The sequence below is a fragment of the Sinohyriopsis cumingii genome, chromosome 5 (assembly GCF_028554795.1).
Source record: "Sinohyriopsis cumingii isolate HCF-2022 chromosome 5, ASM2855479v2, whole genome shotgun sequence".
Taxonomy (NCBI): Eukaryota; Metazoa; Mollusca; class Bivalvia; order Unionida; family Unionidae; genus Sinohyriopsis; species Sinohyriopsis cumingii.
The window spans coordinates 141,957,912-142,080,945 of record NC_142965.1 but is presented as its reverse complement, the minus strand read 5'-3'; the positions used below and the strand labels follow the sequence as shown (position 1 = coordinate 142,080,945).

The 123,034-nt window shown below is 39.5% G+C and overlaps 2 protein-coding genes across 2 annotated transcripts; both read left to right on the top strand.

Moving 5' to 3' along the window:
* Nucleotides 1–37,512: 37,512 nt before the first annotated feature.
* Nucleotides 37,513–86,241, top strand: LOC149800375 (uncharacterized). The gene is made up of 8 exons (XM_089958407.1): nt 37,513–37,638; nt 39,764–39,822; nt 40,616–40,822; nt 41,092–41,253; nt 43,860–44,031; nt 44,363–44,477; nt 85,290–85,376; nt 85,804–86,241. The coding sequence occupies exons 3-8, from the start codon at nt 40,756–40,758 to the stop codon at nt 86,239–86,241; spliced, it is 1,041 nt and encodes a 346-aa protein (XP_089814533.1). The 5' UTR covers nt 37,513–37,638; nt 39,764–39,822; nt 40,616–40,755.
* A 7,783-nt stretch (nt 86,242–94,024) lies between these two features.
* Nucleotides 94,025–102,657, top strand: LOC149800374 (von Willebrand factor D and EGF domain-containing protein-like). Its single transcript, XM_089957225.1, has 7 exons — nt 94,025–94,164; nt 94,895–95,066; nt 97,517–97,707; nt 98,292–98,564; nt 99,180–99,288; nt 100,984–101,119; nt 101,952–102,657. Exons 2-7 carry the CDS (start codon nt 94,985–94,987, stop codon nt 102,013–102,015), a joined length of 855 nt encoding a protein of 284 aa, XP_089813351.1. The 5' UTR covers nt 94,025–94,164; nt 94,895–94,984; the 3' UTR covers nt 102,016–102,657.
* Nucleotides 102,658–123,034: the final 20,377 nt, after the last annotated feature.

Below are 123,034 nucleotides of genomic sequence, written 5' to 3'. Positions count from 1 at the left end.
GATTAAATTCTAAATCTCTGAAAATCAAGCTGAGATTTATAAATTATAAAACTAAAAAGACCAATTATTTAAGAAATATCTCCATAGTTATGATCTGGTGTTGTATAAATATATAGATAATGTCCAATGGTCAGATAGAAACCCATATTAATTTAACCATATGTTGTTTGTGTATGCGATATTATTAGCCATGTTGTGCTTTGTATATAGGATAATTGTATCCATTTTGTGCTTTGTGAATACGAAAATTGTAGTCATATTGTGCTTTGTTCGTATGATAATTGTATTCATATGGTGCTTTGTGTATAAGATACTTGTATTCATATTGTACTTTGTGTATACCATAATTGTATTCATATTGTGCTTTGCTTATACGAAAATTGTATTGATATCAGTTCCTTGATTCTCCCTAAAGAATGTTTTATTATTTTGGGTATACAGGTATTTCGTGCATTTGAGAAATAAAATTAGTATGTCTACTCGCTTGCTTGATATTACTTAATCACATTTTAGATAGCACGTAGACGTTCCACTCTTTTAATTTTTTTACATTCAACCTGAGCACATAATCTAATTTTAGACTTTTGACTTAGTTATGACGTTTACATTCAAACGTAGAATATAACATGCAAGGATTTTTCCTGTCGCAATTTATACATATATTATGACCGATGGTCAGATAGAAACCCATATTAATTTAACCATATAGTGTTTTGTTTATGCTATAATGTTAGCCATGGTGTGCTTTGTATATAGGATAATTGTATCTATTTTGTGCTTTGTGTATACGAAAATTGAAGTCATATTGTGCTTTGTTCGTATGATAATTGTATTCATATGGTGCTTTGTGTATAAGATAAATCTATTCATATTGTACTTTGTGTATACCATAATTGTATTCATATTGTGCTTTGCTTATACGAAAATTGTATTGATATGGTGCTTTGTTTGATTGTTATTTAGCCATACGGTGATTTGTTTGTACGATAATTGTTTTCATGGTGTGCTTTGTGTATACGATAATTGTATTCGTATGGTGCTTTGTTTAGACGATATGGTGCTTTGTTTGTTCGTTATTTAGCCTAATGGTGATTTGTTTGAAGGATAATTGTATTCATATTGTGCTTCGTTTGTACGATAATTGTATTCATTTGGTTCTTTGTTTGTACAATAATTGTATTAATAGTGTGCTTTGTGTATACGATACTTATATTCATATGGTGCTTTCTGTATACGATAATTGTATTTATATGGTGCTTTGTTGATACGATACTTGTATTCATATGGTGCTTTGTTTGTACGATACTTGTATTTATGTTGTGATTTGTGCTTTTTGTATGTGATAATCATATTCATATGGTACTTTGAAGATACGATATGTGTATTCATATGGTACTTTGCTTGTGTGTTATTTAGCCATATGGTGCTTTTTGTATATGATAACTAAATTCATATGGTGCTTTGAATATACAATAATTGTATTCATATGGTACTTTGCTTGTTAGTTAATTAGCCATATGGTGCAGTGTTTATACGATAATTGGATTCCTATAGTGCTTTGTTTGTTTGTTATTTAGCCATATGGTGCTTTGTGTGTATGATAATTAAACTTATATGGTGCTTTGAATATACAATAATTGTATTCATATGGTGTTTTGTTTGTTTGTTAATTAGCCATATAGTTCATTGTTTATACGATAACTGTATTCCTATAGTGCTTTGCTTGTACGATACTTGTATTTATGTTGTGATTTGTGCTTTTTGTATGTGATAATCATATTCATATGGTACTTTGAAGATACGATATGTGTATTCATATGGTGCTTTGCTTGTTTGTTATTTAGCCATATGGTGCTTTGTGTGTATGATAATTAAATTTATATGGTGCTTTGAATATACAATAATTGTATTCATATGGTGTTTTGTTTGTTTGTTAATTAGCCATATGGTTCATTGTTTATACGATAATTGTATTCCTATAGTACTTTGTTTGTTTTTTATTTAGCTATATGGTGCTTTGTGTGTATGATAATTAAATTTATATGGTGCTTTGAATATACAATAATTGTATTCATATGGTGTTTTGTTTGTTTGTTAATTAGCCATATGGTTCATTGTTTATACGATAATTGTATTCATATAGTGTTTTGTTTGTACGATAATCGTATGCATATTGTGCTTTGTGTATACGATAATTTATCCATATGGTGCTATAAGCATTAAAGTCTATTGATACTTTAAATCAGAAACGTCCTTATTACCAACAAATTCGTTAAACAGATTTTTAAATATGTACTCTATCTGTGTATTCAAAATGCAGAAAGAAAAACATACTTTCAGCAACATCTCAAATAATCAGCAATCGTTTACTTCCTGCGCATCCTTTGCACAGTTGCCAATGAGCAGAGGAAATATCAACAACTTTACTTTTTTGTTCGACTTGAATCCTGTGTAATATATGTATACAATGAAGGCATGAGGCCGGTGACTGTACTAGTTTTTTACATTATTAGTACAATTGACACTCCTATATAGAGATAATTTTATTTTTTGAAATTCTTGCAGATAATGATTAGTTACGAATTACTGCGATACAAGTTGTTCAAGGAAAATAACCGGAATAACTTCATATATTCACATTTCTTTTATTAACAGCGTTATGTCCCTTGTACTTATAGGTCAGTGCATTTGTAGGAAAATATGATCGAGTTTTTCGGACGTAAATACTGCACGACCTTGGGAGTATATCCATCCGACAAAACGATTTCATATCTACCCATACAAATGCAGTAACCTTTTTATCATATGCTTATTTCCTTCTTCTACCTAATGCTTAATTATATTAATAAAATACACTAGAAGAAACGATGTAACTGAATGTGTGCCGTATTGCAAACTACATACACAAGCGCAGATTCTTCATTACACCAAAACAACATTATTACTGCGCACATAACTGCGCCCAGATAAATTTGAACTTAGTCGCTCTTTCGAAAGAAAATGGCGTGCCAAATTAAAATTGAAATTTGGAGTCATAGTGTGAATGAATGCGGAAGCAAAAACCTTTTCTATTTGATCTGGGATGAATTGGTTTTTTATTTTTTATTTTATTTTACGACATTTCGTGATTATGGACTGGATTTATAGGTGACAATTCCACATAAAATACATTGGATTGAAGAAGTGAGGGAGAAGCTTGTTTACATCTGTGAATGTGTTTCTGTTTCTGTCACTGAATTTATAAAATCCTAATGTTGGAAAAATATGAATTTTTCAGTTGCAATTATCAAAAAGACGCTATGGAATTTAATGCTTATTTCAATTTGAGTGCAGCAAGGAAGATATGATTGCACTTATTTTCGAAATTACAGTACAATTTCGAAATGTGTAATGAAGATTGAGAGCCAATGACATGGCCCGTGTAATTCGGATTTGCCGAAATAAGAAAGTATATTTGGAGGAAATTCAGAATGTAAAACTGTAAGTATATTTTTTGCCATTCTTATTACCAACTAAAGAATACAGTTTATCCCTTGTCAGTTGTATGTTATTTGTAAGGACCCTTTCTGGCGTCAACTGTATAGCTAAGCTGAATCCGAAACATTGTAGCAAAACAGCTAACGCAGAATGTACCAAAGCGGCTGGAATGTGGCAGTCCACGAAACATCAAGTTTACTTCATTCAGAAACTAATTTAAACAATCAAAACGTAAAGCGCTTACTACGCGAACGCAAATGATTTATTTACAAATCAAAAGTGCTTGCGTCTGTGTAAATTGTTTGTTTACAATAGAAAGCATTTGCTTTATGCACGCAAATGGAATACAAATGAGTGCAATGTCGTGAAATATTGAACAATTCTGACAATGTAAAGTTAAAAGGGAAGAAAATGAGCATATAATAATGTTAAATATTATAGTGTTTCTTGAAGTACTTCAATATATTTAATGAAAGAACAAGTTCGCCAGCCAAACATATATACCTGGAGTTTCAGACATTAATAGTGTGTCATTAAAGAGAAATAGATAGACAAATACATTTATGAATGGAATTACTGGGTATCAATATTCTCATCAATTAAATAACACGCCAAGAAGAAAAAAACTGATTCATATGGCTGCTTGTAGGTAGGTGCAGCTTCTCAAATTTAGTGTGAGAAGAAATCGAAAGGAATTAGAAGGAAATAAAATACCATGAGTGGTGCGGGAGACACTTGAGAAAATATTTAATGAACTATATTCGAAAATCGTAAGTGAACCGCTTTTTGATAACACGCAACACCTCTCCGTTGGCCAAAATGGTTAACGCGTCCGCCGCGAATGCTAGAGGTCGCGAATCCCGAGTCAAACCAAATACTTATAAGAATGGTACTATCAGCAACCACACTTGATGCTAAGCATTAAGAGGTTATTATTAAGACTGGTCAGCCAGGTGACAGGATAAAGTGACTGGGTGAGACATGATGCTATATGTCTACGGTAGGATGTCCCATTGCTAGGTATCGCAATAAACTGCCACATTAGGTACATTGTTGTTGTTGTTGTTATTGCTGTTGCCATTATTCAGCAGAAGAGAGTTTATGCATGTCGGCCACTATGGGATTCATCTGGAATAATGTATACTTTTGGACCCGTAATAGAACATCTAGGATCATAGGGGATTTAATTGACAATTTTAAATTTTTCACTCTTCATTCTAGGGAAATACGTTCTTTGTTAAATTGTACAGAACTTGTTACTTACTCTACTATATTACTTATTTTAAGACCATAGAATTGTAACATTATAATGCGTAGAAAATGGAATGATATTACAATGAGTTATTATTGTTGATGATTTTTCTCCTTTAGATTATTGTGTTTTCTTCTTCTCAACATCAAGATCGCGTCGAGCACCTGTGGTCGAGTTGTGTAGAATAAAAAGAAAAATTATATATTCGGTTCTTACACAAACCTAATTTTCGTGATGCTAATGTATTGTAGCGATATAGAGTCTGTTGAATGAAAGGGGAGAATGACAGTCTCAAGATCTTCCTAACCCGTAGGTCCATTATGTCAACTCATCAGCTTCGTGATCGTCATCACTATTATTATCATTTTTATTATACTCTTTACCCTGATTATTATATACATCACCAGCATTATATCATTCATCGTTCGTCTTCATATTATCATTACAACCAGCATCTGTACAAAATTATAATTATTATAATAGTTTATTTTAACTCTTCATAATTTTAACACACATTTTGTTCCTCAACCGTAAACTAAACTTTTCTTAGATCTGAAAAGTTCTTAAAACTCTCACTGTTTCCTAAGATATGTATAACAAACATTTTTCTTCCTTAGATACGTTGGAGAAACACGGACACTGATATTAACTTTGAATGTTTAAGCAAGATTATGTTTTACTGACCTTGATCTAGCAGGAATGCCGAAAACTAAATTGCAAGTAAAACGCAAATAAGATGCCCGGATCTGATGAATCCAGTGGAAAAGCATAACTGATACATGTTATTTGTCACGCAGTCCATGTATAGCCTCTGTTTTACTTTGTGAATTCTTAATCTGAGAAAGATAAAAAAGGAAACAAGTAATTCAATTTCGCTGATTTCTTAATCAAGGGCAGGAACTAGGTTAACATTAGATACAAAGTTATATTATTAATTGTTTACGAGAAACAGTCAGGTCAAACTGAACTAAATTGCTGGACAATGTCCAATCCAGTAATAAAAGCTACATTACAATAGCATGTAATGGAATTTAAAACAAATAAACCTAATAAACAAACATTTAAATTAAGTCAGATATAAATTAAATCAAATATACATAACACTATTTAGTTCATACATTGTGCAGTGCTTAAAATAATTCAAATAAGTGCGAATCACACAAGCACACCTGTTCTATGTAAGAAATGAGATACGCACAGATTATAAAAGGCTTGCTTTGCTAAGTTGAAACTATAATGGGCGATCGCCAAATAAAAGTAAAATGCGATAACCTTTGGCCTTCAGTTAGAAGATTATCTGAGTATATTGAATTTATTATTAGTATTATTATTAAATAGATCAGGCTAAGTCATCATATTTCCTGTGTTTGCCAAAGCTGGTTTGTTAGTTATTATGGTTCAGAGTGGATACTATTCATTAAAATTATTCAATATAGATAAATTAAGTTCTACAATTGTGTCGATGACACAATTCTTGACACTTCGTAAAGAAATTAAAAACTGCGATACCTTTTTTCATGATCAGACTTGGTCTCATCTGCGCGGTCCGTATATAGCTCCCGAATGACATCATCATCAGCTGTGTGTGTGGTATGCTTGCCGATTTACCGTTAATGTTATATGGTGTTTGGAAGTTGGCATACATTCGTCTAATCTCAAGATATCATTATCAAATATACATACCAAAAAAACGCAAATTATGCTTGTAGTGTATTTATTTGTAATTAATAAGTTGATTTTGCCTCTGCGTACCTCTGAAAATGTACAGATTTGATGGTCGCATATAGGAAAAAACTGCCAGGTTGCCCATCATCGAGGTAAAAGGGACGCAATATTGTTTGTTTGTGACCTTATCGGGAAGCACTTTGTCTCCGACGACGCTTATTGCATAAACATCTTCATCTCCATTATCTTCACCATCTTCGTCGTCTTCATCATCAGTCGTTTTTATATAAGTTTAATTAACTTATTCTTCTTTATTGCCCTGTACACATTGTTTGGTACTTTAACATATTTCTTTTCATGATTAACGTAGTTTAACCTAGTTATTGATGGTATATTTTAATTTGGTTGTTAACCAAGTCGATGGACTTTTGTACATTTTTCTTGTGTCTGTCGATACTATCCATTCTCGTCACCATTCCAGTTGGTGGAGACAATTATACGATCACTTGGTGTATGATCTGCTGGTCCATTATAGTATATTTTTTTTTTGGAACTGTTCACGTGATTTATTTATATTCAGGCCGTAGATAAAGTTTAAAATTGTTAGAGGCCAATTAAAGTGTCCCATATCTATTATTGTTTTCTGTCGGAATCCATTTTCATCACATACATATATCCTACATTAAGATCTCTTTTTTGTTTCTTGAAATCAATAAGAAATGAATATACGGACAGGTCTAATTCTGAACATTTATAGAATGGATTTTGCCAAAACATCACATTACTCTGTGCCCTTTGTATGTCCATAAATTCATCACTGTAAAATGTTAATGTGGTTATAAAATACAATATAAATTAAATTAAATTAAAAGTTTTAAAAGATTTTTACTAGTAGTATACCAAAACATCGTTCAGTGCATGCAATTTTATATCGCCAAAAGCATTTCTCGGCTTAACTAATATACTGCATTAATTTAAGACTATTGGTTGTCTACTGCATTTGATTACCAGATTGAACCCGTACTCCATTTAAATACGATGCAAAGTTTGTTTGTGTAAATCTATATTTTATTAATAAACATGTGAAATTTCATACTGTTCAATATTACATCCTAAACATTCGTCCAAAGAAGACATCAAACTTTGTTGTTGAGGAAAGTTGTTTGTATATTTACTCTTTATTCATATTCGCAAAGGATACATTCATGATTTAATTTCTAATGAGCATACTTTCTGATGTAACTGTCTATTCAGCTTAATTGTACTACTGTAACTTTTGACGCTCGGAAGCATCAATGCTGTATACAAAAAGCGCGAGATGAATAATCATGATCTAAGTAATGAACAACTTGAAACAACAGCACAATATATATATATATATATATATATATATATATATATATATATATATATATATATATATATATATATATATATATATATATATATATATATATATATATATATATTTGTGTGTGTGTGTTTTCATTCATATCCATGAACACTAGTTCCCAAAATCCGTTAATACAAATGGAGATAAAGTTGCTCAATCTAAAAACTCCAAAACAACAGAGAGAGAGGGCGGAGGAGGAATGGAGGAGGAGAGAGAAAAGCGCAAAACCAAACCAAAATAAACACATATATATGCATGTTATTTTTGTCTAGTATACAAAATCTTTGAAACCTTCTCAAAACTTTCTTCTAAATAAATAGGATCGAGATAGAAAAATAATTCAACGTATTAGACATGGATAACCCTGTCACTTAACATGAAAACATGGGTAACATAAACAACAATGCTTAACAAAATCACTACACAAAGGAGATAAGCTGACCGGCTGAATAGAACAAGTTGCAAATTGTAAAAGAAAAAAAACAGTTGGGGATCAAGAGGTAAAAAAAACCCCACATATCAGCGTTCCTGGAACGAGTGGAGTATAAATCTAGGTTCATTAAGAAAGAAAAAAAAAGAACTCAGTCATAATACAATATACAATTCATTTTTTTATATGTTTTACTCATCTCCATACATACATACATACATATATATATATATATATATATATATATATATATATATATATATATATATATATATATATATATATATATATATATATATATATATATATATATTGATTTTGTATATACAAAAGGGTGCACAGTTTTTGCGAACTGTAAAAAGCACCTTAATTTGGGGAAGAGAACAATTATTAGATTTATTGGGACAGGTGCGTGTTTAATCGTTATACTGCAATGATTTGTAATGTCTGTGTCATGACAGGAAGTGATTCTTAATTAAGCCTTCGTTTATTTAACAGTCAGAAGTAATGGAAGAAAAGGTTAACTTCGATCTTTGTATCGAAAATGTCAGAGTTGAGATTGTTGAAAATAAGTTATTTGGATATATAGACGTCAGGCTGAACACAAGTTTGGCACCTGTTTATAGAAGGCAGTATATATTTTTAATCATGATTGGTCACGCTAAATATGGTGCGTGTTTCCCACACGAAATTGCTTGAATTTAATATTCCCCATCACAATGCTTAATCTCCGTTTTCCTGCAAGAGGAAAAATATAGGACACTCTGAGTTTGAATTTTGATGAAGGCCTTTGCGTCAAACTCATGTAATTTGATGATACCACTATAATTATTTACATGAAATTATTTGTTTAAATCCGTAGATTAATATTCTTCATATGAGTATAATTGCTTTTGAGTTCATCTATCTGAATTCGTACAATGATCTTGTTTATATATGTTTGACGAATTATTTGAATCTGTCGTCTTGGTTGTTATAGGATTCGGGTATCTTAAGAATTTCATGCATTGCTTTAGTCGATATGAGTTACGAGAATCCCTGTGAATTGTCCGAACATAGATGACTTAACATATGATAAGACTTGAGTGCGTATTGACTGAAATGAACGTTCTTAACCATGAAGTGAGATGTCATGTATACTAAAGACTTGAATATGGGTATTCCCCGAAACTAACGTAGTTAAACCGTTAAATGAATTTCATTTATTCATTAGTTTAATTGAGACGAGAACGAAAATATTATGTCTCGTGTGATGTTAATGTTAGTTAGTGATTAAATAGCCGTTAGGAAGTACACTAGGTGTATTATCGTCTGCCATGTTTGGCTTGACCAGATAGCATTTGGTGTCTGGGTGAATTCCGATAGGACGATATCTAACATAACGAGAGGGAAATAAAGATCTATTCTCAACAGTCAGAATATTCAGTTGCTTTTCTTAATTTTGAAAGGGGAAATAGCTCCACTGACGTATCCACGTACCTACTTATCCAAGTATCTACGTACTTACTTACTTACATATTCATATACCCACACAAAGTTCAGGGCCGATCGAGAGCGAGACAATATAGAGTTTGGAGAAGAAAAAAAAAGCAAAAGGGCCAAGAAGCACAGCTACAGTGAAGTTGGAGTGAACAAGAAATAAGAGGGCTATCAAGTAGTAAAAGGCAATAACTTCAATTGTTCACTCGATTCTATGATGAACCAAGTATATAATTTAAAACATATTGGCTATTTATATAAGTTTATTTCTGTTTGAAATTCGGTGAATGACTTATTTCAAAAATGAAGTGTATCTTCCTAATGTAACGTATTATTAGAGTTGTTAATGTAATTGATTAAATTTTCGCATTTCATATATGGGGGCTGGTTCGTGTCATTAAGTTTTATATATCTGATCAGATCTCTATTTATTCCTTCTATAATATTCACACTTTATACTAAAATTTCCTCTATCAAGTCTACAACACCGAGGGCAATCACCCTCTAGACAACGATAACCAAATAAAGCGGACACCTTGAAGAAAGTTACAATCTGTCAATCAACCCCACTACAATATAATTAAAACACAAGCGAATGTCGGGACAGGGAAAACAAACATATCAATACTACTACGTATTATATTTCACGATTAGACCAAAACCAGGTGACACATCATCTAGCCCTAATCAGTGTAAATATGCTCGGATGGGACAAGGGGGGTGCCAGTAAAAAAAGTATAAGTCGTAACAGCTTGACGCCAGTAAAGAACATGAAGTTTTCGCCCTTAGACCTTGTTATAATTTATCAACGAAAAAGACAGCGACAAAGCCGAGAAAGATATAATTTAAATGTGTATAGGTGCAACGTACCAGTAATGTACTATCTACAACACAGGAATTTAAGATCACTCTTGAAGTTGTGCCAACAACACCCATTACTCATTGATGGCTTCGATACCATATGCAATTATTCTCGAAACAATACCTCATTAACAAAACATTTAAATTAACTTTATTTGGCATAATGTTTCATCTGACGTATTCAGGGAGAATTAAGTTTGGGCTAGCATTTCTCAACAGAAACCCAGTCATTGCTGAGTTCCCACTCCAAACCCGACTTCACATAGAATGATGCAGGAGCTAAATATTTGATAGGAAACAACGGATTTGGGACCACCAAACTTGGAATTGTCTATCTGCTCGTTTTCCACACCTCTCACTGATGGCAACTGTTTGAGAGAGGGTAATATATACATATACATATATATATATATAAGTAGTAAATGGGGATAGATTAGCGACAAAGGGAATTAGCATTACAGAGACCCCTGGGTCAGATTAGCGACAATGGAAATTTAACATGGCGAAAAATCGTGGGTCAGATTAGCGACAAGGGAAATCAACATGGGAATAAATCGTGGGTCACTGTAGCGACAAGGGGAATTTAACATGGAACTATAGTGTGGGTCTGTCTAGCGACAAGGGGAAATTAACATGGGGAATAGAGTTTGGGCTTTTGAGACTTTTTTTTTTTAAATTTTTTTAAATTTAAATTTAAATTTAAATTTAAATTTAAAAAAAGGGTAGGCAATGGAAAGGCTATCTCTTTTCGAGAAATATGGCTGGCCCTGAAAAGGGCCTTTGGGTTTATGTTAATGTATTCATTAACATAAATGGTACCGCATTGGTCTTCTTCTTGTTCTTAGGCTGCGTCTCACTGTTGGCCCGTAAATCAGCACTCTTTTCAGGCATCCTTGTCTTTCAACGTAGATCCTACGTATCCACAGGCTGGTGTTTGTCCTGTGGACAACGGTCCACTTGGATCGGACATACATGAGCATGTCCGTCCGGAACATCATGGAAGACACAAACGTAGAAGATTGCACATCGGTCCACATCTTGAAGCGACGAGAACAAGTGAATCAATGCAGTGAACTGCGCTTATTTATAGGTACAGGAAGGATTGAAACGGATTGAATTCATTCACCAATCCGACCACGCGTTACAAAATTCAGTCACCTCGCATCCAATCCGAAGAGAGCAGTCTGTGACGTCACGTGGTCTATATAGATTCGTTAGCGCTTGTGTGCAGTCAATCTATGCGACAGTGATTCAACATTACGGAAACTCAGAAAACGATCCATTGGGGTGCACCAGCAGGGGAGACTGCCCAAGGGAACCCGGACTTACTTTCAGAAGAGGTACATTGGGATTTTGTGGATTTTCTTACCTCGCAAGAATTTGTTCCGGAACCTTCGTTACCTTCTTCATTACCGCAAGTGGAGAATTTTAGACAGAGACAGAAAGAAGAATTGGAGAAATTTATGCAACGACAAAAGGAAGCGGAACAAGCTTTTCTCCTACAGCAACAGCAACAGCAACAAGAAGAGGTAAGAAAAAAACAACAGCAACAACAGCAAGAAGAAGTAGCAGCAAAGAAACAAGAGGGTGAAAATCAAACGGCTACGGTACTGTTGGACATTTTAGCGGAGTTAAGAAGTCTGAAACAAATGTATCAGACTTCTTTATCACGACCGAAGAGAATACGACCTTCCCGAGCTAAACACGCCAACCCTGTGACTAAGCCTGTCGTACCACCCTTAGTGATTTCAACCCAATCATCAGAAGTAGGCCTTGGCCGTGGCAAAGGCTTAAGGCAGTTAAAGTTGATTGGTTAAGCTCACCCCTACACCAAAATAAAAAGGCCCTTTTCAGGGCCACCCACATTTCTCGAAAAGAAATACAATTTCAATTTGCCAATAACTCAAAAATAAACCCCACCCATTTTACCCTTATAGTACGTGTCTGTGTATGAGTGCGTGAGTGTAGCTTCTTATTTTAAAATCAAAACTCAAAGACACTTACCTTATATCATTCATGTATTCTTTTATCCATTTTTTACAATCCAATTCACAATTCACCACAGAAAACTTTAATTAAAAGTTCATTGATTTCTTCTTTCTGCTTGTTTAGTCTCTCTGTTTTTTGAATTTCTTCACCTTTTTTTCCTCATTTTCTTCCCTTCTTCTTTTCTTCTCCTGTTTCTTTGCTTCTTTTAAATAGAATTGTCTTCTTTCTTCCTCTTCTTCCTCTGAAGACTCCCTCTCTTCTTCCGAAGAATCCCTCTCTTCTTCTGAAGAATCCTTCTTTTCTTCTGACTCCTCTTGTTTCTTTTTTGGGCAATCTGGAGACCAATGTCCTTTTTCTTTACAATAATAACAGGTATCTTGACTTTTGTCTCTTTTAGGCCCTGTTTTCTTTCTTTTTTGACGGTCTGGACACTCTGAAGACCAATGCCCTTTCTTCTGACAGATATAGCATGTATCTTGACTTTTATCTCGAAAGGAAGGAGAGTAGTTCGTCGGCTGGTCTGAAAAGAATTTTCTAATGACCCCTCGCAAAGCTCTGACGAAACGTTCCATCTGGGTAGTCTCTTCCATCGTTGTGCTCGGCTTGAGAGTGAAATGAATAGTGAAAGGACAAGACACACACCCTTTTTATATACGCTGGTTTGCTATGACTATAAATTAGTCTATGGTGTTTGAACTTGAGTCATTTGACGTTTTGCACTCAAGATGAAACGATCCTATTCATTTGAGAAGAAAGAAGAAGAAAGTAAGAGGCAGAAACGTGATCTATCGCCTCGTACCAGGGCTGAAATCTTGGCACAAATTCATGCCATTGATTTTGAAGAGGACATGAGTGAACCAGAATTTGAAACCTCTAAACCAAGTTCACCACCCTTAGTCAATCCTGAAAAATACTATTCCATTCGAGAGACGGAAAAGCGCTCCTCTAGAAAATTTAGAACCACGGCTTACAAATACACGGTGAAGTTTAAAGATTTCAAGTCCGACGTACCCTTGGAGAAAGCAGAAGGGTTTATCACCGAGATGTGGGATTCTTTGCTCACCGCACTCAAGCGACAATGTCAAGCCAAAGAAGACGATCGCTTGACACTATCCATAGATCACGACGGTTTGAAATCCCCTGTTTGGGTCGAGTTTAGCAGACCCGCAGAACTAACCCCTTCCAAAGTCATGGACAAGATTCAACACGTACAGCAATCTAATGACCAGTTTGACATCACCGATGGTAAAGCCACACTGAAAATGGCCCACGTCTCTCCTCCTCAAGGAACTGGATGTAAAAAGATGTTATTGGTGGACGACCTTCGCAACACCAAAAAGAGTCTCGTCCGAATTAACAACCCTCAAGACCAGATGTGTTTAGCCCGTGCCATCGTGGTGGGACGAACCTATGCCAACAAGAACGACACGGTAGAATGGAAAAGAACCTGGAAAACTATTCAACGATGCGATCGAGCCAAACAACGAAACGAAGCAGAACTCCTGTTACAACAAGCCGGACTGTCCAAAGACACACCCTGTGGCATTCCTGAGATGCAAAAATTGCAAGATGCCCTAGCTCCACGCTACACCTTGAAAGTGCACCCTCAAGAAATGCGTGGAACTCTGTTGTTTCGAGGCCAAGATTTTAAGGACGGAAAATACATTCATGTCTATCATCACGATGAGCATTTCGATACCATTACCAGTATCACTGGATTCCTGGGATACGGTTATTATTGTGAGAAATGTGACTATGGTTATAACAATCGAGAGCAACACAAGCATTGTGGAATGAAATGCCCAGGATGTTTGACCTCTCCACCCTGTCTGAGCGAAGAACCAGTGCCTTGTTCGACTTGTTTGCGCACGTTTGTCAGTCCTACCTGTTACCAACAACATCTGAAGACGCAAGGTTCACAGCAGAAATGTGCTTGTCAACTCTTGAGATTGTGCCCTACGTGTAGACAAGGCATACGTGCCAATAGTACCAAGGCACACGTGTTCAGGAAAAAAAATGTCACATTTGTCATCACATCGTGGACTTGGAACACCAATGCTACGTGCAAAAATACCAACCCCCACCAGAGAAAGAGGACGGTCACAAGAAGAAAGGCAATTTCATCTTTTTCGATTTCGAATGCATGCAAGAGACCGGCATTCACATTCCTAATTTCTGCGTGGCTCATCGAGCGTGCGAGAAGTGCATTCAAGAACCTATCTTCAGTCATTGCCCTCACTGCAGCAAGATTCCTGGAGGACGTGAAAAAATCTTTCGGGGACCGAACACGTTAGCCGATTTTGCCCAATGGGTCTTAGACCCCATCGACAAGACGTGGAGCCAAGAGGACATCGAACGTTACGGAGATTGTCATCGTCATGCCACGGTGATGGCTGACAATTTCTCCGGATACGATGGACAGTTTCTTTTGAGATACTATACGGAACAAGGCACCGAACGTCCTAAAGTGACTTTGAACGGAACCAAAATCATTTTCATGCAAGTGGGACAAGTACAGTTTAAAGATTCGATGAGTTACTTGGCCATGCCTTTGAGCCGAATGCCTAAAACGTTTGGAATGACAGAAATGGCTAAAGGGTACTTTCCACACTTTTTCAATACGGAAGCCAATCAACATGCCGTTCTACCCCATTTGCCTGAGGCTCACTATTACGACCCCGACAACATGCGTACCGAACAACGAGAAGCTTTCTACGCTTGGTACCAGGCTCACGCCTCCGACCCTTTCGACTTTCAGGAAGAAATGCTAAAGTATTGTCGTTCCGACGTGGACATTTTACGACGTTGCTGTGGAAAATTTCGAGAACTGTTCATGGGACACGGAGGGGTCGATCCTTTGAAAGAAGCTTGCACCATTGCCAAAGCGTGTTCCTTAGTGTACCGCCAACGATTCATGCCTGAAAACACCGTGGCTGTCATCAGTCCTCAAACGACCCACTTTGTCAAACGTCAATGCTCGGTCAAAGCCCTACGCTGGTTACATTACTTGTGCGACAAGGAAGACAAATGGATTCAGCATGCCCGCAACGGAGGAGGCGAAAAGACCATCGGAACGTATTCGGTCGATGGCTGGGACTTAGAAAACCCCAAGATCGTGTACGAGTTTAACGGTTGCTTATTTCACGGATGTCCCGTCTGTTACCCTGACCGTGACACTAAAAATCAGTTTTTGCAACGAACCATGGAAGACTTGTGCCAGGACACTTGTCAGCGACGCCTAAAGTTAGAACAGCAAGGATACCAAGTGGTGGAAATGTGGGAACACGAGTACGATCACCGTTTGAAAACCGATCCCGAGTTTAAACGCCTCGCGGAAAGTTACCAGTTCATGGACCCGCTGAACCCGAGGGATAGTTTGTACGGAGGAAGGACCAATGCCACCTGTTTGCTGTACCAAGCCGACGAAGAGAAAGGAGAAGAAATCAAATACTTGGACCTGTGTTCGCTGTATCCCTACGTGTGCAAATATTGTCGCTTTCCTGTAGGGCACCCGCAATTGTTGACGGAACACATCGACCTGAAAAACATTCGACAATACGAAGGCTTGATCAAGTGTAAAGTTTTGCCTCCAACGAATCTATACCATCCCGTCTTACCTCACCATTGTCAAGGCAAACTGATGTTTCCATTGTGCCGTACTTGTGCCGAAACATGCAACCAGGACCAACATTGCCATCACAGCCAGGAAGAACGTGCCTTGACGGGAACCTGGATCAGCGTGGAATTGTTCAAAGCTCTGGACATGGGATACCAACTGTTAGAAGTGTACGAAATTTGCCACTTTCCTAAGACACAACAGTACCACAAGGGTGACCCTACTCAGAAAGGCATTTTCGCCGACTACGTGGATGCCTTTTTGAAACTGAAACAAGAAGGCAGCGGCTATCCTTCCTGGTGTCACACTACCGAAGACCAAATACAATTCAAAGAGAAATACTACGAACAAGAAGGCATCTCTTTAGACCACATCGAAAAAAACGAAGGCAGGCGATCGTTTGCCAAAGTGATGTTAAATTGCTTGTGGGGTAAAATGGCACAACGACCGTGTTTACCCAAGACGGAATATTTGACAGAACCTTCCCGCTACTTCCAGATGATTCACGACAAAACCAAATACATGAAACACGTGGACGTCGTTCGAGAGGATTTGATCTTGGTCAATTACGAAGAAGATCTGGACTTTGTACAAGACGACCCTTTTGGAAATGTCATCATTGCGGCTTACGTGACAGCTCATGCTCGCTTAAAATTGTACGAAGCTTTAGAACTGTTAGAAGAACGCGTCCTGTACTTTGACACGGACAGTTGCATTTACATCCATCACCCGATTCAACAGCACCCTGACATCGAAGGAGACCGTTTAGGAGCCTGGACAGACGAGCATCCCGACGACAAGATTCTAAGTTTCGTCAGTGGTGGTCCCAAAAATTACGGCTACGAATACCGGGACAAACAAGGAGAAGTGCACACGACGTGCAAAGTGAAAGGACTGACTCTGAATCATCGTACCAGTCGAGTGGTCAACTTTGGGGTATTGAAAGAAGCCTTGCAATCGGGAGAGGATGGAAACTTTAAAGTGACCACTTATCAACCGAACAAGATTGTACGTTTACCCACTCACCACATCGTCAGTCGGCCCCTAGAAAAAGTCTATCAAATCGTGTACCAGAAGCGAGTGAGACTTCCCAATCACTTCACCTTACCGTACGGTCACGTCGGTATTGGTCTGTATATAAAAAGGAACCCTAGGCAAGATCGATAGTTCATTGTTCATTGAAGTAACTTACCATGTCGTTGACGAAGAAGAAACCAGATTGGTTAGGAGTCAAATGTTGGACATCACCGAGACCAGGGTTTTGAGGCTTGGACACAAGAGGTGGCTCAGTATGCACGAGAGTTATTCAAGGAAAAAAGTTACTTTTCAACCCGTGTTAGTGACGGTGCCAGAAGAACGCGTCACCCAGGACAGGACTGTCGTGGACAGGCCTGAAAGACCTTTTCGGGAGGACACTTGTGTGACCTTACCCCCTACTATAGAACTGGTTAGAACTTTACCCAAAACATGTGGTTGTTGTACAGACACTTGTTTTTTATTCCACGTTCATGGTTATCATGTGCCTTTTATTCTTGTACTTAAGCCTTTGACTTTTATGTATTTTTGTCTTTCGTATTCATGTTTGAAAAAAAACATTCAATAAACGTGTTCTGAAAAAAAGTATATAAACTCTTGTCTTGTTTGTGACATTCCTCACACCATGGCTACCTCTACTGTCTCTGCTCCCTCTTCCTCTACTGTCAAAGTCATCGACGAACACTTAGATCGTGCCAGTTGGGAGGCTTTGTATCTTCGCCATCCCTTTAACATGCTCATTGCTGGACCTAGCGGTTCTGGCAAAACCGAATTCGTCAAACGTTTGATCGAACATAAACATCATTTGATCGATCGACCACCTCAACGGATCGTGTGGTGTTACAAAGAGTGGCAATCGGCGTACAGCCTCTTGCGAGAAAGTCAAGGCGATTCCATCGTGTTTGTGGAAGGCATTCCTAAGGAAGACGACGGCATCGTCTCTGACTCCCGTCAAACCCATTTGGTCATTTTAGACGACATGTTAGGAGAAGACGAAGAAGAAATTAAACTGTGGTTCACGCGCAAAGGGCATCACCGTAATGCCAGTGTCGTTTACATCACCCAAAATTTGTTTGAACCAAGTAAAGCCCATCGCACCATCAGTCTCAATGCGCATTACGTGGTCTTGTTTAAAAGCCCTCGAGATAAATCGCAAGTGCAAGTCTTAGCCAAACAGTTAGGAACGCCTTGGCTGACTCAGGCGTACGACGATGCCACTCAAACGCCACACGCCTATTTACTCGTCGACTTGAAACCTACTACTCCCGAGGATTTGCGATTTCGTACCCACTTGTTTCACCACTGGTGCCGAGACGGAGGGCCTGTCCTGTACACGTCTCCGTCCTCGACTTCATTTCACTCCCCATAAAAAAATCTATAAAAACCTCAGACCCTTTTTCGTCTGTCTCACACAGTGCGAACATGACGTCCCTTCAGTCGCATCTTCCCGTCAAATTGATTCGTGCCTTGTATGGCATCAGTCGAGAAAAAGATCCACAAACACGAGCTCGTGTCTTAGAAGCTAGTCTCAAAGAAGTCTTACGATGGTTCACGGTGACGGCACGTCAATTACTCCAAGGAATCATTCAGATTCCTCATCAAACCAAACGCTTTTTCGATCGAGACAAAGTCGCTTTGGTCCAACTGGCCGATCCCCACATCGACACTTAAACCAAAAAACAAATCATTTTGAAACCTGGAGGGAGCGGTACTCTAGGAGGGGTCATCATTCGCTTACTCTTAAGATGGGATCCTAATGCCCCCAAAGTTATCTCCAAGATAAAAGTCCAACGAAGCCCCAAGAAGAAAAAGAAAAAGAACAGGTCCCCAAAGAGAAGAAGAACTTCTCCAGTGGCGGGACCCTCCTCTTACCAGACACCACCCCGGAAAAAGAAAAGAAGCCCCCAGAAAAAGAAAAGTCCACAGAAGAAAACTAGTCGCAAGAGAGGCACTTCGGCCAGGACGCAACCTTACACTCGCAAACCACGATCTGCCATGGCAGTGACTGGGTCTCCGGCAGCCTCACGTTCATCCACTTCTCCATTAATGACACCAAGAACTGAAGAGTACTTGGAGACGTTGATCACACCAAGAATTTCTCCGTTGATGACCCCCAAAAGAACTTCCCCAGTGGCAGGACCCTCCAATTTAGTGGCAGTGGCTGCTGCTCACAAAGTACCTTCTCCCAAAATCAAAGTTCAAGAAAGATCGGGCATGTTACAAAGTTTACTGGATTTGTCCAAGCAAGAACTGGCTCGATTTAGTCCGTTGCGTACCCCTGCACGACGTGTCATGCCTGTCCTGAAACTGATACGACGTAAAGACAATCAGTGGCGACGCGTTCCAGTATAAAAAAGGCCTGTGACCAAGTCGGGGGTATCAGTGTTTTTTTTTTGGTGCTCCTGAAGACTCAAAGATGTCACCCTCCAGAAAACCCCAAGGAAAGAAAAGGAAAGGACTGCCACCACGTTTAACCAAACATGGGGACATGTTATCTGTCCTGTCCAAAGCTTCTCCACCCCTACGAAAAAAACTCATTCAAACAGCCTAAAAAGAGGTCATCGATACCGTGTGCGAATGTTGTTTGAACGTTTTGAAAGGCACGATCCCTTTGTCCAAACACCAGAAACAATGCTTAGGCAAACATCGTCACGTTCTTCGCCAAATGGTTCAAAAGAAAATTCCCATTCGTCAAAAAAAGAAGATGTTAGTGCAACGTGGAGGTATTTTACCCCTCTTGTTAGGCCCCATACTGAAAGGAGTCTTGGGAACCATGTTGGGAGGACTGGTGGGAGCAAGAATAAAAGGCCTCGGAAGTTCCAAGATCTCAGAATCGACCCCTGACAACCCCATGGAAGGACGAAAACTAGCTTTAGTGCCTTACAAACGATGGATGGAATACCATCGGTGGCAAAAACAACACACCCCGCATTTACCTCCCAATCCCAATTTGAGCGAGATGTCCCAGTTACAACACGAATTGCAGTCCTTGATGGATCGCCAAGATTTGTCCGAAGCAGAAAAATCGCAAAAGTACGGTCAACTCTTGCAACGACTGCAACTCTTTCACCAGAAAGCTTTAGACGAAACAGCTCTACCCACTCTGAAAGATTTTAAGACCTTGATGAAAAGTCCAGCACCATCACCAGTACCAGTACCAGTACCACCAGTACCCGTGACCAAGACAGAAAAAGGAGAAGAAGAGGAAGGGTTTCAAACTCCACCAGAAAAAGTACGCAAGTTAACAACACCACCTACCTCCAGAATTGGATGGATTAAAAAGATGATGGCCACCCCTTCTTCATCACAAGAGAAAAAGAAAGTGAAGACAGAAGTGAAGACAGAAGTGAAACAAGAACCGATATCCCCCGCTCAGACATCCTTCTCCTCTTCGACACCAATTGCTGGCCGCACACGCAAAACATTGCAATCCAAGAAAGTACCCCAAGAGAAAAAGAGTAGCATCCTCCAAGAGTGGGTGTCTTATTAACACACCAACCAACACAAAAAAATGGAAAAAGTCTTAGCCAGCATTTACTACGATCCCTCCCATCCTGCAGGTTACGCAGGAGTTCAAAAATTGTATCGTGCTGCCAAAACGCGACTGAAAAGTCTCCGTTTACCTCAAGTGCAACGATGGTTACAAGAACAAGCTATCTACACTTTACACAAACCCATTCGACGCAAGTTTGCCAGAAGTCGCACCCGAGTGGAAAGCATCGATCATCAATGGCAAGCCGATTTAGCCGATGTCTCTCATTTGGCCAGCTACAATCATGGCTACAAATATTTGTTTTGTGTCATCGACGTCTTTTCCAAATTTGCCTGGGTCGTGCCCTTGACTTCCAAATCGAGCAGCGAGTTAGTGCGAGCCCTGCAACGGGTGTTGAAACAAAGCGGTCGTCACCCTCTTCGATGGCAAACGGACAAAGGCACCGAATTTCTGAACCAAGCTTTCCAAAAAGAATTAAAGAAACGTGACATTCATTTTTTTACCACCGAGAATCCCAAAACCAAAGCCAGCATCGTGGAACGTTTTCAACGTACTTTGAAAGAACGCATGTGGAAATATTTTACGCATCACCACACTCTGAAGTACATCGACATCTTACCGCACCTGGTGCAAGCGTACAACCAATCTTACCATAGAAGCATCGGACGTGCCCCGCAAGACGTGACTCCCGACAACGAAGTGTTGGTGTTTGAACGTCTGTTTGGTACGTCCCCGACGAGGGCTGTCCCCGAGAAAAGTGGAATGTTGGCCGTAGGAGATTGGGTACGCATTGGCAAAACCAAACGCACTTTCGACAAAGGTTACTTACCAAACTGGACCACCCAATTGTTTCGCGTCACTGGACGAGTGCATGGCCGTCATCCTGCCGTCTATAAATTGGAAGACATGAACGGAGAAGTGCTCAAAGGAACGTTTTATTTGCCCGAGTTACAACGTGTCACCAAAAAAGAAGACGACGTGTACGACATCGAAAGCATTCTCGAACGCAGAACCCGTAAAGTGGGCAAACGACGTGTCAAAGAAGTCAAAGTACGTTGGAAAGGATATCCACCCAGTTTCGATTCTTGGATCGACGCTTCGCAAGTCATCGAGTATAAAAAGAAGTGACCATCATGCCCTTTCACACAGCAGACGCAGCTACGTCGACCACTCCTTCTTCACCTAGTTCTTCTGTGCAAGATTTACAAAAACAACCCTTGTGGGTGTGGTGTGGAGAACGTGTGCCTAACACGCAAATCGTCTTTTTCTGTCAAATCTTCGTGGTGTATTGTGTCATCGGGGCAGCCATTGCCAATTTGAGTTTGCAACAAGGAGACAAACAATTGTGGACCATTTTATTGAGCAGTTGCATCGGTTACCTGCTTCCTAATCCCTCCCTGAAATTCTCCTCGAACAGGAACCCCGGGAACCTTGTGTCCAGTGCCAGTGTCAGTCACCACTTCAACCACAATCAGAACCCCATTTTAGACGGAGACACGCCTCTGACGTCCAGTAATATCCCCTCGGACAGCCACAGAACTCTGGAATTATGAGTCACCAAAACCAATTTTACTTAACCTTACCCAGTGACAGTTCCATGGAGGTGTATCCACACAACACGTTGTGCTGTTACACGACCAAATTACCTCAGGCCATCCCCTTAGATCACGAAGCCCATTGGGAAGTGGCTTTGGTAGAAATGATTCACCCTACACAAATCCAAAACATCACCGAAAAGCAAAACACTTTTGAGGTCGAAATTATCAACCAACAATTACAAGAAGCCTTGAATGACATCGGGTTTTCAGGGGACACAAGACCATCCAACAATACACCCTTCAATATCTACACCTTGAAAATGTCGGCAGGGTTTTATTTTAGCGGCCAACATTTGGTGGACACCATTGCTTCCAGGTTCGAATTAGCTTTTGGCAAAGCCCTGAACAGAATCAAAAAAAGTGTCACCCTCGAGTACCATAAAGTGGCTCGTCGCTTACTGATGAAATTTCAGGATAGCCAAACGTTGTCCATCAGCTTTAATCGTGACTTGTTTGATATTTTAGGTGGAGACACAAAAATGGCTCCAAATTTTAAACCAAAGATCAACAGCAATACGGAATTTTACAAGTTTTTTCGATTCCCTGTAGAACTCAACCAAGGACTGAATTTGATGTTTGTGTACTCCGATGTGGTGGAGTACAACGTGGTGGGACACACCTCCGTACCGTTACTGCGTGTCATTCCTTTCAAAGTGGATAGTACCACGATCAGTGACCAGGCAGGTGGAAACACCTATCACGTCCACCGGGAATTTGTCCATCCTCACTATTTGCCTGTCAGCAAGTCGTATTTGGACAGGATCAACATTGCTATAAAAGGAGATCTGGGACTAAATATTCAATTCACCAAAGGAAAAGTCACGGTGAAACTCCATTTTCGAAAACGGTTCTCTCACGACTCGTAAGTCATGTATCCAGTGTACCGAGGGGTTGCTCGACAGCGAGGACACGGCTTAGGAGATATGTTAAAATCGGCCTTTCGTTCGGTGGCTCCAGTATTGAAACCGATGGTGACACGCGGATTGCACACCTTGAAAGATGCGGCACTGACGCAAGGCAAAGAATTTCTCCAAAATGTCATCATCGACAAACAAAACCCTAAAGAAGCCTTCATGAGGGCAGGCAAAAAGGTCTTGCTGCAAACGGGCAAAGACCTTTTGGGCCGACAAGATACACCTATAAATGCCCTGCACGCTACCGAGTCAGGCATTCAGCAAGGACAAGGCAGAAAGAGACGACGAAGAAAACACCCTTTCACCAGACTTCAAGCTAGAAAGGCCAAGAAAAGAAGAACCGTTCGAGACTTAGACGTTTTCGATTATTGAGAAAGAACAAAAAAAAATGATGCACCGAGAGTCTTGCGCTTGTTCCAAGTAGGAACTGAATCTGTTTGCCTTACCCCCCACCATGATGACCATGCAGAATCCCAATGGGTGGAATTTCATCCCGTCTCCTCATTGGCCGATTCCGCTCCCATCGAGTTTGAAATCAGCGGACAGCCCGAAGATTACATCGATCTGAATAGCAGTTACTTGTACCTGAAAGTCAAAATTCTAGATAAGACTGGAGGTCCTATAGACGATGAAGTAGTAGCTCCCGTCAACAATTTCATGCATTCCTTGTTCAGTGGAGTGGACTTGTACTTGAATAACAAACTGGTCAGTAGCAGCATGGATACTTACCCTTATCGTACCTACCTGGAAAATCTCTTGACGTACGGAATAGATGCCAAGAACACTCATCTCAATGCCTGTGTGCTATGGGAAGCTGACGAACCAACCAAGTTTGAAAATTTGGAAACTGATGAAAAGAAAGACAACAATGACGGATTTGTAGAACGAAGAAAGAGAATCACGGGAGTCAACACAAGTATAGAACTGATGGATCGTTTGCATTTGGACATGTGGTTGCAAGAAAAGTATTTGCTGAACGGGGTGGATATCCGTCTGAGACTGAATCGTAGCAGTGCCGCTTTCCATTTGATGGCTGATAGTGACGGTTACAAAACCAAAATCCTAGAAGCCAGACTCTACGTACGCCGTGTGGAAGTGTTACCTAAAGTGGGAAACGACATCAGTCAGACGTTGAGCAGAACGACCGCCAAGTATCGCATACGACGCGTGGAAGTGAAAACCTTCACCATTCCCAAGGGACAGCGATCCATGATCGAAGATCATCTGTTCCAAGGACAGTTACCCAAACGTTTAATCGTTGGTATCGTCGAGAATACAGCCTTCAACGGAGCTGCCGAAAAAAATCCTTTCTACTTTCAACACTTTGGCGTGTCCAAAATCGAAGTCAGTCGCGATGGCAAGACCTTGTGTACCAGACCTTTCGAACCTGACTTTGCCAAGAAGAATTACTTGAGATCGTACTTGTCCCTGTACGAAGCCACCGGACAGTTAGGAACCAACACCAGTCACGGCATTACGTACGAGGATTATGCAGGAGGCTATGCTTTGTGGGCTTTTGATTTCACTCCAGACCAAGGCAGCGACGAGGGACATTTCCACCCTACAAAATCCGGCCAGATTCGTGTGGATATTCAGTTTAAAGACCGAAACCCTGATGAAACGGTGAACGTCATCCTGTATGCAGAATTCGATAATACGATAGAAATCAACAGTTTAAGAGAAGTCATCCTAGATTATTAGAAACCATGGAAGACTGTTGTCCCTCTTTACCTAGTGGAGAAACTTTAAAGATGGAATGTGAGGAGACTGTGGAAAAATTGTTGTGTTTTGCAAAAAATTGTTTGATGTTATCATGTTGGATTATTGTTAAAAATGTTAGAGTTGTTGCTTAGTGTTAAGTGATTTTTGAATAAAAAATGTTGTGTTTTGAAAAAAATGCCTTTGTCTTTTGTTTAGCTATAAGAATGTTGGATTGATGCTCTTTCATTTCTTACTATCCCTCTCATGACACTCACTGAACGTTGCGACTTGAAAAATCGTGTGGGGGATGTTTTCCTTCACGTCCGCGCTTTGACTTTAAGAACCGGTTTGTTTCCAGTCTAACCATCCATTGTCGACTCATCCTCCTAAGAAGATGTGTTCCAAACTAGCTAAGCTCAACGAAGCCTACGTGAATTTGCATAGGGTCAGACACAGTCTGATACCGAAGCCAGAAGAAATAGAGAATGTGAGAATGTTAAAAATCACTGAAGACCTGATATAAGAGCTTTACAGAGAAGAAAAGAACAGGGAGAAAGAAGAATGGACAGAGAAGTACAGACTTCAGAGACAGCAGCAACAGCAGCAACAACAACAACAGCAGCAACAAGAACCTGAAGCTGACAGAGGCTTTGTCGATTGTCGTATCGACACCAAAGAGTTCTTCTTCTCTTTCCGAAGAAGCAGACCTATCGTCAGAAAGTCTATCCTCAGAGGACATCGCACTCTTAGAAACTAAAAAAGAATGCCATAGCAAAACAAAAAAAAACAGCCCTTTTCAGGGCTACTCAATACTCTAGAAAAGAAATAACGATCGATTTGCCAATGTTTGTAGGTAGAGTAGTGTGAAAATAAACATTAACTCTTTTTAAAAAAAATGTGAGGGTATGTGTTTGTGAGTTTGTGTGTTTGTAAGTGATCAAGTAAGTTGGTGTGGATAGTAGATTAAAATGATGTCTTTATTTGGTGTTTGAGGTGTATATTTGGAGTTAGATTGGATTGCTTTGCGTATGTGGATAGTCTATTGAAGTGATTTATAAAAAATTTTAAAATAGTGATGGGTAGCATAAAAAAGTGAGTGAGTGTTTCTTTTAGGTCCGCACGTTGTTGTTTTGTTTTTTTTTGGTCATGATCTAGGTAAGATCAATTTTCTGTTTTTAGGGCGATGTTTTCCTTCACGTACGCGCTTTCACTATAAATTGAAACTCGTTCGGCAGTCTAGCTACCCTTGTTGATTGATCAACACAAGAATGAATAGTAGCAGAATAAGCAAACTTCTTGAACTCCAGATACATCTGGAATATGTCAGGCGCCTGGTAAATGAACTGGCTGCGGAGGCTATAATAGAAGAAGAAAGAATCAAGAAGGAAGAGGAGGAGAGAAGACAGAGGGAAGAGGAGGAAAAGAAAAGAGAAGAGAGGATGTCGTTCAATATTCCCGAGACAGAGGATTGGGTTGCTGAAGCGAATCATCCTCCCTCTTCGCTCCCCAGAAGAAAGGTGAAAGGAGACTGGGGAAGAAGATGCGTGTGTGGCGCCAGGCCAGGAAGGTGCAATCATTACATAGTTGCATCTGGAGTTTAAAAAAAAAACAGCCCTTTTCAGGGCTACCCAATAATCTAGAAAAGAAATAACTATCGATTTGCCAATGTGTGTATAGGTAGAGTAGTGTGAAAATAAACACTAACTCTTTTTTAAGATAGTGTGAGGGTATGTGTTTGTGTGTTTGTGCTTGTAAGAGCTAAGGTATGTTTGTGTGTATAGTAGATTATGGGTTACTTTATTGTTTCTTAGCGTATGTGAAGAGTATAATTAGGGTTTTGTAAGCGCTCACGTACGATTGTGTGGATAGTAGATTATGGATTTTGTTTATTGTTTCTTAGCGTATGTGGAGAGTATAGTTTGGGTTTTGTAAGCGCTCACGTAAGATTGTGTGGATAGTAGATTATGGATTTGTTTATTGTTTCTTAGCGTATGTGTTTGTGTGTTTGTGTTTGTGTGTTTGTGTTTGTACCCGCTCACGTACGATTGTGTGAATAGTAGATTATGGATTTGTTTATTGTTCTTAGCGTATGTGGAGAGTATAGTTTGGGTTTTTATTATATGAAATGAGAAAGTATAGTTTGGGTTTTATTATATGAAATGAAGAAGTAGGGGGATGTTTTCCTTCACGTCTGCGCGTTGTTTGGTCATGATCTAGGTAAGATCAATTTTACGTTTTAGGGGGATGTTTTCCTTCACGTACGCGCTTTAAGTATGAGAACCCACAGTATTCGTCGTTCAAACCATTCTGCAAAGAATAAAAAAAGAAGATGGCTTCTAACCAAATGGACAAAATACAAACATTACAAGACGTTTCAGACAACTTAGGAATGATGGAGCATATGTTAATAAGACTGGTTGAAGACCATTATTCCTATAGTTCCCATCGTGTAAAGATGGAAATTAATAACCTAAAAAAGGTAAAGGACAAGATTAGTGCTGTCATGAAAGAGATAAAGGAGGAGAAGGAGGATGAAGAGGAAAGAATAAGAATAAGCAAATGGAACGAAAAGATTGAAAAAGAAGAAGAAAATGAGAAGAGGAAGAAAGAAGAGGAGGAAGAGAAGAAGAAGAAAGAAGAGCAGGAGAAAAAGAAAGAGAAGAAGACAAAGAGTGTTGGAGATAAAATAAGAACTTGGTGGAGAAAAAGAAGAAATTAGAAGCAGAAGAAGAAGAAAACACAAAGGCCCTTTTCAGGGCCAGCCATATTTCTCGAAAAGAGATAGCCTTTCAATTGCCTACCCTTTTTTAAATTTAAATTTAAATTTAAATTTTAAAAAAAAATCCCATATTCAATTCCCCTTGTCCCTAGACAAACCCAAACTCTATTCCCATGTTAATTTCCCCTTGTCGCTAGACAGACCCACACTATAGTTCCCTGTTAAATTCCCCTTGTCGCTAGAGTGACCCACGATTTATTCCCATGTTAATTTCCCTTGTCGCTAATCTGACCCACGATTTTTCGCCATGTTAAATTTCCATTGTCGCTAATCTGACCCAGGGGTCTCTGTAATGCTAATTCCCATTGTCGCTAATCTATCCCCATTTACTACTTATATATATATATATATATATATATATATATATATATATATATATATATGTATGTATGTATGTATGTATGTTGTGAGATAGAGAGAGACATACTCTGATTTCTTTGTAGGACGTATATTTCGTAGACGATATAGGTCTCATTAAATGCTCTGCAGAAACTCAGAGTAATAAAATATCACATTAACTCGGGGTGTATAATTAAATACAGCATGCAGACAGGCAAACATTTTACTCCATTAAGATCCTTCTGATACAAACTGACTTCTTGACCTGGCTCAACTGCTGCGTGTCAGCTAGCGTATAATAAAACATTCCAACACCTTGCTGACCAAAGAAGTTAGGTTGTTGTTTACTTGCCTAACATGTTTGCTCCACGCTCTAGACAGATGGCAAAATAAGGGCGTGATGGAACACATGTGATAATTATTGTACTTTAAACAAATGCAGCTTAAATCATATATACATTTAATATAATGAAATATCGATTCCTTTTTCTTCATTTATACACATACATACATACATACATACATACATACATACATACATACATACATACATACATACATACATACATACATACATACATACATACATACATACATACATACATACATAGTTAATGCTTCAAATAATTTTAAAGGTCATTATTTCCAAAGTGGTATAACATATAATAAGGCCCAGTGAAACAGCGGAAGCCTGAGGATTCTTATTGAAAAGATGATTTTTAAAATTCATTTCACTTGTCTAGACCTTTTGGAAATCCTGAAAGATAAATCTTTACATCAAACCAGAAATTTGGAGGCATGTACTAAAATGCATGATGCACTTCATTGCCAGGAAACCTCATTTCATAACTATATTTGTAAGAAAGGAATAAGCAAAGCGGAATGTGAACAGTGTTGTAAACCTGACATGGACTAAGTTCTTTGACTCACCAAGTGCCACAACATTTATCCGAGGCCGAAAGAGAACAATATACTAGAACTGAAATAAAACATGACAAATTCGACCCACTGAAGGTTTAGCGATTATGCTGGAGATTCAAACGTCGTTAACAATGGTTATCACGGGTTCAGCGTTATAAAGCATTTATATTTCACCCTCAGTGAAGATCCATGAGATGGCAAATAAATGCATGTCAACAGTGCAGCTTTGGTAGCTAAATCGTTATGAAAATTACCAAATATGATTGCAGATTCATTGTTGCCACCGTACCCTAGTCGCAAAAGAGAAGAATAACAGCTAGGGTCAAAAGATTACAACGACATTTTCTTCAAGAGACGAAAATAAATTGCTTATAATATATAACGTAAAAATACAATAATTAAAAGAAGTATCCAAAAACCGCTGTCCAATCTTACTCCTATTGTTTGATCGCAATCCCAAAAATATCAAACATCCGCCTAAGACCAATATGAACAAATATGTAGATTTGCATATTTATCAACCAAGGTCACGTTATTTCGACGATATAAGTATATGTGTGCATGTGTGCACGTATGTATCTCTCTGTGCTGTTACGACCCTATGGTGTTAAACTAAGTAACAATAAGAGCGAAATTCGACAGCTTTAGTAAATTCAGTAAATAATTTAATTCCCCAGAACACAAAGCGAAAATTTAAAAAGAACTTACAGAAATGTGAATCAATTCCCAAATAGTCCTAAACGTTTTATCACAAGTCCATATGTATAGGGTATTCCTGTTGTGTTATGAATGAATCAATACTTTTAAGTACTAACTTACAATGAACTGGAATGTGGCGATGTGTTAATAAGCTTTATGGGCCACAATGATATAAACCATGTTTTTAAATGAATGCACAATAATCCGAAAACGGTGATTAAGTTCCAAATTATTTATTGTCACCTTCTAATTCCAATGATTAATTGAAACAAATCCTCTCAGACCACTCCTGAACACATATCAAATTATTTCCATTAAAGAATGGTGTTGAAACAGGAATAACAAATTTAAATACAATAAACCTTAACATTAAACCCTGAGACGTAACCTGTTGAATAGAATGAGGGACGTCTTAATGGAATTTTCCATCCAAGTAATCAAAGTTTCTTTCTAGAAATTTCTAAGGTCAGAATCAATGCTGTATTGAGAACTTAAAGCTACTAAACATTTTACTCTAGATGATATTAAGCATCTACTCTCAATAATGCAGTAAGATCCATCACAATCATTATATGTAATAATAATAATAATAAAATAATAATGATAATAAAACTAATAATAACAACATGGCCAGGACACAGCACAAATTGCTAATAAAATATATTCATAACCCCTCTCCTAGTAAAGAAACAAGAATGATTTATCTTATAAATCTTTCTTTTGCATATTAGTCAATTATCATACTACATCAGTTAAAATTACACAAAAAGATATTTTAGGAATCTCACATGGTACACTCAAGAAGCAATGTAGTACTTCTATACAAGTAAACTTGCACCTGCAATTATTCTATCATTTCATTTGATGTGCCTAATGTCAATGTTGCATTCCTGCAATATCAAACCTTTCCTTCACAGTCTCTAATTTTTGCTTTTCATTTAATTAATGAAAGTAAGGGTGTTCACTGAATACAATAATATAAGAAGGAAGCAATATACAACTTAGATCTTTGTATAAAACAATATTAATGCCAAATATTTCTTCCTCATTGTTGAATAATTTCTCTATTCTTTTAACCTTTTTTTGAAAATATCACTCTGAATAATTCACACTATGTTTGCCTTCTTGAATCAATACTCATAATTCAAAATCACTCGATCAATACACATTTGAAATGATTGACTTTAATTGACTTTAGTTGGAGGTAAAAGAAATGATGCACTTAAGAACGACCGTTAACTGACTGTTCAAAAACCTCCTAACACTTTTTAATCACGAAAACCTGGTTTTCTTACAAACTGGTTTGAGGTTACAAAATTCATGAAAAGCTGGACCAAACATTCCGGTAATATATGGCTATTCCTATCGCATCGGCTGTTGTTTACAATGGGAATTCAGCGACAGTCTAGACCTTAACTTCCTTAGGTTTAACTTGGCCGTATCCAAATATTCCATAGATTGGTTACAGCACCGTAGTTTCACCTCGATTATAAGTCATCGTCTAAATCCGAATTCTGGGAAAAGGTAAAGCTAAACATTAAAGTATTCTCTCAGCGTATTTATATGGCAACGTTATTTCTGTTTTCGGATCGCAGGAGTGTTAATGAAATAATATTAGTTACTTACTTTCTCTTCAACTGTATAAGGACCATAATACTTACCTGATGTATAGGCAGGAGAGACAGAACTCTATCACCAGACTGAACATTCTGTGTCATTTGCATTTATGTCGTACCTTAATTTCACTTTGGACTGATTAGAGTGAAGATTTCCTATTTCTAAAATCAGACACATAGTAAAGAAGATCAATCTGTGTGTTTTCGAGTGAAAGAAAATTCTCTTTTAATAGCTCACAAAGTTCACGGATGATATGTTCTAACCCTAGTTCAAACGGACTAAATCCTAGCGGTTCTTGAGCTGATTCCCGAACAACAGGCTGTAATAAATGAATACCTTCATCCAAATGTTATTTTTGTATCATAACATTATAACCTATGTATATTTTTCAAAGTTTGGTGACATCTTTTCCAAGCCCCTAGACATTAAAGCAAAAGACTTAAACTTTTGGTTATTGAGATGAAACGTAACTTCCAGATATGAAATTTGATGCTATGTCGGATTGGTTTCCTTCGGGAAGACCAAACATTAGAAAATATGATTTTACCGTTCTTTTAGTTTTTTGTATTTTCGAAATGAATTGCCTCTGGAAATCTTTCGGACGCACACTTAATGGTCAACATCTTTACTTATCTGGCTTAGTCTTAAGAAATGGATCTACATAGTTTACCTTTAATCTGCTAAATTTTTCGTTTCCTGCAGAAGTAAGTTGCAGATAACCGGACGGACGATTGAACAGATTGATAAATCAACGAACGATTTTATTCAATTACCATATACAGATTCATTTACGAACATGTTTAGGAAGGTATAAATATTAGGATTTACAACAATATAACAAATGTATATGTAATGTATTTAGACGAATCACTTTCAGTTCGCAGCCAATGCCAATACAAATGATTAAATATCTTGTGATTAGTCATATTCATCCCTAAGTGACCAGTCGATGATGTTTCATGGGTTATACTAAAAATTTCCTGCCATATTACCTACGACAAATAGGTTGTTACCTCATTGACCAGTCGTCACCAGCGGGTACCTAAGGTGGTCTCCATATTCTCAATAAAACGTCGTTTTAAAAATAAAATTACAAAACAGGCATTTGTGTAGCTCCGTTTTGCTAATCGCCCTCTTAAACAAATAGGGTATCTCAGTATCAAATTTATGTTCTAGAACGAGTGATTGTCATTCGTGACCGTGATTATAGAAAAGGATAAGTAGCAAAAGAAACGATCATTCTGATAGATATCTCTTGGCAGATCAACACCAGAAGCATATGTGCCCTTCTCAAAAGCCTAAGCAAACAATGTGTCAGCAAAAGGTAATATTTTGATCAACATTAATTGCAATAGCTCTTTTTGTCATAGTTCTAGTAACTGCACAAAGCCGGGAATAAATCAGGGATTTCATTTTCAATAGGATCAACCTTTTGATCCGAGAAAGTTAAGTCAGTTTAAACTGTATTAAGTTCATCATGATCTCCAGCGACTAGCCCATACTAACAAATACCATCGATGGGTAACGATTCCATAGTACCAGCTGTAATGGGTTCTGACACTAAATCTGACGACAACTTTACTCATTGGAGGAAGACTAAGAAAGTTTCGCCCTGTTCTGCAAATAAGAACACTTTACTAGAGGAAGACTTGTTGGATCAAAGTAAAGATCTTGATAAGAAAAAGACTGAGTAGCTCCTGTGTCCCTTAATATTATAATCCATATAGGATTGGAAGAATCGCCAACAATTGATACAAAACCTTTCGACATGAGTAGTTCATAAATCTCCTTAATAAAATCGTTACTTTGGTTTATTTGACCCAACACATATGTTGATTGAATTACATGATTTTGAACCTGCCTTTTTAGAATTATGAACATTTGGAATAGACCCGTCTTTATTCTGTCGCTTATCTCAAATCAGAAATAGCATGCTCTTTATCATGATATAAGTGCACGTAGGAAGAGAGAAGCACGACTGACCAGTTGCATCAAACGTTTGATTCCTGATTCGACACTACTCTTATTAGACTGGGAAGGTATTACTGTACAACTGCTCAGAGGAAAACTTTAGATAAAAATAATTTGTTTGAGTCGAAGAATAATAATTTCAGTATACATTTTCTAAATATTTGACCGTTCGGTCTTGACGTTACAACGTGCGAAATTATTGAACTCTTCAACTAATATGAATTATATTCATCTGGGACATTTATAATATTTAGCAATTTTCTCAAAATCAGAAACATGTTGATCTACTTCTAATTCCTAATAAAAGGTAGTAACCTAAACTTTCTGGTAACAGCAAAATGTGATCTTGTGTGTAAAGAAGGCACGTGTTTTTCGCTTGCCAAATCTAATTCTTTTATTTCAGTCGCATTTTACCTTTTTCATTCCTTTTTTTCTCTGATTCTGCATTTGTCTTCATCTCTTTATATCTGTTTACCCATTTACTCTTGCCGATTTTGGATTTCCATAATTTGCTTTGGAAGCTGAAACGTTCTGGTTTTTCAAATTTTCATTTTATAGAGAGAGATAGGTACTTAAAAATCGAACCGAAATCACTTTTATCCAAATTAAAATTTTCCACCAAATTTTGGACCGAATTCCATTTAATGTATCGCTTCGTTAAAGAAACCTTTGCTTCAGAAAGATTATGTTTTCTGGCCAGCTTCATCAATTCGTCTTTTTAACGACAGTAATATTTTCTCGGTTCGATCTAAAATAAAGGTCACCACTTAAGATGGCTTTGCAAAAATTTGTTTTCACTAATATTTCTCAAATATATGAAATTAAAATACCACGCACTATAATAATCCGATTAAAGTGAAAGTTAAATTAAACAATAAATTGAAGTTTCTGAAATATTTGAAAGGAAATCATATTCAGGACCAACCTCAAATTTTAGTTACAAATCTATGATCTTAAATTAAGTAACAGATACAAACGAAACGTAACATGTTTAAGAAAATTTAACGAAAAATTTATGTCGATGGAATACAGTAAGGATACTTAAGAAAACATCCCTTTATTGTGACTTAGATGCCAAATAGTCCTCAAAGATCTGTCACAAGTCCAAAAAGTATTGTGTATTCCAAATGAATTCCAGTTTTGAAAAAGCTGATGTACTAATGGTCCGGAATGTAACGATGTACTCAACGTCTTGATGTATCACAGTGGTGAAATTCAAAATGTCTAAAAATAAACTCAATAAGCCCCAAAAAGAAATAAAGATCGAAATGATTAACTTGCACTCTGTAATGCCAATGACTAATATACATAAATCCCTCAAATGAAAACTGAAAACTGTTATAACTGATTCATCTAATGTCTGGTGTTAAAAGAAGAAAAAATAATATTTCTAATGTAATCAACCTTACTATAGAAAGGTAAGACGCAATTTGGGAACCAGAATGAGCTCATGTGAATTCAAGCGTGCGAATCAAGATTGTATATTGAACGCAAACCTAGGAAACATTTTATCTGATCTGGCATATTACATACATACAACTAGATACATATATATGTATATATATATAAATATACCTTTCGAAACATGTTAAATGTGAATTTATTTGAAGAAATTGAATAGAATCGTGTGGTCCACCGTTTTTCATTTATCAGTGCGTCCAATGGTCCGTCCGTTCGTTCGTCACGAAGTTTACCCGCAACCGGATTTCAGTATATACTGATTGAGGAGGGCGGTCAAATTGGCTATTTTAAACCCTATATGCATTGACATTTTACCACCACCATCACCTCCCGCTAAATACGAATATGGGAACAAAACAAGAAAGAAATGAGCTTTCCTGGCTGCATAAGATTTGTTTTCGTGCTTGTATTTGCATAAGAAGGTTTATTGGTAACCATGTAATTGTTATGATGTGAAAGGAAGATTTGATTACAAGAGTTTTCGGATCCTGAAACATTTTATCAGTGAGGAGAAAATGGAAATATTAACTCATTTTGGTAATGTCATTCAATCGATGCTTCCATATGTGTATTATGTTTCAGGATGACAAATATAACACGTAGGTTTCCGCTCCTTGATGCCATTCCAGAACCCTGTGGTAGAGGAGGAGGCAAGATGTGTATGCAGTAATAGGCCAACGTTTCACAGGTAACACGAACTTGTAAACATAACCTGGATTCCATGTACACATATTGATTAAGTGTGATATCATTTGGTATGTTATTTATAATAAGTTTGTAACATTGGCTATTTTAAACCCTTGAATGCATTAAAATTGTATCACCACCATCACCTCCCACCACACATTAATATGGGAACAAATCAAGAAAGAAATGAGCTTTCCTGGTTGCATAAGATGTGTTGTCGTGCTTGTATTAGCATCAAAAGGTTTATAGGTAAACATGTTGGAACAAAAAAAGTACGACGTGGCATAGTATGATTCCCTTGACGCTGAAGTAGCGTTAGATGTAAAGTAAATACAGATTCTGACAGTAGGGAGTCTTGATATATGTTTGAATTCCTTGGTTGTTAAAGATCGACTTGAGAAACAAATCAAGTGCATATAATCTACGCTGTGTTGCTGACAAATGTGATAAGAATATTTATAAAGATATACTTGCACATAGCAGTGGGGCAGGCGAAATGCAACGTGCAATGACTATTGACTAAAGAAGAATTGGAAACAAAGACCGCAATAAGGTTCCAATTAAACAAGATCTCATCAAAGTAATCGAAAGACAGTTACAAAGATAAATATGATATTCTCTAAAAGAAAGCACATCTTTCGTACTACTGCAAAATTAGACGTTCGCAACCTTTCATAGACGCAACATACTACGAAGTCATTTTTGTATGATACCTACGTATATAAGCCGATCATTTAAAACAATAAACATTTAAGATTTCTGGAGTCACACTGCAGACTTAATTTAACACATTATACTTACATGTTCTTACACATTGTGAAGACCTCAACAATTTACCGAGAATTGGAAAGCGGTTTGAGAAAAACGCTGGCCACAGTAATGGAATGTTAGCGAATTTAAAGCAATCTTTTGCTTGGATTACATCCTTATACATTTTTAGTACGTGTTACGTTTATTTGAATTTACAACTGGACTAAACCAAATAACACACTGGCACGCACATATACAATTGATCCTCTTCAATGGATTAGTAGAGTATTAACACCTTTGTTTCAGTTGTCTTTTCTCTTTTGTGCAGATTTTTAGCAAAGAATGTCAAGATCAATATGTTTTATACAAATTGAAGAGAATAATATAAATAAATGTTTTTTCAAACATAGTTCTCTATGTTTTAGGTTTTAGGCTCTAGGAATTTTATTTGAAATTACAAAGGTTATCGCTATAGATAATGAGGCTACGGTGTCATGTTCTTTTTGTACAGTAGAACATGATGTTGTTGTAAATAAAGACTAATGCATGTAGCAAGAATATAGTAAAGCACAGTAAAGGCAGAATACATTTTGAATATTTCGCCAATCAGATGGTACTTGGAAAGTCATCCGAGGATAACACTAACCGCGATTGGAAAATGTTACTTCAGGGAATGTCTCTTATTACCTACATTGAAAGTGTATACCATCAGTAATCGTCAAAGCGACACACAAAAATGTATACTTGTCATTTGTACCTATGAAACTTCGTTTTTAATTCTCCCTTTTGCTAGCATTCTACACGTATCATGAATAAAAGACTGATTACTTCATGCATTTGTATTGCCTACTTTATTTACCGCATAACGACAAAAATTACCATATTCAAGCAATATGCAATGCTCCTAACACATGTGTTTTAAATATCATTGCAAGCTAAATATTGCCATGTTCATATCAAATCCGCAAAATCATATCCATGTACAAAACGTTTCCTCTAAAATAGTGATATTGAGCAGCTGGCAACAATATAAATTGCATTTGACTCAATTCAACAATGCAGTTTTGAATAATATTTCAAAGATTTTGTAAGATGTTCAAACGTGTGTTTGGTTGGCTATATAGCTAATAAGTGAAAATAGCACAAGTCTCGATAAAGTCAAACGCTGAAAAATACGAATTATAGCAGAGGCAAAAATATTTAAATACTATATTCGTAAAGTGTAAATCTGTGAGTGAAGAAGTAACATATATTTATGAATATGATCCGGTGCACTGTGCAGGAATTTATGAATACCCAGAAGAGCTATTTCAGTCCTGGAATGTTGCCAGCTGTTTCCGAGAAGATATATCAGCCATTTGCAAGGAGGGCGTTCTTATTTTCATTGGTGTGGCAAGTTAGAGACGTCTACTAAAGAATTATATTACCTAATTTAGCCTTGATTTGAGCTCTATATTCGCCTCCACTGGCAACGTTCCGACTCTGTGCCTGCTGAACGCACTTCATCTAAGGTAAGTATTTTCTGTCTTCATGGTGAGCAAGAATCAATGCGTATATAATATGTATACTTACCTGCCTTATGTGTCGCTGCTGTTATGTGGGGTTTATTATGCTTCTACCTATTCAATTCTCACATTTCATCTCCGGATGACATTGAGATCTCACATTTCAGTTTTGGTTGACATTGTAGCGACCATTGTAGAACTTAATAAGACACAATTAATTTAAATAATATACTATAAGAGAACCTGAAAAAGATTTGAGATTTGTTGTTTTCCATTGTCATGGGCTATAAAACACTCTTCGTGAACTCGATTTATCATTCCAGCGATGAATATTATCCAAGTGATCGATTGCACCATGCCAGGTTCCATATTACGTACTACAACAACTATTGCTACAGTAATTAATATAACAACAAGTACGATTTGTGAAGGAATTATACTTTTTCTTGTTTATTTAATTTCCTTCCATCAAGAGGAGCTAGTAGTATTAGCTGACGGTCTGATGCACCCCAGCTTTGGTTTAAATTCCATACACATATATTGCTGTACATGAGACTCGAAATCGAGAGCAAACCTTAACTGATTAGTTGCCATACACAGTTCTTATGCAGTATTCAAGACATGAAAAAAAAATAGAAAACTTTAATTCATTAACAAACGTTAGGTATTTAAGAAAAATAAATCATCTTCACGCCAGAAATGAATCGAAATTGGGGGTTGTTTAATTTTTATATATTTTATTACATGATGTGCATAGATGAATATTTAATGTATGAACATCCAAATAGCAGACACAGAAACTTCGGAAGAACTTGAGAAAATATATAAATACTGTTCCTTTATTCAGTTGTCAACCCGTATTGTGTATTAACTTGTTAAACATTTATCGAAATGCTTGTGTGTGAAAGATTATCGTTACGATGTCTGCAGTGTGGCAGTTTATAGTGGTGTTTATCATTGGGGCATCATGCCACATAGATGTAGCAGCATGTCCCACCCAGTAACATTATCCTGACACCCGGAAGACCAGTCCTAGCATTAAACTTGTAATCTTGATTGTCAATCTAGGCAACTGTAAGTACCATTTCAATAAGTCTTTTGTACGACTCGGCCTTGTTCGAACATGCGATCTCCCTTATCCGAGGTGGACGCTCTAACCACTATGGCCACCGAATCGGTGCCTCTTGAAATGTATTTGTTGTCATCATCTATCTTTCATAAGTGTTATGCAGTATCATTTAGAATAGCGACCAATTAGGAAACTGCCACCTGGTGTCAATGATTGTCAATATACAAACTATATTCTGCATAATAAATATCTTGCCCGGGTTTTGACATCCAACAGTAAGGTTCCCTGTCTAATAGTGTAAACTTAATCATCCCACTTTAGTTACAGATTTTAATTTACAATTTATACAACTATTATCATGCACAGAGCAAAAACATGTAATATCAGGTTATTTCGGAGGGCTGCAAGTTTCATTTGAGCTGGAATATTTTATTTTGTTTTATCTCATTATATTTTTTTAAAGTATGTAATGGGTATAAAGTGTTTCTGTTTTTCTCTAATTCAGCTTTTTACAGGCGGAATTTGTTTAATTAAAAAGCTTCAGACCTCTGCCACAGAACATTGAATAGTTGGTCCCTAATATAATTGCAGTTAATCATGGTACCTAGCGCGGAATGTTCAGAAATACCGTGGTATATGGTGGTACAATTTTTCGTGGTGCTCAGCTCTAGTATTTGTTGTTAATATTTTGACAGATCGTTTCAAGTATTCTCAACGAGACATATTTATATTACATAATGTATCTATATCATTTTTCCAAAATATTTTATAAGACCATCAGAATTGTCTTTTCTAATCGAAACGTCTTTACATAAAATTATTTCACTGGGAGATAGATTTTGTACTATGTTTCATACCCTTATGTTTATATAGCAACTTGTTCATTACGTAAGAATTTTATTTCACTGAGTAGTTGTTGTATCGTCGTTTACGTAATTTTGAAAGTGGCTTAGAAGTCAGATATATATTCATTGAATTAGATGCATGTTGTAGGATATGTTTACCCATCGAGTTTTCCTCCTAGAAAGAAAGTAGAAAAGTAACCTAGTGATTTAATTTTAGAATCAAGATGATACTATTGCTGATGACAGTTGCATCAACTCTGCTGCGCATGATTTACGGTAAGTCTAAACTATTACAGCAAACACTGTTGGTAAAGAATAATGTCGATTCTATTTATGCAAATCATTTACCCGTGACCGAAGAACGTTTCATTTTGTTCGTACGTTTTGTATATATCTACATGTAGTGTCATTCGCAAATTTAACAAAACGAGAAGGTTTGTGAATATATTTTACATTAAACCTCAAACGGTACACGTTTCCTAAAACTTATAAGACCACGCAATGTTCTCGACTATGTCAATTTGTAATTGTATAACAAAGATCGCTTCGTTGTGTTAAATATGAAAACACCCACACTATTCGTTTAATTCGAACGTTCTTTAGTCACAAAAGAACAACAATGTAATTCTGAGATTTAGCATATATTATTAGAAATCACAATAACAAAGCACTGGTAATTTATTGTATACACTAGATTATAAATTATGTATTTCGGAGCTTGTTGTTCATATAAATCATTGTAGCAGCCATTAAGTAATATTATTCTTTCAAATCTACTCAGTACACACAAACTTAGTTCTCAATATTCGTACATGCATTTCAAACATCGTTTGAAATCGCTCAAGGATCAATTGAAATAGTTACCTTCGAAGTTATAGTTTTTTATCCCTTCAGTTTCAATAGATTCAAAGAATAACATCTATACAATGAGAAATTTCAAAAGGAAATAATATGCCTACGTGGATGAAAAGGACAAAGACAGTTCAGAATACTTTGTTAGTTGTAGTCGGTTGGCAGACTGATAACGTATTACATGACCCATTTTAAAGCGCGATTGTTATCTTTCAAGGTCAGGACTGCAGCGTAAATTACGAAACCCTCCCGCAGCTTGGACGAAGGGCTCGTAACTATGCTGTGGTCGAAAATGAACCGATCCTGTTTGATTAGAACCTGGACCATAGCAAGTGGTATAGTGTTGGTAAAAACAACATGCCAACAAATTATTCAAGTTTAATCATAGGAAAGTGCAGCACGTATAACCCAATTTGGATGAACGGTAAGGTTTCGACGAACATAATGATCTTCATTGACATTAGTTTAGTAAACATTATGCTTGAAGTTTAGATTTGTTGTCACGCTATTTAACCAATGTCTTTTATCATTTGCCTTTTCAAGGAGACATTCAAGCTTTTCGTGAATCAATAAACCCGAATATACTTTAGAAGGAATTGCATTATAAATGAAGGAAATCTGTATGTACGCTGCATTTAATAGTGTCTCTATTTTTTGGGTCGTTCTCTAAAAATAATATAAATTTAATTATAGGGTCCATTCCAAACGAAGATGACGGAGTTGTGACTCGTACTGCCTGCATTGTTTCATTTTCTTCTTCTTGTTCCGTAAAGAAAACGATACAAGTACGCAACTGTGCAACGCACATGATTTATAAATTACAGCCAACAACCCGTACGAGTGCTTACTGCTTCGGTAAGTGTTATTTGTCACATGTATGTCTTCAAAGTATACTAATTTTCACACACAACTGTTCACAGTGTTGCTTGAAATTGATTAAAAAAAAAACTGGTTGCACTTTCATTGTGCACGTGAAGAATTTCTCTACTTCATTTACAATATAACCAAACCATGACAATTTCACTTGAAAATCTGGCTGCCATCCTTTGGCATGGATCTTATGAGTAGACATTTATTGGTTTTTCAAGTATTCGACCTCAAGGGACAGTCTCATCTCCATCGCATCGAAAGTATAATTGTAATCTCTTTCATATCACTTGTTATATAATCTTACCTGCTTTTTAGTTTTACTTGCCATGTATACAATGTTGATGTTTGATAGATTACAACGAAAACAAATGAAACTTTGCTTCGCACTGCTGTGCTGGGGTTATAAAAGTTGCACGTAGAAAACGATCATAAGATTGTAAACTGGAATGCATTTAAATGAACGTTTATACCTGCTTTCTAATTTTACTTGCTGTTTGTTGGTTCACTTTTAATCTATTAAGTAAGCAACAACATAAAAGAAATGGAAAAGTACTTACTGGAACTTGAAGACGTTTAAAACATCGGCTCTGGTTTTTATTTTGTTACCAACTCATTATATTCTTTAGATAAAAGCAATATAGCTCACTTTAAGTCAACATCGGAATGCACCGACACATCGTTTTTGTTCCAGTGGTTTTTTTCTAAATAATTGCCATCTTGTACCCTTTATTCTTGAACGATTATACCTACTACATAACTTAATTTGCTCCGTCCTTCGTTCCAATAAACGAAATAGTTGGTCTGATCATAGACGACCATTATTTGTGAATGTGTTTCTGTGTGTGTAATTGGATTTTTAACGAATCTTTAACAATTTTTCAGTCATATTGCTACGATATCTGCAGTGTGGCAGTTTACAGTGATGTCTTGCACTGTAACATCATGCCGCAGACATGTAGCATGATGTCCCACCCAGTCACATTATCCTGACTCCAGGCCGACTAGTCCCATCACTAATATCTTAATGCTGAGCGCCAACCAAGGCTGCTAGTACTATTTTTATAAGTCTTTGGTATGACTCGACCGGGGATCGAACCCACAATCTCCCGCATCTGAGGCAGACGCTGTAAATACTAGGCCACCGAAGCTGTCTCTGATACGACCAAAAGTGTATAGAAAATACTATAATTTACATTTGTAATGAGTTTACCTCTTAATATACACTAGTCTGTCTTGTGTTCAACATGAATATTTCCTTAGGCATTGGTTGGTGAGGCATTTAAATGATGATTGTAAACAAAATTCGAGGGATATAACTGTGCAAATAATAAAATATTAAACAGGGTGACGGTGCATTCTTACCAGTATCATATAGTTACATCAAATTTCAAAATAACTAATCAAATAGTTAACGTTTGAATATGACAATAATACAATATGCACGCCAGGAAAGAATAATATTTATCTCAATATGCAAGGAAATGGTTTTCGAGTTCAATTCTGAATTTGAACTCTTGGTAGATGAGTGATGATACGGTTCGCTTTGATATGTGTCGGATATATGCATTTGTATGTTCATTCATAGTAATTATGTACATGGGAAATGATAAAAACCTCAAACGGTTTGAGTTTCAGTCAAAAAACCATATCCCTGTAGTTAAGTGTGACGACATGGTTCAATGTCATCAGTATGTATGAATGCGTTTTTTCGTGTCAAGTAAATGTGTACATTGGGGTTACAAGATGATTTAGTTGTATGAGCTAAGGTTCCATGTACTTATGCTTTGAGGTTGAGAAGCTGCCAGTGTTAGGTGAATGTATATATTTGTATTTTTAAGCCCCATACATATATATATGGTTAAAGGGTTGCGATATTACACGTTTTGGGCTGCATATTGGAATGCATACAATTGCACAACATATATGTTGTTACAGGTCAAAAGACATAGCATGATATATGTTCAAACATAATGCACTCATAATGAAGATACAAAGAATATGTTCCCCCCCCCCCAAATAAAGGCTGAGCTCTGTTATTTTACCAACTTGATGATCCACCTTTGTATTAGGTAGAATGTTACCTAAACACTTTATGGCCGCAGACAGTGCTTTAAGTTATAGGCAGGATCATAATACATAAGCCATAACGATATATCTACTATATATGTTAGCATGGTCATCATCTTAACGATAGTGTTTGACCCGAATAAGATGTTTAATGTATTTTAATAAATTATCTCAATCGGCTGTTTAAAACAATGTCGAATGGATCCAGCTATTATACTGCTGAGAAATATCCTGATTTTTATTATTCCACATTATTGGACCATACAACTGATACATGCAAAAATATTAAATGAATGTAAAATGATGTTCAGATATTTACGTACGAAATCATCATTAACAAAATGAAGGATATATTGTAATTTGTTTTCATATAAATTCTATAATGTAGAAATTATAAGAATTATTTTAGAAACCAATTTTTCTTATATTTATATTGCTGTATCCGTTATGTAAAAGGCTATAATTCATTTTAAAACTATAAACTAATAATCGTGAGGGCCAATCAAATTCTTATATTTCTCCAGATATCACAGCAGCCCCAAGCTTCAAGTCTGCGTTTGCTGGAGTAAAGCATGAACTTGTCTTCATTAACGAGACCACTGCGTTTGGTCACTTACCAATTCAGAAGCCGAAACTAGTGTTTTCCTGTGATTTCAACAAGAGCAGTGATGAATCTATGTTGTACACCATTACATGGTAAATATATATATCAGCGTTCATAAATGCATCGAAATGCTGATTGGTACATATATAAATATACGTGAAACAAGACATCTTTAGATGTACGTGTATTCGCTCAAATCATCAGTTAGTTAGGACACTTGTAGATTTGGTATTCAAAATTATATTTCCTGTAATTTCAAAACAAGAACTGTAAAACCCTTAACGCGGCCACATAATCAAACACACTTGCATATATTCATACATAGATACAAACAAATGTGTATATATTTATAGGTACATAAAGAGATAATCAGTAAATATATATATAGAGGTACACCTGTCATTGGTATTTGCTCATTGACAGGTATGTCAACGAGGCATTTCTGGAAAAAAAAGGTCCAGTAACCTATTCCAACATCAGGAACACAGATCTGAAAGAAGGCGAGCTAGTCAGTAAGGGCTTCAAACTGGGTACAACTGTAAGTGAAATGCGATTGAGGAAATTAGAAAATTGAATCCCACTTTGACTCGGACTAAATAAATATACAGACAAAGGGCAGGAATGACAAGTCGAAAAATCATAATAAAAGCGTATTCGCCTAGGAAAATATGAACAAGTTTTTCTGACTAATACTGCACGACCTTGGGGCTAAAAATGCAGTATCTTTTTTCATATACTCTATTCATTTTTCTACCTAAGGTTTGCTGGCATAAAGGAATACACTACAATAAAAAAGTATTATGCATTTCTAAAATAAATACACTACGGTAGATTCATCAATACACAGTAAAATATTAATGTGCAAATATGACTGCCCAAGAGCTTTGAACTTCGTCATGCGTTCTAGTTTAAGCTTTTCCAGTTGGTATAGAATCGATTTTGGTTTTCTGCTGATACAACTCTATACTGCTTTTCTGCTTTTGAACGACTGGATTATTTGGGAAAGTTCAGCGCAGCAAGGAGAATGTGATTTCATTTGGAAGTGTAATCAAACTAACAGAACAGTTTCGGTGTGTATTAGTTTTCATATGTAATTAGTCATGTCATTCAGATTTACAGAACTAACTAAGAAAGGACATGTTGAAGAAACTCTTGATGCATATATGACACTATATTTATTACCATTCTTATTATAAACTGCAGAAGACATGTTTATGCCTGTCACTTGCATGCTGCTGGAGGATCCCATACTATGACCTGTATGGATTGTATTTATAGGGTGACTTGTATCAAAATAGTTCAAATATGAGAATTGCAAAATAGCAGTTTTGTGACAGTCCGTATAGCTATTGGAAATAACACTTTGTATTCGTCTTGGCTTATTAGCTCAGGTGCTTATAGTTTCCTACCAAATATCTTCAGTTGCATTTTGTCTCGAATTTAGTGTTTTGACTGACTTGTAAAATGGTATGGCTCATTTTTTATGTAAGACACCGGTAGTAGTGTATGGGGACGATATAGTGCAAATGAGAACAAAGAAGGAAAAACACCATGGGATGATATAGGGCAAAACATTATAGGGTAAATGAGAACAAAGAAGGTAAAACACCCTGGGACGATATAGGGCACACATGGGAATTGAACATGGGAAATACAGGACCGGCACTCTGGGGACAATGGGAATTGAACATGGTGAGACTGTCTAGCCTCAGTGGGAATTTAGCATGGTGGGACTGTCTAGGGATAATGGGAATTTAACATGGTAGGTCTCTCTAGGGACAATGGGAATTTAACATGGGAGATTTTATATAACACAGTCAAGAGACAAACACTTATACAAGATGAAACAAAAAAAAATTGGTGGGGGAAGCAAGAATGTCATTTTTTTCGAGGCCTATGAGTGCCCTGAAAATGGCCTTTTCGTTTATGTTAACATTATTCCGTTAATCTAGAGGGCATCGTATAGGTCTTCTTCTTTTCCTCAAACTTTGTCTGACTTGTGGTCCATAAATCAAAACTCTCTTTAAACACCCTTGTCTCCCCATATAAATTCTTCTTCTCCAAACGCTTATATCCGTCATCCTGACAATGGTCCACGATGATCTGACATACATAGGTAAGTCTGTACGGAACAGCATTGACGATACAAGAATAGAGGATTCTACGTTGGTCCACATCTTGTGACGAGAACAGGTGAAATAATGCAGCGAACTGTGGTTATTTATAGTTGAAGGGAGGATCGAAACGGATTGAGTTTGTTGACCAATCCAAACACGAGTTACAAAATTCAGTCACCACACGGAGTCTTTCGTCCAATCCGAAGACAGCAGTCTATAACGTCACATCCTCTATATAGAGGCTCTAGCGTCTGTGCGCAGTCAGTCCATGCGACACCGTTTTCGATCATGACGTAAACTAAGAAGACGTTGAATTGAGGTGCACGGGTCGTGGAGACGAGAAGCGATGAAATAGCAACGACTACACCAGTTAACACGGACCTACGACCAGAAGAGGCTACTTTTAATTGGGATTTTGTGGATTGTCTTACCTCGCAAAAATTTGTTCCGGTACCAGTACCCTTGCCAGTACCTTCTTCTTCGTTACCACTCGCTGATCATTTCAAACAGAGACAGAAAGAAGAATTGGAGACATTTATGCAGCAGAAAAAGGAAGCAGAACAAGCTTTCCTTCTTCAACAACAGCGAGAAGAAGAGGCAAGAAGGAAACGACAGGAAGAAGCAGCGAAGAAACAAGGCAGTCAAAGTCAAACGGTCACGGTACGTTTAAACATTTTAGCAGATTTAAGAAGTCTGAAACAAATGTATCAGATTTCTTTATTACGACCAAAGAGAATAAGACCTTCCCAAGCTAAACAACCCAACCCTGTGACTACGCCTGCTGTACCACCCCCAGTGATTTCTACCCAATCATCGTCGACAGGAGGCAAACCAGAAGTAGGCCATGGCCCAAATGCCCTTTTCAGAGCCACCCATTTCTCTCGAAAAAAGATAGTATTTCAATTGCCAATATCAATTAAAACTCAGAAACCCTTTTTACCCCTATTGTATGTGTGAATGTATGAGTGCATGAGTGTGTGTTCTTATTCTAGAACCAAGATACACTTACGTTTTATGCCTGGTCTATTCTGATCCAATGAGAGTGAAATGAATAGTGGAAGGCAAGACACACACCCTTTATATATATATACGCTGATCTGTCATGGATATTAAGTGACCCGTGGTGTTTAACATGTAGTCATTTGACTTTTTATAGTCAAGATGAAACGATCTCATCAATTCGTGAAGAAAGGAGAACAAAATAAGAGGTAGAAACGTGATGTATCGCCTCGGACAGTAGCTGAAGTCTTGGCACAAATTCATGCCAGTGATTTTGAAGATGACATGAGTCAACCAGAATCCAGACCCAGAGAGTCTTCACCTAGCCAAAGTTCACCAGTAAACTCTGAAAAGTACTATCACATTCGAGAGACCGAAAAGCGCTCCTGTAGAAAATTTAGAACCACAGCTTACACCTGTACGGTGAAGTTTAAAGATTTCAAGTCCGACGTACCGTTGGAGAACGCAGAAGGGTTCTCCACCGAGATGTGTGATTCCTTGTTAACCACATTGAAACACCAATGTCAAGCCAAAGAAGACGGTCGCCTGAAACTTTCCAGACATCACGAAAGCTTGAAATCCCCTGTTTGGATCGAGTTTAGCAACCCCGCAGAATTGACACCTTCCAAAGTTATAGACAAGATTCAACACGTGCAACAACCTAACGACCATTTTCATATCACCGATGGTAAAGCGACACTGTCCATGGTCCACGTCTCTCTCCCCCAAGGGACCGGACAACGCAAAAAAGTGTTATTGGTGGACGACCTTCGCAGCATCAAGCGTACCCTACTCCAAATTAACAACTCTCAAGACCAGATGTGTTTATCCAGGGCTATCGTGGTGGGACGAGCGTATGACGACAAGAACGACACGGTTTAATGGAAAAGAGACTGGGAGAACATTCAAACATCAGACCGAACTAAACAACAAAATGAAGCAGAACTCCTGTTACAACAAGCCGGAATGTCCAAAGACACACGCTGTTGCATTCCTGAAATGCAAACATTGCAAGATGTCCTATCTCCACGCTACACCTTGAACGTACACCATCAAGAAGTGGGAGGACCTCTGTTGTTTCGAGGCAAAGATATTAAGGATGGAAAATACATTCACGTCTATCATCACGATGAACATTTCGATGCCATTACCAGTATTACCGCATTCCTGGGATACGGTTATTATTGTGAGAAATGTGACTATGGCTATAACAGTCTAGAGCAAGACAAGCATTGTGGATCGAAATGCTCAGGATATTTGGCCTCTGAATCCTGTCTATACGAAGGACAAGAACGAGTGCATTGTCCAGCTTGTCAGCGCACTTCTGTCAGCCCTACCTGTTACTAACAACATTTGAAGACGCAAGGTTCACAGCAGAAAAGTGCTTGTCAACTTCTGCGATTATAACCTACCCTACGTGTGGACAAGGCATAATAACCAATAGTGCCAAGGTACACGTATGTTCAGGAAAGAAACGATGTCACATTTGTCACCAAATCGTGGACTAGGTACACCAATCCTACATTCAAAAATACCAACCCACAGAAGAGGAAGATGATGACGACATGAAGAAAGGCAATTTCATCTTTTTCGATTTCGAATGCATGCAAGATACTGGCATTCACATTCCTAATTTCTGTGTGGCTCATCGAGCGTGCGAGAATTGCATGCAAGAGCCTATCTTTAGTCATTGTCCTCACTGCAGTAAGATTCCTGGAGGACGTGAAAAAATATTTCGGGGACCGAACACGCTAGCAGAATTCGCCCAACGGATCATAGACCCCATCGACGAGACGTGGAGCCAAGAGGACACCGAACGTTACGGAGATTGTCATCGCCATGCCAAGGTGGTGGCTCACAATTTATCCGGATACGATGGACAGTTTCTTTTGAGATAATATATGGAACAAGGCACCGAACGTCCGAAAGTGACTTTGAACGGAGCCAAAATCATTTCCATGCAAGTCGGACAAGTAAAGTTTAAAGATTCGATGAGCTATTTGGCCATGAATTTGAGTCGAATGACTAAAACGTTTAGAATGACAGAAATGGCCAAAGGCTACTTTCCACAACTTTTCAATACCGAAGCCAATCAACATGCCGTTCAACCCCATTTGCCTGAGGCTCATTATTACGAACCCGACAGCATGCATACCGAACAACGAGAAGCTTTCTACGCTTGGTACCAGGCTTACGCCTCAGACCCTTTCAGGAAGAAACGTTAAAGTATTGTGGTTCCGACGTGAACATTTTACGGGGTCGTTCCTTTGAAAGAAGCTTGCACCATTGTCAAAGCGTGTTCCTTAGTGTACAGACAATGATTCATGCCTGAAAACACCCTGGCTGTAGTCAGTCCAGAAACGACCAACTTTGTCAAACGTCAATAATGAGTCAAAGCCCTTCGCTGGTTACATTACTTGTGCGACAAGGAAGACAAGATGGATTGAGCACGCCCGCAACGAAGGAGGCAAAACGACCATCGGAACGTATTCGGCAGACGGCTGGGACTCAGAAAACCCCAGGATTGTGTACGAGTTTAACGGTTGCTTATTTCATGGATGTCCCGTCTGTTACCCTGAACGTGGCACTAAAAATCAGTTTTTACAACGAACCATGGAAGACTTGTACCAGGCTACTTGTCAGTGACGCTTGAAGTTAGAACAGCAAGGATATCAAGTGGTGGAAATGTGGGAACACGAGTACGATCACCGTTTGAAAACCCATCCCGCGTTTTAACGCTTCGTGGAAACTTACAAGTTGATGGACACCCTGAATCCGAAGGATTTGTTTGTACGGAGGACGGACACATGTCACCTGTTTGCCGTACCAGCTGACGAAGAGAAAGAAGAAGAAATCAGATACTTGGACGTGTGTTCACTGTATCCCTGCGTGTGCAAATATTGTCGCTTTCCTGCAGGGCACCCGTAATTGGTGACGGAACAAATCGACCTGGACCACATTCGACAATACGAAGGCTTGATCAAGTGCAAAGTCTTGCCTCCCACGGACTTGTACCATCCCGTGTTACCTCACCTATGCCAAGGCAAACTGATGTTTCCCTTGTACCGTACTTGTGCCGAAACGTGCAATGAAGATCAGCTTTGTCAGCACACCCAGGAAGTATGCACCTTGACGAGATCTTGGGTCAGCGTGGAATTGTTCAAATCTCTGGACATGGGATACCAACTGTTAGAAGTGTACGAAATTTACCACTTTACCAAGACACACCAATACATCAAAGGTGACCCAACTCAGAAAGGCATTTTCGCAGACTACGTGGATGCCTTTTTGAAACTGAAACAAGAAGCCGGTGGCTATCCTTAGTGGTGTCACACTCCCAAAGACCAAAAGACATTCAAAGAGAAATACTGGGAGCAGGAAGGCATCACTTTACACCACATCGAGAAAAACGAAGGCAGGCGATCGTTTGCCAGAGTAATGTTAAATTGCTTGTGGGCCAAATTGGAACAACGACCGTGTTTACCCAAGACGGAGTATTTGACAGAACCGTCCAGGTACTTCCAGATAATTCACGACAAAACCAAATACATGAAATACGTGTACGTCGTTCGTGAGAATTTGATCTTAGTCAATTACGAAGAAGATCTAGACTTTGTACAAGCCGATTAATTTCGAAATGTCATCATTGCAGCTTACGTGACAGCCCATGCTCGCTTAAAATTGTACGAAGCTTTAAAACTGTTAGGGAATCGTGTCCTGTACTTTGACACGGACAGTTTCGTCTACATCTATCGCCCTGGTCAACGTCACCCTGACATCGAGGAGACCGTTTAAGAGCCTGGACAGACGAGCACACAAATGACAAGATTCTAAGTTTTGCTAGTTTTGGTCCTAAAAATCACGGCTACGAATACCAGGACAAACAAGAAATGCACACGGAGTGTAAAGCGAAATTATTGACTCTCAATTATCCACCAGTCGAGTGGTAAACCTTGGGGTAGTGAAAGAAGCCTTGCAGTCTGGAGAGGATGGAAAACTTAAAGTGACCACCTACCAACCGAACAGGATTGTGCGTTTATCCACTCACCAAATCGTCAGTCGACCCTTGGAAAAAGTTTATCAAATCGTGTACCAGAAGCGAGTGCGGCTTTCCAATCACTTCACTTTGCGGTACGGTCACGTCGATATTGGTCAGCATATAAAAACGGACAACGTCCAAGGCCAATAGTGCATTGCGAGTACCAAGGCCAAGCAAAAAAAATGAATTCTTTCAGAGAAGCATAAAAGAAGTTCAGAGGACTGTCATGGACATTCCTGAAAAAACATTTCGGGAGGACACGTGTGTGACATTACCCTATGTAGAACCTTTCAGAACATTACACCCTGTCCCTAGGACATCTTGGTTACACAAAACATGTTGTAAAGAGACTTGTTTCTCTTCCACTTTCATCGTTTTAATGTGCATTTTATCGTTGTACATAACTATTCGGCTTTTATGTATTTTTGTCTTTTGTGTTTATTTTTGAAACATCAATAATCGTGTCCTGAAAAAAGCTATACAAAACTCTTGTCTTCTCTGTTTTCCTGTCACAAGTGACATTACTGGCACTATGGCTACCTCTACTGTCCCTGTTCCCTCTTCCTCCACTTTCATAGTCATCGATGAACACTTAGATCGTGCCAGTTGGGAGGCTTTGTATCTTCGCCATCCCTTTAACATGCTCATTGCTGGACTTAGCGGTTCTGGCAAAACCGAATTTTTCAAGCGTTTGATCGAACATAAACATCATTTGATCGATCGTCCAACTCAACGAATCGTGTGGTGTTACAAAGAGTGGCAATCGGCGTACAGTCTCTTGCGAGAAAGTCAAGGCGATTCCATCGTGTTTGTGGAAGGCATTCCTAACGAAGACGACGGAATCGTGTCTGACCCGCGTCAAACCCATCTGGTCATTTTCGACGACATGTTAGGAGAAGACAAAGAAGAAATTTAAACTTTGGTTTACGCGCAAAGAGCATCATCGTAATGCCAGTGTCATTTACATCACTCAAAATTTATTTCATCAGATTTAAGCCCATCGTGCTATCAGTCTCAGTGCTCATTAAGTGGTCTTGTTTAAAAACCCTAGAGATCAATCGCAAGTGCAAGTCTTAGCCAAACAGTTAGGAACGCCTTGGCTAACTCAGGCGTACGACGATGCCACTCAAACTCCACACGCCTATTTACTCGTCGATTTGAAACCCACTACCCCCGATTATTTGCGATTTCGTACCCATTTGTTTCACCACTGGTGTCAAGACGGAGGGCTGTCCTGTACATTTCTCCGTCCTCGACTTAACCAAAAATAAATCTATAAAACCTCAGACACTTTTCGTCAACCTCATACAGTGTCAACATGACGTCCCTTCAGTCTCATCTTCCCGTCAAATTGATTCGTGCCTTGTATGGCATCAGTCGCGAAAGAAGTCCACAAATACGTGCTCGTGTCTTAGAAGCCATTCTCAAACAAGTCTTACCATGGTTCACGGTGTCAGCAAGTCAATTATTGCAAGGCATCATTCAGAATCCTCATCAAACCAAACGCTTTTTTGATAGAAACAAAGTGGCCTTGACCAAACTGGCAGATCCGTGCATCGACACTCAAACCAAAAAGCAAATCATTTTGAAACTTGGAGTAAGCGGTACTCTAATATGTGTCATCATTCGCTCCCTCTTAATATGGGATCCTAATGCCCTCAAAGTTCTCCCCAAGAAAAAAGCCACTCCCCAAAAAGTCAAATGAAGCCCGAAGAAAAATAGCAACGGTCTAAAGACCAGGTCAAAACCCCAGAAAAAGAAAAGCCCACAGAAAAAGAAACAGAGAAGTCCCGAGAAAAAGGAAAAGCCCACAGGAAACAGCTTCTACCCGCAAGAGAGGCACTTCGGCCAGAACGCAACGTTACATTCGCAAAGCACGACCAGCAATGACGGTGACTGCGTCTCCGGTAGCCTCAGGTTCATCCACTTCTCCGTTGATGACAGCATGGTAACACGTGTCTCCAAGAACTTCTCCAGTGGTGACACCTTCCTCCTCTTTAGCGGCACTGAAAGCTACTCACAAAGTACCTGCTCCAAAAATCAAAGTCCAAGAGAGATCGGGTATGTTACAGAGTTTGCTGGATTTGTCCAAGTAAGAACTGACTCGATTTAGTCCGTTGCGAAACCCTCCACGACGCGTTATGCCAGTCGTCAAGTTGATAAGCCGCAAAGACAATCAGTGGCGACGCGTTCCAGTGTAAAAGGACCTGAGACAAAACATGGGTATCAGTGTTTTGGTGCTCCTGAAGGCCTAAAGAATTCACTCCCCATAAAACATCCCTCTTCTAAACGCAAAGGGAAGAAAAGGAAAAGACTGCCTCATCGTTTAGTCAAACATGGGGACATGTTGTCTGTCCTGTCCAAAGCTTCTCCACCCATGCGAAAGAAAACTCATACAAACGGCCTCCAAAGATGTCGTCGAGAACGTGTGCGAATGTTGTTTGAACGTCTTGAAAGGCACGATACGTTTGTCAAAACACCAGAAGCAATGCTTAGGCAAACATCGTCACGTTCTTTGCCAAATGGTTCAAAAGAAAATCCCCATTCGTCGAAAGAAGAAGATGTTGGTCCAACGTGGAGGAATTTTGACACTATTGTTAGGACCAAGCTGAAAGGAGTATTGGGAACCATGCTGGAAGGACTCGTGGGAGCAAGATAAAAGGGATCTCTGGAGTCTCAAGATCTCAGACGTGACCCTTAACATCGAATGGAAGGACGAAAACTAGCTTTAGTACTTTACAAACGATGGATGGAATACCATCATTGGCAAGAACAACGAACACCGCATTTGCCCCCAATCCCAACTTGACCGAGATTTCCCAGTTACAACACGAATTGCAGTCGTTGATGGATCGCCACGATTTGTCCGAAACAGAAAAATCACAAAAGTACGGTCAACTCTTGCAACGACTGCAACTCTTTCACCAGAAAACTTCAGACGAAACAGCTCTACCCACTCTGAAAGATTTTAAGACCTTGATGAAAAGTCAATCCCCACACCACCACTGCCACTATCATCCCCAGTGGTACTGAGAGCCTCTACCCCATGAAAGCCTGAGGAAGAAGTGATACGAGAGGTCTTTCAAATACCGTCAGCAGGTCCCATTTCCAGTAAGATTGCAGCGTCCTTGTTGACCCCTTCCCCCACAATCCAACGAGAAGAAGTTAAACTTTGGGTTAAAAAAATGATGTCCACTCCTCCTTCGGCAGAAGTGAAAAAGAAAGGAGGGAAACCAGAAGTGAAAAAAAAGAAAAGAAGACCATTACCACCTCCACCACTAAAATCGACTTCTACTTCCGTAGCCCATCGCACACGTAAATCCGTTTCCAAACCACCCTTTCGCCCCGTCCAAAGTAGAGTGGGTGACTTATTAACAAACAAAAAATGGAGAAGGTGTTAGACAACATTTCCTACGATCCATCCCATCCGCAGGTTACGGAGGAGTTCAGGAGTTGTATCGTGCTGCCAAAACCCGGCTGAAAAGTCTCCTTTTACCTCAACTGCAACGGTGGTTACAAGAACAAACTACCTACACTTTCCACAAAACCCATTCGACGAAAGTTTTCCATAAGTCACATCCTAGTGGAAGCATCAATCATTAATGGCAAGCCGATTTAGCCGATGTCTCTCATTTTGTCAGCTACAATCGTGGCTACAAATATTCGTTTTGTGTCATCGACGTCTTTTCCAAATTTGCCTGGGTCGTGCCATTGACTTCTAAATGGAGCAGCAAGTTAGTGCGAGCCCTGCAACTGCTATTGAAACAAAGTGGTCGTCACCCTCTTCGCCGGCAAACGGACAAAGGCACCGAATTTATGAACCAAGCTTTCCCCCAAAAAAAATAAGAAACGTGACATTCATTTTTTTACCACCGAGAATCCCGAAACCAAATCCAACATCGTGAAACGTTTTCAACTCACTTTGAAAGAAAGCATGTTGAAATATTTTACTCATCACCACACTCTCAAGTACATCGACGGTGGCTGCCCCAAGAAAAGTGATGTGTTAGCCGTAGGTGATTGGGTGCGCATTGGCAAAACCAAACGCACTTTCGACAAACGTTACTTACCTAACTGGACAAATTAATTGTTTCGTGTCACTGGACGAGTGTATCGTCGTCATCCTACCGTCTATAAATTGGAAGACTTGATCGGGGAAGTGTCTAAAGGAACGTTTTACTTACCCGATTTACAACGTGTCACCAAAAAAGAAGACGACGTGTACGACATCGAAAGCATTCTCGAACGCAGAACCCGTAAAGTGGGCAAACGTCGTGTCAAAGAAGTCAAAGTACGTTGGAAAGGATATCCACCCAGTTTTGATTCTTGGATCGACGCTTCACAAGTCATCGGCTATAAAAAGAAGTGACCATCATGCCCTTTCACACAGACTCAGCTACTCCTAACGCTCCTTCACCCAGTTCTCCTCTGCAAGATTTACAGAAACAGCCCTTGTGGGTGTTGTTTGGAGAACGCGTGCCTAAAACGCAGATCGTCTTTTTCTGCCAAATCTTTGTAGTGTATTGTGTCATCCTTGCAACCATTGCCAATTTGAGTTTGCAACAAGGAGACATGTGGACCATTTTATTGACCAGTTGCATCGGTTACCTTCTGCCCAATCCGTCCCTGAAATTATCTTCGAACGGCAACAACGTTAATCTTGCGTCCAGTACCAGTCACCACTCCAACAACATCAACCCCATTTTGGGAGGAGAAACTCCTCTGACTTCCAGTAACCCCTCGAACATCCATAGAACTCTGGAATTATGAACCACCATAACCAATTTTACTTAACCTTACCAAATGACAGTTCCATGGAGGTGTTTCTCCACAAGACATTGTGTTGTTACACGGCCAAATTAGCTCAGGCCATGTAATTAGATCACGGATCCCCTTGGGAAGTGGCTTTGGTGGAAATCGCTCACCCGACACAAGTCCTCAATGTCCTTCCAAATCAAAATTCATTTACGGTCGAAGCTCATGACTAGCAAATGCAAAAATACTTGGATACCCATGTAAAATATGTTAAGAAAACAGTTAACACAAAAACTCAGAAGTCGACTTATCAGTTGTTCATTTTCCCTGGCTATAATTTTAGCGGACAACATTTGATGAGCACCATTGCTTCCATGTTTAATGCCGTGTTTCTTAAAGCTCTGGAGAGTGTCAAAAATTGTTACCTTTGAATACCATAAAGTAGCTCTGCGTCTCCTGATGAAATGTCCTGAGGGGAGCAAAGTGTTGTCTATTTTATTTTGTCCTGAATGTTTTGACGTGCTCGGCGGGGATGAGGATGAAAATGAACAAAAAAAACGAATTACCAGTCATTTCCAACAACGATTCTTTTGTCAAGTTATTTCGTTCCCCGGTAGAACTGAACCAAGGAGTGAATTTGAGTTTTGTGTACTCCGGTGTGGTGGAGTATAACGTGGTGGGACACACCTCCACACCTTTACTGCGTGTTATTCCTTTCAAAGTGGATTCTGCCACGAACGCTGACGAGGAAGGTGGAAACACGTATCACGTTCACCGCGAATTTGTACATCCTCACTATTTGTCCGTCAGCAAGTCTTATTTTGACACTGTCAACATTGCTATAAAAGGAGATCTGGGACAAAATATTCAATTCACCAAAGGGAAAGTCACGGTGAAACACCATTTTCGAAAACGGTTCTCAAAAAAATTGTAAGTCATGTATCCAGTGCACCGAGGCGTTGCTCAACAGCGAGGACACGGTTTAGGAGATATGTTAAAATCAGCCTTTCGTTCGGTGGCCCCCGTGCTGAAACCGGATGTGACACGCGGATAGCACGCCTTGAAAGATGCGGCATTGACGCAAGGCAAAGAATTTCTCCAAAATGTCATTATCGACAAACAAACCCTAAAGAAGCATTCTTAAGGGCAAGCAACAATGTCTTGTTGCAAACAGGTAAAGACATTTTGGGTCGACGAGAAACACCTATCAATGCCCTGAACGCTACCAAGTCAGGCATTCCTGCTTCCCTGACGACACAGCAAGGACAAGGTAGAAAGAGACGACGATGAAAACACCCCTTCACAAGTCTTCACACTTCTAAAGCTAGAAAAACAAAGAAAAGAAGAACTGCTCGAAACGTTTTGATTATTACAAAATTACAGAGTCAAAAATGATGCACCGAGTGTCTAGCGCCTGTTCCAAGTCGGAACTGGATCTGTTTGCCATGCCGACTACCATAATGACGATGCAAGAATTCCATTGGGTCGAATTTCATCCCGTCTCCTGTTTGACAGCCTCAGCTCCCATTGAGTTTGAAATCAAAGACAGCCCGAATAATTATATTGATCTGAACAGTAGTTACTTTTACGTGAAAGTTGAAGTGATCAAAATGGAAGACACTGCTCCAGGAGCTGATGCTAGAGTAGCTCCCGTCAACAATTTCATGCATTCCTTGTTCAGCGAAGTGGATTTGTATTTGAATAAAAAAAACTGGTCAGCAGTAGCATGGATACTTACCCTTATCGAGCGTACCTGGAAAATCTCTTGGCGTACGGAAAAGAGAGCAAGACCACTCATCTGGATGCTTGCGTGGTATGGAAAGCAGACACAGCTGGTGAGAACACGTTTAACGACACAGCCCTGACAGCAGTTGACGATCCTCACAATGTAGGTTTTAACGACCGTAGAAAGAAAATCCTGCAAGGACGAAGTTTATAACTGATGGATCGTTTGCATTCGGACACTTGGTTGCAAGAGAAGTATTTGCTGAACGGTGTGGATATCCACCTAATACTGAATGGTAGCAGTACTTCATTCCATTTGTTGGCACATGCTAACGAGTACAAAATCATCATCGAAGAAGCTAGGCTCTACGTGCGTCGTGTGGAAGTGAGAAACGACATCAGTCACACTTTGAGTAGAACAACCGCCAAGTATCAGATTTAACGTGTGGAAGTGAAAACTTTTACCATTGCCTCTGGACTCCGATTAAAGATCGAAGATCATCTGTTCCAAGGACAGTTACCCAAACGTTTAATCGTTGGCATCGTAAGCAATGCAGCACTCAACGGAGCCCACGGTTCAAAATCAATTCCAGTTTAAGCACTACAAAGTGTCCAAAATCGAAGTCAGTCACGATGGCAAGGCCTTGTGTACCAGACCTTTCGAGCCTAAGCTTGGTGACAGGAATTATTTGAGATCGTACTTGTCCCTGTACAAAGCCACCAGACAGTTAGGAACCAACACCAGTCACGGCTTTTCGTACGATGATTATACAAGAGGTTATACTTTGTGGGCTTTTGATTTCACTCCAGACAAAGGGAGCGACGTGGGACATTTCTACCCTATAAGATCTGGTCAACTGCGTGTGGAACTTCAGTTTGCAGAAGCTCTAACTGAGACGCAGAATTCGATAATACCATAGAAATCGACAGTTTGAGAGAAGTCGTTCTAGACAATTAGAAACCATGGAAGACTGTTATCCCTCTTTACATAGGTCATTATGGTTATCATTTGTCTTTAGCTAGGAAACGTAGTGTACATCAATGGTCCAATGACTTCCAACAGACGAAATCTCAATTTAATTCACAACGTTGTCAACCTTGTCCAAAATAGATAGTTACTTGAAAAAATCTTTATTGTTGAATTGAATTGTTAATTTTTAAAAAGATTGTTAATTCTTAATTGTGAGCTATTTGAATAACAAATGTTGTGTTTTGAAAAAAAATTCGTTTGTCGTTTGTTTTGCCATGGGTATCATGAACCTTGCTCTTTGACTTCTCTCTTCATCACTCAAATCGAACTAATTTAGCGTTCCGACTAGAAACCGTGTAGGGATGATTTCCTTCGCGTCCGCGCTTTTACCATAAAAGATAGGGAGTCTCCAGTCTGACCATCCATTGTCGACTCATCCACCTACGAGATGTGCTCAAGATTAGCCGAGCTGAACGAAGCCTACGTCAATTTTCAACGTGTCAGGCAAAGTCTGATACCGAAATCTGAAGAGATAGAGAATGTCAGAATGTTAAACGTCACTGAAGAGTAGTGAAGTGGGATACCCTACGGACAATGGAAATTCCAGTCAAAACACCCCTGGGACACTCTACGGACAATGGAAATTTAACATGGCGAAAAATCGTGGGACACTCTACGGACAAGGGGAATTAACATGGGAATAAATCGTGGGACACTCTACGGACAAGGGGAATTTAACATGGGAATAAATCGTGGGACACTCTACGGACAAGGGGAATTTAACATGGGATTTTTTTTAAAAAAATTTTTTTTAAAAAAGGGGTAGGCAATTCAAAGACTATCTCTTTTCGAGAAATATGGCTGGCCCTGAAAAGGGCCTTTGGGTTTTCTTCTTCTAATTTCTTCTTTTCCTCCACCAAGTTCTTATTTTATCTCCTACACTCTTCTTCTCTTTCTTTTTTTTCTTCTCCTCTTCTTTCTTCTCTTCCTCCTCTTCTTTCTTCTTCTTTTCATTTTCTTCTTCTTTTTCAATTTTTTCGTTCCAATTGCGTATTCTTATTCTTTCCTCTTCATCCTCCTTCTCCTCCTTGATCTCTTTCATGACACCACTAATTTTGTCCTTTGCTTTCCTTAAGTTATTAATTTCCATCTTCACACGATGGGGACTATAGGAATAATGGTCTTCAACCAGTCTTAATAGCATCTGTTCCATTATTCCTAAGTTGTCTAAAACGTCTTGCAAGGTTTGTAATTTGTCCATTTGGTTTGACGCCATCTTCTTTGTATTCTTTGCAGAATGGTTTGAACAACTAATACTGTGGGTTCTTATACGAAAAGCGCGAACGTGAAGGAAAACATCCCCCTAAAAACATAAAATGGATCTTACCTAGATGATGACCAAACATCGCGTGGACGTGAAGGAAAACATCCCCCTACTTTCTCATTTCATATAATATAACCCTAACTATACTCTCCACATTTGCTAAAAAACCCATAATCTACTATTTACACTAACATACCTGAGCTCTTACAAACACACAAACACATACACTTCCACTATTAATAAAGAGTTAGTGTTTATTTTCACACTACTCTACCTACTCACATTGGCAAATTAATAGTTATTTCTTTTCTAGACTATTGGGTAGCCCTGAAAAGGGCTGTTTTTTTTAAACTCCAGATGCACCTATCTAATGGTTGCACCTTCCTGGCCTGGCGCCGCACACGCATCTTCTTCCCCAGTCTTCTTTCACCTTTCTTCTGGGGAGCGCAGAGGGAGGATGATTCGCTTCAGCACCCCAATCCTCTGTTTCAGGAATATTAAACGACATCATCTCTTCTCTTTTCTTTTCCTCCTCTTCCCTCTGTCTTCTCTCCTCTTCTTCCTTCTTTATTCTTGCTTCTTCTACGATAGCCTCCGCTGATAGTTCGTTTACTATCCGCCTGGCATATTCCAGGTGCATCTGGAGTTCTAACAGTTTCACTATTCTGCTAGTCATTCTTCTGGCTGTGTTGATCAATCAACAAGGGTAGCTGGACTGCCGAACGAGTTTCAATTTATACTGAAAGCGCGTACGTGAAGGAAAACATCCCCCTAAAAACATAAAATTCATCTTACCTAGATCATGACCAAAAAAACAACAACAACGCGCGGACCTAAAAGAAACACTTGCTCACTTTTTTATGCTACCCATCACTTCAATAGACTATCCACATACTCAAAGCAATCCAATCTAACCCCAAATATACACCTCAAGCAGCCCAAAAAAAACAAACAAACATCATTTTAATCTACTATCCACACCAACCTACTTTATCACTTACAAACACAAACACACCAACACATACCCTCAAAATTTTTAAGAAAGAGTTAGTGTTTATTTTCACACTACTCTACCTACACACATTGGCAAATGGATCATTACTTCTTTTCTAGAGTATTGGGGTAGCCCTGAAAAGGGCTGTTTTTTGTTTTGCTATGGCATTCTTTTTTAGTTTCTAAGAATGCGATGTCCTCTGAGGATAGACTTTCTGGCAATAGGTCTGCTTCTTCGGAAAGAGAAGAAGAACTCTTTGGTGTCGATACGGCAATCGACAAAGCCTCTGTCAGGTTCAGGTTGCTGCTGCTGCTGCTGCTGCTGCTGTTCTTGTTGTTGCTGTTGCTGCTGTTTTTGAAGTCTGTACTTCTCTGTCCATTCTTCTTTTTCCCTGTTCACTTCTTCTCTGAAGAGCTCTTCTATTAGGTCTTCAGTGATTTTTAACATTCTCACATTCTCTATTTCTTCTGGCTTCGGTATCAGACTGTGTCTGACCCTATGCAAATTCACGTAGGCTTCGTTGAGTTTAGCTAGTTTGGAGCACATCTTCGTAGGAGGATGAGTCGACAATGGATGGTTAGACTGGAAACAACCCCGGTTATTATAGTGAAAGCGCGGACGTGAAGGAAAACATCCCCCACACGATTTTCGATTCGCAACTTTTAGTGATTGTCATGAGAGGGATAGTAAGAAATGAAAGAGCATCAATCCAACATTCTTCTAGCTAAACAAAAGACAAAGGCATTTTTTTCTAAACACAACATTTTTTTATTCAAAAATCACTTAACACTAAACAACAACATTTCTAACATTTTTTAACAATAATCCAACACTATAACATCAAACATTTTTTTCTAAACACAACATTTTTTTATTCAAAAATCACTTAACACTAAACAACAACATTTCTAACATTTTTTAACAATAATCCAACACTATAACATCAAACATTTTTTTCTAATCGCAAACATTTTTTTCTCAATTTACAATCTACTTAGAACAGTGCTGACAACGTTGTGAATGAAATTGTGATTTCCACTGTTGGAATTCATTAGGCCATTGATGGACACTACGTTTCCTAGCTTGAGACAAAAGATAAGCATAATGGTCACAAAACCATCGATCTACTTTCACATCGTTTCTAGCAGAAGAACGAGGATCGAAATGAGTCACTAAATGTTCTAAGGAATAGCCCAGGCTGCGATGATGCAGAAAATACACACAGTACTGTCCACACACCAAGGAATCTGTGCCTTGTAATTTCACGTTATTGAATCGGGTGGTCTGAGCATTTCTTCTCATAAAGTCGATGATATCGTCTTCCAAAGGGGGCAATCCGTACGAATCGAAATATTCCACACATCCTTCTTGAGGAAAGTAGACGGCTACCCAGTGGGTTCCTGGGAGATGACTGTCGTCCGTGTTGATCACGTAAGCTTGATGGTCTTTAGGTTTGCGATGAGGGAGTTCATCTTTAGCACAGACGACAGGATTCCAAGAAGACGTATACGAACTATGGTTCAAAAGGTAATAAAGTTCCCAGGTATCCATTGATTTGTGTTTTTTTCTTCTTCACAGGTAATAATAAGTCGTCAATTCGATCCTGACTTTTTGCTTGAAAATGTCTGACGAATAAACGGTTATTCGTTCTGTTTCCTCACTCTGATTCAGGAGAGCTTCGATACGATGGATCTCTTGAGTGGTTAATGGTGGACAAGAATGTTCACGCAAGTCTTTATACCACTGGTGCAACACGTCTTTGTTCGAGATGAGACTCCAAGCTTCGTCCAGATACTCGTCCAATTTTTCTTCTTGACTCAACATCAGGCATTTATCGTGTTGAATTTGACTGGGATGATCGTTTTGACATCCATAACAATTTTTCTTGATCAATTCCGTCATTTTGTCGATCAAGTGTTTGGCAAAACAGGAGACTAAATGGGCTTCTTGTTCTGGCCATCTCGATTTCCTTATGACAACTTCTTCGTCTTTGTCTTGAGATTCTCCTTCCATGGTCTCCTCACATTTCATGTCCAAAGTTTCTCCACTAGGTAAAGAGGGATAACAGTCTTCCATGGCTTCTAGTAATCTAGAATGACTTCTCTCAAACTGTTGATTTCTATGGTATTATCGAATTCTGCATACAGGAGGACGTTCACCGTTTCATCAGGGATTCGGTTTGCAAATTGAATTTCCACACGAATCTGGCCGGATTTTATAGGGTGGAAATGTCCCTCGTCGCTGCCTTGGTCTGGAGTGAAATCGAAAGCCCACAAAGCATAGCCTCCTGCATAATCGTCGTACGTAATGCCGTGACTGGTGTTGGTTCCTAACTGTCCCGTGGCTTCGTACAGGGACAAGTACGATCTCAAGTAATTGTTGTTGGCAAAGTTAGGTTCGAAAGGTCGGGTACACAAGGTCTTGCCATCCCTACTGACTTCGATCTTGGACACGCCAAAGTGTCGAAAGTTGAAAGGATTTTTATCGACAGCTCCGTTGAAGGCTGTATTCTCGACGATACCAAGGATCAAACGTTTGGGTAGCTGTCCTTGGAACAGATGATCTTCAATCATGGATCGCTGTCCCCTAGGAATGGTGAAGGTTTTCACTTCCACTCGTCGGATCGGATACTTGGCGGTCGTTCTGCTCAACGTCTGACTGATGTCGTTACCTACTTTAGGTAACACTTCCACACGTCGCACGTAGAGTCTGGCTTCTTGGATGACAGTTTTGTAATCGTTAGTATTAGACAACAGATGGAAAGCGGCACTGCTGCGATTCAGTCTCAAGCGGACATCCACTCCGTTCAGCAAATACTTTTCTTGCAACCACATGTCCAAATGTAAACGATCCATCAGTTCTAAACTACGACTTAGTGCAATTTTCTTTCTTCGTTCTATGAATCCCGATAAATTTTGAGTATCCCCATCAATTGTATTGCTGTCGAACTTTGCACCTAATGCGTCAGGCTTCCATACTACGCAAGCATCCAGATGAGTGTTTTTGGCTTCTTTTCCGTACGTCAAGAGATTTTCCAGGTACGCTCGGTAAGGGTAAGTATCCATGCTGCTGCTGACAAGTTTGTTATTTAAATACAAGTCCACGCCACTGAACAAGGAATGCATGAAATTGTTGACGGGAGCTACTCTGGACGTATCAATGAGAGGGTCACCGTCCACTTCGGTTACTTTGACTTTCAAGTACAAATAACTGCTATTCAGATCGATGTAATCTTCGGGCTGTCCTTTGATTTCAAACTCGATGGGAGCGGAATCGGTCAATGAGGAGACGGGATGAAATTCCACCCACTGGGATTCTTGCATCGTCATCATGGTGGGGGGCATGGCAAACATATCCAGTTCCGTCTTGGAACAAGCGCAAGACTCTCGGTGCATCATTTTTTTGTTGCTGTGTCTCAATAATCGAAAACGTCTAAGTCTCGAACGGTTCTTCTTTTCTTGGCCTTTCTAGCTTGAAGTCTGGTGAAAGGGTGTTTTCTTCGTCGTCGTCTCTTTCTGCCTTGTCCTTGCTGAATGCCTGATTCGGTAGCGTGCAGGGCATTTATAGGTGTGTCTCGTCGGCCCAAAATGTCTTTGCCCGTTTGCAGCAAGACATTTTTGCCTGCCCTCATGAAGGCTTCTTTAGGGTTTTGTTTGTCGATGATGACATTTTGGAGAAATTCTTTGCCTTGCGTCAGTGCCGCATCTTTCAAGGCGTGCAATCCGCGTGTCACCATCGGTTTCAACACTGGGGCCACAGAACGAAAGGCCGATTTCAGCATATCTCCTAAACCGTGTCCTCGTTGTCGAGCCACCCCTTGGTACACTGGATACATGACTTACTTACGAGTCGTGAGAGAACCGTTTTCGAAAATGGAGTTTCACCGTGACTTTTCCTTTGGTGAATGGAATATTTTGTCCCAGATCTCCTTTTATAGCAATGTTGACCGTGTCCAAATACGACTTACTGACAGGCAAATAGTGAGGATGGACAAATTCGCGGTGGACGTGGTAAGTGTTTCCACCTTCCTCGTCAGTGTTCGTGGCAGAATCCACTTTGAAAGGAATGACACGCAGTAATGGCACAGAGGTGTGTCCCACCACGTTATACTCCACCACATCGGAGTACACGAACATTAAATTCATTCCTTGGTTCAGTTCTACCGGTTTTCCAAAAGCTTTGTAAAAATCCATATTACTGTTGATCTTGGGGCTCCAATTGTTTGTGACCATTGTTGAATGTCCACCCAAAATTTCAAACAAAATACCATTGAACCTGAAGGACAATGTGTCCGTATCTGGAAATTTCATCAGTAAGCGACGAGCCACTTTATGGTACTCTAGGGTGACACTTTTTTTGATTCTGTTCAGGGCTTTGCCAAAGGCGAACTCGAACCTGTCCGCAATAGTGTCCACCAAATGTTGACCACTAAAATAAAACCCTGCTGGAATTTTCACGGTGTAGATACTGAAGGCTGGTTTGCTGGCTGGTCTTGTGATCCCTGAAAACCCGATGTCAGTCATGGCTTCTTGTAATTGTTGGTTCAGGATTTCCACCTCAAAAAAGTTTTGTTTTTCGGTGATGTTTTGGATTTGTGTAGGGTGAATCATTTCTACTAAAGCCACTTCCCAATGGGCTTCGTGATCTAAGGGGATGGCTTGAGGTAATTTGGCCGTGTAACAGCACAACGTGTTGTGGGGAAACACCTCCATGGAACTGTCACTGGGTAAAGTTAAGTAAAATTGGTTTTGGTGACTCATAATTCCAGAGTTCTGTGGCTGTCCGAGGGGATATTACTGGATGTCAGAGGTGTGTCTCCGCCCAAAATGGGGTTCTGGTTGTGGTTGTTGGAGTGGTGACTGGCACTGGCACTGGACACAACGTTCCCGTTCGAGGAGAATTTCAGGGAGGGATTGGGAAGCAGGTAACCGATGCAACTGCTCAATAAAATGGTCCACAATTGTTTGTCTCCTTGTTGCAAACTCAAATTGGCGATGGCTGCCCCGATGACACAATACACCACAAAGATTTGGCAGAAAAAGACGATTTGCGTTTTAGGCACACGTTCTCCACACCACACCCACAAGGGTTGTTTTTGTAAATCTTGCACAGAAGAACTGGGTGAAGAAGGAGTGGTCGACGTAGCTGCGTCTGCTGTGTGAAAGGGCATGATGGTCACTTCTTTTTATAGTCGATGACTTGCGAAGCGTCGATCCAAGAATCGAAACTGGGTGGATATCCTTTCCAACGTACTTTGACTTCTTTGACACGTCGTTTGCCCACTTTACGGGTTCTGCGTTCGAGAATGCTTTCGATGTCGTACACGTCGTCTTCTTTTTTGGTGACACGTTGTAACTCGGGCAAATAAAACGTTCCTTTGAGTACTTCTCCGTTCATGTCTTCCAATTTATAGACGGCAGGATGACGGCCATGTACTCGTCCAGTGACGCGAAACAATTCGGTCGTCCAGTTAGGTAAGTAACCTTTGTCGAAAGTGCGTTTGGTTTTGCCAATGCGCACCCAATCTCCTACGGTCAACTCTCCACTTTTCTTGGGGACAGCCCTCGTCGGGGACGTACCGAACAGGCGCTCGAACACCAGCACTTCGTTGTCGGGAGTCACGTCTTGCGGGGCACGTCCGATGCTTCGATGGTAAGATTGGTTGTACGCTTGCACCAGGTGCGGTAAGATGTCGATGTACTTCAGAGTGTGGTGATGCGTAAAATATTTCCACATGCGTTCTTTCAAAGTGCGTTGAAAACGTTCCACGATGCTGGCTTTGGTTTCGGGATTCTCGGTGGTAAAAAAATGAATGTCACGTTTCTTTAATTCTTTTTGGAAAGCTTGGTTCAGAAATTCGGTGCCTTTGTCCGTTTGCCATCGAAGAGGGTGACGACCGCTTTGTTTCAACACCCGTTGCAGGGCTCGTACTAACTCGCTGCTCGATTTGGAAGTCAAGGGTACGACCCAGGCAAATTTAGAAAAGACGTCGATGACACAAAACAAATATTTGTAACCACGATTGTAGCTGGCCAAATGAGAGACATCGGCTAAATCGGCTTGCCATTGATGATCGATGCCTTCCACTCGGGTGCGACTTCTGGCAAACTTGCGTCGAATGGGTTTGTGTAAAGTGTAGGTAGCTTGTTCTTGTAACCATCGTTGCACTTGAGGTAAACGGAGACTTTTCAGTCGCGTTTTGGCAGCACGATACAATTTTTGAACTCCTGCGTAACCTGCAGGATGCGAGGGATCGTAGTAAATGCTGGCTAAGACTTTTTCCATTTTTTTTGTGTTTGTGTGTTAATAAGGCACCCACTCTTGGAAGAGGCTACTCTTTTTCTCTTGGGGTATTTTCTTGGATTGCAAGGCTTTGCGTGTGCGACCGGCAATAGGTGTCGAAGAGGAGGATGTCTGAGCAGGGGATATCGGTTCTTGTTTCACTTCTGTCTTCACTTTCTTTTTCTCTTGTGATGAAGAAGGGGTGGCCATCATCTTTTTAATCCATCCAATTCTGGAGGTAGGTGGTGTTGTTAACTTGCGTACTTTTTCTGGTGGAGTTTGAAACCCTTCTTCTTCTTCTTCTTTTCCTTTTTCTTTCTTGACCACTGGTACCGGTACTGGTACTGGTACTGGTGATGGTGCTGGACTTTTCATCAAGGTCTTAAAATCTTTCAAAGTGGGTAGAGCTGTTTCGTCTAAAGCTTTCTGGTGAAAGAGTTGCAGTCGTTGCAAGAGTTGACCGTACTTTTGCGATTTTTCTGTTTCGGACAAATCTTGGCGATCCATCAAGGACTGCAATTCGTGTTGTAACTGGGACATCTCGCTCAAATTGGGATTGGGAGGTAAATGCGGGGTGCGTTGTTCTTGCCACCGATGGTATTCCATCCATCGTTTGTAAGGCACTAAAGCTAGTTTTCGTCCTTCCATGGGGTTGTCAGGGGTCGATTCTGAGATCTTGGGACTTTCGAAGGCCTTTTTATCTTGCTCCCATCAGTCCTCCCAACATGGTTCCCAAGACTCCTTTCAGTATGGGGCCTAACAAGAGAGGCAAAATGCCTCCACGTTGAACCAACATCTTCTTTTTTTGACGAATGGGAATTTTCTTTTGAACCATTTGGCGAAGAACGTGACGATGTTTGCCTAAGCATTGTTTCTGGTGTTTGGACAAAGGGATCGTGCCTTTCAAAACGTTCAAACAACATTCGCAGACGGTATCGATGACCTCTTTGGAGGCCGTTTGAATGAGTTTTTTTCGTAGGGGCGAAGAAGCTTTGGACAGGACAGATAACATGTCCCCATGTTTGGCTAAACGTGGTGGTAGTCCTTTCCTTTTCTTTCCTTGGGGTTTTCTGGAGGGTGACATTTTTGCTTGTGGGTTCCGGGACATTCACCGAACAGACACTAACGTCGATGACTTAACGCACACCCTTTTATCTTTTTTTGGGACTATCGCTTTGTCATAAAGGTGACAATGTTTTTCCCAAAATCGCCAAGGAATCCTCCCCTTTGTTGACGCCTCTTTTTCTTGGAACGACTGTGTCTTTTCTTAGGGTAATGTCGATGCTTGGCTAAGCGCTTTGTCGGATGACGCGTCTGCCTTTGTCTCTTTCTTTTGTGGCTTCTTGGAGGTGACATCTTTTTTACAAGTTCACTGATACCTCGACTTGGTCACAGGCTCTTTTTATACTGGAACGCGTCGCCACTGATTGTCTTTACGTTTTATCAGTTTGAGGACAGGCATGACACGTCGTGCAGGGGTACGCAACGGACTAAATCGAGCCAGTTCTTGCTTGGACAAATCCAGTAAACTTTGTAACATGCCCGATCTTTCTTGGACTTTGATTTTGGGAGAAGGTACTTTGTGAGCAGCAGCCACTGCCACTAAATTGGAGGGTCCTGCCACTGGGGAAGTTCTTTTGGGGGTCATCAACGGAGATGTTCTTGGTGTGATCAACGTCTCCAAGTACTCTTCAGTTCTGGGTGTCATCAACGGAGAAGTGGATGAACGTGAGGATGCCGGAGACGCAGTCACTGCCGTGGCAGGTCGTGGTTTGCGAGTGTAAGGTTGCGTCCTGGCCGAAGTGCCTCTCTTGCGACTAGTTTTCTTCTGTGGACTTTTCTTTTTCTGGGGACTTTTTCTCTGTTTCTTTTTCTGGGGGCTTCTTTTCCTTTTCCGGGGTGGTGGTGTCTGGTAAGAGGAGGGTCCTGCCACTGGAGAAGTTATTCTTCTTGGGGACCTGGTCTTTTTCTTTTTCTTCTTGGGGCTTCGTTGGACTTTTGTCTTGGGGATAACTTTGGGGGCATTAGGATCCCATCTTAAGAGTGAGCGAATGATGACCCCTCCTAGAGTACCGCTCCCTCCAGGTTTCAAAATGATTTGTTTTTTGGTTTGAGTGTCGATGCGGGGATCGGCCAGTTGGACCAAAGCGACTTTGTTTCGATCGAAAAAGCGTTGGGTTTGATGAGGAATCTGAATGATTCCTTGGAGTAATTGACGTGCCGTCACCGTGAACCATCGTAAGACTTCTTTGAGACTAGCTTCTAAGACACGGGCTCGTGTTTGTGGATCTTTTTCTCGACTGATGCCATACAAGGCACGAATCAATTTGACGGGAAGATGCGACTGAAGGGACGTCATGTTCACACTGTGTGAGACAGACGAAAAAGGGTCTGAGGTTTTTATAGATTTTTTGATGGGGAGTGAAATGAAGTCGAGGACGGAGACGTGTACAGGACAGGCCCTCCGTCTTGGCACCAGTGGTGAAACAAGTGGGTACGAAATCGCAAATCCTCGGGGGTCGTAGGTTTCAAATCGACGAGTAAATAGGCGTGTGGCGTTTGAGTGGCATCGTCGTACGCCTGAGTCAGCCAAGGCGTTCCTAACTGTTTGGCTAAGACTTGCACTTGCGATTTATCTCGAGGGCTTTTAAACAAGACCACGTAATGCGCATTGAGACTGATGGTGCGATGGGCTTTACTTTGTTGAAACAAATTTTGGGTGATGTAAATGACACTGGCATTACGGTGATGCCCTTTGCGCGTGAACCACAATTTAATTTCTTCTTCGTCTTCTCCTAACATGTCGTCGAAAATGACCAAATGGGTTAGACGGGAGTCAGAGACGATGCCGTCGTCTTCTTTAGGAATGCCTTCCACAAACACGATGGAATCGCCTTGACTTTCTCGCAAAAGGCTGTACGCCGATTGCCACTCTTTGTAACACCACACGATCCGTTGAGGGGGCCGATCGATCAAATGATGTTTATGTTCGATCAAACGTTTGACGAATTCGGTTTTGCCTGAACCGCTAGGTCCAGCAATGAGCATGTTAAAGGGATGGCGAAGATACAAAGCCTCCCAACTGGCACGATCTAAGTGTTCGTCGATGACTTTGACAGTAGAGGAAGAGGGAGCAGAGACAGCAGAGGTAGCCATGGTATGAGAAATGTCACTTGTGACACGAAAAAACAAACAAGACAAGAGTTTATATACTTTTTCAGAACACGTTTATTGAATGTTTCAAATATGAACACGAAAGACAAAAATACATACAACCCAAATAGTGATGTACAGGAATATAAAACACAGCAAAGCGATCAAAGTGGAATATAAACAAGTGTCTGTACAACATGTTTTGGGTAACCAAGATGTCCTAGGGACAGTGTGTAATGTTCTTACAGTCTCTACATGAGGTATTGTCACACAAGTGTCCTCCCGGAATGACCTTTCAGGAATGTCCATGACAGTCCTGTCCTGAAGCGAGTGGTTGTTCTCGGTGACGGGTTCTTCTGGCACCGTCACTAACACAGGTTGAAAAGTAACTTTTTTCCTTGAACAACTCTTGTGCATACTGGGCCACTTCTTGGGTCCAAACCTCAAAACCCCCCTTTTTCCAGTCACGAACATCTGTCCAATGAGGGTGTAAGTCACAAGCTACACACACATCGTCATACACGTCTTGGGTCGCTAAAAGTTGACGAATCTTTTTTTCCTGTTGAGGTCGAGAAGTATCCAGATGAAAACGCAAGGCTTTGAACAAAAGGAGTTTTTCGTGACCATTTAAGGCCATGGAGGTGGTAAGTACTGATCGTAAAGAGTCCACAAAGAATCGGCTGGTAAACGAAATCCCAAAAAACAAGTCACTAAGACACACACCACTTGTCGTCCCAAATTGAATGGATACAGTTCTTGTAATAATCGATGGTAATGATCCACGGTTTGAATATGGTCATTGAGTTCCTTCCACGGAATCTGTTGGATGACATGTGACATAAGTCGTGGCATGGCAGCCTGTTTTTATAGTCTCTTTGTTTCGGAAACAATACACGTACTTTCTAGCCAGAGATCTTCGTTCTCCAGTAGGGAATCTAAATCTTGCATACTGTAACCGAAACTTCAGAGTTCGTTTAGAAGTTTCCTCTTCCTCTAAGTAGATTCCACGTAAAATATGTTGATAATCCTTTAACTTGTCTTCCTCAATGTATTGCTGTAGGTGAATCTCGAAGTAACCAAAATAATGAACATTTCGATCATTCACTAACTCAAAGTGTTGAACAAGGTCTGACCACTGAAACAATTTCTGACGAATCAGTTCTCTTATACCATTCAGGTACCAGTGGTTAAAGATCTGGTGACGTAACGGATGCAATTGTTCTTTACGTTTGACTTGTATTTTCACCAGCTCTCGGTAAATGCGTTCTCTCAACTCCACAGGCAAAGCACGAATGTTCTCTAGCAAAGTATCCATGAATAGGTCATACTAAATCCTCTTTGGTCTGACACAAGAAATGTACTCTTTGCACAAACATGGTTTCACTTCAGTGTCGAATTTAAATCGTTGAGTCACTAATCTACACATTACAATTCGTTCAGAAGTTTCCTCTTTCACCAAGTTGACATTGTGTTCAAGATGTTGGTAATTCGTTAACTCTTCCTCTGGAATTCGATGCAGTACGTTTACAATGATGTAGGTAGAATCGTCCATACCAAACCAATCCTTTTTAAAACTAGAGGATCGCTGATCAATGTCTGTCCGATGGAACACTTTCAATTGAATCAATCCTTGTATAGCCTTCAGGTACCAGTGGTTCAAACACCGGTGACGTGACGGATGCAATTGTTCTTTACGTTTCACTTGTATTTTGACCAGCTCTCGGTAAATGCGTTCTCTCAACTCCACAGGCAAAGCACGAATGTTCTCTTGTAAAGTATCCATGAACAGATTATTATGGTAAGAAGTTACTTCAATGTCTCGGTCCCACTAAGGGTAAGTAATGACAATTCGGTGACCATCGAGCATGTTCTACGTAGGCCGAATCTTGCGGTTCCCAGTGGTGAAGTGACACACCGCAACTGAAGCACTTGACTTTATCTCCTTCGCCCAAGTAGAAAAATCCGGCTCTGGCTAATTCTTCAGGGCTCGGTCCTCCCAGATACTTTGGCCATTTTCCTTTGAACGATTGAAGACGATTTTCAAAGTCGCAGTATTCCGACAAACGCACAGGGAACGAATATTCGTCTTTCACAGGTTCGTTTTGATGAGGGCTGGGTGACATGAACAGGAGTTTGCTCAGGGCTAGATGACATCCGTAGGGAGGTAAACGTGAAGGTCGACATTCCCCTTTAAACCCGGTAAAATGTCTAAGAGGACGAGCGGCATCGCTTTCGCATCCCTCAGGTTTGACACGCACAGCATCACTTTCCATGACAGGGGCAGTGAGAACAAAGTTCCCATGATGCTTTACGGCATCGCTCAGGTCACAAGGTACAGCATCGTATCCATCGCAAGGCTCACAATCGCACTCGTCTGCAAACTCCGTTAGGCAATTACAATGGTAACCACATGGACAATCGCAGTTTCCTTCCGGACATTTTCCGTCGCAATGCATGGGTCTTATCCATCCAATATTAGTCACACTAGAGGAAGATACAACTTTTTTACAATCCCCAAACTGGAACGATGCCTCTTTCAAAGTATTCATCTTGTTCGCTCGGTCTTGGTAGTCACAATGAACTATCGATCTTGCCTAGGGTTCCTTTTTTATATACAGACCAATACCGACGTGACCGTAAGGTAAGGTGAAATGATTGGGAAGTCGAACTCGCTTCTGGTATACAATTTGATAGATTTTTTCCAAGGGTCGACTGACGATGTGGTGAGTGGGTAAACGTACAATTTTGTTAGGTTGGTAGGTGGTCACTTTAAAGTTTCCATCCTCTCCCGATTGCAAGGCTTCTTTCAATACCCCAAAGTTGACCACTCGACTGGTACGATAATTCAGAGTCAGTCCTTTCACTTTGCACGTCGTGTGCACTTCTCCTTGTTTGTCCCGGTATTGGTAGCCGTAATTTTTGGGACCGCCACTGACGAAACTTAGAATCTTGTCGTCGGGATGCTCGTCTGTCCAGGCTCCTAAACGGTCTCCTTCGATGTTAGGGTGATGTTGAATCGGGTGATGGATGTAAATGCAGCTGTCCGTGTCAAAGTACAGGACGCGTTCCCCTAACAGTTCTAAAGCTTCGTACAATTTTAAGCGAGCATGAGCTGTCACGTAAGCCGCAATGATGACATTTCCAAAAGGGTCGTCTTGTACAAAGTCCAGATCTTCTTCGTAATTGACCAAGATCAAATTCTCTCGAACGACGTCCACGTGTTTCATGTATTTGGTTTTGTCGTGAATCATCTGGAAGTAGCGGGAAGGTTCTGTCAAATATTCCGTCTTGGGTAAACACGGGCGTTGTGCCATTTTACCCCACAAGCAATTTAACATCACTTTGGCAAACGATCGCCTGCCCTCGTTTTTCTCGATGTGGTCTAAAGTGATGCCTTCTTGTTCCCGGTATTTCTCTTTGAATTTTATTTGGTCTTCGGGAGTGTGACACCAGGAAGGATATCCGCTGGCTTCTTGCTTCAGTTTCAAAAAGGCATCCACGTAGTCGGCGAAAATGCCTTTCTGACTGGGATCACCCTTGCGGTACTGTTGTGTCTTGGGAAAGTGGCAAATTTCGTACACTTCTAACAGTTGGTATCCCATGTCCAAAGCTTTGAACAATTCTACGCTGACCCAGGTTCCCGTCAAGGCCCGTTCTTCCTGGCTGTGCTGACAAGGTTGATCTTGGTTGCACGTTTCGGCACAAGTACGGCACAAGGGAAACATCAATTTGCCTTGACAATGGTGAGGTAAGACGGGATGGTATAGGTTCGTGGGAGGCAAAACTTTACACTTGATCAAGCCTTCGTATTGTCGAATGTTTTTCAGGTCGATGTGTTCCGTTAACAATTGCGGGTGCCCTACAGGAAAGCGACAATATTTGCACACGTAGGGATACAGCGAACACACGTCCAAGTATTTGATTTCTTCTCCTATCTCTTCCTCGGCTTGGTACAGCAAACAGGTGGCATTGGTCCTTCCTCCGTACAAACTATCCCTCGGGTTCAGCGGGTCCATGAACAGGTAACTTTCCACGAGGCGTTTAAACTCGGGATCGGTTTTCAAACGGTGATCGTACTCGTGTTCCCACATTTCCACCACTTGGTATCCTTGCTGTTCTAACTTTAGGCGTCGCTGACAAGTGTCCTGGTACAAGTCTTCCATGGTTCGTTGCAAAAACTGATTTTTAGTGCCACGGTCAGGGTAACAGACGGGACATCCGTGAAATAAGCAACCGTTAAACTCGTACACGATCTTGGGGTTTTCTAAGTCCCAGCCATCGACCGAATACGTTCCGATGGTTTTTTCGCCCCCTCCGTTGCGGGCATGCTGAATCCACTTGTCTTCCTTGTCGCACAAGTAATGTAACCAACGTAGGGCTTTGACCGAGTATTGACGCTTGACAAAGTGGGTCGTTTGAGGGCTGATGACAGCCACGGTGTTTTCAGGCATGAATCGTTGTCGATACACTAGGGAACACGCTTTGGCAATGGTGCAAGCTTCTTTCAAAGGATCGACCCCTCCGTGTTCCATGAACAGTTCTCGAAATTTTCCACAGCAACGCCGTAAAATGTCCACGTCGGAACGACAATACTTTAGCATTTCTTCCTGAAAGTCGAAAGGGTCCGAGGCGTGAGCCTGGTACCAAGCGTAGAAAGCTTCTCGTTGTTCGGTACGCATGTTGTCGGGGTCGTAATAGTGAGCCTCAGGCAAATGGGGTAGAAGGGCGTGTTGATTGGCTTCCGTATTGAAAAAGTGTGGAAAGTACCCTTTAGCCATTTCTGTCATTCCAAACGTTTTAGGCATTCGACTCAAAGGCATGGCCAAGTAACTCATCGAATCTTTAAACTGTACTTGTCCCACTTGCATGAAAATGATTTTGGCTCCGTTCAAAGTCACTTTAGGACGCTCGGTGCCTTGTTCCGTATAGTATCTGAGAAGAAACTGACCATCGTATCCGGAAAAATTGTGAGCCATCACCGTGGCATGACGATGACAATCTCCGTAACATTCGATGTCCTCTTGGCTCCACGTCTTGTCGACGGAGTCTAAGACCCATTGGGCAAAATCGGCTAAGGTGTTCGGTCCCCGAAAGATTTTTTCACGTCCTCCAGGAATCTTGCTACAGTGAGGGCAATGACTGAAGATAGGTTCTTGAATGCACTTCTCGCACGCTCGATGAGCCACGCAGAAATTAGGGATGTGAATGCCAGTCTCTTGCATGCATTCGAAATCGAAAAAGATGAAATTGCCTTTCTTCTTGTGACCGTCCTCTTTCTCTGGTGGGGGTTGGTATTTTTGCACGTAACATTGGTGTTCCAAGTCCACGATGTGGTGACAAATGTGACATTTTTTCTTTCCTCGACATACGTGTGCCTTGGCATTGTTGGTAAGTATGCCTTGTCCACACGTAGAGCACAATCTCAGGAGTTGACAAGCACATTTCTTCTGTGAACCTTGTGTTTTCAAATGTTGTTGGTAACAGGTAGGGCTGACAAACGTGCGCAGACAAGTGGAACAAGTCACTGGTTCTTCGCTCAGACAGGGTGGAGAGGCCAAACATCCTGAGCATTTCCATCCACAATGTTTGTGTTGCTCTCGATTATTATAACCATAGTCACATTTCTCACAGTAATAACCGTATCCCAGGAATCCGGTGATACTGGTAATGGTATCGAAATGGTCATCGTGATGATAAACATGAATGTATTTTCCGTCCTTAAAATCTTTTCCTCGAAACAATAGAGGCCCGCGCATTTCTTGAGGGTGCACTTTCAAGGTGTAGCGTGGAGCTAGGGCATCTTGCAATTTTTGCATCTCAGGAATGCCACAGGGTGTGTCTTTGGGCAGTCCGGCTTGTTGTAACAGGAGTTCTGCTTCGTTTCGTTGTTTGGCTCGGTCGGAACGTTGAATAGTGTCCCAGGTTCTTTTCCATTCTACCGTGTCGTTCTTGTTGGCATAGGTTCGTCCCACCACGATGGCACGGGCTAAACACATCTGGTCTTGAGGGTTGTTAATTCGGACGAGACTCGTTTTGGTGTTGCGAAGGTCGTCCACCAATAACATCTTTTTGCGTCCTGTCCCTTGAGGAGGAGAGACGTGGGTCATGTCCAGTGTGGCTTTACCATCGGTGATGTCAAACTGATCATTAGATTGTTGTACGTTTTGAATCTTGTCCATGACTTTGGAAGCAGTCAATTCTGCAGGGGTGCTAAACTCGATCCAAACAGGGGATTTCAAACCGTCGTGTTGTATGGAAAGTCTCAAGCGATCGTCTTCTTTGGGTTGACATTGTCGCTTGAGTGCAGTGAGCAAAGAATCCCACACCTCGGTGATGAACACTTCTGCTTTCTCTAACGGCACTTCAGCCTTGAAATCTTTAAACTTCACCGTGTATTTGTAAGCCGTGGTTCTAAATTTTCTAGAGGAGCGCTTTTCCGTCTCTCGAATGGAATAATACTTTTCAGGGTTGACTAAGGGTGATGAACTTGGTTTAGAGGGTTCGGATTCTGGTTCACTCATGTCCTCTTCAAAATCACTGGCATGAATTTGTGCCAAGATTTCAGCCCTGGTACGAGGCGATAGATCACGTTTCTGCCTCTTACTTTCTTCTTCTTTCTTCTCGAATGAATGGGATCGTTTCATCTTGAAAGCAAAAAGTCAAATGACTCAAGTTCAAACACCATAAACTACTTTATAGTCATAGCAGACCAGCGTATATAAAAGGGTGCGTGTCTTGTCCTTTCACTATTCATTTCACTCTCAAGCCGAGCACAACGATGGAAGAGACTAACCAGATGGAACGTTTCGTCAGAGCTTTGCGAGGGGTCATTAGAAAATTCTCTTCAGACCAGCCTACGGACTACTCTCCTTCCTTTAGAGATAAAAGTCAAGATACTTGCTATATCTGTCAGAAGAAAGGGCATTGGTCTTCAGAGTGTCCAGACCGTCAAAAAAGAAAAAAAACAGGGGATAAAAAAGACAAAAGTCAAGATACCTGTTATTATTGTAAAGAAAAAGGACATTGGTCTCCAGATTGCCCCAAAAAGAAACAAGAGGAGTCAGAAGAAAAGAGGAATTCTTCAGAAGAAGAGAGGGATTCTTCAGAGGAAGAAGAGGAAGAAAAAAGACAATTCTATTTAAATGAGGCAAAGAAACACGAGAAGAAAAGAAGAAGGGAAGAAAGCGAGGAGAAAGAAGAAGAGGAAAAGAGTGTGACGGTGAAGAAATTCAAAAAACAGAGAGACTAAAAAAGGAGAAATCAATGAACTTTTTATTAAAGTGTTGTGTTGTGAATTGTGAATTGGATTGTAAAAAATGGAGAAAAGAATAAATGAATGATATAAGGTAAGTGTCTTTGAGTTGTGATTTTAAAATAAGAAGCTACACTCACGCACTCATACACAGACACGTACTATAAGGGTAAAATGGGTAAGTTTTTTTGAGTTATTGGCAAATTGAAATTGTATTTCTTTTCGAGAAATGTGGGTGGCCCTGAAAAGGGCCTTTTTTTCTTTATGGTGTAGGGGTGAGTTTAAGCAATCAACTTTAACTGCCTTAAGCCTTTGCCACGGCCAAGGCCTACTTCTGGACTGCGTAATGTTGATGATGATGATAATGATTGGGTTGAAATCACTAAGGGTGGTACGGTAGGCTTAGTCACAGGGTTAACGTGTTTAGCTCGGGAAGGTCGTATTCTCTTCGGTCGTGATAAAGAAGTCTGATACATTTGTTTCAGACTTCTTAACTCCGCTAAAATGTCCAACAGTACCGTGACCGTTTGATTTTCACCCTCTTGTTTCTTTGCTGCTACTTCTTCTTGCTGTTGTTTTTTTCTTACCTCTTCTTCTTGCTGTTGCTGTTGCTGTAGGAGAAAAGCCTGTTCCGCTTCCTTTTGTCGTTGTATAAATTTCTCCAATTCTTCTTTCTGTCTCTGTCTAAAATTCTCCACTTGCGGTAATGAAGAAGGTAACGAAGGTTCCGGAACAAATTCTTGCGAGGAGAGAAAATCCACAAAATCCCAATTCACCTCTTCTGAAAGTAAGTCAGGGTTCCCTTGGGCGGTCTCCCCTGCTGGTGCACCCCACTGGATCGTTTTCTGAGTTTCCGTCATGTTGAATCACTGTCGCATAGATTGACTGCACACAAGCGCTAGCGAATCTATATTGACTACGTGACGTCACAGACTGCTCTCTTCGGATTGGATGCGGGCTGACTAAATTCTGTAACGCGTGTTCGGATTGGTGAATGAACTCAATCCGTTTCAATCCTTTCTGTCCCTATAAATAAGCGCAGTTCACTGCATTGATTCACCTATTCTCGGAGCCTCAACATGTGGACCGACGTTGAATCTTCAACCCTTGTGTCAACGATGATGTTCAGGACGGACATGCTCATGTATGTCCGATCCAAGTGGACCGTTGTCTACAGGACCAACAGCAGCCTGTGGATAAGAAGAGTCTATATAGAGAGACAAGGTTGCCTCAAGAGGACTCTGATGTATGGCCCTGCTGTAAGACGAAGTTTGAGGAAAAGAAGATGTCGCAAATGCCCTTTATGTTAAGGGAATATTAACATAAACCAAAGGCCCTTTTCAGGGCCAGCCATATTTCTCGAAAAGAGATAGTCTTTGAATTGCCTACCCCTTTTTTAAAAAATTTTTTTTTAAAAAAAATCCCATGTTAAATTCCCCTTGTCCGTAGAGTGTCCCACGATTTATTCCCATGTTAAATTCCCCTTGTCCGTAGAGTGTCCCACGATTTATTCCCATGTTAATTCCCCTTGTCCGTAGAGTGTCCCACGATTTTTCGCCATGTTAAATTTCCATTGTCCGTAGAGTGTCCCAGGGGTGTTTTGACTGGAATTTCCATTGTCCGTAGGGTATCCCACTTCACTACTCTGAAGACCTGATAGAAGAGGTCTTCAGATAGGAAATTAACAGGGAAAAAAAAAGAAGGGACGGAGAAGTACAGACTTGAGAAACAGCAGAGAGAACAGAGAGAGCAGCAGCAACAGCAACAGCAGCAGAAACCTTTGTCGACTGCCTTGTCGACACCAAAGAGTTCTCTTTCTCTTTCCGAAGAAGCAGACCCTATCCTGTGGGAAAGCCTGCCACCAGACGAAACCGCAATCTTAGATCCTAAAAGATTGCCATCGCTCCTCGTTCACAAAAAAACAACACTTTTCAGGGCTACCACATACTCTAGAAAAGAACTAGACATTCTATTGCCTATGGCACCTTAGTCAGTTAGAAAAAATAGAAGTGCGTCTATAAGCACATGATTTCTTTATCTTGGTTAGAAAGTGTGACTTTAATCCCTTCCTTTCCGTCGCTTATCAAAACTTTTACATGAGTGATTGTCAGTAGAAAAAATGAGTGAGTGTTTCTTTTAGGTCCGCCCGTTTTTTGGTGATAATATGTGTAATGTAAGTTTTGGTGAGGGGGATGTTTTCCTTCACGTCCGTGTTTAGCATATTTATAGGAAAACGCTCGTCAGTCCGGCTACCAATTGTCAACAAGAAAACTTAACGAAGATGAGCGGCAGACTCGAAAAACTAATGGAACTTCAGATGCACCTGGAACATGCCAGGCGCCTCCTGAATGAGCTGACAGCGGAGGCTATTGTGGAAGAAGCCAGGATAGAGAAGGAGGAAAAAGAGAGAAGAAAGAAAGAAGATGAGAACAAGAAGAGAGGGATCCTGCCTCACCTCATGCTGAGAAAACGTTTTGAGGTGAAACATGTGGCGAGGACACCTTCGCAAACAGTAACAGCACCACAAGAGCATCAACCACAGACACAGCCTCTTCCACTAGTTCAAATACCTGTGGTTCGCCAGACTGAAGAAGAAATAAGGAGGCCACAGCATCCTCGCGTGTGGCATAGAAGAAGAGAGAGGGACGTTTTCATTATCACTCAATGTGAAGACTGAGATAGTGAAGCCAGTCATCCTCCCTCAGCGCTCTCAACCACAAGAGTGAATTGGGAGAATGATTGAAGTAGGAGATGCGTATGTGGTGCTCAGCCTGGAAGGTGACATCACTGACAGGTGCATCTGGAGTTCCAGAAAAATAAATCCATTTTCATGGCAAGACTCTAGAAAAGAGACTATTCATTTGCTAATTGGTGTGAGTGTGGAGTAGTATGATTATAAACACTTGCTCATTTACTAATGTGATTATGTGTGTGTGCTTGTATGAGCTCACGTACGTTTATATGGATAGTAGATTCTTTGGGTTTGTTAGCGTTCACGTATGTTTGTGTGAATAATAGATTGTTGGGGTTTGTTTTGCTTCTCGGCGTGTTTGGATAGTAGATGTGTGGTTGTTTAACATTCCTGTTTGTGTGGATAGTAGATTATGGTTATTTATTTATTTTTTGCTTTTTCGCGTGTGTGGATAGTAGATAATAGTTATCGTTTTGCTTCTCCACGTGTGTGGATAGTATAGTTTAAGTTTGATTTGGCTTCTCCGTGTGTGTGGATAGTATATTTTGGGTTTAAGTTTGCTTCTCCGCGTGTGTGGATAGTAAAGACTGGGGTTTGTTTTTTCTTCTCGGCGTGTGTGGATAGTATATTATGGTTATGTACTTGCTTCTTAGCGTGTGTGGATAGTAGATTATGGGTTTAATTTGGCTTCTCTGCGTGTGTGGATAGTAGATTTTGGGTTTAATTTGGCTTCTTCGTGTGTGGATAGTATTGTTTGGAGTTCGTTTATGCTTCTCCGCGTGTGTAGGTATTATATTTTGGTTTTAAGTTTGCTTCTCCGCGTGTGTGAATAATAAAGATTGGGGTTTGTTTTTTCTTCTCCGCGTGTGTGGATAGTATATTATGGTCATGTGTTTGTTTCTTAGCGTGTGTGGATAGTAAATCATGGGTTTAATTTGGCTTCTCCGCGTGTGTGCATAGTATAGTATGGGTTTGATTATGCTTCTCCGCGTGTGTGGATAGTATAGGTTTTTTATGCTTCTCCGCGTGTGTGAATAGTAGATTGTGGCTATTACTTCGCTTCTTGGCGTGAGGATAGTAGATTATGGGTTGAATTTCGTTTCTCCGCATGTGTGGATAGTATAGTTTGGATTTGATTTTGCTTCTGCGCGTGTGTGGATAGTAGATTACGGATTTAATTTGGCTTCTCCTCGTGTGTGGATAGTATAGTTTCGTTTTTTATGCTTATCAACGTGTGTGGATAGTAGACTGTGGTTACGATTTGGCTTCTTGGCTTGCGTGGATAGTAGATTACGGGTTTAATTTCGCTTCTCCACGTGTGTGGATAGTATAGCTTGGTGTTTTGTTTGCTTCTTCGCGTGTGTGGATGGTATATTGTGGTTATGATTTCGCTTCTTTGCTTGTGTGGATAGTGGATTTTGGATTTAATTTGCCTTCTCCGTGTGTGTGGCGTGTGTGTGGGTAGTATTGTTTGGAGTTCGTTTATGCTTCTCCGCGTGTGTAGTTATTATATTTTGGGTTTAAGTTTGCTTCTCCGCGTGTGCGGATAGTAAAGATTGGGGTTTGTTTTTTCTTCTCCTCGTGTGTGGATAGTATATTATGGTTATGTGTTTGCTTCTTAGCGTGTGTGTATAGTAGATCATGGGTTTAATTTGGCTTCTCCGCGTGTGTGCATAGTATAGTTTGGGTTTGATTATGCTTCTCCGCGTGTGTGTATGGTAGATTTTGGGTTTAATTTGGCGTCTCCGCGTGTGTGGATAGTATAGTTTTGTTTTTTATGCTTCTCCGCGTGTGTGGATAATAGATTGTGGTTATTACTTCGCTTCTTGGCGTGTGTGGATTGTAGATTATGGGTTGAATTTCGCTTCTCCGCGTGTGTGGATAGTAGATTATGGGTTTAATTTTGCTTCTCCACGTGTGTGGATAGTAGAGTTTGAGGTTTGTTTTCGCTTCTCCGCGTGTGTGGATAGTAGATTTGGGTTATGTGTTTGCTTCTCCGCTTGTGTGGATAGTAGATTTTGAGTATAATTAGGCTTCTCCACGTGTGTGGACAGTATAGTTCGGGGTTTGTTATGCTTCTCCGCGTGTGTGGACAGTAGATTTTGGGTTTGTTTCTGCTTCCTGGCGTGTGTAGATAGTAGATTTTGTGTTTAATTTGGATTCTTCTCGTGATTGGATAGTATAATTTGGGTTTGATTTTGGCTTCTTCTCGTGTGTGGATAGTAGATTGTGGTTCTGATTTGGATTCTTCGCGTGTGTGGATAGTAGATTTTGGGTTTGCTTCTACTTCCTGAAATGTGTGGATAGTAGAGTTTGGTTTAATATGGCTTCTTTGCGTGTGCGGAAAGTAGATTATGGTTATGTTTTTTGCTTCTTCGCGTTTGTCGATAGTATAGTTTGGTTTGATTTGGCTTCTTCGCTGTGTGGATAGTATATTTTGGTTATGTTTTTGCTGCTCCGCGTGTGTGGATAGTAGATTTTGGTTATGTTTTTACTTCTCCGCGTGTGTGGATAGTAGATTTGGGTTATATTTTTGCTTCTCCGCGTGTGTGGATAGTAGATTTTGGGTTTAATTTGGCTTCTTCGCGTGTGTGGATAGTAGATTGTGGTTATGATTTGACTTCTCCGCGTCTGTGGATAGTAGATTATTGGGTTTAATTTGGCTTCTTTCCGTGTGTGGATAGTATTGTTTGGGTTTGATTTTGCTTCTTTGCGTGTGTGCATAGTAGATTGTGGTTATGATTTGGCTTCTTCGCGTGTGTGGTTAGTAGACAATATGAGAAAAGTAGGGGATGTTTTCCTTCACGTCCGTGCTTTACTCATAAAAACTCAAAGCGTTCGTCATTCGCGCCATTCTAGGGAATAAGCGCAAAGAAGATGGTAGCAGTCACAGCTTTATTTAACAACTAAAAGACAGTTGGTACTGGATAGTGGATGTAGCCTATGTAGTGGAAAGGCTTGAACATGAATGGAGGCATCCAGTTACCAAAAACTTTGTGACAAGTCAAGTAACCAGCCTCAAGGTAGCCATGGATCTTGTGAAAGAGATGATAGAGGAAGAAGTAAAGAGATTAAGAGGCTTCATTCACTCTCCCTATGTGAGAGTGGGAACATTGAAGGAGGCCATTAATCATGTCACAAGAGTCAGGTGCTTCTTAGAAGATATCTTGGAATAGGTCAACTCAAGAAAGCAGAAGAACTAATGAGGAAAGTGCTGACAAAAGAAGTCAAGAAGATCAAAGAAACCTGGGCTAAAGAGAAAAAGGAAAGAGACAATATAAAGAAAAAAGAAGACTTTGAAAGGCTAAACAATAAATGGATGAAAGTCCAGGACAAATTCAGAGCGATAAGCCATACTGACTGGATGACAGAGACAGAGATAAAGAAGAAGAAAGGAATATTGGGAAAGGTCAGGAGATGGATGAAGAAATGGAGGAAATAGAAGAAGAACAAGCCAAAGGCCCTTTTTAGGGCCCTCATAGGCCTCGAAAAGAAATGACTTTGTTGCCTCCCTCAAAAAATTTAGTTTGGTATGTTGTATAAGTGTTTGTCTCTTGTCTGTGTTATATAAAATCTCCCATGTTAAATTCCCATTGTCCCTAGAGAGTCCCACCATGTTAAATTCCCATAATCCCTAGACAGTCCCACCATGTTAAATTCTCATTGAGGCTAGACAGTCCCACCATGTTCAATTCCCATTGTCAGCAGAGTGCCGGTCCTGTATTTCCCATGTTCAATTCCCATTTGTGCTCTCTATCGTCCCAGGTGTTTTTCCTTCTTTGTCCTCATTTGCCCTATACATTTTTGCCTCACATCGTGCCATGGTGTTTTTCCTTCTTTGTTATCATTTGCCTTAGATCGTCCTCATACACTCCTACCTGTGATAACACTTCTGACAGTGAGAAAGTCTTGTATGTTTATCCCCCATGTAATGGCATTCAATAGGCATATGTAAATTTTTACTTATGCATAAACACTGGTGTTACGTTTTAGGATATATAGATGATACATCGTTTAGAAATAAAGAGAAATATAGCTTTCTTGGATTTGCAAGGGAATAAGGTTGAACACGAGTGCGTACTGGTCCTTGATTGTAAACAATCAATACTCACATAATGTTCAGTTAGAGCAAATAGCGTAGATTGGTTTAAAACACATTTATGGAGTTCATGCAGATCATCGTTTTGCCGCAGTGTGCCTTGTGTTCATAACGGGTGGCTATCGGTTTACATTGGGATACATGTATGTAGACTGCAATTCATTACAACAGGCTTTAGTTAATTAACGTTCTCTACGACTATCAAACCAACAGGTACTCAATGCCCTAATTTCAGTCCGGTATGTCTTCTCTCCAAAATGTATTTGTCTATGGTGTTCATCAGGTTAAAATATAATTATCTATTTTCTTCGCTTATATAATACAAAAACTTGATAACACTGGTATCTTAATGCCATATAAATTCTTCAAACCTGTGAAAATCGTTAAAACTTCACAATATAGACACGATATTTAATGCCATATTGTGCATTTTGAAGTATCTCAGTAAAATCTAGAGGCAATTTTAATCACATTTTTAAATTTTATAAATTAACGATTAAATGCATGGATTTTGCATTATTATCAATATCTAATTTCGTTCTGTCTCTGTGAAGTCGGTTGACAACATTCATTTTTTCCGTATCAACAAACGTCAGGTCAAGAAAAAGAAAGTCCTTCAAGATTCGCTTTAAACTTTTCACCATGAGATATAATTGCATTTATTTCAAACGTTCGAGGAACTTTGTAATCTTCCCATTGCAGCCAACCTGTAAGAATATTAATTCGACAACATGCATCTCCTAAATATCTGGTTAACTCAGTTGTAGTAAATTGATAGCTTGTACGTGTAAACATTCATCTGTGAAATGTATATCGATATCTGTAGTCAATACGCTATGTATGAATAAAGTGAAATGCTAAAGCAAATAAGAGGTCAACAGTTCAAATCTTTATATTCTTAATTTGCTAAATCATTTACTTGTATGCACAATTAACTGCATAATTTCAGATCAAATGCAGTGTTCGTGCCAGCATTACTAGAGATGGGAATCTCGGAAACATGACAGCAAGCTTGGGATTTTGGATCGGAATAAAGGTAAATCATACGTTTAAATAAATGATTGAAACTATGACAAAATCTGTTGAGATTTAGTCAGTTGTTTGCACTACTCTAGGTCATTTGTTAGCTGGCTGCCAAATTGTTTGTTAGTATGTTTTTTTTTCAAGACACAGAAACACAGATACACACACACACACACACACACACACACACACACACACACATATATATATATATATCTGTGTGTATATAACTTTCTTGATTACCTAAGTTGGAAACATGTATGTCGCTAAACATATATTCTATTATATACTGTTAGAGATTGTGCTTATAAACATCAAGATTGTCATTAAGCATTTACATCAGCGTCATCTTTATTCATTTGTTTAATATTTGTTCAGCTCTCGGCATTGATGGATACATTCGTTTTCCGAAAATGTGCATTACACTTAATTCCTTCTAGATTCTTACCCCAACTGTAATTATGAAGCAGGGTGGAACTGGAGTTGTTCGCCTGCAAAGTACTGTGCCCTTTGGCTGCATCATATATAAGAGAGATCCGGATTGTGTTTTAAACATTCAAATGTATGACGATCATGATTCATACGATTGCACGGGTAGCAGCGTATCTGTGAGAAAAAGTGGGAAATGTGGCACCTGGATCCAAGCATCAACGTTTGAAGAATCCGTAGCTGGTAGCTTTTCTTACAAAGAAACAAACATAACAATCACTACAAAGGACACACAGGACTTTGTGCAAGATCGAAACCTGTTCCGTCTGAGACTGAAAACGACAAGTTACAGCGATGTCAATGACATAATGCAGGATAATTACCTTGGATATATTAGTGCAAGTATTCCAAAGTCATGGTTAATACTGTTTTATAGCGTTATTAAGTAAAACATGATATTTTTTATTTGAATTCACAGACTTTTTGCAAGATATGAAAGTCATCTTCTTATCGAAGCAGTCTGAAGCTTTAACTTTCCCATTAGAATGTCTTTCCCAATACGTAATTACTGATATCACTTTACAGTCATTTAGAATACCGTAAAATTAAATGGTAAGCCACAGTTACTAAAAATGCTCCTGATGAAGTAGAGAATTACGAAATATCTACATATTTATTAAAGTGTACAAATTATACTAATTTATCTGCATTAGCAACATTATTATGTCGTACAGGTTAGAATACATCATTGCCAAAGTACTGGGTATAATAATTAGAAAACCATATTTTTCTTTGCATTTGCCTCTGTATGGCTGTAAAATATGCTATGTTGGAATTAAATTCTTTAAGCGCTGTTCATCAATGTACAATTTTAGCTGGAAATATCAATTCCTTCCTCCACAGGTGCAAGTCCAAGAGGAAAATACTTGGATTGGCAAAAATTGCTATGCACGCACATATTCCCATATGATGACATTTGATCAAAAGTAAGTGATATTAGAATAATTAAAACTTCTATTGAGCAGCTTAGTGCATGGGAATGCCATCTATTATATGCAATGAAGCAACCGATAAACATATTCACATACCCACAGTTTTAAAATTATAATTGACCTCAGCTTATAAGAGAATTTGCTTTGTTAGAAGTTAAAGAGAGGTAGACTACTACAAATTAAAAATTAATATATTTCTCCACCAAAAAAGTAATATGGTGCGATAATGACAAACATGCTACCAGCATGAACATGTTTAACAATATTACCGTTTGGAGTTCATCGCGTGCAGTACATGACGTGGTATTTAAATGAAGTCTTTTATATATTTTAATTTTATTGAATTAGGCCCTACGAGAATCAAAATCTTTGAGAATTTGTCATGTATCGGCATACAGAATACAAACAAGAGGTAAGACGATTATTAGAATACGAAACCTATTTTCCATTTATACATTTATTTCACAAAGGGTATATCAGAGTGTACTAATTATACAATGGTTGCGTCTTTGTGTCTGTATGTGTATGTGTTATAGGTGGAACCGAAGCCCGTTTGAGGTAGATTAATAATTTTGCGACATCTGTATGGGCACCGTTCGCAGTGTGTTCGCCGTTCGTTGTAATACCTTGTATGACATTGACAGAGTTATCAAACAAATATCAGCCTTTAATAAAACTGACATTTTTGGGATGATATCTTCTGTTATAGCAAATTTCATTGGTTGCCATAATAAAATAGTAAATAGCACTTCTGAGTCAGATTGAACATACAAAGCGTTTCAACGTTGTAAAACGATGTCGTACAGGCAATATAAATTCATCCACATACGAAAGGTTGCAAGTTAAATACCATTACAAGATTTGAAGTTTCTGTTTGCTATAAACCAAACACTATATGCTTTGTCGTTTCGTTTTTCTTTTTCTTTTTTTTGTTTGTTTAGGTTTTGTGTTTCTGTTTGTTTGTTTGTTTTCTTTTCCAAGCGTAACATATGTAGCAATACATACTGAAGCGATTCGTGTAATTATCTTAATACGTCAATGTGTACATGTTTTTTTTTATATACGGATGTATGCACAACACGTGAAAGAAAAGAGAGGAATATAATGAACACCAATATTTCACCCATAAATACTAATATATTGTACACTTACATATGTAATCAATATATTAACATTAGGACTTGTTATTGTGTTCCAGTCATGTTTCAACGTATTTAGTATTCATACCTCACTTAATTAGGAACCCGTGCCTGAAGGTATGTAATAGCAAGTATTGCTAAAGCAATGTGGAAATAAGGATAAATAAAATAAAACGGCTATGTGGTTTGTAGAAAAACCAATTCTTGTTCTGTCTCGCTACTTTGGCAATTTATGTGTCATGATTCGACTCAAAGTACCTTTGCATTTATTTCATTTTACATGACTTTTGAAGAAGACTTCTTGCTCATATATCCTTTGCACTGTCTGTCAGCATTGAAATGTTACATATTGTGGATGCCCCTTCATTATACATTTTATTTTCAGGTTCAAATGAAAACGTTTGATTGCAATGGTCCAAAATGTGCTTGTGCTGTGTCCATTAGGGCAGGAGGTGAACTGTTTATAATTAACGTCTGCACAATGCCAAGTCTTATAAACCATGCTCACTGTGGGGAAAAACTGATGAATATTAGAAAAATACATGAGTATAAGTATGAGGTAACGACATACTATATTAACCTTTCCTGTAATAAATAATGTCGATGCGATAAAACACCAGTCGTTAAATAGATATACAAGCAGGTTTTTATTTATTTTATGTGTTTTATCATTGTTCTACTTGTATCTATTACAAGTACATGTTCTAACTAAGGGAATGAAATTTCGAATTCGTTCCTTGGGGATTATATTTTTAACTCGTGCAATGAAAATTTAAAAAACAATTACCTCAGTATAATAACTTAAACATGAGCGCGGTAATATGTTGAGTACAGGAAAAGTCATTCGGTAACAAATACGTCAAAATGAAACAATTGAATGAGGATTATAACCATAGATTGATATGTTTCGGTCGCGGTCGTGGAGCCTTCGACGTGACAAATAAATGCCAGTTCTTATCGAGCGTTCAAAATACTTGTATCATGCAGACGGATGATGTAAAGAGGGTAATAAAGCAACGGTAATAATATTACATACCTGCAGAATACTAAACAACCAAACAATTAAAGACACTTTGCCAAAACATGTGATCCGCCACTGTATACACATTACAGCTACGAAATGCAAAAGACTTTATGATATTGCTGAAACAATTAGGTGTGAGTGAACAATACTATCCAGATGAGAGGTAATTAAAAGAACAAGAACAAACTCTCACATTATTCAATGAATTTAAAAAATATCTAAATTAACAATATCTCATTTTTAAATCGGTAATTAATTTTTCATAAATTAGATGATACAATACGCGTGTTCACAAAACAGGTAAGAAAAATCAATATTGCCCTGTTGTAAACACTAAGCCTCTTCAACAGAGAAATGTAATCTCTGCACGGAGAGATTTCGTAGTTACTGGCTTTCAGTGACAGAATGCATGCCTTCCCTAATATAATAACGGTATGATATGCATTTCTTACAAAGAATACAAGGCATAAAATAGGTCAATATAGTATGACATACATTCCTTACAAAGAATAAAAAGTTTAAAATTTGTCAGTCAGTATAAGGATGATTGATTTTATTTATCATGCAAATATCTATTGTAACGTTGGCTTATATTGCAGATACACATGCCACTTGGAACAATGGTAGTGGTTGATATAAGAAACTGGCCCCCACCTTTCTTCAGCCTGGATATAGACATCACACCGTCCGTAAAGGATGTAGGGAGAACACTGGGTCTATGTGGAACACTGAATAATAGCCCAGCTGATGACTTTACCATGCCTAATACAACAATCATACAAAATAACAATGACTTTTCCAATTCTTGGAAGTAAGTTAATTGTTCAAATTGTTACCGTACAAAATCAATACAAGAACAGCAAGCAGTACGAGACTGAAGGGAAAGTAAAACAAACGAATTTATACAAAGGAATACAGCTTGACGATGACCCGTGTTTCTTGCTTAAGGGCCCATCAATTACATGAGCGGTGATGGGGGGGGGGGTAAAACAACAACTCCTGTTATTACAGAGGACATAACACCAAATTATTTTAATTTGTTAATACTTGAAGGTCATTGTTGTTGATGGTGGATAAGAAATGTTATTATCAGGCTTGTCATTAAGTATGTAAGCGGTTATTTTGGGCAGCTTGATTTTGAGAGAATAGACGCTACAAAAAAACCGACTGATTAGATGTATTAGAACTGATTTATAAGGCAGAATTTCCTGGAATATAATATTTATAATTGCTCGTATTAAACATATGATCTGCACGTGGTTCTAGAAAGGAGTTCAAGTGAACGGAACATGACGATCGCGTTAAGATATTTAAGACTTATTATGTTGTACGACAGAATGCAATCCTACCACATAGGGTAAGTGGATATGAAAAGAGTTAACACATTGGGAAGTATAGGCCAATGGTCGGATACAATGCTTTTTGATTTTGTACTCGCACAACGTTGACTTGTCAGTTTTCAAGTATCATATGTTTAGTGTATGCCATTTATTGGTGAAAGAGAAGGCCTATCTTTGAAAACAGTTCTTTTACAGCATGTTCTGTTCTATTTTATTACCTTGTTATTTCAGATATGTTCTAAACTTGAGTTAGTTCCTCGCTGCGTAAGATTTTTCTACAGCTACCGATTTGTTATTATTATTATTATTAGTAGTAGTAGTAGCAGTAGTAGTATTTAGTAGTAATATAAGTAACTAGTAACTGTATCATTATTACAGAATTAATGGATCCAAGTCGTTCTTGGACCCATCAAATCAAAAACCAGACAACTGGGATGAGCAGCTTTTCCTCTGTGTTTGCCCAGCTGCACTAAACACAAATACAACTCCAAGCACAGTGTCAGGAAATAGGAAAGATCCACTATGCTCCCCAAGTGTATATCAAGCATGTACCAAAAATGCCGTATCTCCAGTAATCAAAGGCACTGAGTACATTGACACTCACTGCAATATAATATCAAAGCGTTCCCTGGCCTCTCAAGAAAAAGAAATTCAAAGAATACTAAGCAGTAACAGGATCGTTGACGGAAAGACGTTTTATTTGCATTCAATCACAAAGGTAATAGTCAAGGTCTTAAATGTCGTATTATATATTGTATCAATAACCAGATATGTGCATTTGTATGCAGTCGAGGGAATATTGTGATAGCTGAATCATTGGAGATATCATTCAAGAGATTATGTGTGATAGCAAAATCACTCAGGCCAGATCCTGTAGTAGCACATTAATATAGTAAAATGTGCAACACTTTTATTCCTATATTAATGACCAACTATCCATATTCACGTCTTATCTTACACGACCCAAACTGAGAGCTGGTTGCTTCTTTAGCTCCTCTTTAGCGACATTATTACTATGACAAGTACTCAAAACTGAAACTTCCACAACTATTATGATACCTAGGTAAATATGTGTATAACACAATTCAACTATGATAATTATCCCGTTTCTTCAACATCTCCCTCTTTCTCTCTCTCCCTGAGGATGTATGTACACACAGGTTTCTATCTCCATTATTCATTAATATATGTAAAAGTGCCTTTTATATGAATCATGTATTATATTGACTGTTTTTCTTTTTGCATACGTCAAATAGATTAACTTTGTTATTTCTGTTCAATATATGACTAGATATAACGTTCTGATGAAATAGGAACTAAGTGCCTTTCCAAGGGCATATCTATTTCACCTAATCAGGTGGTTTTTATTTTATTACTAGAATGTGATTGTAAAGTGACATTTGTTTCCATATTTCTCCCTTGGATGTACATGACAATGCATAGTTGCACTGAAATCCATAATTCTAGACGAGCTTTGAAACACATGTGGGCAATGATATGTTTTATATATAAACATGTCATCACTGTACAATCTACGAGAGGTGATCATGGGTATTCATATTGTAGCATAATATCATTATCGTCATCGGGCATAGAGGTGCCTAAATCCCTAATATATGTGGTAGTCTAGTAGACTATCTAAATGGAAACTATGGTAGCCCTCAAAGAAGATTGGCAGCCCACATTTTGTAATGAATAGAACGTTTAATTTAGCAGATCTTTAAAACCATGAAAGACAATTAAAATTCCAAGATGGTGAAAGGTTTAGAAAATCTAATAGACAATCACTCCATGTACACAAGTTAGTTTATTAAAATATGTATTTATAAGCACTTGCACTCAAATATCTGAAATATTTAAACTTGACAAAGCAATGTGTTTGCCTCATGGCTTCTAAACAGTACACATGCTTTAAAATCTGTGTCCTTTTGCAAAAGAAATAAAATTGGTACGCCTTGTAGCTTCAGTTGTAAATCAAATGAATCAAAACGATAAGACTCGATGAAAAGGCATTTATTTAAGCGTACATATTTGTCTTTTACAAATATATTCATGTCATAGCTTGATAAATTTATTTGTCTTTAAACAAACAACATTCTTAAATTTTGAAGAAAAGCATTTAAAAGGGTTAGTTCTTTGCTCAATTCTGGTTTATTTTTAAATGATGTACTAATGAATCCGAACCCATTTAACAAAATGTGACTAGCCAGTGTAGTTTCGTTAGAAAAAGATAAACTTACATTAATCAGCTTCGGCATTCCTCAGCTACCATCTCTCTTAAGTAGACTGAAATGGCGCACAACAGAGTTTGATACACTGAACCATTTAATTGTGCTTAAACATGCGACTGTAATTTACAAGGAATTACAGGAAGTATAGTACATGAAAAACAAAAAGGCTATAATCTATGCAACATATTCTTGCACAATTTGGTCGCAGTTCCGAGGTTGACTGACCTCGGCAATGGGCACCATGTTTAAATCAGTACAACTTCTACCCTGCCCTGTTTTAATTTTAGGGTTGATGTCGTAAGTTGTATGATTAGAGTTTACAACTACCGAAAAAAGGAAAAAGTATGGTAGTCCTGGGGTCTTTAGAACCTTACACTTGCTTATTTTGAAAGCGGAATTTCGTAGTCCCTTTCACGCGGACGAGCAATTTTTCCAAACGAGATAATAGTATGACCTTATGTACTCCGTGAAGTTAATTATCAACGAAGTAGCAGCATGTCAGTAGGCATCATAGCCGGAAAGACATTTTGAATTAATAGTAAATAAAACCATTTAAAAGAGCGTCTATACCAAAGCCCACGTAGAAACGTTTTACCAGTGTAAAACATTTGCTAAATCATCACTCTGTAGAAGAACGATGCATCGTAACTATGGTAGAAACCGTGTAAGAGACAAAGCAGACAGAAGATTTCCATTTTGAGGAAATCGGGTGATACTGTGAAAATATGTACCTGAAAAATGACGAATTAATATCAATATGTAACTGATACATTATTACAATTTCCTTCGGCACTTCCGTGAAGCTTACCATAATCCATTTTACTCGTAGGAAAACATGATGATTAAATAGGACCGCTTTGCCAATGAACAATAGACAGAGTCTAACGGACTGGAAACGACACAATAAATATACCTTTTTATATGATAATACGTAAATTATGTTCATGGAACACGAGAGCTACAGCAGAGTTGAAAAGCAGTCAGTTGGCCTTCGCCGTTAAGTCATCAATAAACAAATTTTCCATATAAACCGTTCGATTTTTTTCATGCTAACTGTTTTCATTGTTGGTGGAGGGGATACTAAATCAGCCATCAGTTAGCCTCAATTTGATACGATTCACAAAGCGAATGAATTGCTCGTTAAAGATCTTGACGTATTTATTACAAAGAAGCGTGAGAAAGAACTGGCGTATGAGAGCCCTTGATATGTAGACATGCTCTCACACTATTGCAAGTGTTTGTGTCAAGTGTGACGCGATAGAAGTGCATGGTATCACCGGAGGGTGGATAATTTGATAATGGCTTTACATTTTATTCATGAACTTTAACCCTAGATTTCACTGAAATTATTCTTGACTAAATTTCTCCCTTCATACTGTTGGCAATATGTATGTACAATAAATGAAATCGATTTTCGGACACATTATTTATATCGAAACGTTTCAAAGAAATGCTTATACTGACTATATGATTTTTCTTTGCATTGCTTTTCCAAGAGGGCAACAAATAATTACACAATCCAAGAAGCAAAATCCACTTGCGAGACGATATTTAACAAAAGTTGCTTGGCAGCCAGCGTTGAGAGCCTTGCCAAAAGCAACGTGCACAAAGACAGCGCTTTACATGACTGCACTTTCGACCTAAGTGTAAGCATACCCATACCTTGTCCCACTTTTGCCAAATATTTGTCAGTACCATGCAGGGTATACTTTGAAATGGATATATATATATATATATATATATATATATATATATATATATATATATATATATATATATATATATATATATATATATATATATATATATATATATAAGATGCATCGCATACTAAATATTACTAGTAGTACCACATACTATCAAAAAGAGAAATGCTAAAATTAATTCTAAACCATCACTGTTCAATTGATATAAATAAATTTAATCAAATTCAATCCATTACAGTTCAAAATAGATTAATAGATTCCACTGGGATTTCCAAAGCTTTATTTCAAACGTATATTAAAAAAGTTATTGAGATCGTATAGCTATTATAGTAGCAGTAAAAAAGCTGCATCACATGTGATATTTTAACTTTCTTACTAAAGTGGATATTTTTTTATCGTTGAACAGTTAATAATTTGCTATAGTTTAAATACATCATAGCTCTACGAGCACGGACGTTAGGCCGTAACAGTGATTCCATAAAGCCTTTAAGAGAGTATGAAGTAAAATATGTCGATGTTTCGAACCTTAAAAGAAATATGTTTTTTTTGAGCTAACTGATCAAAACTTTCTCCACAGCATTTCATCTACTGTAAGACAAAGAGATAATAAATCAGTTACCATACATAATTAATTAAATAATAATTTCTCAGTGACCTGACTATATTTCAGACAACAGGTGATTTGAAATTGGTAGATGTCCATTGTTCGAGTTACATAGCTCAAACGGAGAGGAACATAAGGAGAGATAGCGCCTTAAGGATGAATCATTCACACGAGATCGAGTCTTTCTACGCACATACCTGCATCAACAATTGCAGTGGACACGGAGATTGCATAAACGGTATATCTGGCAGAGCAACACATTTCATTTTGGCATCCGTTATATATATCCTTCCTAAATGGAAATTATTATGAACAAATTGGCGTAAGGGACAGGATGGAAAATGTTGCTGTAACATACCACCTATAATTGACAAAAGGCTAAACATTCATAGTGTATCTATTTCAGCTATGTCCAGCTACATCAATATCGATCAGTAAACTCTCTTCTAAGGATTATGTGTGAGTAACATAGACGGAAACAACAACAGGTTGTATCATACGGTTATTATCGAGAGATATGGACATTTTATATCTGAATAGTAGCAAGTAGCGCGAGTAAAATATATTATTATCACTAAAAGATAGCATGCTTGATGTAACTCCCAACTATCTGTCTTGCAACATGACTAGTTCTTATTTGACTTTATCGCACAGTTGGATCCATTACAAAATAGCACATGAAACGGTTTAAGTCAATTTAAGGAGGGAGCAGTAAAAGTTCATAAACAAGAAGTAAATAAACTGCATAGACCAATGTGTCAAATGATATTTGCAATTAGTGCAAAATAAAAATATGGATCGTTTCCTGAGCTTATAAAAATCGTTCAGGCCATTAAATGGTAACACTGAAGCTATAAAGTTGACAAGTTTAGTTATGTTGATATGAAATTGACAATATGTTATGCAACATATTCAAATGCATTATGTATCGTAAATGATTCAAAAACAAAGGCCATCATTCTTCATTCTTATCAATTCAATCTCCCCAGTGTTAGTACCGACATCTGATTGTACAGAAATATCAACCATACAACTACTATTTCATGTGTGGTTCATTCATTGGCATTCAATAAATTCAGACGTTATTGACGAGGCCTCATTTGACATACACAATGGTAGCTAATATACTGTTAATCTGATCCGAAAGAACTAAGTAATATGCAGTGTGATATAGTCAAATGTAGGCCTACTTAACCACCTGATACTGAAATTCTCTCTAGTTTGAACATGATACACTGGTACATTTTGCAGTCTCATAAGAAGACTGTTATCGATACCAGTTGCTAAAGAAAACAAAAAAAAACAGAAACAATTTCTCTCTTACACAGACACACACATATTTATAGTTATATAAAGTTATATATATATATATATATATATATATATATATATATATATATATATATATATATATATATATATATATCTGCGGCCATGTTGACTTAGAGTTGATTGTATACGATCTTATCAAACTGAAATATATATATGTTAATTGTGACTCAGTATACTTTGTTGAAATGGCATGTTTCGTAACCTGGTACACTGGAAACGTACAAGTTGTATGCTATCCAATTAAGATGGGCAAAAAACAGACGACCTTACTGGTTTACCATCTGGGATCTTGGTTACTGCCAACCATAAACGGATGTAATGGCGTAATCTACTCGACTCTATTTATTAAATAGTTTGCACAGATTATGTTTATACTGCATGAATGATGCTATTGTTTCCATAGATAGATGATTAAAAATCAGTTTAGTAAAAGGTAATAAAACAAGAACTATTTATTACAAAATGATTGACCTTTAAAGGAATGCATCATGTTAATATGTACTTGATCATATCTAATGAAACGACCTAGGTATAAATTTCTAGCAGACTAAAGTCCAAGACACCTGACTGAAGCAATATAAAATAATCAATACCGAGACTCATCATCATCATCATCATCATCATCATCATCAATTCCTTACCCCAAAAGGTCATTGAGGCAAAGCAGTTCTCTAATGTCGTTTCGGAATATTCAAATCCCATGCCGGTCCTCTCCTAAATGTTGCCTTCCCAGCTCCCACTAAACCGATGCTAATGTTCCCAAATTTATTTATTAGCAGGATGACTTTATTTATTAAGAAGGTGCATGATTAGAGATTGTAGCATCCTATTCCTATATATTCGTATAAAGAATCGATTCTGGACATAACAAATATAGCGTTGGAGTTTTTGTACATTATCATTGAAGAACAAAATTGTTTTTCTTTTATTCTCACTTTACTCATAAATAAAGTATTCAAAATAGAGAGTGAACAATGTGTCATCTATTTACATTTTATGTTATTTTTCTAAAGGCGTAAATATCGTGGAAAAATAGTAATAGGTCCGTTTTAGTATCTGTTTGTATGTTCTGCGCAGTCAGTAACAATTAAGGCTTTGAAGTTACGTTCATAAATCGCATGAAAGTGTTGCTGTTCAAACGATTACAAAGAGGAGCTAATATGGAATATATTTTCTGTTTATTTAATAATTTGATGGCATATACCAGGATATATATTTATGAAAATATGAATTTATCCTACAATTCATCAAACCTTCTAGCTTTGATGGGATGTATTTTTTTCAGTTCCAATTTCTTGAATTACTTTGATACAATGCATTCTTTATAGTTCTATGTAGAGCTAATACATTCTTCAGGAACCTGCACATGTCACGACCATTACATCGAACAAGACTGCTCTATTTCCATAAAGGACCCACCTGTGGTAGTAGATACATACGGTGGAGGACTGTGTTCGAGAAGCAGCGACGAATGTTGTGGACGTTTGCCTATATACGGATATCGCTTTGTTTCGGGAACAACAAAACAAAAATTGGAAACATTTCGGGTATATATTTATTATGCAGATAGTGGAAGTGTCCTGTTGATTAAATGACGAGTTCTGAAATCCTAAATACAAAGATACAAAGATATGTTACTGATTGATGAACTGATTTATTCATTGTAATGCTTTATTGATATAGAATTAGAAATATTACAGAAGGTGATATACACACATGTGAATAATAGTTATACTCGCTAATCAGAACAATAAATGAATGTATCTGAACCTTTTTTGTTAATAAACTAAAGCCCAAATTAATGCTATACAACTTTGCGCTCAAACTTAGAATCTATATGTTTTCTCTATGTATGTAAAATATAATCAAGGAGGACAGTCTGCATAATTTCTCACGAGCTTCACTGATGATCATAATGGCAAAAATTATTTTACCAGGAAGAAATTAGTTTAAACTAAAACAAAGATTCGATGTTTAAAACACTACTTATACAAATCGTGCATGGATTCGATACTAGTTCTGCATAGTAAAACACACATACTAATGGTATAACGTAAGATGGATGAATGAATATTGACAGTGAACGAGATGATGACATAAATATAATTTGTCTTGTGTTTCTATGACCAAGGTGATGGATAATGGAACGATGGAGATTGTCAAAACTACCGTAAACGACCTTCAGATTTTAAATGCCTTTCAAGCAGACATGGTCGTTCCATGCCATACTAATACAAAAAGATCCACCAGTTCTGGCACCGGTCCTGTTGTTTTGGTATATGGAGTCAGGGTGTCCTTGACCAATGACGGAAGTGTGTACGGTTCGTCAAGATATTTCTACACTTACGATTCTCTGTGCCAGGGCTATCAGCAAAGTAGATATGGATACACATTCTATATTAAGGTAAAGCAATAAACAATTATGCTTACTTTTACCTACCTCTTCTATTCAAACCTAATCACGAAAAAAGTTGGAAAGGCTGAGTCTTCTAAACTACGGTGGACTGTATTTAATAGCTCATGCGTAAAAGACTGCATGCTTTAGGCGACACATTAGAACAGTTTGCAGCGCTTTTATTAGCTAAGAGAAATAGATTTATATAAAGAAAACTACGTCAAGACTTCTCTTTCAGTAACCGAAGGTTGCTATATAATTTTGTTGATTCCTTATTTTGTGCTATATCATCGACATATGCTTATTAAACATTGGATGTCAACATCGCGAATCCACCTATTCATTAACAAAGCCCAATCTTGGTATTTGATGATTTGCTATTAACTGCTTTCATGGGCTATTACCTGCAGTTTTGATCATATACAGGAAATTGTCAACTGAGAAAGCCTCATAAGCAAACCAAAAATAACATTAAAATGGCTAAATCATGTGCGAAAAGAATAATCTCACAAAACATTTCACCATTCATTTAATAGTTAAACTTGTACTGTATTCTAAGGAGGTCAACAATACAATTATCCATTTAAAAAATGTATCTACATTTCTGCTTCTTTTCTTGTTAAGAGTGGGAGATGTTACATAAATGGCATGTGCTATACTGAGGGCGAGAAGGCACCATCCGATGGTTGCAAACAATGCAGGCCTGGGATCGATCCCTTCTCCTTCACCGGCGGTACGTATGCTTGTTATATTACTGTATATACGGAAAGAGAAAACAGAAAGACAATTTAGTCCAACGCTTACACCTTGTTTCTTTAAGATCTCTAATACTTATAAGCAAGGCTTATAAAGACTGATGTGTTATGCATGTTGGTAAATGTTTCTTGCATACCCTGCAGTGATGGCATAAGTATAATTCAAACAGTGTTTATATGGACATTGACTTACTAAGCCTGAGGATATAGATTAGAAACCCAAATTTATCGTAATGTTGGCTGTACACAGTTTGTGTGGAAGACTGTCAGTATACGAAATATTGTAATTTAATTGAAATTTCTCGTATATATTGAGATCATATTGCAATGTATTCATTAGCGTTGAAACTCCTGTGATGCTATCTTTTTTAGTAAAATTCGATGCTTTTGTACAACTTCCTTTGCGGGACTAAGAGACTTCAACTCAAAAATGTTAACCACAACTTTAAGAATATTGGTTTTACCTGTGAACAGTATTGTTCACATGGCAAAATTGGTTTGACAAATAGTTTTCCGTGTTTTTTAACCTTTGTCTTACAAATTTCTTCCATTTCTCTGTGAGCCATTTGGCTGCGACACATATATCATTACCCGGGTTCTTTTATACTGTTTAAAGAGAAACGTTCCGATGTTGTCATTTGATAAAAGGCAATGCATCTCCATAACGTAACCAATAAATGCATTATAAATATGAATATGTATGCACAGTACCGTTGGTATAAATTCGCCTACAAGACTAATGGTTTTGGTAAGAGCGCCTTTATTTCATCTGAGTATACATTTGCAATCTCCATGTGCAGTTGTCACATAATTTTATTGGTTTCTTGAAGATTCGAGTTTTTGAGTCAATGGCAAAGGATGTTGGGTGCACGCTTGTTTCTCGAATCAGTTGATTTTTCGAATAAAGTATATCTGAGTTAATGTCCTTTGACTTTCACCATACAAAACATTGTGGAACAATACGAATATTTTTTTAATCAAAAACGGAAAGTGTACATATAATTGTATCAATATAATAACACTACACTTCACCAAACACCATTAATACGCACTTTGCATATTGGTTAGAGCGTTTTCCTAGGATGCAGGAGGTCACGGGTTTTATACCAGGTCGAGTCATACCAAAGACTCATACAAACGGTACTAACAGCTGCCTCGATAGGCGTTCAGCATTAAGAGGTTCGTGCTAGGACTGGTCGGCCTGGTGTCAGGATAATGTGAATGGGTGGGACACCAAGTTATATGTCTGCGGTATGATGCACCAGTGCCAGACATGACTATAAACTGCCACACTGAAAACATCATAGCGATATGACTGAAACGATTTTAAAGCTACTTTAAAAATCTGAGTCACGCACACACACACACACACACACACACACACACACACTTTCTATCAGCAATGTGTGTATCTTTCTGTTCTCCATTCATTTCCTCGTATATTCTCAACACTCCCAACAACAAATTGACGTGATAAATTAATATAAATAATTAATCGCCACTACTTCTTTCTTCTGCTACTACTACTACTGACACTGTTGATGCCACTCGGAATAGATTAAAAACTCAATTTTAAGAGAAGAAGAAAATATATCATGAAAATATTTAACGTTAAACCAAGATCATTGTTTGAAATGTCACGAGGTTTAATCATGAATACAAACCCTTGACAGAATGCCCGGAAAAGAAGCTAGCAATATCGTTAGAAGAAACGGTGATAATAGCGCCTGTAGTGACATTCCTAACGCTGATAGTCTGTGTAATCAGCATACTAATAGGTGTCAAGTTGTGCTACAAGAAAACGAAAAGGTATTACTCAAATATTAAGGCTCATACATTCTTCTATTAGATTACACACTGTTACCTATAATATTCAATCCACATAATCTTTATTCTCACGAAGGTACATAGTTAAAATAGTCCCTTTCAAATGAAATGCTGATTTAACGTTTTGCCATTATCTAATAAAATGGAAGCACTATGTTCAAATCTTGATTGATAATTATGTGTGCTTTGCCGTTGTTTTAATTTCAAACAATCCCTTATTGCAGTGATTCTCCATTTTTCTAAATTACGATTCTGCGACTCATTCAAGGCATTGCATAAACGGAATTTGCATATTTAGTACGCTTATGGGACTACTATTTCTTGTCGTAAAAGGGAGCCACACTGTTTATCAAGTATGTGACGTCGTGTCCTGCGTACGTTTATTGTTTATTTTAAAGTAGTTTCATATATTGTCTCTTGATTTACTAATTGTCATACTTGCACACTTACTGTAGCCTCACAATCATTGTTTCCTACGGCTTTTGATTGAGTTGATTGCGTTGTGACCAAGGCGAATTAAATTAATGACTAATAGTGATGTATTTAAATGCATGCCTCTTAAGTGAATATTTTAAGCTTTATCTCCATCTACCTTTGGTAACATTTTAGTTAAAAACGGATTATTATAGCGGAAAAGAATTTGTTACACATTTAGTTTTTGTCTACTTTGCTTCTATCATGAATTTCATGATCAATTTTGATTTCCCAAAGAATCTCTAATTATCTGTATATTGACGTTTACAAACGTTTAGACCAGGTTACCTGTATCAATGTATATGATATGCAAAAAACAATGTTTTATTGTGTTCTACAGGGTAAGCGGACTATCCAACTCGGTTAGCGAAATTAGGACCCCGGAAAAAAATCAAGTTTGGTAAAGAAACATCCTTTTCCAGAGATGGAAGCAACGGATGACCATGTCAAATTTTCATCCAAGAAATAGATAACAGTTTTCCAACGGAGAAAGGCAATGATCAAGCATGGACACCGGTATCCATTTCAACGGATTTGACCTAACAGTTGCATACCTTAGGAGAGATAAAAGGACCGATAATTTTGGTTATATTTTGCTACATGTACTATGTAAATGGATTTAAATTGTTTTCTATAATAATATATTTAATTATGACCATGATTTGTACCCAATATAATATGGACATAATGACAATGAGTTGTACCCATTATAATATGGATGTAATGACCATGATTTGTACCCATTATAATATGGATATAATGACCATGATTTGTACCCATTATAATATGGATATAATGACCATGATTTGTACCCAGTATAAGATGATATAATGACCACGATTTGTACCCAATACAATATGGATAGAATGACCATGATTTGTAACCAATATAATATGGATATTACGACCATGATTTGCACCCATTATAATATCAATATAATGACCATGATTTGTACCAAATATAATAAAGATTATATGACCATGACTGGTACCCATTATAATAAAGATATGACCATGACTTGTACCCAATATAATAAAGATAATACGACCGTGATTTGTACCCAATATAATAAAGATTAAATGACCATGCTACTCTCAAGCAAGTCCTGAAAATACACTGATTTACATATTGAATTCCGAAACTTGTTATCTGCACTCTACCAACTGAATGGGGTAGAATATAAAATGAGAAACAGTAATCTGTTTCGTTATATACTTCAATGACCCGTTTATGTATTTTAAAATGTCATAATTATCGAGGGAAAGGCTGCTCCATCAGAAGATGAAATAAACTGAACCTTTGTTTACATTTTTCACTTCAGCTACGATTACTGTACTAAAACATAATCTGCTTCATTAGTAGAAATGCCGAACAAAGGTAAATATCATTACCTTAATTGGTATTATTCACGTACTCTAGCATCTTTGTTTCAGAATATGCCATACGTTTGAGTTGAGAGGTTGAACTAAATGTTTCTAACGTTTGAAGTGAGACGTTAAACTATATTTTTTAAAAGCAATTTCATCTCTTCAAACTTGTTCGTCCCACAATTCCTTTTTAGTCTTAGAAATTTCATTTATTTACAATATTAAAGTTGTAGATTACGCTAATACGAAGCTTATATCCCAAAGGCATCAAAAAATTTCCTAAATTTTGAATTAACTGTGCTATGATTTGCTCGTTTTACAAATAAATATATTAGAGCAACGTAATATAAGATTTAGAATCAACTTAAAGTCATAAGACATATAACTTCAATTTGTTAATCGAAATATTTTGTCATTACGGCAGATACGTGTCTTAACTAAACTATTCACTGAATTAAAATAATATTAAAGGCCGCCAAATTGTTACAAAAATAGGTCGCATCGAATGTGTATTTCCGATGTAAACATTGGGCGGGAAGTAAATTATCGCCAAGTATTGGTTCTCTTCAAACATAACTAAGACGTGCTACGTCGTTTACATTCTCACAATTTCAACTGACGACAAGCATAAATGTAACACAGCAAGTTTAGGTCTTAAAAATATTTTCTTTGAAACAAATATTGAAACTTTACCTGATACTACATAACTTTAACGCGGAATAGTTAGAAGTCAAAAGACCAACGCAAGACATGTTCTTTTTTACCAATTAAGTGATGGACAGTTGTATTGGTACCCATGCAGTAAATGTCTGATATTGATAAAACCCTTATTCGCGTAATATATAGCACCTCATCTGCTAATTTACTTTCATAGTTTATAAAGAGCCTGTCTTCATCTTATATATATATATATATATATATATATATATATATATATATATATATATATACGTCGATCGTGAAAGAAGTAAGACAAATGCACCTGTCAACTACGTTTAAGGTAGCAATAGCCTTAAATAAACAAGGTCTAATGCTTCAGGCAAGACTCACTACTTTTTATAATTATAATGGGTAAATTATTGTTACATCATGATTAAAGTTTTCAAGATTATCACATATCTGAGTCAAGTTTACATAAACAGTAACCATTTCTTTCCAATTTTAAAGATTGACAAATTTATGTCTGATATTCTAAACGCACAAATTGATAATAATTGACAAATAAAATATCAACAGATACTAATAATGAATGTTGCATCATTAAGATATGTGTGGCATGTTTATACATTCTAGATGTAAATAGCTGAATAAATATATCAGTATGCGTTATTTGTTTCATTTGTTAATCCCTCTGTAATCCCTCTGCCATACTCATATGCATGAATAAAATGTGTTCCTGTAGGAATCGTGCCATAAGATGTATCGAGTTGCAAAGTCAATATTTTCATTAATATAGGGTAAACATATATTTGGCATTCTTGCATGTTACCAAAGCATCACTAGTCACATGGGGAATTTATGAATGTAGTGGTCTGCAACAAGATACAAAAGAAGACCTACCAGTTTGTCCTAGTAATTCCTACTGTTGCAACCAAATATTAAAAACAAGCAGGGTACTATTCAGAACAGCACAAATTAATAACGCATGTTAACTTTTAAACTCAACTGATTGTGTAGATTGATAGTGTAATGTCATTAATAAGTAAAGAAAATCGGAAAACAAAAGGTTAAGATCGACACTCTCTGGACTGAGCCTAATGGCATGTCCTCGCACAAAGGGTACACACACTAATTTGTCAGTAGGAAATTAAATACATTGACAGCTCCGGTGGCCTGGTGGTTAGAGCGTACTCCTCGGATGTGGGAGGTCACGAGTTCGAACCCAGGACGAGTTATACCAAAGACTCATAAAACTGGTACTAGTAGCTGCCTCGCTTGGCGATCAGCATTACGAGGTTAGTGTTAGGACTGGTCGCTCTGGTGTCAAGATAATGTGACTGGACGTTTTTGGAGGTGGGGCATTCGACCAGCAAAAACAACCCTAACAACGCATTTATGACATTTTTAAATACATTTCCTTTGTAGACATTGATAAATACATGCAAATTTATAATCTGAGTAGACGTTGAAAAATACATGCAAATTTATAATCCGGGTAGACTTTGACAAATGCATGCAAATCCATGTTAATAGGGCTTTCGGATGGAGATCAATGAGATGATACATCTGAATAACTGGATAAAAACACAGATAAGCAAAGTCGGATAACCTTGTTATAATGTTTTCATTAATTCGTATCTTTACGAAATAGGGAAAGAATGAAATAAATACCACGTGTATTGGTACAACATGAACTATATACATGTAAGTTAAGTCATGTGTCTGTGTCAGTAAAAGCACCCATCGAACCCTTTTTTCTGAATTAGGAAACAAATGTCTATGAATTGTTTGGTCTGAGAGCGCAAATGGGCAATATGCCCACATTTATTAAAAAAATTTAGAGATACACCTTTTCGTAAAAATTTAAAGATTTATTATTTATGCATATTGAAAAACCATCAGCTAACAAATGTGTTTTTAATATTTTCATTCAATTTTAAATGATTCTAAAGCAAGTTCTACAGTACAGGTCAGTTAATATGTCCCAGCAAGAAAACGATGGGAATAATTTAAACAGAATTATTAAAACAAAGTTCAGAGTTTTAATTGAGTGAAACGCACATGCATGCAGATTTAGCTTTGGTAAAAGTCAAGATTTGACGCCTCCATTGACTTGAAACCTTATGAAAATTCTAACTATAAAAACGATTCAAGTTATGTCTGTAAAGGTATAGATTGGCGATGATACTTATGAAGAGACCTAAACAGGACGGATGTGAAATAGTGTGTGTGTGTGAGTAGTGAAGTGGGGCACCCTACGTACAATGGAAATTAGCATTACAGGGACCTCTGGGCAAATCTACGTACAATGGAAATTTAACATGGCGAAAAATCGTGGGCAAATCTACGTACAAGGGGAATTAACATGGGAATAAATCGTGGGCCACTTTACGTACAAGGGGAATTTAACATGGGGAATAGAGTTTGGGCTTGTTTAGGGACAAGGGGAATTGAACATGGGATTGTTTAGGGACAAGATGAAGTGAACATGGGATTTTTTTTTTTTGTTTAAAAATTTTGAAAAAAAAAGGGGGTAGGCAATTGAAAAGTCATTCTCTTTTCGAGAAATATGGCTGGCCCTGAAAAGGGCCTTTGGGTTTATGTTAATGTATCCATTAACATAAAGGGCACCGCATTGGTCTTCTTCTTGTCCTTAGGGTGCGTCTCACTGTAGGACCGTAAATCAGGACTCTTTTGAGGCATCCTTGTCTTTCTACGTAGATCCTACGTATCCACAGACTGGTGTTTGTCCTGTGGACAACGGTCCACTTGGATCGGACATACATGGGTATGTCCGTCCGGAACATCATGGAAGACACAAGCGTAGAAGATTGCACATCGGTCCACATCTTGAAGCGACGAGAACAGGTGAATCAATGCACTGAACTGCGCTTATTTATAGGTAGAGGTAGGATTGAAACGGATTGAGTTCATTCACCAATCCGAACACGCGTTACAAAATTCAGTCAGCCCGCATCCAATCCGAAGAGAGTAGTCTGTGACGTCAGTTGGTCTATATAGATTCGTTAGCGCTTGTGTGCAGTCAATCTATGCGACAGTGATTCAACATGACGGAAATTCAGAAAACGATCCATTGGGGTGCACCAACAGGGAAGACTGCCCAAGGGAACCCGGACTTACTTTCAAAAGAGGTGAATTGGGATTTTGTGGATTTTCTTTCCTCGCAAGAATTTGTTCCGGAACCTTCGTTACCTTCTTCATTACCGCAAATGGAGAATTTTAGACAGAGACAGAAAGAAGAATTGGAGAAATTTATACAACGACAAAAGGAAGCGGAACAAGCTTTTCTCCTAGGGCAACAGCAGCAAGAAGAAGAGGTAAGAAAAAAACAACAGCAACAACAGCAAGAAGAAGTAGCAGCAAAGAAACAAGAGGGTGAAAATCAAACGGTCACGGTACTGTTGGACATTTTAGCGGAGTTAAGAAGTCTGAAACAAATGTATCAGACTTCTTTATTACGACCGAAGAGAATACGACCTTCCCGAGCTAAACACGTCAACCCTGTGACTAAGCCTACCGTACCACCCTTAGTGATTTCAACCCAATCATCATCATCATCAACATTACGCAGTCCAGAAGTAGGCCTTGGCCGTGGCAAAGGCTTAAGGCAGTTAAAGTTGATTGCTTTAACTCACCCCTACACCAAAATAAAAAGGCCCTTTTCAGGGCCACCCACATTTCTCGAAAAGAAATACAATTTCAATTTGCCAATAACTCAAAAAAACTAAAAACACAAACAGCCCATTTTACCCCTATAGTACGTGTCTTTGTATGAGTGCGTGAGTGTAGCTTCTTATTTTAAAATCAAAACTCAAAGACACTTACCTTATATCATTAATTTATTCTTTTATCCATTTTTACAATCCAATTCACAATTCACAACAGAACACTTTAATATAAAGTTCATTGACTTCTTCTTTATCCTTGTTTAGTCTCTCTTTTTTTTAATTTCTTCACCTTTTTTTTCCTCGTTTTCTTCCCTTCTTCTTTTCTTCTCCTCTTTCTTTGCCTCTTGTAAATAGAATTGTCTTCTTTCTTCCTCTTCTTCCTTTGAAGAATCCCTCTCTTCCTCTGAAGAATCCCTCTCTTCCTCTGAAGAATTCCTCTTTTCTTCTGACTCCTCTTGTTTCTTTTTTGGGCAATCTGGAGACCAATGTCCTTTTTCTTTACAATAATAACAGGTATCTTGACTTTTGTCTTTTTTAGCCCCTGTTTTTGTTCTTTTTTGACAGTCTGGACACTGAAGACCAATGTCCTTTCTTCTGACAGATATAGCAAGTATCTTGACTTTTATCTCGAAAGGAAGGAGAGTAGTCCGTCGGCTGATCTGAAGAGAATTTTCTAATGACTCCTCGCAAAGCTCTGACGAAACGTTCGATTTGGTTAGCCTCTTCCATCGTTGTGCTCGGCTTGAGAGTGAAATGAATAGTGAAAGGACAAGACACACACCCTTTTATATACGCTGGTCTGCCATGACTATAAATTAGTCTATGGTGTTTAAACTTGAGTCATTTGACGTTTTTCACTCAAGATGAAACGATCCTATTCATTCGAGAAGAAAGAAGAAAGTAAGAGGCAGAAACGTGATCTATCGCCTCGTACCAGAGCTGAAATCTTGGCACAAATTCATGTCAGTGATTTTCAAGAGGACATGAGTGAACCAGAATCCGAACCCTCTAAACCAAGTTCACCACCCTTAGTCAACCCTGAAAAGTACTATTCCATTCGAGAGACGGAAAAGCGCTCCTCTAGAAAATTTAGAACCACGGCTTACACCTACACAGTGAAGTTTAAAGATTTCAAGGCTGACGTACCATTGGAGAAAGCAGAAAGGTTTATCACCGAGATGTGGGATTCTTTGCTCACTGCACTCAAGCGACAATGTCAACCCAAAGAAGACGATCGCTTGACACTATCCATAGATCACGACAGCTTGAAATACCCTGTTTGGATCGAGTTTAGCAGACCCGCAGAACTAACCCCTTCCAAAGTCATGGACAAGATTCAACACGTACAACAATCTAATGATCAGTTTGACATCACCGATGGTAAAGCCACACTGAAAATGGCCCACGTCTCTCCTCCTCAAGGGACTGGACGCAAAAAGATGTTATTGGTGGACGATCTTCGCAACACCAAAACAAGTCTCGTCCGAATTAACAACACTCATGACCAGATGTGTTTAGCCCGTGCCATCGTGGTGGGACGAATCTATGCCAACAAGAACGACACGGTAGAATGGAAAAGAACCTGGAACACTATTCAACGTTCCTATCGAGCCAAACAACGAAACGAAGCAGAACTCCTGTTGCAACAAGCCGGCCTGTCCAAAGACACACCCTGTGGCATTCCTGAGATGCAAAAATTGCAAGATGTCCTAGCTCCACGCTACACCTTGAAAGTGCACCCTCAAGAAATGCGCGGGCCTCTGTTGTTTCGAGGCCAAGATTTTAAGGACGGAAAATACATTCATGTTTATTATCACGATGACCATTTCGATACCATTACCAGTATCACCGGATTCCTGGGATACAGTTATTATTGTGAGAAATGTGATTATGGTTATAACAATTGAGAGCAACACAAGCATTGTGGAATGAAATGCCCAGGATGTGTGGCCTCTCCACCCTGTATGAGCGAAGAACCAGTGCCTTGTTCAACTTGTCTGCGCACGTTTGTCAGCCCTACCTGTTACCAACAGCATTTGAAAACACAAGGTTCACAGAAGAAATGTGCTTGTCATCTCCTGAAATTGTGCCCTACCTGTGGACAAGGCATACTTACCAATAATGCCAAGGCACACGTATGTCGAGGAAAGAAAAAATGTCACATTTGTCACCAAATAGTGGAATTGGAACACCAATGCTACGTGCAAAAATACCAACCCCCACCAGAGAAAGAGGACGGTCACAAGAAGAAAGGCAATTTCATCTTTTTCGATTTCGAATGCATGCAAGAGACCGGCATTCGCATTCCTAATTTCTGCGTGGCTCATCGAGCGTGCGAGAAGTGCATTCAAGAACCTATTTTCAGTCATTGCCCTCACTGCAGCAAGATTCCTGGAGGGCGTGAAAAAATCTTTCGGGGACCGAACACGTTAGCCGATTTTGCCCAATGGGTTTTAGACCCCATCGACAAGACGTGGAGCCAAGAGGACATCGAACGTTACGGAGATTGTCATCGTCATGCCACGGTGATGGCTCACAATTTCTCCGGATACGATGGACAGTTTCTTCTCAGATACTATACGGAAAAAGGCACCGAGCGTCCTAAAGTGACTTTGAACGGAGCCAAAATCATTTTCATGCAAGTGGGACAAGTACAGTTTAAAGATTCGATGAGCTACTTGGCCATGCCATTGAGTCGAATGCCTAAAACGTTTGGAATGACAGAAATGGCTAAAGGGTACTTTCCACACTTTTTCAATACGGAAGCCAATCAACATGCCGTTCTACCCCATTTACCTGAGGCTCACTATTACGACCCCGACAACATGCGTACCGAACAACGAGAAGCTTTCTGAGATTGGTACCAGGCTCACGCCTCGGACCCTTTCGAATTTCAGGAAGAAATGCTAAAGTATTGTCGTTCCGACGTGGACATTTTACGGCGTTGCTGTGGAAAATTTCGAGAACTGTTCATGGAACACGGAGGGGTCGATCCTTTGAAAGAAGCTTGCACCATTGCCAAAGCGTGTCCCTTAGTGTATCGACAACGATTCATGCCTGAAAACACCGTGGCTGTCATCACCCCTCAAACGACCCACTTTGTCAAACGTCAATACTCGGTCAAAGCCCTACGTTGGTTACATTACTTGTGCGACAAGGAAGACAACTGGATTCAGCATGCCCGCAACGGAGGGGGTGAAAAGACCATCGGAACGTATTCGGTCGATGGCTGGGACTTAGAAAACCCCAAGATCGTGTACGAGTTTAACGGTTGCTTATTTCACGGATGTCCCGTCTGTTACCCTGATCGTAGCACTAAAAATCAGTTTTTGCAACGAACCATGGAAGACTTGTACCAGGACACTTTTCAGCGACGCCTAAAGTTAGAACAGCAGGGATACCAAGTGGTGGAAATGTGGGAACACGAGTACGATCACCGTATGAAAACCGATCCCGAGTTTAAACGCCTCGTGGAAAGTTACCAGTTCATGGACCCGCTGAACCCGAGGGATAGTTTGTACGGAGGAAGGACCAATGCCACCTGTTTGCTGTACCAAGCCGACGAAGAGAAAGGAGAAGAAATCAAATACTTGGATGTGTGTTCGCTGTATCCCTACGTGTGCAAATATTGTCACTTTCCTACAGGGCACCCGCAATTGCTGACGGAACACATCGACCTGAAAAACATTCGACAATACGAACGCTTGATCAAGTGTAAAGTATTGCGTCCCACGAACCTGTACCATCCCGTGTTACCTCACCATTGCCAAGACAAACTGATGTTTCCCTTGTGCCGTACTTGTGCCGAAACGTGCAACCAAGATCAGCCTTGTCAGCACACCCAGGAAGAACGTGCCTTGACGGGAACCTGGGTCAGCATAGAATTGTTCAAAGCTCTGGACATGGGATACCAACTGTTAGAAGTGTACGAAATTTGCCACTTTCCCAAGACACAACAGTACCACAAGGGTGATCCCAGTCAGAAAGGCATTTTCGCTGACTACGTGGATGCCTTTTTGAAACTGAAACAAGAAGCCAGCGGCTATCCTTCCTGGTGTCACACTCCCCAAGACCAAATACAATTCAAAGAGAAATACTATGAACAAGAAGGCATCACTTTAGACCACATCGATAAAAACGAAGGCAGGCGATCGTTTGCCAAAGTGATGTTAAATTGCTTGTGGGGTAAAATGGCACAACGCCCGTGTTTACCCAAGACGGAATATTTGACAGAACCTTCCCGCTACTTCCAGATGATTCACGACAAAACCAAATACATGAAACACGTGGACGTCATTCGAGAGGATTTGATCTTGGTCAATTACGAAGAAGATCTGGACTTTGTACAAGACGACCCTTTTGGAAATGTCATCATTGCGGCTTATGTGACAGCTCATGCTCGCTTAAAATTGTACGAAGCTTTAGAACTGTTAGGAGAACCCGTCCTGTACTTTCACACACACAGTTGCATTTACATCCATCACCCGAGTCAACAGCACCCTGACATCGAAGGAGACCGTTTAGGAGCCTGGACAGACGAACATCCCGACGACAAGATTCTAAGTTTCGTCAGTGGCGGTCCCAAAAATTACGGCTACGAATACCGTGACAAACAAGGAGAAGTGCACACGACGTGCAAAGTGAAAGGACTGACTCTGAATCATCGTACCAGTCGTGTGGTCAACTTTGGGGTATTGAAAGAAGCCTTGCAATCGGGAGAGGATGGAAACTTTAAAGTGACCACCTACCAACCGAACAAGATTGTACGTTTACCCACTCACCACATCGTCAGTCGACCCTTGGAAAAAGTCTATCAAATCGTGTACCACAAGCGAGTGCGACTTCCCAACCACTTTACTTTGCCGTATGGACACGTTGGTATAAAACATTGGTTGTAAGAGGATAGTCACACGCTAGAAGGATGACTTCGCCACAGCAAGAATCGAGTGAAAAACCCGATGAGAACTCCAAGTTCAAACCATACCATTTTCCAGTCTTCTTACCTGACTATTGTGATTGTGCCCGTCGATTGGACACGTTTCAGAAATGGCCTACGGATAGGGAAGGATTACCTTCTTCGCATGTTTTAGCTAGAACAGGATTTGTCTACTTGGGACATGATTCAATATTGGGATACGAAGTACAGTGTTTCGCTTGCGGACTGAAGTTACGAATGGATCTATGTATCTATAAAGATTCAGCTATTCTGGAACATACTCGATGGTGTCCGCATTGCCCTTACCTTTCTATGGCCTTTCCACCCATCACACTACGGTACAATGTTGACGGTACCTTAGAGACGGTACCTTCCGAAACAAGACATAAAAAACGTAAAAAAGGAAAGATGTACAAGCTGGAGACTGCATTGCGACTAGTATAAAAAGGGGGCTATGGTCAAGATCGATAGTTCATTGTGACTACCAAGACCAAGCAAACAAGATGAATAATTTCAGAGAAACACAGAACAAGTTGTTTAGAAAGGCACAATTCAAGTGTGAGGCTTCGGAAGTGGAATGCGATTGTGAGCCTTGCGATGGGTACGATGCTGTACGTTGTGACCTTAGTGATGCCGTAAAGCATCATGGGAACTTTAGTGTCACTACCCCTATCATGGAAAGTGATGCTGTGCGTGTCAAACCTGAGGGATGCGAAAGCGATGCCGCTCGTCCTCTTGGACATTTTACTGGGTTTCGTTTTAAAAGGAATGTTCACCTTCACGTCTACCCCACTACGGATGTCATACAGCCCTGAGCAAACTCCTGCCCATGTCACTCAACCCTCATCGAAACGAACCTGTGAAAGACGAATATTCGTTTCCTGTGCGTTTGTCGGAATACTGTGACTTTGAAAATCGTCTTCAATCGTTCAAAGGAAAATGGCCTAAGTATCTGGGAGGACCGACCCCCGAAGAATTAGCCAGAGCCGGATTTTTCTACTTGGGCGAAGGAGATAAAGTCAAGTGCTTCAGTTGCGGTGTCTCACTTCACCACTGGGAACCGCAAGATTCGGCCTACGTATAACATGCTCGATGGTCACCGAATTGTCATTACTTACCCTTAGTGGGACCGAGACATTGAAGTAACTTCTTACCATAATCTGTTCATGGATATTTTACAAGAGAACATTCGTGCTTTGCCTGTGGAGTTGAGAGAACGCATTTACCGAAAGCTGGTCAAAATACAAGCGAAACGTAAAGAACAATTGCATCCGTTACGTCACCGGTGTTTGAACCACTGGTACCTGAATGCTATACAAGGACTGATTGAGTTGAAACTGTTCCATTGGACAGACATTGATCAACGACCTCCTGGTTATAAAAAGGAATGGTTTGGTATTGACGAATCTATCTACTACATTGTAAACGTACTGCATCGAATTTCAGAGGAAGAGTTAACGAATTACCAACATCTTTCACGCAATGTCAACTTGGTGAAAGAGGAAACTTCTGAACGAATTGTAATGTATAGATTAGTGGTGAAACGATTTAGATTCGACAATGAATTAAAACCATGTTTGTGCAAACAGTACATTTCTTGTGTGAGACCAAAGAGGATTTAGTATGACCTATTCATGGATACTTTGCTAGAGAACATTCGTGCTTTGCCTGTGGAGTTGAGAGAACGCATTTACCGAAACGTAAAGAACAATTGCATCCGTTACGTCACCAGATCTTTAAGCACTGGTACCTGAATGGTATAAGAGAATTGATTCGTCAGAAATTGTTTCAGTGGTCAGACTTGTTCAATACTTCCAGGCCCCCGATGATCCACGTGTTGATCATTTTGGTTACTTTGAGATTCACCTAGTACAACACATTGAGGAAGACAAGGTAAAGAATTACAGACATATTTTACGTGGAATCTACTTAGCGGAAGAGGAAACTTCTAAACGAAGTCTGACGTTTCGGTTACAGTATGCAACATTTAGATTCCCTACTGAAGAACGAAGATGTCTGGCTAGAAAGTACGTGTATTGTTTCCGAAACAAAGAGACTATAAAAACAGGATGCCATGCCACAACTTTTATCGCATGTAATCCAACAGATTCCGTGGAAGGAACTCAATGACCATATTCAAACCGTGGATCATTACCATCGATTATTACAAGAACTGTATCCATTCAATTTGGGTCGACAAGTGGTGTGTGACTTAGTGACTTGTTTTCTGGGATTTCGTTTACCAGCTGATTCTTTGTGGACTCTTTACGATCAGTACTTACCACCTCAATGGCCTTAAATGGTCACGAAAAACTCCTTTTGCTCAAAGCCTTGCGTTTTCATCTAGATACTTCTCGACCTCAACAGGAAAAAAAGATTCGTCAACTTTTAGCTACCCAAGACGTGTATGACGATGTGTGTGTAGCTTGTGACTTACATCCCCATTGGACAGATGTCCGTGCCTGGAAAGAATGGGAGTTTGAGGCTTGGACCCAAGAAGTGGCCCAGTATGCACGAGAGTTGTTCAAGGAAAAAAGTTACTTTTCAACCGGTGTAAGTGACGGTGCCAGAAGAACCCATCACCCAGGACAGGCCTGAAAGACCCTTTCGGGAGGACACTTGTGTGACCTTACCCCCTACTATAGAACTGGTTAGAACAGTACCCAAAACATGTTGTACAGACACTTGTTTTTATTCCACGATAATGGTTATCATGTGCCTTTTATCCTTGTACTTAAGCCTTTGGCTTTTATGTATTTTTATCTTTCGTATTCATGTTTGAAAAAAAAACATTCAATAAACGTGTTCTGAAAAAGTATATAAACTCTTGTCTTGTTTGTTTTCGTGTCACAAGTGACATTTCTCACACAATGGCTACCTCTGCTGTCTCTGCTCCCTCTTCCTCTACTGTCAAAGTCATCGACGAACACTTAGATCGTGCCAGTTGGGAGGCTTTGTATCTTCGCCATCCCTTTAACATGCTCATTGCTGGACCTAGCGGTTCAGGCAAAACCGAATTCGTCAAACGTTTGATCGAACATAAACATCATTTGATCGATCGACCACCTCAACGGATCGTGTGGTGTTACAAAGAGTGGCAATCGGCGTACAGCCTCTTGCGAGAAAGTCAAGGCGATTCCATCGTGTTTGTGGAAGGCATTCCTAAAGAAGACGACGGCATCGTCTCTGACTCCCGTCAAACCCATTTGGTCATTTTTGACGACATGTTAGGAGAAGACGAAGAAGAAATTAAACTGTGGTTCACGCGCAAAGGGCATCACCGTAATGCCAGTGTCGTTTACATCACCCAAAATATGTTTCAACAAAGTAAAGCCCATCGCACCATCAGTCTCAATGCGCATTACGTGGTCTTGTTTAAAAGCCCTTGAGATAAATCGCAATTGCAAGTCTTAGCCAAACAGTTAGGAACGCCTTGGCTGACTCAGGCGTACGACGATGCCACTCAAACTCCACACGCCTATTTACTCGTCGATTTGAAACCTACGACCCCGAGGATTTGCCATTTCGTACCCATTTGTTTCACCACTGGTGCCAAGACGGAGGGCCAGTCCTGTACACGTCTCCGTCCTCGACTTCGTTTCACTCCCCATAAAAAATCTATAAAAACCTCACACCTTTTTTAGTCTGTCTCACACAACGTCAACATGACGTCCCTTCAGTCGCATCTTCCCGTCAAATTGATTCGTGCCTTGTATGGCATCAGTCGAGAAAAAAATCCACAAATACGAGCTCGTGTCTTAGAAGCTAGTCTCAAAGAAGTCTTATGATGGTTCACGGTGACGGCACGTCAAATACTCCAAGGAATCATTCAGATTCCTCATCAAACCAAACGCTTTTTCGATCGAAACAAAGTCGCTTTGGTCCAACTGACCGATCCTCGCATCGACACTCAAACCAAAAAACAAATCATTTTGAAAGCTGGAGGGAGCGGTACTCTAGGAGGGGTCATCATTCGCTCTCTCTTAAGATGGGATCCTAATGCCCCCAAAGCTATCCCCAAGAAATAAATCCAACGAAGCCCCAAGAAGAAAAAGAAAAAGACCAGGTCCCCAAGAAGAACTTCTCCAGTGGCGGGACCCTCCTCTGACCAGACACCACCCCGGAAAAAGAAAAGAAGCCCCAAGAAAAAGAAAAGTCCACAGAAGAAAACTAGTCGCAAGAGAGGCACTTCGGCCAGGACGCAACCTTACACTCGCAAACCACGATCTGCCACGGCAGTGACTGCGTCTCCGGCAGCCTCACGTTCATCCACTTCTCCATTAATGACACCAAGAACTGAAGAGTCCTTAGAGACGTTGATCACACCAAGAACTTCTCCATTAATGACCCCAAAAAGAACTTCCCCAGTGGCAAGACCCTCCAATTTAGTGGCAGTGGCTGCTGCTCACAAAGTACCTTCTCCCAAAATCAAAGTCCAAGAAAGATCGGGCATGTTACAAAGTTTACTGGATTTGTCCAAGCAAGAACTGGCTCGATTTATTCCGTTGCGTATCCCCGCACGACGTGTCATGCCTGTCCTCAAACTGATACGACGTAATGACAATCAGTGGCGACGCGTTCCTGTATAAAAAAGGCCTGTGACCAAGTAGGGGGTATCAGTGTTTTTTCGTGCTCCTAAAGATTCAAAGATGTCACCCTCTAGAAAACCCCAAGGAAAGAAAAGGAAAGGACTCCCACCACGTTTAGTCAAACATGGGGACATGTTATCTATCCTGTCCAAAGCTTCTCCACCTCTACAAAAAAAACTCATTTAATCGGTCTCCAAAGAGGTCATCAATACCGTGTGTGAATGTTGTTTGAACGTCTTGAAAGGCACGATCCCTTTGTCCAAACACCAGAAACAATGCTTAAGCAAACATCGTCACGTTCTTCGCCAAATGGTTCAAAAGAAAATTCCCATTCGTCAAAAGAAGAAGATGTTGGTCCAACGTGGAGGCATTTTGCCTCTCTTGTTAGGCCCCATACTGAAAGGAGTCTTGGGAACCATGTTGGGAGGACTGGTGGGAGCAAGATAAAAAGGCCCTCGGAAGTCCCAAGATCTCAGAATCGACCCCTGACAACCCCATGGAAGGACGAAAACTAGCTTTAGTGCCTTACAAACGATGGATGGAATACCATCGGTGGCAAGAACAACGCACCCAGCATTTATCTCCCAATCCCAATTTGAGCGAAATGTCCTAGTTACAACACGAACAGCAGTCCTTGATGGATCGCCAAGATTTGTCCGAAACAGAAAAATCGCAAAAGTACGTTCAACTCTTGCAACGACTGCAACTCTTTCACCAGAAAGCTTTAGACGAAACAGCTCTACCCACTCTGAAAGATTTTAAGACCTTGATGAAAAGTCCAGCACCATCACCAGTACCAGTACCAGTCCCACCACAACCAGTGACCAAGACAGAGAAAGGAAAAGAAGAATAAGAAGGGTTTCAAACTCCACCAGAAAAAGTACGCAAGTTAACAACACCACCTACCTCCAGAATTGGATGGATTAAAAAGATGATGGCCACCCCATCTTCATCACAACAGAAAAAGAAAGTGAAGACAGAAGAGAAGACAGCAGTGAAACAAGAACCGATATCCCCCGCTCAGACATCCTCCTCTTCGAAACCTATTGCCGGTAGCACACGCAAAGCATTGCAATCCAAGAAAATACCCCAAGAGAAAAAGAGTAGCATCCTCCAAGAGTGGGTGTCTTATTAACACACCACTCAACACAAAAAAAATAAAAAATGGAAAAGTCTTAGCCAGCATGTACTACGATCCCTCGCATCCTGCAGGTTACGCAGGAGTTCAAAAATTGTATCGTGCTGCCAAAACGCGACTGAAAAGTCTCCGTTTACCTCAAGTGCAACGATGGTTACAAGAACAAGCTACCTACACTTTACACAAACCCATTCGACGCAAGTTTCCCAGAAGTCGCACCCGAGTGGAATGCATCGATCATCAATGGCAAGCCGATTTAGCCGATGTCTCTCATTTGGCCAGCTATAATCGTTGCTACAAATATTTGTTTTGTGTCATCGACGTCTTTTCCAAATTTGCCTGGGTCGTGCCCTTGACTTCCAAATCGAGTAGCGAGTTAGTGCGAGCCCTGCAACGGGTGTTGAAACAAAGCGGTCGTCACCCTCTTCGATGGCAAACGGACAAAGGCATCGAATTTCTGAACCAAGCTTTCCAAAAAGAATTAAAGAAACGTGACATTCATTTTTTTACCACCGAGAATCCCAAAACCAAAGCCAGCATCGTGGAACGTTTTCAACGCACTTTGAAAGAACGCATGTGGAAATATTTTACGCATCACCACACTCTGAAGTACATCGACATCTTACCGCACCTGGTGCAAGCGTACAACCAATCTTACCATCGAAGCATCGGACGTGCCCCGCAAGAAGTGCCTCCCGACAACGAAGTGTTGGTGTTTGAGCGCATGTTTGGTACGTCCCCGACGAGGGCTGTCCCCAAGAAAAGTGGAGAGTTGACCGTAGGAGATTGGGTGCGCATTGGCAAAACCAAACGCACTTTCGACAAAGGTTACTTACCTAACTGGACGACCGAATTGTTTCGCGTCACTGGACGAGTGCATGGCCGTCATCCTGTCGTCTATAAATTGGAAGACATGAACGGAGAAGTGCTCAAAGGAACGTTTTATTTGCCCGAGTTACAACGTGTCACCAAAAAAGAAGACGACGTGTACGACATCGAAAGCATTCTCGAACGCAGAACCCGTAAAGTGGGCAAACGACGTGTCAAAGAAGTCAGAGTACGTTGGAAAGGATATCCACCCAGTTTTGATTCTTGGATCGACGCTTCGCAAGTCATCGACTATAAAAAGAAGTGACCATCATGCCCTTTCACACAGACGCAGCTACGTCGACCACTCCTCCTTCACCTAGTTCTTCTGTGCAAGATTTACAAAAACAACCCTTGTGGGTGTGGTGTGGAGAACGTGTGCCTAAAACGCAGATCGTCTTTTTCTGCCAAATCTTCGTGGTGTAATGCGTCATCGGGGCAGCCATCGCCAATTTGAGTTTGCAACAAGGAGACAAACAATTGTGGACCATTTTATTGAGCAGTTGCATCGGTTACCTGCTTCCCAATCCCTCCCTGAAATTCTCCTCGAACGGGAACCTTGTGTCCAGTGCCAGTGTCAGTCACCACTCCAATAACAACCAGAACCCCATTTTGGGCGGAGACACGCCTCTGACGTCCAGTAATAACCCCTCGGACAGCCACAGAACTTTGGAATTATGAGTTACCAAAACCAATTTTACTTAACCTTACCCAGTGACAGTTCCATGGAGGTGTTTCCCCACAACACGTTGTGCTGTTACACGGCCAAATTACCTCAGGCCATCCCCTTAGATCACGAAGCCCATTGGGAAGTGGCTTTGGTAGAAATGATTCACCCTACACAAATCAAAAACATCGCTGAAACTCGAAACACTTTTGGCGTCGAAATTTTGGACCCAGCACTGCAGCAAACCATGACGGGCAGTCCTCAACATAACTTACATCTTGCAAAGGAGCTATTACCCCGCAGCAGTGACTCTTCTCCTCCTCTTTTCGTTTATCGCTTTAAAATTAATTCAGGCCATTATTTTAGTGGTCAACATCTGGTGGAGGCCATCGCTGACAAATTCTATGCAACCTCTGACAAAGTTCTGACCAAAGTAGATAAACGTGTCACCATGGAGTACCACAAACAGTCTCACCGTCTACTCATCAAATTTCAAAGTGAGGAAAAAAGTATACGTATTAAATTTTGCCCTGAATTGTATGACATTTTGGGTGGAGACCTCAATATGACCACGGATAAGCAGACCAAAAAAATTATTAAAATGGCAGAGATTGACAACAACATGCATTTTGCAAGGTATTTTCGTTTCCCGGTAGAACTGAACCAAGGAGTGAATTTGATGTTCGTGTACTCCGATGTGGTGGAGTACAACGTGGTTGGACACACCTCCGTACCATTACTGCGTGTCATTCCTATCAAAGTAAATTCTGCCACGGCCGCTGACGAGGAAGGTGGAAACACTTAACACGTCCACCGCGAGTTTGTCCATCCTCACTATTTGCCTGTCAGCAAGTCTTATTTGGACACGGTCAACATTGCTATAAAAGGAGATTTGGGACAAAATATTCCATTCACCAAAGGAAAAGTCACGGTGAAACTCCATTTTCGAAAACGGTTTTCTCACGACTCGTAAGTCATGTATCCAGTGTACAGATGGGTTGCACGACAGCGAGGACACGGTTTAGGAGATATGTTAAAATCAGCCTTTCGTTCGGTGGCCCCAGTGTTGAAACCGATGGTGACACGCGGATTGCACACCTTGAAAGATGCGGCACTGACGCAAGGCAAAGAATTTCTCCAAAATGTCATCATCAACAAACAAAACCCTAAAGAAGCCTTCATGAGGGCAGGCAAAAATGTCTTGCTGCAAACGGGTAAAGACCTTTTGGGCCGCCGAGACACACCTATAAATGCCCTGCACGCTACCGAATCAGGCATTCAGCAAGGACAAGGCAGAAAGAGACGACGAAGAAAACACCCTTTCACCAGACTTCAAGCGAGAAAGATCAAGAAAAGAAGAAGAACCGTTCGAGACTTAGACGTTTTCGATTATTGAGACACAGCAACAAAAAGAATGATGCACCGAGAGTCATGTGCTTGTTCCAAGTCGGAACTGGATCTGTTTGCCATGCCCCCCACGATGATGACCATGCAAGAATCCCAATGGGTGGAATTTCACCCCGTCTCCTCATTGGCCGATTCCGCTCCCATCGAGTTTGAAATCAAAGGACAGCCCGAAGATTACATCGATCTGAATAGCAGTTACTTGTACTTGAAAGTCAAAGTTCTAGATAAGGATGATGGTGGAGTAGAAGACACTGAGAATATAGCTCCCGTCAACAATTTCATGCATTCCTTGTTCAGCTCAGTGGATTTGTACTTGAATAACAAACTAGTCAGCAGCAGCATGGATACTTACCCTTACCGTGCCTACCTGGAAAATCTCTTGACGTACGGAATAGATGCCAAGGATACTCATCTCAATGCCTGCGTGCTATGGGAACCTGACGAAATGGGCAAGTTCGACAAAACAGATGGAACCAATAGCGGCTTTGAGGAAAGAGAAAGCAAAATCTTAAATAAGAAGAGGTTAGAACTGATGGATCGTTTGCATTTGGACATGTGGTTGCAAGAGAAATATTTGCTGAACGGAGTCAATGTCCGCTTGAGACTGAATCGTAGCAGTACCGCTTTCCATTTGTTGGCTGATAAAACTGCTGGCAATCCCAAAAGCAAAATCGAGGAGGCCAAACTCTACGTACGACGCGTGGAAGTGTTACCTAAAGTGGGAAACGACATCAGTCAAACATTGAGCAGAACGACCGCTAAGTATCCCATACGTAGCGTGGAAGTGAAAACGTTCACCATTCCCGCTGGACATCATTCCATGATCGAAGATCATCTGTTCCAAGGACAGCTACCCAAACGTTTGATCCTTGGTATGGTCGCGAATGAAGCCTTCAACGGAGCCTTCAATAAAAATCCTTTCAACTTTCAACACTTTAAGGTGAAGAAAGTCGAAGTCAGTCGCGATGGCAAGACCTTGTGTACCAGACCTTTCGAACCTGACTTTAGTGACGAGAAGATGAATTACTTGAGATCGTACTTGTCCCTGTACGAAGCCACCGGCCAGTTAGGAACCAACACCAGTCACGGCATTACGTACGAAGATTATGCAGGAGGCTATGCTTTGTGGGCTTTCGATTTCACTCCAGACCAAGGCAGCGACGAGGGACATTTCCACCCTATAAAATCTGGCCAGATTGGTGTGGAACTTCAGTTTGCAAAGCCACTGGACGAGACAGTGAACGTCATCCTGTATGCAGAATTCGATAATACCATAGAAATCAACAGTTTGAGAGAAGTCATTCTAGATTACTAGAAACCATGGAAGATTGTTATCCCTCTTTACCTAGTGGAGAAACTTTAAAGATGGAATGTGAGGAGACCGTGGAAAAGAAGAAGAAGTGATCATGATGAAGTCAAGATGGCCAGAACAAGAAGCCCATTTAGTCTCCTGTTTTGCCAAACACTTGGTCGAAAAAATGACGGAATTGATCAAGAAAAATTGCTATGGATGTCAAAACGATCATCCCAGTCAAATTCAACACAATAAATGCCTGATGTTAAGTCAAGAAGAAAAATTGGACGAGTATCTGGACGAAGCTTGGAGTCTCATCTCGGACAAAGACGTGTTGCATCAGTGGTATAAAGACTTGCGTGAACATTCTTGTCCACCATTAACCACTCAAGAGATCCATGGTATCGAAGCTCTCCTGAATCAGAGTGAGGAGACGAAACGAAGAAACGGTTATTTGTCAGACATTTTCAAGCAAAAAGTCAGGATCGAATTGACGACGTATTATTACCTGTGAAGAAGAAAAAACAACACAAATGGATACCTGGGAACTTTATTACCTTTTGAACCACAGTTTGTATACGTCTTCTTGGAATCCTGTTGTCTGTGCTAAAGATGAACTCCCTCATCGCAAACCGAAAAACCATCTAGCTTACGTGATCAACACGGACGACAGTCATCTCCCAGGAACGCACTGGGTAGCCGTCTACATTCCTCAAGAAGGATGTGTGGAATATTTCGATTCGTACGGATTGCCTCCTTTGGAAGACGATATCATTGACTTTATGAGAAGAAATGCTCATACCACCCGA

What these genes read in the sequence shown, in the direction of transcription:
- LOC149800375 (XM_089958407.1), top strand. Translation starts at nt 40,756, where the DNA reads ATGCCAACAAATTATTCAAGTTTAATCATAGGAAAGTGCAGCACGTAT. An exon ending in TACGAGTGCTTACTGCTTCG is followed by an intron (nt 41,254 to 43,859) that starts GTAAGTGTTATT and finishes ATATTTCTCCAG; the next exon opens with ATATCACAGCAGCCCCAAGC. An exon ending in GATTTTGGATCGGAATAAAG is followed by an intron (nt 85,377 to 85,803) that starts GTAAATCATACG and finishes AATTCCTTCTAG; the next exon opens with ATTCTTACCCCAACTGTAAT.
- LOC149800374 (XM_089957225.1), top strand. Translation starts at nt 94,985, where the DNA reads ATGAATCATTCACACGAGATCGAGTCTTTCTACGCACATACCTGCATC. An exon ending in GATACACATTCTATATTAAG is followed by an intron (nt 98,565 to 99,179) that starts GTAAAGCAATAA and finishes TTTCTTGTTAAG; the next exon opens with AGTGGGAGATGTTACATAAA. An exon ending in TCCCTTCTCCTTCACCGGCG is followed by an intron (nt 99,289 to 100,983) that starts GTACGTATGCTT and finishes AACCCTTGACAG; the next exon opens with AATGCCCGGAAAAGAAGCTA.